Source organism: Pyrus communis, chromosome 14 (genome assembly GCF_963583255.1).
Source record: "Pyrus communis chromosome 14, drPyrComm1.1, whole genome shotgun sequence".
NCBI classification, from domain to species: Eukaryota; Viridiplantae; Streptophyta; class Magnoliopsida; order Rosales; family Rosaceae; genus Pyrus; species Pyrus communis.
Window position 1 is genome coordinate 19008791 of NC_084816.1, and position 141249 is coordinate 19150039.

At 36.6% G+C, this 141249-nt stretch overlaps 15 protein-coding genes, 1 non-coding gene and 1 pseudogene across 21 annotated transcripts; 10 read left to right on the plus strand and 7 right to left on the minus strand.

The window, feature by feature from the left end:
- Positions 1–4036: 4036 nt before the first annotated feature.
- Positions 4037–4995, plus strand: LOC137715000 (L10-interacting MYB domain-containing protein-like; annotated as a pseudogene).
- Positions 4996–5485: 490 nt separating this feature from the next.
- On the plus strand, positions 5486–6461 carry LOC137714517 (uncharacterized). Its single transcript, XM_068453715.1, has 3 exons — positions 5486–5578; positions 5659–5890; positions 5983–6461. Exons 1-3 carry the CDS (start codon positions 5486–5488, stop codon positions 6459–6461), a joined length of 804 nt encoding a protein of 267 aa, XP_068309816.1.
- A 1035-nt stretch (positions 6462–7496) lies between these two features.
- On the plus strand, positions 7497–14232 carry LOC137716617 (gibberellin 2-beta-dioxygenase 8-like). Of its 2 annotated transcripts, none has more exons than XM_068456060.1 (4): positions 7497–7661; positions 9035–9491; positions 12665–12986; positions 13890–14232. In XM_068456060.1, the coding sequence occupies exons 2-4, from the start codon at positions 9052–9054 to the stop codon at positions 14121–14123; spliced, it is 996 nt and encodes a 331-aa protein (XP_068312161.1). In that variant the 5' UTR covers positions 7497–7661; positions 9035–9051; the 3' UTR covers positions 14124–14232. The 2 variants fall into 2 exon arrangements, with proteins under 2 accessions (XP_068312161.1, XP_068312162.1); XM_068456061.1 differs by having other exon boundaries at positions 7497–7649.
- Positions 14233–15683: 1451 nt separating this feature from the next.
- On the plus strand, positions 15684–18230 carry LOC137716322 (uncharacterized). Its single transcript, XM_068455760.1, has 2 exons — positions 15684–15762; positions 17854–18230. The coding sequence occupies exon 2, from the start codon at positions 17898–17900 to the stop codon at positions 18102–18104; it is 207 nt and encodes a 68-aa protein (XP_068311861.1). The 5' UTR covers positions 15684–15762; positions 17854–17897; the 3' UTR covers positions 18105–18230.
- An 807-nt stretch (positions 18231–19037) lies between these two features.
- LOC137714189 (protein NDR1-like) lies at positions 19038–19895 on the plus strand. The gene has a single exon (XM_068453466.1). The coding sequence runs from the start codon at positions 19090–19092 to the stop codon at positions 19732–19734; it is 645 nt and encodes a 214-aa protein (XP_068309567.1). The 5' UTR covers positions 19038–19089; the 3' UTR covers positions 19735–19895.
- A 9430-nt stretch (positions 19896–29325) lies between these two features.
- Positions 29326–30390, plus strand: LOC137716403 (protein NDR1-like). The gene has a single exon (XM_068455851.1). It carries the CDS (start codon positions 29438–29440, stop codon positions 30080–30082), a length of 645 nt encoding a protein of 214 aa, XP_068311952.1. The 5' UTR covers positions 29326–29437; the 3' UTR covers positions 30083–30390.
- A 186-nt stretch (positions 30391–30576) lies between these two features.
- LOC137716402 (ABC transporter B family member 15-like) lies at positions 30577–35629 on the minus strand. Its single transcript, XM_068455850.1, has 9 exons — positions 35453–35629; positions 35295–35349; positions 34947–35134; positions 34373–34830; positions 33753–34293; positions 32369–33547; positions 32308–32323; positions 31596–32253; positions 30577–31498 (listed from the first exon to the last, which is right to left on the minus strand). The coding sequence occupies exons 1-9, from the start codon at positions 35627–35629 to the stop codon at positions 31123–31125; spliced, it is 3648 nt and encodes a 1215-aa protein (XP_068311951.1). The 3' UTR covers positions 30577–31122.
- A 2673-nt stretch (positions 35630–38302) lies between these two features.
- Positions 38303–41082, minus strand: LOC137715108 (polyubiquitin). The gene is made up of 2 exons (XM_068454333.1): positions 40923–41082; positions 38303–39668 (listed from the first exon to the last, which is right to left on the minus strand). Exon 2 carries the CDS (start codon positions 39666–39668, stop codon positions 38523–38525), a length of 1146 nt encoding a protein of 381 aa, XP_068310434.1. The 5' UTR covers positions 40923–41082; the 3' UTR covers positions 38303–38522.
- On the minus strand, positions 40489–40614 carry LOC137716643 (small nucleolar RNA SNORD14). The gene has a single exon (XR_011065708.1). It is a non-coding gene; the product is annotated as a small nucleolar RNA SNORD14 (small nucleolar RNA).
- A 1556-nt stretch (positions 41083–42638) lies between the features above and the next one.
- Positions 42639–43803, plus strand: LOC137716202 (protein CHLORORESPIRATORY REDUCTION 41, chloroplastic). The gene has a single exon (XM_068455616.1). The coding sequence runs from the start codon at positions 42678–42680 to the stop codon at positions 43332–43334; it is 657 nt and encodes a 218-aa protein (XP_068311717.1). The 5' UTR covers positions 42639–42677; the 3' UTR covers positions 43335–43803.
- A 52-nt stretch (positions 43804–43855) lies between these two features.
- LOC137716201 (pentatricopeptide repeat-containing protein At4g04790, mitochondrial-like) lies at positions 43856–52875 on the minus strand. 2 transcript variants are annotated; one of them, XM_068455615.1, is made up of 16 exons: positions 52611–52875; positions 52246–52290; positions 51165–51791; positions 50297–50476; positions 50045–50109; positions 49336–49443; positions 49033–49146; positions 48294–48389; positions 48021–48119; positions 47708–47827; positions 46715–46819; positions 45342–45506; positions 45142–45269; positions 44897–44975; positions 44326–44543; positions 43856–44201 (listed from the first exon to the last, which is right to left on the minus strand). In XM_068455615.1, exons 1-16 carry the CDS (start codon positions 52840–52842, stop codon positions 44048–44050), a joined length of 2535 nt encoding a protein of 844 aa, XP_068311716.1. In that variant the 5' UTR covers positions 52843–52875; the 3' UTR covers positions 43856–44047. The 2 variants fall into 2 exon arrangements, with proteins under 2 accessions (XP_068311716.1, XP_068311715.1); XM_068455614.1 differs by having other exon boundaries at positions 52246–52293.
- Positions 52876–53853: 978 nt separating this feature from the next.
- On the plus strand, positions 53854–58265 carry LOC137714809 (polycomb group protein FIE1-like). Its single transcript, XM_068453943.1, has 13 exons — positions 53854–54111; positions 54665–54730; positions 54875–54997; positions 55222–55302; positions 55383–55475; positions 55638–55713; positions 56123–56202; positions 56306–56377; positions 56807–56866; positions 57279–57375; positions 57544–57607; positions 57706–57765; positions 57906–58265. Exons 1-13 carry the CDS (start codon positions 53932–53934, stop codon positions 57967–57969), a joined length of 1116 nt encoding a protein of 371 aa, XP_068310044.1. The 5' UTR covers positions 53854–53931; the 3' UTR covers positions 57970–58265.
- Positions 58266–58380: 115 nt separating this feature from the next.
- LOC137714806 (uncharacterized) lies at positions 58381–69287 on the minus strand. 2 transcript variants are annotated; one of them, XM_068453941.1, is made up of 20 exons: positions 68865–69287; positions 68705–68793; positions 68311–68417; positions 68173–68227; positions 67414–67502; positions 65694–65760; positions 65543–65605; positions 65237–65407; positions 65005–65098; positions 64821–64900; positions 64628–64703; positions 64362–64405; positions 63893–63960; positions 63357–63442; positions 63075–63232; positions 61647–62979; positions 61209–61495; positions 59696–59902; positions 59464–59620; positions 58381–59172 (listed from the first exon to the last, which is right to left on the minus strand). In XM_068453941.1, exons 1-20 carry the CDS (start codon positions 68974–68976, stop codon positions 58871–58873), a joined length of 3645 nt encoding a protein of 1214 aa, XP_068310042.1. In that variant the 5' UTR covers positions 68977–69287; the 3' UTR covers positions 58381–58870. The 2 variants fall into 2 exon arrangements, with proteins under 2 accessions (XP_068310042.1, XP_068310043.1); XM_068453942.1 differs by lacking the exons at positions 67414–67502; positions 68173–68227; positions 68311–68417; positions 68705–68793; positions 68865–69287 and adding an exon at positions 65874–66041 and having other exon boundaries at positions 58389–59172.
- A 9682-nt stretch (positions 69288–78969) lies between these two features.
- On the plus strand, positions 78970–86678 carry LOC137715324 (autophagy-related protein 18f-like). Of its 3 annotated transcripts, none has more exons than XM_068454607.1 (8): positions 78971–79864; positions 82504–82968; positions 83055–83486; positions 83730–83957; positions 84065–84883; positions 84998–85164; positions 85331–85699; positions 86434–86678. In XM_068454607.1, the coding sequence occupies exons 1-7, from the start codon at positions 79586–79588 to the stop codon at positions 85695–85697; spliced, it is 2757 nt and encodes a 918-aa protein (XP_068310708.1). In that variant the 5' UTR covers positions 78971–79585; the 3' UTR covers positions 85698–85699; positions 86434–86678. The 3 variants fall into 3 exon arrangements, with proteins under 3 accessions (XP_068310711.1, XP_068310708.1, XP_068310709.1); XM_068454608.1 differs by having other exon boundaries at positions 86442–86678; XM_068454610.1 differs by lacking the exon at positions 86434–86678 and having other exon boundaries at positions 78970–79864; positions 85345–85474.
- Positions 86679–118547: 31869 nt separating this feature from the next.
- LOC137714174 (probable galacturonosyltransferase 12) lies at positions 118548–123443 on the plus strand. The gene is made up of 6 exons (XM_068453454.1): positions 118548–118810; positions 121468–121520; positions 121613–121768; positions 121941–122531; positions 122661–122963; positions 123078–123443. Exons 1-6 carry the CDS (start codon positions 118600–118602, stop codon positions 123360–123362), a joined length of 1599 nt encoding a protein of 532 aa, XP_068309555.1. The 5' UTR covers positions 118548–118599; the 3' UTR covers positions 123363–123443.
- Positions 123444–125667: 2224 nt separating this feature from the next.
- On the minus strand, positions 125668–128899 carry LOC137715599 (transcription factor ILR3-like). Its single transcript, XM_068454939.1, has 5 exons — positions 128631–128899; positions 127311–127373; positions 126608–126685; positions 126351–126513; positions 125668–126176 (listed from the first exon to the last, which is right to left on the minus strand). Exons 1-5 carry the CDS (start codon positions 128747–128749, stop codon positions 125910–125912), a joined length of 690 nt encoding a protein of 229 aa, XP_068311040.1. The 5' UTR covers positions 128750–128899; the 3' UTR covers positions 125668–125909.
- A 7599-nt stretch (positions 128900–136498) lies between these two features.
- On the minus strand, positions 136499–140016 carry LOC137715081 (protein SUPPRESSOR OF GENE SILENCING 3-like). The gene is made up of 6 exons (XM_068454303.1): positions 139859–140016; positions 138437–139400; positions 138010–138304; positions 137571–137815; positions 137166–137323; positions 136499–137037 (listed from the first exon to the last, which is right to left on the minus strand). The coding sequence occupies exons 2-6, from the start codon at positions 139370–139372 to the stop codon at positions 136818–136820; spliced, it is 1854 nt and encodes a 617-aa protein (XP_068310404.1). The 5' UTR covers positions 139373–139400; positions 139859–140016; the 3' UTR covers positions 136499–136817.
- Positions 140017–141249: the final 1233 nt, after the last annotated feature.

Genomic DNA, 141249 nt, shown 5'->3' on the forward strand with positions numbered 1-141249 from the left:
TAAACAGTTGAACCAAAGCAAGGAAACACTCTGAAACCCGGGCTCCTGGGCGGCCACATGGTTGGTGCGGCTCGAATAGTTGTAACATATAAGCCATTAGGGAGGCGTTCCATCTTCTCATAAATATGCTTCTGGGCATATTCGTATGAATTGATACAAAGATATTCCAAACAATTCTCTTCAGTGGTTTCTGCATGGTAATTATTCTCTCGAATATCCCTAAATCTCAACAACGTTCTTTCAGGATGGGGTGAGTAAAGGGTTGTTAGGGTAGCGCCATTGGACAACATGATAGGGTAGCGCCATATCCCTCAATTAGGTTGGATGAGCCCAAAGGGTTGTTAGAGGTGAATTTTTAAGTATGACATTAGTAAAATGGTGTGTGTAGTTGCACTATATGGTAGACAACTAACTTTCCCACAAGACATACCTAGAAATAAATTAATTGCCTTGGTCACATGCATAAGGTAAAATTCGAATTCCATTCACTCAATTAATTATTCAAAAAATAATATCCATAAAGTAATTATCCACAAAGTTTAAAATAAAACATCAAACAAATAATCCATATATATAGAAATTGTTCGAAAAATTAAACTATAAAAATTAAAAAGGGGGGAGGGGTGGTTTCAGCCACTAGGTGTTCAACCACTAAGGGAACACCGCCAACATATCTTAATAATGTTATCTCATCTTCTATCTGGGCGAATGCCTCCTGAAAATAAAAAATCTCCATGGTGGTATCTTCGAGGATTATCCACTTGTGCAAAGTTTGTCTCAAACTTCTAGCGATGTGAATGATACTTAGCAATTTCATCAAGTGAAGCTTAGCAAAGGCAGGACCAATGTTCTTTGGAACTACAACTATAACACATCAAGATTAGTTGAATCATGATTTGTTTGAGCTTTGTAATTCGGAATGAAAAGGTTCGCTTTGACCATTCACATCTAGATCATGGATGTTTGCAATCCATATTATGTAAGGAGATATTGCTTTTGCTAATTCAAATTGAACAGTCATATAAAATCGGTCTATTTCTAGTATCATATCCATTAATAATAAGGCCCCTAATTTTTATTTGGTATGTATAATAATTTGAATTTCGTTATTAATTTATAATTTTTTTTTAATTTAATAAAACTTACTCAATCCAATTTTCATTTTAAATTTGGATTTGAAAGTGGATACAAAAGTATGGTTGGTTTTAGAGCTGTATGCACTATATGGACAACAATCAAACGACTGGAATCATTCAATACGACGGTATGAACACGATACCAAGGCAAACCCATGGAAATACTCCTTTATCAATGAAAAATAGACACAATGTAATGTTTTGAATTGTAATCTCTAATAAAAAACATAGCTCGCCCCCTGTCATGATGAATCCTCCGATGTATTGGTGATGAGTATATAATCCAGCTTGAGTAGTAAAGTCTTGTGCTATAAACGCATAAGCAGGTAAAAAGGGGGGAAGATTAGAATTAGAGATTGATAGAAGAACAAGGATATGAGCTCGTGTGAGTAGGAAACAAAAAATATCTATTCTAATTCTATTATCAGCTATGGGTTCGAATATAAGAGAAATTCTCTATCAAAAATATCTTTATTCGCACTTCAAATATGAATATTACTACCAGAGTTTTATGATTTATGAAAAAAAATCAAAGCCCCTTATCAAATTTGAACCGATGACTTACACATTATCATGGCGTTACTCTACCACTAAGTTAAAAGGCCTTGTTTGATCCAATTCCTGATCACTTTGATAGTGATAATGACTTCTTAACCAATTTTTCCATTGATTCATTCCAAAATTGCAAATATTCTTAGGTCTTAATTCGGAATGAAATAGTTCTTGTCTTACAACAAAAAAAATCCTTTATTTCATTTTTAAGAAAAAGGGGTTCCGCATTATATTGAATTACGGATTTCAATTCCTCTAAAAGGTACTTCAAATTGTTAATTCATCGCCAAAGATGGCTTAGAACCAATAGTTTATTATCTAATGGATTGTTTCGTTGAATCCTGATTGGTTTGAGCTTTGTCCTTATTCTTGAAGTTAGAAGCCTTAGGAGTCAGGGAATCGCGCTTCAGGGCCGAATTTATCCCTTTGATGGGCCTCTGCTTTGTCGACCTTGGGCTTGTGGCTAGGGATTCAACCTTTTACCACGGCGATGACCCCTCTTGCGTCCTTTGTATCCTTGAGAAGTGGTAGAATGTGTTTCAGGTACATCGTTCGAGCTAGTAAATCTAGCCTGATAATTCTTCTTCAAAAGCTAATTGTGCTTTTCGGCAAGTAGTAAGAAAGAAAGATTAAATTCAAAAACTTAATGAATTCTATGCCTTATATTGTTATTGCAGGACAATATTGCTGGCATAAAAAGTTGAATACGTCTTCTCTAGGAGATCCTATTTAGTCAAGCCCTCATTACAGAACTTGAGAAGTGGTCGGATTCAACAAACTTCATAATTGTACTCATTTACAAACTTGAAGTCACGCCCCTCTTCCCTCATGCCGCTGCACAACTCTTCATTTTCCTCTTTCTCCGTCTGTCTCAACGCGACACCGCCGTCGCCTTCCAGGTACTAGGTGCTCAATTTGCTTGAATATATTTGCTGTTATTAATTAATTTAATTTTTAGGTTAAGGTTTGGCTGCTCTCTCTAGTTTGCTTGTATTTTTGTAGTTTAATTTTAATTCAGGGTTTGGTTCTAGTGGCTAACATGGATGATGAACCGATTTTTTTGGGGTTTTCTGAAACAGGGTTTATTTGGTGACCAACGAACGAGCTCGATCTCATTGATTAGGTAAACATAAATCTCTCTCTCTCTCTCTCTCTCTCTCCATCTCCCTCTCTCTCTCTCTCTCTCTCTCTCTCTCTTTCTCTCTCTATCTCTTCCATCGTTGAAGCAATTTCAGTTTTGGTGTTTGAATTAATTTTCTAATTTTCAGTTTTCGGGTTTGAATTAATTCTCTAAATTTCAGTTTTGGGGTTTGAATTAAGGTTCTAATTATTATCATGAGATCCATGAAGCAATTTCAGTTCTTAGGGTTTGATTGGCAACGATAATATTGCTCTGTTTGTTATCATGAGATCCATGAACCCAAATCTCCTCCTCTTTTTCTGCCCTTTTTTATTTTTAATTTTTGTTTATGTACTCTGTTTGTTTGTTTCTTAAACACACTACCTGTTTCCTGCAATGTGGCTCTATTTTTTCACATGGTTTATCTTTAAATTTGGGATTTTCTCCTTTTCATTCCTCTGTGTGTGCCAATATGAAATGTTGTTGAGCAATCTTTTGTGTGAGTCTTTCTGAGGAGTGGAGAGTTAAAGCATCCCACCTTTTAGGGTTTAGTTGTGGTTTCTGAAAGTTTGATCCTTTTGAGCACCTCTTCATTCAATTGTTAGTTTAGCTGATTGCATATATATAGTTGCAGGTAGTAGCTGACAATTACTTTTTAAGTTTTGTGGGGGCATGCCTTTGATTTTATAGCAGGCAACGTTAGCAAAGTCATTATTTGTTTCTACTTTTTGTTCATGCCAAGTTGCAAGTGTTGAAATATGTATTTCATTTTGTTTCTTTTTAGCTAGTTTTCCTGAACATGTAGCTGTTAATCACGAGTATTACATGTTTCCTGCAATGTGGGTTTGTTTTTTCACATAGGTTATCCAATGGTAACTGTGACCGTGAACAACAACAATGAATTCACTACATCTATATTCTTTTTCATGCATATGCTAGATGCATTGTATGTTTATTTGGTATATCAAAGGGAATGGCTGAATCAGGATTATCATTGAAAACCCTGGAACCATCGTCGACTTAGATACTTAGACATAACCTCCACAACACACACACACACACACACACACACACACACATATGATTGCAAGTTGCTTCTACTTATGTTAGGTTTACTACCTGTTTTCTGCTTGGTTATATTACAATATTATTTGTTCTTGTTTTAATACATACATACATACATATATATATATATGTATGTATATATACAAATCACTAGTTGGTATCGATGGCAAAGAAGGGGGCATCTTCGTCAAATCCTACAGTTAGATAGAATTCCCACAATATATCTATATTTTGTGATGTATGCATCAAGGAGGTTGAGGTTGGACATCGTCCAGGCACTCACTTTGACAAAGATGGATATGCAAATATTAGAGCTAACTTCAAGGCAGAGACAGGGCATGATTATGAAAGAAAACAACTGAAAAATAAGTGGGATGCACTTAAAAATGAGAGGAATGGAAAGAGCTAGTTGGTAAAGAAACTAGCCTAGGGTGGAATTCGAGCAAGGGTACTGTTGATGCCTCTGAGGAGTGGTGGAATAATAAAATTCAGATTTGTGTATTTATCTTTTAATATGTATTATGATATCATGCAATATGTATTAACCATATTCTTTCTTTACTTGTAGATAAACAAAGACTATGGAAAATTGCGAAAAAGGGCATTAGTCCTGAAATGGAGGAAAAGTTAGATAGGATGTTCTCAAACACAGTTGCTACCGGTGAACATGCCCGTGCACCTTCATCTGGAGTACTACCACCAGAGACAAGAGAGGAATCCATAGGACAAATTAAGTGAGACTATGCAGGATCTAAGGCAAGCTACTAGGAAGGGAAAAAAAAAAACGGCTAACCAAGAGAATTGCAAAAGAAGTAGGTTGATAAGAAAGGGGAAAAAATTGGAGGAGCTGCAAAACTTTGTGGTCAAAATGACCGTCTTGTTGAAGTTTATGAAAGTAGGAGTTTTGCAAACTCATTGATGAAGCCGCTGCATATAGGTTGTAGTATTGCGGAAGTGATATCGTCTGTTACACAATTGCCTGGTTATGAGCCACCTAGCTAGTTATGGTTGTTTACTACATGTTTATTTTGTAGTGCAGAGAAGCGAGAGGTGTTTGCCACTATGAAGGATCCTGAAGTGCATCTAACTTGGTTGAAATATATGTTCAACAATGAACAATAAGGAGCTAAAACTATGAATTAGGCTGTGTGGTTTGTACTTCGCATTAAGATTATGTGTTGAATGTTGCTTGTACTTTGTATTTATTGAATGTTGCTTGTACTTTGTGTTTGTTGAATGTTAGATTATGATTTCTTATTAAACGTTGGGTTATTCTTGAATGTTGGATGATGACTTCTTAGTGATTGTTGGATTATGACTTGTGGAATGTTGAATTATGTATTATGTTACAGGTGTATATTCAATATGAACACCTATGATGATGATGTTAAAGATTTGGAGGATGGTCTAATTATATGCGCTGTAGCGAAAGCTGTTGAAACATATTATTTAAAATATGTCCACAAAACTCCGTGTATGAATTCTTCCCAAACAGGTAATATTTGGTTGATGGAAGTACTACAAGGAAATCATGTGTGATGCTATAAAATGTTTAGGATGAACAAAGATGTCTTTTATAGATTATCCAACTATGTTGGATATCATATGTAAGATGGCAATAGATATTATCAAACCGATGGGTTCAGAGTTTCGTGGCATTCCCCAAGAAATAAGGAAAGATACAAGATACATGCCTTATTTTAAGGTAACGTTTGACTCGTCTCCTAACTTATTTGCAAACTAGAAGTGTAGGTTGACTGTTTTCTTCTATGTTATTATTTTTAGGATTGTATCGGTGCTATAGATGGTGTACATGTTGAGACTTCAATACCACCTCCGGATCAAGTTCCATACATTGGTAGGAAAGGAATACCGACTCAAAATGTTATGGCTGCATGTAATTTTGACATGCAATTCACATTTGCTTGTGCCGGATGGGAATACACTACACATGATACAAGGGTTTTTCTATCCGTGCTACGGAATCCAAATTTTAACTTTTCTAAGCCTCCAAATGGTAATCTTCATAATTGCTTTGTATTATTATAACATTTTACATACTTGCTTTGTATAATTATTACAATACAAAACAAAATTTTTAATTGTCAGGAAAATATTACTTGGTAGATGCGGGGTACCCACAAATGAGAGGTTATTTGGGACCATATAAAGGTGAAAGATATCATCTCCCGGACTTTCATAGGGGTGCCGAACCAATGGGTCATAAAGAGGTATTCAATCACATGCATTCTTCTCTTAGGAGCATCATTGAACGAACTTTTGGAGTATGGAAGAAAAGATGGGCAATTTTAAGGGATATGCCTAATTACCCGTTCAATAAGCAAGTGAAGATTGTCATTGCTACAATGGTTCTTCGTAACTACATACGTAGGTATTCTGAACGTGATCGTCATTTTGATGACCCTAGGGATTTTTGTAAAGAGAGCGATATTAGTGATGATGATGATGATGATAATGATGATGAAGAAGAAGAAGAAGAAGACCAAAATTATGAAGTTGAAGGATCAATTGAGATAGAGACATTAAGAAATAGAATAGTGGCAAGTTTGATGAATGCATCTAATTAGACTACCTTCAAGTACATTAACAATATTGTACTAATGAATCCTAGCTATTCAGTCTAAAATATTTCAATTGAAGTAGTTTGTCATACTAATTAATATTTAAGATAAAGTTTATAAATATTTTTCTTTTAAAAATAAAGTATATTTAGTAATTCACCTTTATTTGTTAAGAAAATTAAATTAATAGCACATCTAGTATTATAGTCTTTTTGGTCATTTCACACAATCACAACTGTTTTACATAAAAGTTTACCAAACACTATCATACTGTTTTTCTTTTTTATTTTTTCCTTCCAAAATCACTTTTACAAAAAAGTTTACCAAACACTCTGTTGCTTTATTTCACAACCGCTTATTCCTCCAGTACAACAAAAGCAACTTTTTTTCAAAGTACAGCAATACTAAACTAGCCCTTAGGATTTTGAAATCCTAGTTCGTGATTTTATTTTCTTGTTTTTTTTATTTTTTATTTTTTTTACTCACACGTCAACATAGCAATGTAGCATTATATATTGTAATTTGCATGATGGAAATATTAATTGTTTATGCATGAATTGCTATATATATATATATATATATATATATTGAACAATGTATGCAATATACAATTATAAAATATAAGCAAAACAAGGGGTTCATGCATCATGATGAATGTTTTCATGCTAACAGCGGCTTATAAAATATGTATTAATTGAAAGGCAAGGATTTTCCCTTCCTTACTACTATAAATAAAGGCACAATCATGTTAACACACACCTTAGAATTCACCAATTCTTCTAAAAGATACTATAGAAACTCATAAGGATTTACATAATCATATTCCTAACTAAATTGGAACTGCAACACTGAAAAATTTGTTTTATACAAAGTAAATAAAAATACTGTAAAATGACTAGATGTTCAAGTCTTGAACTTTTTAACCACGATCATAATATCTCTCTCTACATCTGTATGTGGACATATTCAAACGCGTGTTCTCCCTTTCAGCCATAAATTTCTAATCAACGCACTACTATTACCGATCACTCCACTGCCGAAGCTGTTATAAATTCTATTTCAAACTTCGCGTAGATCACTCTATATTTATCTTCGTACTGTCCTGGATTCCTAGAATTTTCTGTTATATTTAAGTCATTTCGAAGTATTGATTGGCAAGAATGACTTAACTTGGAGCTCTGAGGACGGGTACAGGTAGTCGATCAGGTGCACTTTTTGATCATCATAGTTCATTTAGTTATTGCACCAAGAGTGATCACAATAAGAGAATGATTTCCGCACACATGTTTTCAATTTTTATGCATTTCTGTTTATGTCTCTTGATTCTCATTTGATTTATTCAAGTTAAAGATAAAAAAAATATGAAGATCACAAAACGAAAACTACTTGCTGCGTGTTGTTTAATTTTCTTGAAGTATATTGGAAGTTTTCAAGTTGGAAACAATCTTAATTTCTTGTACACAAATTTGTTTTCTGTTGGCAAAATATTTTGTTCACCAACCCTTACATCTGTTTGACGGTTTCTGCATAAACAAAGAGATCAGTGTAAGTATTTGCGATTTCTAGTCTTAGGGTTTTATCATCCTTCTTCCTAAAATGGTCTGCAAGAGAAATGGAAACGTGATTACCATAATTATGTGTAGTTAGTTGAATCTCATTTTCCACTGACCCCCCAACAATAAAAAAAATTGAAGCTAATAAATTTGTTAGCTTCGCTGGTTAAGCTGGTGGATGGAGTAGCTCAATAGACCCTATACCACTATTTTACACACACACACACGTATAAATTTAGGTATTCTTTCAATGATCAGTGTTGTAAAAACCCACTCAAGTTGGAAACCACTAAATCACTCAATTAAATTGTTGTCGTTTTAGTGTTTTCTCAGGCTACCGTGTTCGTAAATTTGTTGTTGCTATATATATATATATATGTATGTATGTATGTATGTATGTATGTATATCCAATAATGGCAATGTACACATGAGACTGGTGTTTAACAGCTTTTCAGGTATTTGATGAACTAGGTTCAACCAGTATGGGAGTGATACTGAACTAGCCAACAAAAAAAGTACCTTCCTTTTTGTCAAAATATAGCACAGTACTTTATTCTCTAAACAAAACTCTCTTCAAAATCATTTTCATTCTAAAAATCAGCTCATTAAAACTATCAATCATTACTATGTCATTTGATATGAAAATTGGTGCTTAGAGGCATAATTTATCAGACCAAACAATTTTCTAATCTAGCTTGATGATTTTACAAGGAAAATCCTTGAAAGAACTAAATACACTTTAACATTTCAGATCATTAATATATAATTGAGCGACATCGAGAGTTTGAGAGCGATATCGAGAGACAGTGAATCCAAAACAAATGGAAATCTTAGGTACAAGAGTGTATGCTCTTAATCTATAATTGAGTCGTTTGCTTGTGTTTCATATTAAATATTAAATATTAAATTTGTGCATGGCTTAATTTCGAAATGTCTAATTTCGTGGGATGCATTCAGTTAATTACATCCCCCATTTCTTAGGGTTCAAATCTTGCAAATTCTGAGGGTTTGAAAGCTTGTTTCAGATTCGAAGCCAGTCCTAATGGATTTCAAACCTCCCTTCCAACAAACCTGCAAGGCAATACTCTTACAGAATTCCACCCATGAAGCATTATCAAGTCATGATGATGACAAGGTTTCTCCTGTTGAGGAATGTGAACTGCCTCTGATAGATCTTAGCCATCTAAATTTGGGTCATTTTGAGGGAGACAAGTGTATGAATGAGATCGCTCAAGCAGCCAGCCAATGGGGTTTCTTCCAAGTTGTGAATCATGGAGTTTCACAAGAAGTTATAAAGAGTATGCAAAATGAGCAAAAGAGGCTATTTCATAAGCCTTTTGCAGAAAAGGTTGAAAAGAATTTCTTGAATTACCGCTGGGGGAATCCACAAGCTACTTGTTTGAGGCAGTTCTCATGGTCAGAAGCATTTCATATATATCTCACCGAAATTCCAACGATGAATGATCATCACAACAGTCTCAGGTACGTACTTATCACTTTTAAAACATTCTTGTACATTATGAAAAGAAAAACAAACAAAAATATATGATTATATATTTGTTAATTAACAGGCTTATGACTACCCAAATAAAAACACAATATATAGCAGTGGAGATGCTATACTTAAATTTCTGAGAATGAAAATGACATGGATAATGTAAGAACGATACTTTATAAATTGTTTAGGTATAGGATAAGCATACCTTGATAATGATATCTTGCTGAAATTAATTAGACTGTATTTTTAAAATTTGCGACTAATATGCATTTAGATACAAGAAGTTTCATATTGTGATTAACGTGTTGTGACTAAATAGTCACTTTCTTGTGGTGCAATAGTCTGAATGCTAAATCATCATAAACTTTGAAGCTTGGACTGTAAATCTTAATTAAGGTTATTTCGGATGAGGGATTTTTATCAAGTCCCAAGAGATTGTGGCCGAGCTAGTAAGGAATAGATCACAAAATATTAATAGGAGAAGTTAGAATGCACATGAGCGTTGCAAAGGTATATATATAAGAGTGATCTACAAATGATTACTTTAAAAGGAATCATTTACAAATACCTCTTACATACATTTGTAATAATTAATCAAGTACCCTCGTATCTAACATTTTGTAGTACATTTATTTCTCGTTTGCCCTATATCCCTTGAAATAAGAAATCCCTCCCTCAAAAATAGTTTAAATTATTTAATATATATATAATGTACGTATATATATAAATTCTTTATAAAAACAAGTAGACGATGATCATATATGTTTAGATGGGAAGTGATTTTTACTCTTTTTAGCTTCTCACAAGTATTTTTTTATTTATGACCATTAGATTGAGTCTAACAAAATCAACAATCAAGATTAAACAGAACTGTACAAGAGGTTAAAAAGTGTGTCAAACTCACTTCCCTATTAAAATTCATCTGCTTTTGGTAGGTGTATTTATATTCATCTTTACAACGCTAACAAATAACATGGGAAGCTTTGGATTAAACTACAGAGAAATAGGACAGATGATCTTCTTGGTTCTCTTTATTTAATTTTATTTTAACAAATGATATTATCTACACTGAGGAGAAAGGGGATGAAATTAGCCTCACAATGGGCTAGCAGTAATGTGATTCAAATTCGCCTTTGGTGCGAATCGTCTTGGTTTTCTTTATTAACAAGTAACAACCATCCCAATTTTGAATTAAATTTTAGTGTGATAGTATCACCATGTATTATTTATTGATGTATTATAATATGCGTAAATGACATAATTGATGTACCACAAATAGAGTATAAAATCAATAAATTACTAATAAGATTTCATAATATCTACATTTGCAAGACAACTGCCCAGTGACCAAGGAAAGGGAGAAAAATTCATGGACTAATTCCTTCAGCCCTTTTCCTACCCCTACCATAACAAATTCCACTGATGTGTTTTCTATCTTTGTACTGGAGTTCTTGTACTAATACGAAAGTGTTAGTGCTTGTTTTAGTTGTTAGGGGTTACTTTTATGTATTTTTAGGTGAATTATCTTCAGATCAATATATTGATCACTGAAGAACGTACTCGTACGGCAACTCTTATAATTGTGTTCTTATATGAGGACGTATAATAGACAGAGTACCTTTATTTTTAGAATCCATCTATAGTAATATAGATTGGCATTATATGGTAAAGAGCACCTAAGTATGTCGCATGTCGTACTGAAAGTGAAAGACCTATTGTCATTTGACAAGCCAACACTCCGCACTTTTGCAGGCGTCATGCATAATTTGGGGTTTTAGGCTTTGGTGTAGTTTCGATATGGTTAGTTTTATCTTTCTTTGAAAGGGATCCTCTTTGGATCATTTCCATCAAATCCATCAATTCGGACCTTTAAAATTTAATCTAACGGTTAAAAACAGAGGATCATTTAAAAGTTATAATAACTTCAACCGTTGGATCAAATTTTAAGGATCTGGATTGGTGGAAGGGATCTGGAGACAATCCCCTTCCATCTTTTAACTTCTATATATCTCTGATGATTTTTGTTCATTGATCTTTTTTATTCGTCTAATTTGATGACTAAAAATTAAGAGAAGAGTATAAAAGGTAAAAATGAGTGTATGAACAGCACTATAATCACCCTTTCAATAGAGGTAATTCACAAACTTGAATATTCGTGCTCTATGCCCCTTGGAATGTACGTTGTACTGAAGACACATTGCCATAACCGTATAACCTCTCTAGTCTCTAGGGATGTTATACCACTTTTGAGTAAACTAAGATGGATTATTAGTAGCGTTTCTTAATTATATAGTGATCGGATAAAAAATAAATAATGCAAGTAATAGTCATTAATGATATTTTTCTTCATTTATTAGTAGGTTTTGTGTTCTCGTAAATTGCAAGTTTGATACTAATTTATTGTAGTTAATTCATTGTGTTACTCACTCAACCCTTAATGTAATTATATCATTGTATATATAGAAAAGATTATGAAAAGTGACAGTTGTTTTGGTAAGCAAGTCCAAATTCTGGCTACATATTTGTTGGCTTTGCCTAATCCTAATTTAATTGGTTCTAACAATAAGTGAGAAAGTAGTCCAAAAATATTATAAACACATGTTTGTTTTGTTTATTGATATATAGCTTAAAATAAAATTTCCTACATTTTCTTTAGTCGAACAATAGCATCAGTGAGGATCAAACTTACACCAAGATGCACATGCATAATTATTTGTTGTCACTGTATGGTAAAGCGTTATCTGCTAAAAAAAAACTCGTATGTTGCTTAACCATAATTATATCACATAAGCTAACAACACCATGTGAAAATGTTATGCTCCTGCCCCAAGTACTTTGTCACTACAATATGCTTCTAGTCATAGACTAGTAAATTATCTATGGTCTGTTTGATTGTCATTTTAGTTTTCATCTGAAAACTTATTTGATAATTGCTTTCAGTTTAAAAAACAATTGAAAATTTAAAAGAAAAACCAAGCCAAAATTTGTAAACTTACAAAAGTAGCCTTCAAAATGTAGTTTTCTGTTCATTGGAATAAAAACTAAAAACAATAACCAAAAAGTTTTGGTCTTGACCAAAATGGTTATCAAAACGACCTTAGTTTGTTTTTTATTTTCCCAATTTTTGTCCGATGTTTGGTTAATTACCGTCTTACAGATCAACAATTGAAGCATTCGTGAAGTCGGTGTCTGGTTTGGCTAAACGCTTAGCTGAAATTCTGGCACAGCCTTTGGGTGTCAAACCGATTTACTTTGAAGAGAATTGTCCAACAAGAACTAGTTATCTTCGACTGAATAGATATGCTCCATGTCCATTTCCTTCGCAAGTGTTTGGCCTCATCTCGCACACCGATACCGATTTCCTAACTATAGTTCACCAGGACCAAGTTGGAGGTCTGGAAATATTTAAAGATGGAAGATGGTTGGCTGTTAAACCTAATCCTGAAGCTCTTATTGTCAACATTGGGGACTTCTTTGAGGTAAAACTTGTATATTTTTTAATTAATTGTTCAAATTTTACTTTGTATAACTAATGAGGGAAAAGGGTTTCTATTGACCAAAAAAAAAAAAAAAACTAACCAAAAATCCTCAAAAACTTTAGTTTTAATAAAAAAGACAAAATAAAGATGTAAGTGAATAATACCAGGAATGACTTTTCAAGGTAAAAATGTCAACGTTAAAAGTGAACAATATCAGAAGTGTTTCATTAAGATTCCCACAAAACAAAAAAAAAAAAAAAAAAAAAAAAAAAAAAAAAGAAGAAAAGGGATAAGGGTTTCAGTTTTACTATGGTTTTGTAAAGTTGATTTTTTAAGGATATTAAAAACTGTTCAAACGTTGCATTCTGAGATCACATACATACATACATACATACATGTATATATGTTTTGCAGGTTGAGTCTTGCATTCGAGTCCTTACTTTTATTTTAAAAAAAAAAAAAAAAAAAAAAAAAAAAACGAATATATAATTAAGTATAACCGGATTTTAGATATTGGGATTAGGGTTTAACTCAAATTAAGATCTTTTTATGTTAAATAGGAACTTTGATATATATTAAAATTCAACACATCAAGATCTTTCTTTGCGCAAAATAGAATGTTTTTGGGTAGAAATACATGATGAAATATATATTATCTTTTTGTATAATTTCTATGAAATAGTACAATGGAAATTAAGGTTTCACCCTGAATCCAATTAGAAGTTGGGTAAGTGACCCAACTACGCTTAAACCCTTGTAAGGTTTCTTAATTTTCCGATGTGAAACTCAACTTCATGCCTTCATGTATGTACCTACTATTTTATGTTCCAATTCCAGCTTTCAAAATATGTCTCTTGGAAAACATGTACCCTAATATATATTCGTGTGTGTGATATAACGCAGGCCTTGAGCAATGGCGCATACAAGAGCATCAAACACCGAGTGGTTAGCACACAAGAAGTTGAAAGATTATCTGTGGCATATTTCTACTGCCCCTCCTACGATGCTGTGGTCCGAAACTGCGGTAATGAACCATCAACTTATAGGCAGTTCACTTTGAGGGAGTATAAACTCCAAACTCAAATTGATGTTCAGAAAACTGGTGAGAAAGTAGGGCTCTCAAGATTTCTCCTTTGAAAAACGTCTCAAAACTGATGGCAAGTAAACTATATATCTACCTGATATATGTAAAAGAGGACAATAATCGTGACATAAAAATGTATGGTCTGTGAACCACTTTTTCCTTTCTTCTATTCATTAAGTGTTAGCTATCTTCCTATTGAATTTGAAGGATCGTGACCTTCTGGTCCTTCAACAAAATGAAGACTTGCTGCCACTAGATACTGTTAACTTGAATGACTTTTTCTAGAGATAAATTTTCTTTATTATCATTTAAAGATCATCTCTAGAAAAATTCATTCGAGCTCGTTACCATTTGGGAGGTGTGCTGTTGCATCTAGAATTTTGTTGTGGGTCACATGTACTTCCGATTTGGATGGCGGTTTTGTGTCTTTTGAGTTTTGGAGTAGGCTTTGTACCATTTTGGGTTTAATTTTGAGTGGTTTTGTACCAGTTTGGGCTTTTGATGTGGAGATTTGGGAATTTGGATTTTGATCCCATATATCAATTTGAAGTGGCGTGAGTTCACTTAAATTTGTGGATGTTCGGCCTCGTCTCTGCCGGACTTGTCATTTTATTTTCTGCTGAGAGGTTAGCCTGGATCCAGTGCCTTGTCAAAGTATTCCTCTAACACGTGTCACTCAATACTACAATATAATGATATTCCTTTTTGCTTAGAAGTGAGCGGTTTTAGGTTCGAATCTCGTAAATAACGAATTCGATACCAAATTAGACTGCCTATTATGTGGATGCCTCATGTGGATGCCTTGAGTCCATATTTGACATCTTCTTGTGGATGCCCCATGGCCAAAATAGAAATCTTCCGACATCCGTAAAACTAAAGTGCTAAGAAACAAACATTAATGAAAAATGGGAAAATGCGGTGGCCGCTCTAACGTGATCTTTCTAATTTTACACTCTAAAATACATTGGTGACAACGTCGTTTTAGTTTTAACCGTTAAAAAGAAAGAAAAAAAAGTAATGTTAGGTAGGCCAAATTTTAAATCAAATTCATAAACTAAAATGATATGTCACCAATAAGAAATAAACAAGTTAATCAATACTTAAGTAATAATTTAATCATCTACTTCCATGTCATTTAGTTTACAAAATTTAGTCTACAAATTTATTGTCCGTAAACATTACCCAAAAGAAAAAGGTTGTCATGCTGCTTTTGGTTGTGAAAAAGTGAAAACTTTTGTAATCATATAGTACCACCTCATAATTTTTTAAGAACTTTAACGAAAAGCTTTTAGTACTATTCACTTTAACGAAAAATCATAATTTTACACTAAAAAGTTAATTTTGATACTATTTACTTTACCCTTTATTTTAAACTTAAAGTTTTCAAGCCATTTTCATTAATTTTTCTTAGTATTTTTTTTTTTTTATCTTGGTTTTGTTTTTTGATTTTTTTTTTTTTTTTTTTTTTTTTTTTTTTTTTTTTTTTTTTATAGTTTTTGTTGTGGGAATTTTCTTTTTCTTGACAAAGCCTAAAGTTAAGGAACTGAAACGGGCCGAAATGGGAATGGAAGATCAAAAGCCCAAATTCGGAATGGAAATACCATACTGCCCTAAACCGAACGACCTAAAACAAGAAAACAGTAGAAAGACTCTCTGATTACCTCTCTCCATCTCGGTCGATTTTACCTTCAGGTACTCTCTCTCTCTCTCTCTAGTTGTGTTGATTTCAAATTTTGGGTTTGAATCAATATTGAAAATGGTGATCAATATTGTTAGAAATATTTGCCCTGTTTGTTTGAAATTTTGGAACGTTGGCATGGAGGTTCGAATCCTGAATTCCAAAATTTGATTGCTTTTTACCGAAAGTTAATGTAATCAGAGGCAAGTTGAATTCTTGGTGTTGTCATTAACTTTTAGATTATTGGGAATTTATAGAAGTTGGGATTGAAGGGTTCTTCTATCTGTTCAGGTGGGATATATCAAACTGGATAATATAGATTAGAAAACCATACAGGGTTTAAGGTTAAAGTTGTTCCTGCAGATGAAAGGTAGGTGTTCTTTTTCTTGTTATATAAATAAAAAAAATCCATTTACTCTTTTCATAAAAAACCAGAGTCAGGAAAATTGCAAGAAGGTAGTGGCATTTGAAAATTTAGGTGTTCCTTTTCGTTTTGTAAATAAGAATCCCTTTGGGTGTTATTGTTTACACTAAAACGGAGTTGGGAAATCGCAAGAAGGTTGTGGAGTTTGAAAGTTTAGGTGTTCTTGATAGTTTTTTCGTGAACTATTATCCTTGAGCTTGTAGAAACTGAAGAAACGGAGTAGTGGTAGTCATATCTATGCAAAGTTTCAATCTTGATTACCATATATTGTTCTTAAACACTGTAAATGCAATAACGGACTCCGGTAGAGAAAGTCTAGCTGATATTGACAAGTCTATATTTTGTGTGTTTTTAAGTTTTGGTATGAATTTTACCTGCTACCTACTACCACCGCATGAAAACTAATAGTTAAGCTAGATTCCATGCTTCATTATGTGGTCTAAAGCTTCAAATGAACGTTATTATTAGTGGAGGAAGTGACATGACTTTCACTGGGACAACTCCCTGGTGTTTGCTTACTTGCATTCATTTTGTCTCATCAATAGATAAAATAGGAGATTTCCCTCATGCGAGCTTTTGCACCTCTGTCCAAGAGTGACAGATTAACGTTCAATAATCCCAGGGTTTTTTTTTGACACGTCTTTGCTAAAGAGCTCTGTCTTTCTTAATTCAAGTAAGATGCTAACTCGCTCGCCTACTATACCCTACTATACAATAGATTAGTACGGTAGGAGTTGATCGTTACGTTGTCGACCTTTTCTATTCTTTGTTCCTTATAGCAAGCACTAAGTAAGCACGGCAAGAAGGCCATAGAAGCCTTTGGGGCAGTCAAATGGTTGTTCCTCTTTCCCTGCACCTTCTTTTTCCAGTGGTATAGAAAGTTAAACATTTTTTTCGGGAATTCATTTAGTGACCTTGCGGTTGCTTATTACCCTCCATGATCAGAGTCCATGAGCTCGGGGAAGAGAAGTAGGGCCTTCGGTCAACCAAGAGAGGTCCAGCCCTTCCCCAACCAGTTTCCTGAAGCATTGGAAAACTGTGGAAGTCTTGGTTGAAAGTTGTTTAACTTCTTGAGCTAAGGGATACCTTCAAAAGTTTTTTCACTATTCTATCCAGTCTTGTGGGAACTTGTGTATGTAGTGGAAAAAGGTTTTTAGACTATTGAGCATTGTGTTTATAAAATCACTTTTCAAAGATTACTCTCCTGCATCAATCTTATGCTTCATTATAGTTTGTTTTGAATGTAAAACTCAAATTTCAAATACATTGACTCTCTAACATAGGCCAGGAAAGTGTATAACATATCCATTAGTCATTCGAAAATGTATTTTCAGTGTGCTTGATATTGATTTTGCGCCCCCTTAATCTTAATTTATCGTTTTGGATCCCTGATTAGCAATGCGATATAAAGGAAAATTTTTGGCTCCTGTTTGTAATGTTCCCTTACTGTTTGATATTTGATGTACATATATTTTCTCTGCCCTTTAAATTGGTTGGCGGAATCATCTTTCCATACAAAACCAAAAAAGAAGAGAGAGCACTACGCTATGGTGTCTTCTTTAGCCTGAACAACATCTTTCTTTCAGAGAGCAGACAAATGTAGTTTATCCTGAACAACATCTTTCTTTCAGAGAGCAGACAAATGTAGTTTATTCTTTTCTTTTTCTTTTCGGATTTGCAGACTGGAAGCACAAAGCTGAACTTGCTGTAGAGTTTTGCTATTAGATGGCTGGGATGTCAGGATTTAGGAGCCTTGCACCTAAAACAAAGAATGCTATAGTTGCTGGGGGACTGTCAGCTTTTGTTTTCGGAGTATATTTCTACACCATGAGAGCTGTAGGAGGAACCGATGAATTACAAGTGGCTATAAACAAGTTCGAGGAGGAAAAAGGTCAGAAAGAGGCTGAAGCAAGCTTGTCATCAAAGGTTTGATCTTTTAATAGTAACTCAGTTATGCTGATAATGTAGTCAGGGAAAAGGTAACCCTTACTGTGAAAGACACCAGCCCCGTATATAATTATTTGTTTTTCGAATAAATAAATTCAGTATTTTTCAGTATTTAGTGCGTTTTTCAATATTGGTCATTCAAGATTCTATTAGTCGCTACTCGTTTGGATTCTCTTGGTAGAAACTAAAGTCGACGCTTTAAGTCTCCAACCAATTAGACAGTTCATGTGAAATCTTAGAGAAGCTTCACAAAAACTATTCAGCACGCGACTCACACCTTGCCAGTCTTTATAAGAATTTATGACATGCTCTGCCTTCTCTGTCCTCTCTTTCTCTTAGCTCATTGGAAATCTGGAGATTTTTGGTTGTTATTTCATATAAGATCGTCCTAATATGTTATACAAGTTCTAGGAAAGATACTGGCACAAAATGGACAGGTGAGTATCGGGATCGTAGATCAAATGTACAAGTAATAAGCATATATGTCGACGTTTGTTAGGGTCGAATGTGCAATGGTGATTGAACTATGGGTTATCTAGATTAATGTCTGCATTAATCCTAGCTTCGACCGCGATGTAGATCTCACGCCAATTTCGTGGTCTGGTATGGGCGTGACATAATTCTTCGTCCTAATTCCGTTTTTGCTTCTTTTGCTTAGAAAGGAGATTTGAACTTTAGGGTTTCTACAATTAGGAAGAGAAGTAGTTTAGTTAAGACTCCAAGAGCCTTGTTGAAACGCTGTGTATACATATTTGTTTGTGTCTGTAATACTCGGCCCTGCGACGAGTGAGATTGTTACAAGAGCGTATACATTGGAATATAGCAGATTCTACCACACTAGGAGAATATAAATAAAGACCAACTTGCTTTAATAAAGATTAAATAAAGACGGAAGACTTTAACGAAGACTCGTCTCTCTCGCACTCTCCCTCTCATAACTCTCTTCGCATTTCTCTCTCTAACCACAAACATGGCGGATCCATCGGGCGGGTTCTGCGGCCGCTGCTTCAGCTTCATATTCACCCTCGGCCTCACAGCCCTCTCCATGTGGCTCAGCCTCCGCACCTCCAACCCCAAGTGCACCATCCACTCATTTTACCTTCCTGCCCTCAATCGGACCCTAAATGACACCAAAAACACCACCCTCTTCGTCGCCCTCCGGCTCAAAAACACCAACAAGGACAAGGGAGTTTTCTACGACGCCGTCAACCTCACCTTCCGGCTTCAGCCCAACGCCGCCGCCAAGCCCGTAGCAACTTCTGCTGTGCCCCGGTTCTACCAAGGCCACCAGAAGACGGCCACCAAGAACGTGGTCGTGGGCTCCCAAGAGGGGCTCAACTGGACCGAGGTGTCCAGTGGGGTCCACCCCAATGGGAGTGTGAATTTCAGGGTGGATTTGGCCACTGCTGTGAGGTTCAAGATCATTTTTTGGAAGACCAAGAGGCAAAGGCTGAATGTTGGTGCTGACGTGCTGGTCAATGACTCCGGTGGGAAAGTCAACAAGAAGGATATCAAGCTCTCTGCTGCACCAGATCATCACCTGATTGGTTTCTTTTCTGGCCAGGTGGGGGTTTTGTCCAATTTCCTGGTTTTGATTTTGCTAAATTTTTTGTGATTTTTTATTTTTATTTTCTTGATTTGCGTTCAGTGCTATTTTTTAAATTGGGAAGGAAGATATTAGTCCCAGCTTTTTGTACCGAAAATAATTTCTATTCAATTTTTTATGATAGACGGTAGACAATGTAATATTAGTCAATTCACAATCCTGCTCACCTGAAGACCGAGATTTATAACACCGTCATGTTGTTTATTTTTCCAAACGCACTGACCTGGTCAATTGGTCCAACCCAAGTCCACTGCACTAACGAATTTGTTTCTCTTTATATACCATTTATTTTAAAAACCTGGAGTTATGGAGTTGTGTGTGTGTGAGTGGGAAAATAAATGGGTCGGAAATAAATAATAATGAAGCTCAGGAAGAAAAATAAATAATAGAAATGAGATGAACATGCGTTGGCAGATTCTACTTTTATTAGAGATATAATACAAGTGAGAGTGCAAGTAAATGATAAGTGTAACACTACTTTACTTAAAATATGAACATTAGGTTGGTATTTGACCATGAATTTATGTGCTTGTTAGTAGGACCTGGCAAAACTATATACGATGAGTTAATTAAATTATATGATGCAAATATACGCGGAAAATGGTTTTGGGTTAAACCTTACAGAGTCGAGTTCGTAATGAGTTGACACGGTTTCGCACGATAGTGACATATTATATGTTTGGAGATTTGGTTATGTAATGTGTTACACTTGAAGTTTTTGTAGTTTTAGAAGATTTTTATTTTTATTTATACAAAACTTGATATTTTTTTTTTATCAGTTCACTTGACGAGAGAGAGAGAGAGAGAGAGAGAGAGTAAAATAGGTAAAGCATGACATGACACTTTAAATTTTTAAATGAGTTAGGGTTTATCTATTTTGACATTATAAGTTAATGAGTTGGGTTTGAGTTTAAATTTCTCATAACGCGGATACAAATTGCAATGGGATTTCTTATATCAAGCCTATGTGTATAATATTATCTTCATATGCTATGTAAAAGTACAACCTACATTCAAATTCCTTCTCATATTTAATAAAATTTGAGGTAACTATTCAAAGGCAATCAACATATCACAATGCAACTGTTTGGGCCCAAAATGATAGTTTGGGCCGAGCTTAGAGCCGTTCTCAGCCTAGAAACCTTCATTTAGAATTGTCATGGGCAGTCCAGTCAGGGTAGGCCGAGTCCTATTGCGAGGGGGATTGGTTTAGATAAGAGTGAGGTAGTCGAAACCTAGTGCAACAAGGAGTCGTAAGGCTAATCATGCTGAGAATTAGGGGATGAATGTGGTTTGTTAAAAAGCTTGGTTCAGAGTCATATTGGAGTTAGGATTGGCCGAGACCTAATCAGATTAGGTTAATGAGTTCTAATCCGAGTACGATTCTAGCTTGGCCATGAGGGGGTTTGCTACTATAAATAGAGAAGGGCGTGCATCATTCCAAGCCCTTCCAATTCAACACACAAATTGCCCTATGCAAAGTTTCTCAACAACCATTGAGATTTTATCCTCTCATCCTTTCTTCTCGCCAACACATCTTTAGTTTGGATAAACATCACTATAATTTGGATAAATAGCATTAGAGTAGTAGAATCAGCCGATCAATGAGCACCTATAATTTGGATAAACAACACTGCTTCGAGATGGACTGGTTATTTATTCAAGTCTTGGTCGACAAGAATTTTCGAGTCCTTGTTGGTAAAGGTCATTTCATCAGCCTTCTCGGCAAAGTGAGGTTTTACCAGGTTACTACATTCGGCATATTGAAAGCTGAATTTGATATTGAACTTCGCAGAACTAGCAACCTTGTTTTCAGGCTCTAGAACCCAAAGCCCGAGACTTGTTCCTTCCTCGGCAGCAGTTGTAAGATAGTCAACAACGTGCCCAACGCCACATCAACATATTTTACTCCCTGGTCGAACTCGGCCGACGAGTTGGCACGCCCCACACACAACCGAAAGATGTAGTTAGCTTATTAATTACTCGACATGCGCGCCACGTAGGCTTAGTAGTTTTTAGGGTCAACAACAACATGCTCAAATATTTTGTTACCATTTCTTTGGTTCACGTAGGAGGTGAGCTTCCAGTTTGTAGTTTTATTAGATTGTAGTATGCTCCATTACAAACTAACGAAACCAATTCATTTATGTGAACCCTGTTATGCTACCTCCCCCGTTCTGGATCACAACAATGAAGTTGGCCTTCTGTACTGTGGAGGGAGAGAAGTTTCAGGTTGACGCAATCTATGACCCGGTATTTTGGGCATTTTTTCGACCAATTTTTAGGCCAATTCCTGCAGTTTAAGGCGATGCCACCACTTAGGTTGAACTCTCTTCACACCAAGCATAACCCACACAAGTTTTGCCCCGATAAACCACTATAGAAGGCGATACTGAGCCATGAAAATCTCTCGTTTTCGACGCTGGAGATCTCGCCGTTTGTCCACGTGGAAAAATTTGACAAGATCATCAGCAAAAATATGAGATCCACAGTTGGCATACCATTAGTTAACAGTCAAATTGACTGTTTCACTAATGGATATATGAAATTACAACTACAATAAGAGTTTGTGTAAGGGATTGAGGTTGCAATTGCATCAAAACTTGAGGCTACAAAATGTCAAGGCCGATTTGGTATCCTATTAAAAAAATTCATCATTTCTCAAAACATTTCTCATAAACATATCTTGAATTTTTTTTTTTTAAGACTAAAAAACTTGCTTGGTATGAGATTTAAAAATTTTAAATCTTAAAACTTAAGCTAGAGAAATAAATCGAAGAGAGAGAAAGAAGAAAGAGGGTCAGATGAGATAAAGAGGAGGAGAGAGAAAGAGAGAGAGGTAGAAAGAAGGAAGAAGAGACAAAATGAAGAGAGTAGATTAGAGAAGAGAGAAAGAAGAAAAGAAAGATTCAAAATAAGAAGGGAGGAGGGAGAAAATAAACGAGTGAGTTTTAAAAACCCTAAAAACTCATTTTTGATGTTTTTAGAGAATATTTTTTTTTTTAAGTTAAGCTTGAGTTCAGTTTTTTAAAATAGTCATACCAAATAAGTTTTTAAAGTTTAAAACATAGAAAAGTGTTTTTGAGTTAAAAAAGCTGAATTCAAATAGAGTGTCAAACATTTACCCAAGTTATCCAAGATTTAATTATCACTTTATTGAAGTATCATATAAAATATCAAAAATGTAGTTGGATGTTTTTGAGTGATTTAAAAGTAGGATTGAAGGAAGGTTCCAAGCAGTCTGCTAGAAGAAGACTAATCCCTTTAAATAATTAAGCAAAAAACCCTTACACACAACTCCAAGGAAACTGCTAAGCTTTTGCCATCAGCGACTCAAGCATTCAAGTCCATGCGCAAATTGATTGCTAAGAAGGTAGGGCATAATGTGCCTCTTGAAACCGTGTGTATACATATTTGTTTCTCTCAATTAACTCGTTTATGCGACTAAGTGAGACTGATACAAAAATGTATACATCGGAATATCACAAATTCTATCGCACTAGTCCCGTGAAATTGACACAAAAGTGTGTACACTCGGGGAAGCAACAGACAATGTATTGGCGAGTATATACCTGGTTACAAGAATATAAATAAAGACCAAGTGACTTTAATAAAGATTAAATAATACCAAAGACTTTTATAAAGATTAATTAAAGACCAAACAATACTAAAGACCTTAACAGTACCTAAGATTACATAAACACCAAGTGAAGTGACCAAGAGTATTTTTTCCAATCATTTCTCTCTCCCTCTAACCGTCGTTTCATTTCTCTCTCTCTAACCACAAACATGGCGGATCAATCAGCCGAGTGCTGCAGCTGCTGCTTCAGCTTAATATTCACTCTCGGCCTCACAGCCCTCTTCATGTGGCTGAGCGTCGACACCAAAAACTCCACCCTCTTCGTCACTCTCCGGCTCAAAAACACCAACAATGACAAGAGAGTTTTATAGGACGCCGTCAACCACGCCTTCCGGCTGCTGCCCAACACCCCCGCCCGTAGCTAACTTCTGCTGTGCCCCAGTTCTACCAGGGCCACAAAAGGAATATTAATGTAGCTCAAATCTCCAAGTAATTATAATTTATAAGCATATGTGTAGACGTTTAGTTAAGACTGACACATAATGGACAGGTGAGTATATAGGGATTGTAAATCAAATGTCCAAGTAATAAGCATATATGTAGACGTTTGTTAGGTCGAATGCACCAAAGGAATATTTATGTGGTGATTGAACTAGGGATCATCTGGATTAATGTTTGCGTTAATCCTAGCTTCGATCATGAAAGGAAAATACTTCCATATTTTCGTGGTCGGGTAGGGGTATGACATTGTCTATCCTTGTATTCTTCGTCTTATTTCCATATTTTGCTTCTTGTGCTTAGAAAGGAGATTTGAACGTTAGGGTTTCTACAATTAGCCGGTAGTTTAGTTAAGACTCCAAGAGCCTTAATATTGAAACCCTGTGTATACATATTTGTTTCTCTCGTCTTACTCGGCTATGGAACGAGTGAGATTGGTGGAAAACCGTATTCATCGGAATATCACAGATTTCATCACACTACGAGAATATAAATAAAGACCAATTGGCTTTGATAAAGATTAATCTCTACTAATTAATAAAACACTCATTGTCAACCAAAATCTTATGAAATTACCAGTTTAACCCCTCTAATTAAATAAGAACATGAATAAGAAATATGGGGTAGAAATGTAATTTCACACAACCAAATTTTGCTGTATTTTTTCAAAACCACACCTACGTGTAATCCTAACAAATTTTACTGTAGAATTAATCAATGATAGAAAAATTACATATGGTATATTTATGTTTTATGGCTAAACTTTGTATCATATATTTATATTTTTAGTTTGTACCTACTTTTAATTTGCAACCTTTTTTTTTTTTAATTTGTAATATTTTCTTTTTAGTTTTAATTTGTACCCATGTATTAATTTCTTTTTTCGCCCCTATTTTTTTAAATTTCATTGTAGTCATAATTTTTTAATCTTTTATTTGTACCCCTCATTTATTTATAATGTACCCATTCTTCCTTATTAATGTACCACTTTGTTATGTGTGAAATGTACCATTTTTTTTTGGTAAAATGTACCAATTTTTTTAACACTATGGATACATTCTTTTGCCATTTATTATTTCTTATTGTTACATAGTTTTTATCCATTTATTCAATCAAAATGTTTGAATTTTTTTATTGTAACCGTTTCTAATAGTATTATAATAAAAATTTTTAATTTTATAGGATTATAAATCTCATAAAATATCAAACAATTAATGTCAAAACTATAAAAATATAAACATTAATAGTAATATAATGAGGTGTACAAAGTCAAGGGATTTTGATCGAACTTTGAATATCATTAAGGTTTCAGTCAAAGAATGTTAGGAATTAGGAACCGCATCCAAAGTATCCTTTTTTTTATTTTGTTGATTTGCAATCAGTGCTATTTTTTAACGAAGGAAGGAAGAAATTAGTCCCATTATTTTGTTCTTAAAATATTTTTTATTCAATTTTTTGTGATATACTGTAGACAATGTAACTTAGTCAAATCACAATACCGCTCACCTAAGAACCGAGATTTATAACAATGTCACATGTTGTTTTTTTTTTTTTTTTGTTTTGTTTTTTTTTTTTTTTTTGGGCACTGTCACATGTTTATTTGTCTAGACGCTCTGATTTGGCCAATTGGTCTAAACCAAATCTACTGCATTATCGTTTCTCTTTAGGAGGCAGATTGTCTGCTCTCATGTTACTATACCTTTCGCATCCTTTCCTATTTGTGCGATTACGGTTAATCTACGTTAACATTTTATATTCTTATTGTTTTTTGTCTTATTATTTCTATTAAAAAATTAATATAAAATGTTAACGTGACTTAACTATAACCGTATAAATAGAAGAGAATGTAAAGAACACGGTAACAGAAGGGCATACAATCTGCCTCCTTCTCTTTATATACCATTTATTTTAAATCCTGGAGGTAAGGAGTGGTGTGTGTGTGTGTGTTAGTAGGAAAATAAATTAGTTGGAAATAAATAATAATGATGCCCATGAAGAAAAATTAAGCCTTGAGGGTGTTTTTTTTATTTTATTTTTTATTTATTTTATTTTTTTGGAAGTTTGCAAAAGTAGGTAGTCCCACAAAAGAATGTGGTTGGATTTCAATTGGCTACCAATTCTGACGTTTTCGGAATCAGATTTCCATAGAGTCTGAAAGGGGTTAGACATGGAGATTTCCTTAGATTTCTAACCATTTGTACTATTTCTCTAATAGAGATGAAACTTAAATACGTTGACAGGTTCTCTTTTTATTAGAGAGATAACACAAATAACGATACAAAAAAAAAAAAAAAGTGTAAATTACCCTACTTAAAATGGTACTATGAAGATTAGGTTGGTATTAGACCATGAATTTATGTGCTTGTTAGTAGATCTTGGAAAATCATATCCGATACATTAATAATTTAATATGATGCCAACATACTTGGAAAATGGTTTTGGGTTTTACCTTACAGGAGTTGAATTCGTAATGAGTTGACACTGTTTCGCACGATAATGACAATATGATTGTTTGGAGATTTGGTCATGTGGTGTGTTAAACTTGAAAGTTTTTGCAGTCTCAGAAGATTTTTATTTTTATTTATACAAACTTGATATTATTTTGTTATTTTTCATATTTTGTTGATTAGTTGATACTTTGAGAGAGAGAGAGAGAGAGAGAGAGAGAGGAAGCATTTAAGGGAAAGGATCTCCATTTTCCAAAAAAAATAAGGACACCATCTTGACCGTTAGATTTGACTTAAATGAAATCCTATGATTGAGATTCAGTGGTCTGTGATTTAATCTCATCCACATAATTTCTTTAAAGTCAAATCTAATGGTCAAGAGGGTGTCCCCATTTTTTTTGAAAAATGAGGATCTTTTCCTTTAAAGAGCCTGATATAGGAAGCTTTTAAGGGAATGATCCCTATAGAAATGGGTAAACATGACACACCACACTTAAAACTTGCAAATGAGTTTGAGTTCATCTATTTTGAAATGATAAGTTAATGGATCGGATTTGAATTTAGAATAATTTCTCATAACACGAATACAAATTGCAATGGATTTCTTATATCAAGCCTATGTGTATAATATTATCTGATATGTTATGTAAATGTACAACCTACATTCAAATTTCTTCTCATATTTAACAAAAATTGAGGTAACTATTCAAAGTCAATCTACATATCACAATGCAACATGCTTAAATACTTTGTTACCATTTCACTGGTTCACCTTGGAGGTTAGCTTCCAGTTTGTTGTTTTATCAGATTGTAGTACACTTCATTGCACCCTAACGAAATTAATTCGTTATGTGAACCCTGTTCCGCTACCTTCCCGTTCTGGATCACAACAATGGAGTTGGCCTTCTGTATTGTAGAGAGATAGAAGCTTTAGGTAGTCGCGGTCCACGACCCGGTCTTCTGGGCATTTTTTCGACCAAATTTTCGGCTGATTCCGGCAATTTAAGGCGATGCCAACACTTGGGTTCAACTCCTCTCTTCACGCCGAGCATAACCCACCCAAGTTTCGCCCCAATCAACCACTATAGAAGGCAGTACTAAGCCATGAACATCTCTCGTTTACGACGTCCGGTGATCTTGTCGTTTGTCCGCGTGGAAAATTTTGACAAGCACATCAGCAAAAATATGAGATCTGCAGTTGACACACCATCAGTTAACAGTCAAATTAACGGTTTAACTAACGAATGCGTGAAATTACAACTACAATAAAAGTTTGTGTCAGACCAGTGGCAGATGCATTAAGGGGCAAGGGGGTCAGCTGACCCCCACTGAACTTCGGTGAATATCTATGAATACCTTGGGTGCTCCTCCAAACTTCGGTGAATGTCCTTGGATACTTTGGGTGCTGCCCTTTTGAATATTAGAGTTGGCTTTATACATGTCCTCCAACTGTTTGATAAAATGTTTGAAAGAAGAGTGAATGAAATGGTGATCTTAGTGAATAACGAAGCATCATCATTCTTGGACAAACATATTAATGAGATGCAATGATATCAAACATTGTTAGTGTGTTCAAGATAAGTGTGTTTTTTTATTAAGCATTCATATGGAAGCAGTCTTGGAACATGTAGTTACCCTCGCAAATGAGGCATTAACAGGTTTGCAGTATGTATTTCCAAATGACTTGCCTACCAAGACTTGATGAAATGGCAATATGCATGCTATATCTGGTAAAAAAAATTTTGCGCACTACGCGCGCTATTCTTATTGACCCCCTTAACATTATTTCCTGGACCCACCAATGTGTCAGGCATTGAGGTTGTAATTACACCAAAACTTGAGCGTGCAAAATGTAAGGGTCTATTTGGTATCCTATTTAAAAAAAATAAAAAAAAATCATCATTTCTCAAAAACATCTCTTGAATTTTTTTGAAGACTTAAAAACTACTTGGTATGAGATTTAAAAATTTTAAATCTTAAAACTTAAACTGGACAAATAAATCAAAGACAGAGAAAGAAGAAAGAGGATCAGGGGAGATTGAGAGGAGAGAAAAAGAAGGAATGAGAGATAGAATGAAGAGAACGGATTAGAGGCGAGAGAAGCAGAGAGAAAGAAGAAAAGAGAGATAGATTCGGAGTAAAACTGGATGAGAGAAAAGAAATGAGTGAGTTTTAAGTTTAAAAATTCTAAAAACTCATTTTTTGTGTTTTTAAATAATATGCTTTTTTTCTGAAGTTAATCTTGAATTCATTTTTTTAAAATAGTCCTATGATAAATATTGTAATGTATTCATTTTTGTATCAATCCATAGACAAGTAAGATGGAGAGAAACAAATATGTATCACACGGTTTCAAGAGGCACATTATGCCCTAATTTCTGAGCAATCAAGTTGCGCATCGACTTGAATTCTTGAGTCGTTGAAGGTAAAAACTTGGCAATTTCCTTGGAGTTGTATGTAAGGGCATTTTACTTTATTATTAAAAGGAAGTGGTCTTATTCTACCAAATTTCTTGGAACCGTCCTTCAATCCTATTTTTAAATCGCTCAAAACACCCAACAACTTTTTTGATATTTTATATGAATTTTATTGAGTGATAATTTTTTTTTTTTTTTAACAAACGATATTATCTATATTATATGGAAGAAGGTTGGCTTGACTTCACAATAAGTTAGTAATAATGCGATTCAAATTTACCTTTGACGAGAATCGGACCTAAGACCTCTCACTTTCAAATGAAAGGGAATACCGCTAGATCATAGTACTAAGTGACTTATTAAGTGATAATTAAATCTTAGATAACTTAAAGTAAATGTTTGGTACTTGAATCAAGTTTTTTTTTAACTCAAAAACACTTTTTAAATTTTAAACTTTAAAAACTTGATTGATAAGATTTGCATTAGTCTCTTGAGGTTAACACAAAAGCATACACACTCGAGGAAGCAACATACAGCATATTGCCGAGTATATACCCGTTACAAACTTACAAGAATATAAATATGGACCAAGTGACTTTACTAAAGATTAAATGACCAAAGACTTTAATAAAGATTATATAAAGACCACAGACTTAATAAAGATTAAACAAACACCAAGTGAAGTGATCAAGACCCAGAGTATCAATAATATTTTTTCCAATAGTTTCTCTCTCTAAACCCTGTTCACATTTCTCTCTCCAACCACAAACATGGCGGGTCAGTCAGAAGGGTGCTGCAGGTGCTGCTTCAGCTTCATATTCTCGCTCGGCCTCACAGCCCTCTTCATGTGGCTGAGCCTCCGCACCTCCAACCCCAAGTGCACCATCCGCTCATTTTACCTTCCTGCCCTCAACCGGACCCTAAACGACACCAAAAACACCACCCTCTTCGTCACCCTCCGCCTCAAAAACATCAACAACGACAAGGGAGTTTTCTACGACGCCGTCAACCTCACCTTCCGGCTTCAGCCCAACGCCACCGCCAAGCCCGTAGCAACTTCTGCTGTGCCCCGGTTCTACCAAGGCCACCAGAAGAAGGCCACCAAGGACGTGGTCGTGGGCCCCCATCAGTGGCTCAACTGGACCGCGGTGTCCAGTGGGGTCCACCGCAATGGGAGTGTGAGTTTCAGGGTGGATTTGGCCACTGCTGTGAGGTTCAAGATCATGTTTTGGAAGACCAAGAGGCACCGGCTGAATGTTGGGGCTGACGTGCTGGTCAATGACTCCGGTGGGAAAGTCAACAAGAAGGATATCAAGCTCTCTGCCGCACCAGATCATCACCTGATTGGCTTCTTTTCTGGGCAGGTCGGGATTTTGTCCAATTTCTTGGTTTTGATTTTGCTCAATTTTTTGTGATTTTTTTTTTTATTTTGTTGATTTGCATTCAGTGCTATTTTTTGGAAAGCTCCGGATCCTTCCATCAAATTCTCTTAATCAATTAATTCGAATTTTTAAAATTTGATCTAAAAGTTAAAGTTATTATAAATTTTATAAAAACATCTGTTTGTAGTCGTTAAATCAAATTTTAAATATCGAATTAATTAATTAAAAAAATTTGATAGAAGGGATCCGGAAATGATCCATTTTTCTATTTTTTCACTTAGAATGAAGAAATTAGTCCCAACTTTTTGTACCAAAAATATATTCTATTCAATTTTTTGTGATAGACGGTAGACAATGCAATATTAGTCAAATCACAATCCTGCTCTCCTAAGGATCGAGATTTATAACACCGTCATGTTGTTTATTTTTCCAAACGCACTGATTTGACCCAAATCTACCACTGCACTCTTGAGTTTGTTTCTCTTTCTTTCTATGCTATTCATTATAAATCCTCCCTGGAGTTAATGAGTGGTGTGTGGGTGGGTTGGAAAATAAATGGGTTGGAAAAAAATAATAATGATGCCAAGGAAGAAAAGTAAAGCCTTGAAAAATTCTCCGTCTTTTCTTTGATAAGTATGCAAAAATGGGTAAAACATGATAGTGACATGATATTTTTGGAGATTCCGTTATGCTTGAAGTTGTTGTAGTTTTAGAAGACTTTTACTTTTATTTATACAAAACTTGATATTATTTTGTTAATTAGTTGATACTTGATGAGAGAGAAAGGCACGACGCTTTAAATTTGCAAATGAGTTTGAGTTCGTGTATTTGGACACGAAAAATTAATAGGTCATGTTTGAGTTAGAATAACTTCTCATGACACGGATAGAAATGGTAATGGGTTTCTTATATCAAGCCTATGTATAATATAAATTAATCTCCCTCTGCCATGTAAAAGTACAAGCTGCATATAAATTCCTTGTCATATTTAACAAAAATTGAGGTAACTATTCAAAGCCAATCTACACATTACAATGCAACATCCTTAAATACTTCGTCAACATTTCTCTGGTTCACCTAGGAGATGAGCTACCAGCTTGTAGTTTTATTAGATTGTAGTACGCTCCGTTGCGCCCCAACGAAATCAATTCGTTATGCGAGCCTTGTTCCGCTACCTTCCCGTTCTGGATCACGGCAATGGAGTTGGCCTTCTGTATCGTAGATAGCCGGTGAGCAATGACGATACATGTTCTGCTAGCCATCATCTTTTCAAGCGCTTCTTGAACTGCCTTTTCCGACACGCTGTCAAGCGCGCTGGTAGCTTCATCTAGTAGGAGGATTGACGGGTTCTTTAGTATCGCCCGAGCTATTGCAATCCTTTGTTTCTGACCACCTGATAACTGAACTCCTCTTTCTCCACAATATGTATCATAACCATCATCCATTCCACTACAAAATATACGAAAAGTGAGAAATCTTAACATATTATGAAACTGCAAATCGACATAATTTTTTTCGTGTATTATTGTCAAATGTAATCTCTTACCTGATGAATTCATGAGCGTTGGCAAGACTTGCAGCCCTCTTTATCTCAGATTCTTTCGCTTTCTGTTTTCCGTAGGCAATATTTTCGCGGACTGTTCCAGCAAATAGAGTAGGCTCCTGACTGACTAATGCAATGTGTGACCTCAACAGTCTCAAGTTATAGTTCTTGACATCCTGCTCATCTATGCATATTGTTCCCTTCATTGGGTCGTAAAACCTCTCAATGAGTCCGATAATGGTGGATTTTCCAGAACCGCTTCCCCCAACCAGCGCCACTGTCTCGCCTGCATCGATTCTGAGGCTCAATCCCTTAAGGATCATCTGCTCAGGTCTTGTTGGATATGAAAAGAAAACATTTCTGAACTCGACGCGACCCTTGATCCTTCTCTTGATTTCAAGTCCCCATTGGTCATCCGGATCAATCTCACTTTTCCTGTCTAACATTGCGAAAACTGATTGAATGGCACTGTTTCCTTTAGATATATCAGAAGTCATGCTTCCGGCATCTGCAATGATATAAGCGGTGAATAGCAGTATCAAAAATGCCTGGAAGAGTTCCTTTGGAGTTATCTTCCCGTCCACCAGTAGCCTTCCACCGTACCAGTATGCTAAAGCTGTAGCGGCAGTGTTGAAGAATTGGGAGCTAAACAAACCAGCACCTGAAACATAAGACTGTTTAATACTATCCTTCTTTGGACCTTTCAAGGTCGCACCAAACAGCCCCAAGATCTTTTTTTGAGAAGAAAAAGCGGTTATAGTTCTGTGGTTGTTGACAGCTTCGCTCGCCAATTGGCTTCCTTGCTTTTGAGCTTTTCGTGCTTTCTCACCACTGCTCTTCATTAGGATGCTTCTAGCGTAAAAACTCCCTATGACTAGTGGCTGCACTGCTATCATCACAAGGGCTAGCCTCCATGTCAACACAAGTCCTACTGTGTAAGCAAAGCAAGCCCCGAAAACTGCTTGGACCAGCAATGACATCCGGTCCCCAACAAGAGATTTAACCATGTTTGCTTCGGTGGCTAACCTTGCACATATAGCTGCACTTGTGTTCTCATCTTGATCAAACCACCCGATCTCAAAAGTCAGCAGCTTTTCAAGCACCTTCTCTCTTACCCTTGTCGTCAACTTTTCTCCCATGACTGCAAAATTGTAGTGTTGGAGGAGATTGGTGAAGAAGTTGAAAACGCCAATGCCTAAGAAAACGAGGGACAAGACTCTGGATTGTCTCTTAATTTCAGATTTGTCCTGGAGGAAGTAGACTGATATAAGCAATCCTACACAATAGGCATTTATAGGTTGTACTGCCCCGGATCCTATTGCACCCAAGCATCCAAGTAAGGCTTGTCCAGATTCTGGTGCATTCATTTTTAGCAGACGCCATTGGGAAGGAGGAGGATGATTCGGGTGCTTGAAGCCTTCATCGTCACTTTCATCTTCTGGATCATATTGGATAGAGAGAGAGTAGGGTGTTCCCATGGACATAGACATCGGTGTGGGGTTGAAGGTTGGAGAAGGAGTAACTGATCTGAAACTAATGGGGCTTGGCGTAACACTCCTACGGCGAGGCTTTTCATATATTTGAGAACTGAAATCCTCATAATCCTCATTTTTGGCTGCCATATGCTGCATTTGTACCATATTGAAGTATTCGCCTCCTTGTTCCCCTTTCTTTTGCATTAGTTGATTGTGTGAGCCTGATTCTACTACTTTCCCGGCTTGAAGAACAAAAATCAAGTCTGCTGTTCGGATTGTAGAAAGGCGATGGGCAATGATGATTGTTGTCCTCCCTTTTGATGCCTGATCAATTGCCTCCTGCACTACTCTTTCTGATTGCACATCCAGTGCGCTAGTTGCCTCATCAAGAAGCAGAATTTTCGGATCTCTCAGCAGAGCTCTCGCTATGGCAATCCGCTGCTTTTGCCCACCAGACAGTTGGAATCCGAATTGGCCAGCCTGGAAAAATACAAATGATGTTATAAGCAGTAACATGTGACGTGATCAGTTTCTGAGAAGTTCATTTCAGATCAATTACATGCTAAAATTTTAATTTTTTTTTTTTATCACCATAACATTATAGAAATCTAGTTCAATCGTTGAGTTTAATAAGAAAACTAAGCATGGAAATCAGAAGTTGATTTCCGTGTGGAAGATATTATACTTGAGTTTCATATCCATCTGGTAACTTGACGATGAAGTCATGTGCATTTGCAGCTTTGGCCGCAGTTATTACTTCATCCATTGAGGCCCCTTCCTTTCCGAAAAGTATGTTCTCTTTTAAGGAAGTTGCGAACAGAACAGGTTCCTGATTAACTAGACCGATCTGGGATCTCAACCATTTCGCCTGAAGTCTACGAATTTTGTGTCCATCCAACAGAATTTCTCCTTCAATGGGGTCATAAAATCTTTCGAGCAATGCAATGGTGGTTGACTTGCCCGAACCACTGCCCCCAACTAGACCTACACTCTTACCAGCCGGAATCTTAAGACTCAAGCCTTGTAAGACTGGGGTATCAGGTCTCGATGGGTAACTGAAGTAAATGTCTTGGAATTCTATTTCTCCTTTGACATGTGACAAAGCCTTCCCTTTTCTGTCTTCAGTGTCGATACAAGGAACTCGATCAATCATTTCAAGGATTCGAGTTGTAGCTGCTAATGCCTCGGTGATGCCAGTTAAGTTTGGGAGTGCACTTAAAATACTCCTGCAATAACAACCTTAGATTATAAGTTCAAGATCGAAAGTGAACTATTGAAATGAAATGCAGTGGTAAGTTAACTCACAAGCCTCCCATGAGGACATTGAAACCGGCTACAAAAACATGACCACCATCTTCGCCTTTCTGAGTAACCAAATAAGTCCCGACCCAAGCTTGGAAACCCCAACCAACATAGATCATTCCCATGCTTCCCATCAGCACTCCCTTTACCAAACCTACCTTTATTCCAAGTTCAGTAACTTTCTGAAGTGCAGTGCTGAACCTATTCAGCGTTTGGTTCTCTCCAACGTATGAGTACACGGTTCTTACTGAAGAAATTGCTTGTTCAGCAAGTCCCCCAGCAACTCCATAAGCTGCAATTCCCTTCATTACCAGCCCCATCAGGATCTTTCCGAATACAAGTCCCGGAGCTATGAACATGATTGAAAGCGGCATAGCTGCCAACGTCAGCCTCCATGACAGCTTAAAGGCGAATATATGGCAGAAGAAGAAAGTTGACATGTACGTCAGGCAGTCAGGTATCTGCATTAAAGAAAGCAGCAAACATGTACTTGATCGCCAAATTCATGCGCATGTTCTTCAAATCGGTGCGTAAACTCTCAAGAATATGTTGGATTTATAATGAAAATAACTCTTACCTTCTCACACAAGGCAACTTGGACCGCAGTGGCATCGGAGGAGATGATCGAGATAACTTGGAATGTTGTTGAAGAACCAGCAGTCTGGGTGTCAAAGAAGGAAACTTCTTGTCTAAGAACAGATTTCATGTATTCCATTCTCATTTTAGAAGTCTGCCTCTCCGCCGTTCGTGTCCAACATAACCCTTCTGCAGAAGTAGTAATTACCACGAAAGCGATTAGGTTCATGTTCTAATGTTTAATCTTTCATTCTTTCCTTCAAGCAAGAAAACTCAGGGAAAATTATTGGAAAAACTTCAGATAACCCGGAAAGCTAGTAATTACTAATTAACATTCGAATTTACGTACCAACAAATGCTGCTAATCCAACTCCAATTGCAACATAGAATAACCTGAGTGCAAACTGGAAAAAGGAGAATCAAAACTAGCAAGTGCTGCAAATACTCAACGCAGTTAAATGCCTTGTACTGCAAGAAATACTGAGAAAATTTACCATGCTTAATTACCTTGTCTACATCTGCATTTGTGACCTGACCCTTCCCATAAGAATTAATAACCTCACTAAGAACATACATCATGAGAGGGTTCTGCAACCCGTCACCGATGCTGCCTAACGTCCCGAAGAACATCAACAACTTATCGGTGCCATCTGCGTATCGAAACATGCTGTTTTTGTGCCCCATTTTTGCAGGAGGATCTGAAATGTTAGAACTTTCAAGGCTCTAGACTTTATACAACTTCATCACCTATTTAACCACAAATATTAAGAACCAAGATTTATATATTAAAACAAAAACAAGCCGGCAATGTCATCCTGTATGAATGTTTGCTGCTGTAATTCCAATTAGTTCATGATCCAAGGCTTAGTGTTATCTTGGCAACTGTTAAATTTGTCTTCATGCTTTCGTTCTGCATGATAAGAAATATTCCATTTGAGAGTTACTGTACTTAAAATTGGAAAATCTCACTTTTGGTCCCTGTAGTTTTAAATTTGACGAACTTTAGTGCTTACTTAACTTATTTTTGCAACTTTGGCTCCTTAATTTGCTTATTTTTGCAATTTTGGTCCCAATCGGTAAAAACTCTTTTTAAAACTGGGGGAAACTTATAATGGTAGGATGTGCGTGTGTCATGGTTGAACATTTTTGACGTTTGAAGTGCATGACTTTGTGAGAACATAGCCAAAGCGACATTCCAAATTCCCCAAGAACCCTAAAGCTCCAATTTACAGGCTCAAAATTCATTGTTTTCTTGAACTGGTGTTATAAAAACTTGGGAAAACAACCCAAAATGTCGAAAATGCATGAACAACACATGCATATGGAGGAACAACATTTTCCATCTTCAATTTTAATGGGTAAAGCCGTCACAGATCAAAACAGTAAAAGTAAGCGAACTACATGATTAAAATTACTAAAGTCGAAACCACAAGAACGAAAGTAAAACATTCTAAACTAACGAGGAGCAAAAGTGTAATTGGCCAATTCGTATATCTCCGTCACATCGCATCTAATATATTAACAAACTAAGTAACAATAAGGACTGAGTTGGCGATGTTGAGGGTTTTGTAACGTTTTTTGCCTTTTGCATTGTTACAAATTGGCATAAAAGTCACGCATTTCAATTCGGTTGACAACTATATGGTTTGTTTTTTGTTCAATCATTCGATACCAAAGCCTGCAATTTTCAACCAAATTAAGACCGTACATTAAGCCAAGTCCATTCGACTTTACCAAGTAATTGTTATTATTTTTTGTTTTTCTGCATATGTACTCGAGTATTGTCCAGTCCAAAAACATAAATATAAAACATGATGATATTTTTTTTCATTGTTTTCTCTGGGGTAGTTCTCAAGGGCGGGACCGCCGAATGCTGCCTTCAATATCTGTTTTTGGGACACGTGGCCGAAAATGAGTATCTGACCATTCATTTCCCGTCATGCTAGTCTGGAGACAGATTTAGGGTCAATTTGGAATTGCCATGTTTTTTTTAAAAGCTGTTTTTACTGTGGCTTAATTGACATGGTAGTGAGGATGGTGACGATGAGAAGCGGTGGCGAGGACAGTGGTGGTGCTAGTGGCGGTAGTGGTGGTGACAACGACAAAGGTAGTGGTATGGTGTTGGGGCCAATAGTCAAGTCTGGTGGTTGGGGTGTAGAGGTAATAATGGTGGTAGAGGCGGTTGTGGTTGTAGTGGCAATAGAGGTGTATGGTGGTGATGGTGGCAGTGGCAACAATAATGCGGCGGCGATGGTGGCAACATTAGTGGTGGCAATATTGGTGGTAACAATTGTGGTGGTGGTCTTACCAATAATGACGAGGATAATAGCAATTGTGGTGTTAAGTTATGTTTGTATTGGCAGGTGGTGGCAGTAACTTTGTTCTCCAAAGGAAAAAATGAGTTTAGAAGATTAAACACTGTCATTTTAAAAACTAATGAGGGTATTCCAGAAACTGAAAATATTCATTAAAGGCTCAACTCTCATTTTTATTAAAACAGCTTTTAAAAGTAGCATATATGTTACTTTTAAAAGCTGCTGTCAGGAGGCTATTGCTTTTAAAATAAGCATGCTATTTTATTTATACCAAATGTTTTTTTATTGCTTAACTTTAAAGTGAAACCGGTTTTTTGTATTAAAAAAAATAGCAACAGAGCCTTAGATGGACTAAATACACTGTAATGTCTTGATCCAATAATACAGTAAGTATTATGTGAAATTATATTTATATGGTAATGTGTTATTGAACCGATATGTCCACTTAAATTGCTCTCCTTTCAATGGGGTCAGTCTTCCTTCTTAAAACCAACATTGAATTCTCCCCACCCCAATGGATACAATTCGCTAAATAAAATACGTGTCTGTCGATGTGTCCTGGATGGAGGGCAAACCAAAAATGGAGATCATGAAGTCGGATCACAGTTGTTTAAATACTCCCAAACACTAGCTCCATAGATAAATTAAAATAAAAAAAGATACAGAATTATCTGAAAATTCGCAAAATTCTGACTAGCAAACGACGTTTAAAATATCAACGCAATGTCTTTTGTTCAACTCCTATTCTCTTTGAAACGACCTATCATTGGCCTAAATCGGAGACTAGGGATACCTCATACCTACTCCCAAAAACTCAAATTAATTGGTCTTGTTGGACTTGTGCTTGTGGAGATCTTCTCATTCTCTCTCTCTTTCTTCCAATCGGATTTGAGCTAGAATGTTGTCGACATAGTACTACAGCTACCACCATTTAATAATGTCTCATTATCACACTACACCACAATAGCATTCCGTGTCAATGTCAATGATACAAAGACGTGAGAGCTTTGCCCACAAATCGTTTTAACGAAGTGCACAATGGTAAAGACAAGCAGCGAACTACTTGAAAGAATATAACAAAGCATCTTCTGTATGTTGCAACCAGAAACCAAGCATATGCACATAAAAGTACATTTATTCATTAACTAAATAGTTTTAGGGTGACTCATCCATTGGCCAACTTACGAATACGAAAATCCAAAACCGAAAAGGAAACTGTTCAATGTTCAGTGCAGGATGAGATCACAAGCATTATTCAGAAATCAGAAACCACCACGGAGGCGAAGGACAAGGTGAAGGGTAGACTCCTTTTGGATGTTGTAATCCGCAAGGGTCCTCCCGTCCTCCAGCTGCTTACCGGCAAAGATGAGCCTCTGCTGGTCCGGAGGAATGCCCTCCTTGTCCTGGATCTTTGCTTTCACATTATCGATGGTATCAGAACTCTCTACTTCCAACGTTATTGTCTTCCCAGTCAATGTCTTCACAAAGATCTGCATCCCACCACGCAGACGAAGCACCAAGTGCAGAGTGGACTCCTTTTGAATGTTGTAGTCAGCAAGTGTCCTTCCATCCTCGAGCTGCTTGCCTGCAAAGATCAACCTTTGTTGGTCTGGGGGAATGCCCTCCTTGTCCTGGATTTTGGCCTTCACATTATCAATTGTATCAGAACTTTCAACTTCCAGGGTAATGGTTTTCCCAGTCAAGGTCTTCACAAAGATTTGCATACCACCACGCAATCGGAGCACCAAGTGGAGAGTCGATTCCTTTTGAATGTTATAATCAGCAAGCGTGCGACCATCTTCAAGCTGCTTACCAGCGAAGATGAGCCTCTGCTGGTCTGGGGGAATGCCCTCCTTATCCTGGATCTTTGCCTTGACATTATCAATGGTATCCGAGCTTTCAACTTCCAAGGTGATTGTCTTACCGGTAAGGGTCTTGACAAAGATTTGCATACCACCACGAAGACGGAGAACCAAGTGAAGGGTAGACTCCTTCTGGATGTTGTAGTCAGCGAGGGTGCGGCCGTCCTCAAGCTGCTTGCCAGCAAAGATCAGCCTCTGCTGGTCTGGTGGGATACCCTCTTTGTCTTGGATCTTGGCCTTGACATTATCAATCGTGTCAGAGCTCTCAACCTCCAAAGTGATGGTCTTTCCGGTGAGGGTCTTAACAAATATTTGCATGCCACCACGGAGACGAAGCACCAGGTGGAGGGTGGACTCCTTCTGTATGTTGTAGTCGGCAAGGGTGCGGCCATCCTCAAGCTGCTTGCCAGCAAAGATCAGCCTTTGCTGGTCTGGGGGAATGCCCTCCTTGTCTTGGATCTTGGCTTTGACATTATCAATAGTGTCAGAGCTTTCAACCTCAAGGGTGATGGTCTTGCCTGTGAGGGTTTTCACGAAGATCTGCATCTGTTCACACAAAACATCCCTATCGATCATTTTTCATTCTGAAAGCAAAACTGGATATCCAAATATAATTGATGTAATCACATAAATATTAAATCAACAAAAATGATTTCATGCAGATGTTGAAGTTTCTAGATAGTTCCTTTCAAATTTGATTAATACCCAATACACAAGCATAAAAAACTAGAATCACTAAAACAACAGTAAATTGGAGAAGCAAATCGAAAATTCCATATGATAATTTTAAGATCCAAATCAACACAATGCCCATACTAACAGACTCAGAACAAAGTAGCCTTAAATTTAAACAAATCTCAAACATACGAGGAAGAATAAAGCTGCATTAGGCTCTCAAGCCTGGGTACAGGCGAAAGTTCTTAGGCGGCCATTGCACATGTTCTAGAGAAACAAGCCCTAGGTGTTGTCATCATAGATATAACATATGAATCTATGATTAACACAATTCGAATAATAAAAATTCATAGTATTAGTACCTCAAATCAAATCAGCAGAATCAATACCCAGAAAATCCTAGGAAATGCTTTAGGAGTATGATTCTCGAATCACATCAGCATTATCTTCTCAACAAAAATTGTTTCAAAAACGTTGAATATTCTAAAGAGATTATTTCAAATTTGATTATTAGCAACATACTAACAATTTCATCCAACACTAAACAATTGAGCAAAAACAAATAGGAACAAAAGCAATTAAAAAACACAAACAAAAACCAAAAATTCCATCCGATATATTTCTATATCTAAATCAACACAAAACCCCGGTAGTAATAGACCCGCAACGGATTCACTTTAAACTTTAACATAACCTCAGACATCCAAGGAAGGATAAAAGCAGCGCTAGCTCTCAAGCCCGGCGAAAGGCGAAAGCTCTTAGGCGGCCACTGCGAATGTTCTTGAGAAACAAGCCTTAGGTTTCGTCATCATCGATAATATATATGCCAAACACAATTTAATTAAAAAAAAATCACAAATTCACAACAGCATAATCAAAATCAACAAAACCCTAACGAATGTTTGACAAAATTAACCTAATTTCATCCAACAACGATCAGTAATCTGAATCGGCCGCATTAGTCAATAAAAACACACAAAATTAAATAGAAAAAAAATTCTTCAGATATACGGAGTCTAAGCAATTTCAATCAGATCTCGATTAATAGCAACAATAAATTAAATTTTTCATCCGCAAATAAAAAATCACAGAAAAAAAAAAAAAAAGAATCGCAAGAATACGAACCTTGGAGGCAAAGCGAGAGAGAAGTTTGAAGAGGTTGAAGGAATTGGCGTGTCTCTGATTGTTCCACGAATTCTGAACGATGGAGGATTTGCGGGGGAGGCAGCCGTGCTTTTATAGGAGCGACTACCGACTTTATCAGGGAATCCTTTGAGGACCCATCCAATGAATTTCCGCCACTTGTTGGGAAAAAAATCTTGGATGCCAAGTTTAGTATCCCTGTACCTGGCATAAATGAATTGACCAAAAATAATATACCTTTTTCTGAATTTTTTATACATGGATTTTGCATTTGAGAATTTAATTTCTTTTCTTTAATTTAGTCAGATAGCCACCACTTAGTATCACGATCTAATAGTATTCTTCTTCACTTGTAAATAAGATATCTTAGGTTTGATTCTCGTCAATGACGAATTTGAACTACATTATTACTAGCCCATTATAAAGCTAAGTTCATCACCTTCTCTCTAATGTAGCTAATATCGTTTGTTCAAAAAAAAAAAAAATTAGCCAGATAGTTTTTTTTTTTTTTTTTCAAAATATACTTTTTAACAAACGATATAATAATTAGTAAATACATTAAATTTATAAGAGAAAGATTCGTACTTGTGTGCATATGGTGGATCACACTAATAATATCTGTTTTTCTGACTTTTTTTACACAGATTTTGTACTTGAGAATTTAATACTGCAATCTACAATTGTGGAAATAGGCGCATAATTTTGTAATACGCTAATTTGTTTACCGTTGGCAGATAAAATAATTTCTTTCACTTCTTAATATTTTTTTTTTTTCCTTTCAAAAATACACTTTTTAACAAACTATATAATAATTAGTAAATACACTAAATTTATAAGAGAAAGATTCGTACTTGTGTGCATAGGGTGGATCACACTAATAAGATCCATTTTTCTGACTTTTTTTACATGGATTTTGTACTTGAGAATTTAATACTGCAATCTACAATTGTGGAAGAAAATTGTTATCGGCACTTCAAACTTTCTATATTTGGAAAGAAAAATACACTTGTGAAAAGTGTAGAATGAGATTTTTGGAGTGCCAATAACACTTCCCTTGTGGAAATAGGTGCATAATTTTGTAATACGCTAATTTGTTTACCGTTAGCAGATAAAATAATTTCTTTCACTTCTGAATCCCAAACAATTCAATATGGGGTCAATACACAAAAATTAAGATCGTTTCATCAATATGTTACTCTCAAATTCTAAGTCCATAAGGTCACAACAGCTTCATCGATGTTATTTTATTTTATACAAGCAATATTTTTTTACTAAATTAATATAAACTACTGGGAGAGAAATTCAAACTTAGGTACCGAAGGGGAAACATGTAGCTTTAACCAAGTTGGCTAACCTCATATGTGCTTCTTATCTTTGAATTGAAATGATACAAAGAAAGAGCGAGAGATGTACAAAAGGAGACAGATGTGAAGAGCTCATATTTCATTTTCAAAAATTACCAGAGAAATTAAAAAAAAAAAGTGTATATATATATATATATAGAACTGTTCTTAGCATTCTAAAAATCTTATTCTACATTTTTCACTAGTGCATTTTTATTTTTTTTAATTATAGAAAGTTTGAAATATAAAATGAGATTTTTAGAGTGTCAATATATACTGAAGTGACACGTGACTGATTGCCTTACATTGTAACAAGGGACAAACGGCCTTATCCCCTTCCAAGCTCCTAGTTTGGTTTCCTTCCACTTGCCAACTGAAAGCATAAGCATTAGGCATGGCTTCCATCTTCCCACAATTCCTCTCAACTCATAATCCTCCTCACCCACCACTAAACCACCTCCCAACCCAAACCACCGCAGCCCCCTCCCACCTTTCCATCCATAGACCACCCAGGAAACACTTGTCCACCACCACATGCGCCACTCCAAACCCTACTCAACCTGACTTCCCAAGTCCAGACTCCGAAACCACCACCAGCGCCGAGACATTCCCCGTCGAAAAGCGAAGAAAATCCGACATCACCCGAGACAGGAGCAGGTCAGAAACCGGCCTCGCAAAGCCGGAACCCCCCAACTTCGAGATAGGTTGGAAGAGAACCAAAGAGATAAAGCTAGAGAAGCCGATAGGGTACGTCATAGCTGACTTCTTGGAGAAGTTAGAGGACCTGATGGGAAAAGAATATGGCTCCACTGAACTGTTGCTAAAAGTGGGGGAGATCGTGGCTGAGAGAGCGAGAGAGGAAGCGCAAGTGTTGAGAGACGAAGGCAAAGTGGAGGACAGAATGGTGACTGAGCTGTTTAGGGTTTTGAGGTTGATAGAGATGGACATGGTTATGGTAAAAGCTGCTGTCAAAGAAGAGACTTTGAACGAGAGGCTTGAGCAGGCTAAGGCAAGGTGCAGGCAAGCTATACTTGTTGCTTTGTCTTTCTGATTTTTCTTTTTTTTTTTTTTTTGAATATTTCTGGATTGTACATTTGGTAGAAATTGAGCAAATGAATTTTTTTTTCCCCGAATTAGAGATCTGTAACTTGGTATATCGCGAAGAACGGAGAAAAACTTGCAAGGGAATGTTCATGTAACTTTGTAGAACAAACCTGTTGTAACCGGGTGTACATCTCCTTATGTCTCTTTTGTGTGACACATGAGGAGAGATATAGAAAGAAGATGATGCTCCCGGTTGCAACCAAGCTTTTGCCGTCCATAAGCGCCGCTAATGTTGTAGAAACACATACATTATGACGGATAAGATCGTAAGGATTGTAAAACATCTTTAGAGAAAGCAATGCATGAGAACTGGCCTGATGAAACACCCTGATGGCTAAATCTTCAGTTCCACAAGTCCGCAGGGATTTGAACCCCGGTAATGTCGCTTAAAATATGTCCAGCAAACCAAACAATGAAAACGCAAGAGCAGATTCTACAGCCAACATGAACCGCGTAAAGCCAGAAGTCTTAAGGAACCAATGTAAATTGAATAACACTGAACGAATATATACAAGTTACACAAGTGAGAATTATCCCAGTACACGGCTCAATGTGTTTACACACCGCTGATAGCGTCCCCAGTGGAACTTTTTATCCCACCTTGGGCCGTTCTACCAGGGGCAAAAGTGGCTACATATGTCAAGGATGCATTCATCCATCTTATTTCTTCTTTTTCTTTCTACTCTTCGGTTCTGAGTATGCGGTTTTACATGCTTGAATGATATAGCGAACATGAGGATCATCTTTAGGCATTTTAAAACGCAAAGTTCTCGCAGCCTTGAGGTCCCCTCCAGCCAAAAGGGCTTGATACATCCTGCAAGCATTCCGAGATTGAAACCCAGTTGTTACAAAATCATTTCCAATACAAGGAAGCAAGGTGTTTGAGCAAGAGACAAAACAAAAAAAAATTAAAATTCCCAAGCAGCAGGATTATTCACCTTAAAAAGCTTAAAGTGTTGTAAGGCAGGCCAATAGTTTCGTATTCTTTCCAAATTAGTCGGGCATTTTTCAGATCTCTGGCATTACCACAAGCGTGGAGAAGAAAATCAAGACATTTTCGTGAAGGTGTGATGCCAAGCTCATTCTTCATAGCATGAAGCAAGTCCAATCCCAACTGCAAATATGTAGGCTCTAATTCTGCAATTAAGGAAAATACCTACAAATTTGGGATGGAAAGGCACAAAGTACGTATTGTCAGTTTAAACAACATACTGCAAGGATGTCATGTCCCAGACTATCAGAGAACAGACATTTGAATAGATATATTACATTCAGTAAACAAGAAGAAAACGCCAAAAACATCTGCAAAGTTAACTAGAAAAGATAAAGGAACCTAGATAAAAGAAAGAAAGGAAATATGCTATAAGTTCAGAAAGGAAATAGATTCTTAAAGAGTTACACCGATCTGTAAAAGTTTGACTGCCCTAGAGGAAGAGAGATAAATTAACATAATTACAATGAAGCTACCAAAATTAGATTCACACATAAGATGTGAGAATGAGAACAAACCTGATCAAAAATTACATCTAGAGCTAATTCGTCAGTACAGATTTTATCCCTGAACTGCTTGATCAAATTGACGGCAGATCTAAATAAAAGAGATGGAAATAAGCAACTAGCAGTTGTCAACAAATCAATTGAATGAAAACTATTAAAGTTGGAGCATCCAACAAACCAAATTGAATGCGAGGCTAGAATAACTAACGTGGGGTTTTATATTCTCAACATAGCTGTGATATTAAGTATGAACAGACCTTAAATGCTTGTTCCGAACACAATGTAAGATAGTTCTCACGCAACCCTCAAGCCAATAGTCTGGATCATCTAATTCATCAAGTAGAGAGAATAATTTGCTGAATTCTTCATCAGATTGAGAGTGCTCCTAAAAGATAAACAACAAAATGTTAGATGTTTTGACAAGACAAAGAACTCAAGCACTAATTTAGGAACTCACAATAAGACTTATAACAGCTTTCGGCTCTACACTGCATCCAGCTTGCTTCATCTCTTCATATATATTAAATGCATCACACAATTGCCCACGTGATGCGAGGGTGTGGATAAGCACACTTTTAATTTCATTCAAGTTCTTTACTGGAATCCCATTATCCAAGAGTACCTACCATAGAACGTGTATTAATGAGATCACCAGAAACCATTCATATCTCAGCCAAGCAAATACCTTGAAAAGCTGTAATGTGTTAAAAAATTATTTCGACAAAGAAACCTAGAACTTCTGCTATAGACTTGTAGATTCTACTCTGGTATAATGGAACAATATAAACAGTTCATGAGCAGGAGAATGCTAAAAGCTAGAATACCAGGCAAATATTGTGTATGATTGCAATACAATATGGCAGGGAAATAAATGAGGCACTAATAGGAAGCAAATATAAATGAGATTTACAGTATTCATAGGAACCATATGGTTATTCAAATCAATGTTCTAAAAGGCAAGGGCAAAGACAAGTCGTTGCATAAATTGCCTAGCCTAATCGATAGCCTCACAGTACTTAAAATTATTATAACCTTATATACACACACACACACACACACAATATAATACTTTGTAAAACAAATATCCATTGTTATTCTTCATGACCGGTTTTATCCATTGGGCCTTGTAATGTTTTGAAAAAAAAAAAATTTCACAATTATTTTAACATTTAAAAATATAAGAAAAAAAGGACAAAGAAAATCTGATAAGTCTAAGTGGCCAAGAAGGTTATAAAACCTTGCACCAACCTTATGCCTTCTAGTCTGGCTGGGCAGAGGTCTTTTTCTATAACCCCGCCCAAAAAAAGCCATGGCGAGTATCAAAACTACGATTTTAGAACACTGATTAAAATTTAAATATAAAATAAATCAATAAAAAAAAACCCTTCAGTTTCCCCCACTCTTTAAAAGAATTTCCATTTTTTAATGTTGCTGAAAATAATTAAATTCTAGGAGGCAGGCCATTCTGTTTGTTTTAATCAGGCAATAACAAATTATGCCAATAAAAAAATTCAAAACGTTTAGGACTGGCTGCAGACTCCGAATGTTTATGGTTATTTATATTTTCCCAAGAATGGATTTGGTCGCTGCTTTAAATAGTAATTGCATCACTAAATAAGCATTGTGTCGATATGATAGACTATTGATGGTAGACGACAAGCAGACAAATAAAAGAAAACTGATGTAATGAAGTCACATTCAATAATAAACTGTAACATAAGTTCTTCAGTGATATGCACCTATTGCCCCAACATGCACAGATAATCACAGATTGTATAGTCTTCTCTAATCTTGGATCATAAGGTAAGAAATTGCGAAATGAATATGTACCTGTTTGGCGTTTTCAAACTGCCCACAAGCTGCGTATGCATGTATTAGTGCCATGAAAATTTGCTTGGTAAATTGAATTCCAGACTGCTTCATTTCTTCATAATACTATAAGTAGATATTCAGATCAGCAACTTTTAAACTCACTCATAAATTATAAGCAAATTGAATCAGGCGTCGGTTATTTGGCTGGCACTCAAATCAGGAATGGGGAATGCCATTCCATCAAGATGTGATGTTTGGCTCGGTAGTAAAAGAAATAAAACTAGAAAGAAATGACCTTAGTTGACTGGAACCAATTCCCTTAAAGAGGTAGAATAGAACAACGGGGAGGATGGTGTTTTAATTCCTTGGAATGTAATTTAGAGCAGATACCATTTTACCAATCTAGGAGTGTCAATTGAAAAAGAAAAACAATTCAATACTTTTCCCCCTGTTTGTCTGAGATTCAGAAGAGAAATGTGTCCAAGAATGATTTTGATATTCCTGTCGGTCACTCTCAAGTTGGGCCAGCTTTTTTGTCCTCAGAAACCTAAATGCCCAGCCCCAATTAGTTACACCCTCACGAGATCCAAAGGATCCAACACCACGTCAACAACCTCCCCCCGTCAATGGACACTACCTTGTCCCTTGCTACACATTTGAATAATCTACAGGTACAGACTGACATTAAACCTGCACTGGAGCACCATACCACTACTATGGTGTTCCTCAAACTATATTGCAGTGCTGAACTAACAAAACATAAAAAGGAAACGATGGAAAACAAGTTTGAAATCTATGGCTATATGGTTCATGTTCAGATGACAATTTCTTTTTTTTTTTTTTTTTTTTTTTTTTTTTTTTTTTTTTTTGTAGAGTGCAGTTAAGGGATGAATGATAGACAACCGAAAAGATTAGTATAAATTCCATTCTGGGACAATCAGGAGAATGAGAGCAATTCCCATTCCTGTACAAGCTTTCCAGTGAAATGAACGAGTTATCACTCCAGGTTACCTTGTTAATATCCTTCTCAGAGTTACAGTAGGTAATTAGATAGCTGAATGTCTGGGAATCTGGTTTGACATTTGCTGCTTTCATTTGTTGGAGAACCCTCAACCCACCATAAATGTTCTTCTGCAAGGTATTCAGGGAAACAAAGTTTCAACTTTCAGCCACAAATTCATTGAAAACTAAAAATAGAACAAATCGTTACTGAAGCTTAAAAATAAATAATTCATGTTGAATATCATAGTAATTGTTTGAAAAAGCGGGCTTAGTTTTATACAGCTGGAAGAAAGAAAGAAAAGCACATGAAAAAGAATGTTACCTCTCGGAAAAATCCGCCCATTATAGCATTGTACATGTTAGCAGTGGGTGTCAAATTCATTTCCTCCACGTCTCTCAGCATGCTATAAGCACCTTCATACTGCAAAAGTAAAGAGATACAATAACTGAAATTGGGGTCTCGTTGATAATAGTGGTTCAACTTCCATGTTATTGGAATGTAAAAATACAAACATTAGGCAAAAAGCAACAGAAAATGAAAACTTAGACATGCAAGTGTGCACAGTAACACAAAGGGAAACCATATAAAACTTACATCCTTCATTTTCACGTACAAACTTATCATACACCTGAAAGTTTCGCAGTTTGGCTCTAATTTGTACTGGTAAATCAATGAATAGATTTTGTGCACCTGGACATGCGGCAAGCAGACAAATATCAGAAAATCATACAAGTCATCCCTTGAAAATAACTGAATGTGAAACTCAGTAGCATGCACAAAAATGAAAAAGAGATTATTCGACCTGGAAATACAAGAAAACATCGCAAACCACCAAATTATTCATGGTATCAAAAGGGTCAACACTTAGGTCATTATTAATTGGTCAACTTTACAAAGTCATTATCATGGATCATATTTCAATGTAACTACTGTGGTTCCAACTCCTTTTAAATCATACCAATCTCGGTTCAAATTGAGAATTCTGTCTAATTTCTGTGTAATTTGACCCTGTATGCACATTGCATGCAGAGATTAATGGTCCCTTCCAGCCATTTCGATTGGTAAATTTTCTGACCATGTACCCCACCCCAATGACGCAGTGAGACCTGTATTTCTAACCCACATTTTCTGCAACTACATCAATCCTATATATTCTTCTGCTTTTCACTAAGGTTCTTCTAACCATTACAATTTCTAGCATATGTGCACGCCATAATATAGACAGCACCCACGTGCGATTTATAGCAAGTCTCTTCACATTGAAGGGCAAGAAAAATAACAAAGGTCATACAATTCAAGGGTTGAAAAATATGTACAGTATAGTGCATCATACCAAATTAAAATCACAGCTCTCGTCACTAGCACGTAAAATGGGGTGTACTGCCTCAATCGAAAAGGTCAACCCCAGTTCACACATCTCATTAACCAGTTCAAGAGCAACATGCACCTATATAGAAATAAAGGGACAAATAATCAATGTTAAAGCAATCTCTAAGCTGGCAAAAGAAATAGAAAAGATAGCTTTTTGGTGTAAAGTAGAAAGCAAGATATTCATTTTCCAACATATAAGAATATATGGAAGGATCAATAATGAATCTCAATTGCTACATCTCTTAAGCCAGCAGATCAAACATACCTTAAGTGAATCACAACAGTACATGATAAGCTTCTCATATGACGCAGAGGAAGGTGTCACCTCCAATTTCTTGTGCCATTTTTTGAATTCTGAAATGACATCCTCAACCTTCAACAATTGATAATTAGTGTAAACACAACACTCTCAATAGAAATATTGAGTTAAAAAATAAAGTTTTTCTGTAATTAATGGATCATGCAAACTTCAAGTAATAAAAAATGAAATCTGATTCCCTGCCCGATACAAAGAAAAGTCATAAACCAAAACCCAATTTGAGTCCCCCTATTCGGCAAACTCCAAACCCATAACACCACTCATATCATGTCCATCAGCAGCAGATCTAAACCTCCATCCCCTCAGTTTGCTCAAGTATCACCGCTAGATCATTCTCTTGTGGGATTGGTTGTACCCGAGATTTAATATTATGTGTTTTAAGTTACAATTAGAATTCTCATAATAATTTGAATCCCAAAAGGCTTACACCCCAACAAACTTCAAGTAATAAAACATCTAGTGACATCCTTTGACTTTGGAAGTATTGCTACACTACAGCCCAAAAACTAATGCAAATAACAAAGTATTTATGTATTTTTTTATTAAAAACATGTGTACAGCTTTTACATAGAAGCAAACTGCGTGAGAAGCAGAATTGCCTCTTATAATTGTCGACTTGAGAAATTACCAGTAGCATTCATGAGAAGTTCCTCACCGCTAAATTTGGAATGCCAACAACATAACTGTAGATGAAGCTTGTAATCTTCTCTGCAGCAGAGTCTGCAATTTTAGCAAAAAGAAATCAAGTGTACTTAAGGATTTCATTGCATAGATACTGTGGAACCAATGGAACACTCACTCTAATATTTTTTCTCCAAATTATAATAAGTTGCCAACTGTTTTTCCAGCACAAGAGATTTTAAATAGGAATGCAAATACCAGTGGCTTTAAAATATCATGAACATACCACAGGCTTTAAATTCCAGAAGAAACTTCTCTGCGAAGGAATCCAGTAGTTGCCTTCCTAAGCATCTAAAGATACTATCCACAAAAGGCAGAGATGAGATTTTGGTTACGTCCATCCTTTCCAACAGCTGCAAAATCTCCTTTGTCCGGTCACTTTCACAAAGTGCCAAAAGATAATTCTCTGCAACATTAAAACAGTAAGACTTTCATTCATGCCAATCTCAAGAGCAGTGTCATGGTCGCAAAAACGCCATGATGCGCTGAAAATACCAGCATCTGATTTCATAATATCGTCATTGGGATATGCATATCCATGCTGGACATGTTCCATAAGTTAAATTTCTCCATAGAGTTTTATCTAATCCACACTGAATTTGAAACTGTTAGTGGAATATAGAATTTTTACAATCAGTTGGTGTCTAAGTCCAAACTGATGGTGTCATTCACATCAATTAAAGGTTTTTAAGACATTCTTTTGTATTTTATTTTCATTTTCCATTCTCTTTAGTCAGTAAAACACCCATTATTCAAAAACCTGCCAAAGAGTCAGTAGACCAAAATTTACAAAAGAGATCTATTTCCAAGTGCCCAAGCACCATTAGTTCTCAAACACATAAACATCTATACAGTTTCAACAAGGTATTTTGAATATGTTACAAAAAAAGGAGTGACAAGGTGAGATCTCCATTCCACAATTTCTTTTTGGTACAATTATGCGTATTGATTAACAATAAATCATCCTAGCTTGCAAGTGATGTCAAACAGAATTGTAACAAAACATGACCCAGCAATAAATATATTGTTTCAGAAAAACTTAAGATGTCCAGACAATTAGAATAACTAATCATCACTACCAATGTAACGATTACCTTGTAAATTGGACTCCTTTCCTGCATCATCACTTACAATGTAATTAGAGAGCTCTTGAATTTTTTCCTCATCGTCGACACTGATCCATAACAGCATCTCGTAGTATCCTAATCTGCCAACTGAACTAGGGTTTCCAGCTTTGATAACTCCACAGAAATATTGAAATTCCTTTATCATACACATGTCAATTAGATATGCAAGTAATTGGCCATACGTTTCTTCCTCCAGCGGAAAACCCTGTTCCTTCATTGCTTTAAAAATTCGATAAGCCATGTGAAACTGTTCTACTCCAACATCTTCATCTGTACTACTCCTAGCCCTCTCTATGCAAATTTTAATCAATGAATTATATTCTTTCACGCCAGTTTCTCGTCCCAATTTACCAAAAACCTGAAGAGTGGTGTGTGTCCCTAGCTTGTTGGCACACATGTCAACTAAACGACCAAAACGATTAACCTGACCGCTACTGAAAGTCCACTTTTGCTTCCTTTCACGAGTGACTTCTTTGCGACGTAATGATATTGCACCATGAGATACCTCAGGATAAAATGGTAAGAGCAATGTATTTTCCTTAAATGTCTCACCTTCTTCTCCCTGGATATCAAGAGAATTTGCAGAAGTACCGCCTGAAAAAGGAACAGATCACACGGCTATAACAATCCGTCAACAAGAAAACCTTAGGGAAAAAATAAAATAACAATGACACATAGTATATGGCTAAAAACAGTCATGCTATTACAGAATAGAGATTAGTTATTACAAGAAGGTAACAGAGCCTAAAGGGAATCATTAAATGCTAACCAATCAAAAGAATGAATCTGACAAATTTGAATTTCCCTCTTACCATCAAAGTTTAAGTTCACCACGAAATTCTTCTGAAATTTCACTCAGCAGAAAATTTCCCTCTGACTCATTACTTAAACGCAATAAAGCATTGTATCTATATACGTGAATTAAAGTGCCGACTTATGACGGTTTCTCACTGAAGAGAAAAAAAGAACTACACTGCAAAACAATAAACTCACCAACCTAGTGTATAAATGTATTAGGATTTTCACAACAAAATTAACACGCACATACCGTCTAATATCGAAAATATATCCTGAGGCAGTCCGTTCGGCGAATCTTCTGCAGTCAAACACAAAAGCTCAAAACAAAACATCAACCAATACTACATTACTTAAATTCTACTGCATCCAATCTAATTGAATAGTAAGAAAACAAAGGAAAAGTAACCTATTTATTCTTTGCAAAAACAATTAGACAAAGAAAGGAAAACCCTTTATCCATCTGAACCAAATTAACAAAATCATTTATCTTTCTTTTGGGCGAGTTCTTCACTACGCATAAACCAAAACAACACAAAAGACCCGGAATTCCATTTCCCATTTCATCACTTTTTTCCCACATTTTCTAACCAACCAAACAAAGAGGTAATGCCGTACCGGGAGAGGAGGGCGAGTCCAAATTCAAGGCGGCGAGCGCAGAAGGAGCGTTGAGGTCGGAGGGTGGCTTGTTGGAGGCGGTGAAGCGCTGAGAAATGGGGTCAAGGGTGGAGACGAAGTGCTTGAGGGTGGCGTCCTCGGCGGGGGAGGATAGAGGTATGGCGGGGGGTTTGGATTTGATGGCGCCGCGGAAAATAGAGCTTAAGCTCTTGGCGTTGGAGGAGGCTGGCATCTGACTTCTGATTAATTTCCCTCTCTCTCTCACTCCCTCGCTGCATACTGGGTATTTAATTACATAGGTCCTCCCCTGTTTTCTTAAAAATTTAATTAAATTTTGTATAAAAATCAAAAAAATTTCTATTCATTATTATTATCTATGCTAAGCTGAGAATGTGAATTTAGTTTTACAATAATCTAGCAACAATACGATTTAAATTTGTTTTTAACGCAAATCGAATATCAGATCTTTCATCCACAAATGATAAGGAATATCACTATACTATAGTACTAAGCAGTAAATTTATTGTTTTTTCTAATTTTATTACTATTAAGGTAGGAGGCAGAATTTTGATTTCGGGACATTTAGTGGAATCAACATTCTATTTAATGGGATATTAGATTGCGCAGATTCGAAACTATTTAAATAATTTAAGGAAGGCAGGAATTTCAAACTCAAAAACTATGTATGGAAACTCAACGTCTTATATGTTAATATATAAAAAAACTACCATATGGTCACACACAAAGTGTGTGAGAAAATTTTTTATTTTTGTTTTTGAAATAAAAGGAGAGAGGAGAGAGGAAGAGAGTGATAGAGAACGTGGAAGTGAAAAGTTATTTTTTTTTTTTTTTTGTAATTAGAAATAGGTTAGGGTTACACGTAGGAGAGGCTTTATAAAAATAAACAGCAAAAAATATTTATTTTTATTTTTGAAATAGAAGGAGAGAGAGAAAGATAGTGATAGAGAATATGGAAGTATAAAGCTTTTTTTTTGTTTTTTAATTTGATATATGTTAGGATTACATATAGGTGAGGCTTTGAAAAAAAAAACAGTAAAATTTGATTGTGTGAAATTATATTTTTGCCTCATATTTTTTATTCATATTATGTTTTAATTAAAGAATTAAACTGATAATTTTATAAAATTTTGATCGATAACAAGTGTTTTATTAATTAGTAATAAAGATTAGATTTGTCTATTAACTTTTTTGGTAAATAATTAAGCTGAAATTATTGCACCAAGTAGTCTCCCGTCTTGTTGAACAGAAATTTCCGTTGTTTGGGAAGAGGGTAGGTCTGTTGGTATCCTGCGCCGCAGACATGGCGGCGAAGTTCGCTTTAGGGTCGGAACCGGTGGTGGGTTCCCTCGCACCCTCGAAGAAGAAAGAGTACAGAGTCACCAACAGGCTCCAAGAGGGCAAGCGCCCCCTATACGCCATCGTTTTCAACTTCATTGACTCTCGCTACTTCAACGTCTTCGCCACAGTCGGCGGCAATCGGGTTCGTTTCTCTTCCCTTGTAATTCCGGAACTGCTTGTTGGATTTTCGTGCGTTTTCTCGCCAACCAAACATGGGTTCTATACTGTTTTGGCTGAAAATTTGGTAAATTTTTGGGGTTTCTTATGATTTAGTTTACTGGGCTTTGTTACATTGAGTGGATTGCTAGAGATTTAGGGTTTATCGAAGTTTTCAATGTCGGCTTTGCCTATCAATATTTTGATACATGAACTTCTCATGGAATAAAGATATACATTGGAATGGAATGAAATGATCTTTAAGGTTAGTGTTCTGAGAATCCGAGTGAAAACAAAAAAAAAAAAAAAAAAAGAGGCATGACCTTTAACATTTACAACATTGGATTACAATGCAGCTTGAGTAGTGGTGAATTATGGCTGTTCTGACCTGGTAGTGTATAGTTCCTTCGTTTTCAAATAAACAACGTGAATTTGTTCCCCGTGTTCATTTGCGTAAAATATTTATCTGAGAGACAATGCAAGGTTCTCTTTCCGCTATTTGTTGTATTTGTTGTAAGTGTTGTTTTCTTCTTTTTCAGGTTACTGTATACCAATGCCTAGAAGGGGGTGTGATTGCTGTGTTGCAGTCTTACATTGATGAAGATGTAAGTAAAGACAGCCATCATTCTGTAATTGATCAAGATTAGTGTTCTTTTCTCGGTCATTTTATCAAACAGTTTAGCATTCATTTGCTATTGTTTAGAACTTTTTTGCGGATGTTTGATTGTCATGTGCTTGGTATAGATCAGAAGGATGAGTCTTTTTACACTGTGAGTTGGGCATGCAATATTGATGGATCCCCGTTGCTTGTGGCTGGAGGAATTAATGGTATAATGCGTGTCATTGATTGTGGCAGCGAGAAGATAGACAAGGTACTAAATTTAGTACTGGTTGTAAGATCATGTACTTTATAGTGGTGCAGTAGTAATGGCCTGGGTGCTCTTTACTATTCTATAGCATGCAATCAGGATGCAATCATACATCTATTTCCGCTGAAATATTTGAAATATTTCAAAAGTGCTTTGAGTGGCAATGAAAATACAGGATTTTCTTGCTTTACATTCTTTTTGCCCCTAACATACTCATCTATGTGCAGAGTTTTGTTGGCCATGGGGACTCAATAAATGAAATCAGGACTCAGCCATTGAAGTCATCACTTGTGGTGTCAGCAAGCAAAGTGAACACAGTAACCTGCTCCTTTTTTCTTTTTAAGATATTTTTGTTGTTTACATTATTATTAATCTTAGAACTTTCCAGGATGAGTCAGTTCGGCTATGGAATGTTCAGACTGGAATATGTATTTTGATATTCGCAGGAGCAGGGGGTCACCGCAATGAAGTCCTGAGTGTGGTAACATATCTGACGAGGAGTTATATCCTGCCACCTTTCCATGGGATCTTTTAATTATAAATCTTTTGTTTCTTTTTTTTTTTTTTTTTCTTGTTGTTAAGATTTTGATCAAAGAAAATGACTCGAGGGGCTAATTCTATCACCTTGTTCTTATTATTATAGGACTTTCATCCTTCTGACATATATCGCATTGCGAGTTGTGGCATGGACAACACCGTTAAGATTTGGTCAATGAAAGGTAGGACTTCACAGCTTTGCTTCATATGAGAATTTACACATTTTGATATGGTAACCATAGTTGTGTAACCATATGGCATGGATGATGGATCACAATGATCACAAATTTACCCATTCAGAGTATAGTGTGAGTACGTAATACTTATGTTTCTAAAAAAGGAAAAATATATATTATCATAGAAAATAGAAGCAGCCTTCTTTGTTTTACTAGTATTGAAGAAAGTAATGGGTTATTTTAAAATTCTTTTTATTGCAAATTAGCTATGTTTATGCATGATTATGCAACAGTGGGATGTTAAAGTAATTCCACATCTGAGGGTCAGAGTTCTTGATTTAATGTTTGGACAGGCGTCAACTGTGTAAATCAATATTATTTCTAATTTGTTTTCTTATACATTGCTTTGTTGTAGAGTTCTGGACATATGTGGAGAAATCTTTCACATGGACAGATCTTCCGTCAAAATTTCCGACAAAATATGTGCAATTTCCAGTGAGTACCTGTTTTTTTTTTTTTTTTTTTTTTTTTTTTTTCCGTGTGTTTCATAATAGAGTTTTCATTATCCTTTTATCTGAGGTTAACTTGAACCTTTCAGGTATTCATAGCCTCCATTCATACAAACTATGTTGACTGTAATAGGTGGCTTGGTGATTTTCTCCTCTCAAAGGTGAATCAGAATTTCATCCACTATTTTCATTTCTTTTCAGTATAAATCTGATGGTTATTTGGGAACGGAAAATATTTGTAGGATGTAAAATCTTAAGACATAAATCGTATGTTGCCTTTACTAATTGGCAAAATTTTAATCAGCACAATCAGCTGGTTCAAATGAGTTAACGGGGAAGACATATCAGTTCCTGAAAAATTGATTTCTATTTGTTTGGCATCAACTTATTGATAGCTTATTTGATCACCTGAAAGCAAGATAAAGTTTATTAACAATTTAGAATAACTTGCATGGTGTGATAAACTTTATCCAGATATAACAAATAGATTTCAAATATGGGTAGCTTGAATTGCTTTTAGATGCCTGTGGTAGCTTAATTCCATATATTCTCTAATGATTACATTAATATATTATTCTGTGAATTTCCAGAGTGTTGACAATGAAATTGTGCTGTGGGAACCGAAAATGAAGGAACAGTCTCCTGGGGAGGTTAGAAACCTGGCCAATTGGCAACATTTTTATTTTCTGTTTTTTTTTCTTTTAATTAAAGAGATGAAGGGGAGGTGAGGAGAAATGAGTGGAATATATAAAACATATAAAACTAATACTAAAAGCTAAATACAATTCGAAATAGTTTTTTTCTTTTAGTTTTACGCCATAAAGCATTCTAATTATCTTCTCTGCTTCTTTCACCACTATCATCTGGCTACTCAGTTTCCTTCATCTCTTCCTTTTCCCCTTTATTTTTCTAATTAAAAACAAAACAGTTATCAAGCAAACCCTATTTCTTCTTCTTTACTACCTATTCCACGAATCTTTGCTGAGTTTGGTTGATTGTGTAGAATTCCCGTAATTATACTTTCTGGTGGCCTAAATTGTTATTTGGATGCTTTCTGGTTAGGGTACCGTCGACATCCTTCAAAAATACCCAGTTCCGGAGTGTGATATTTGGTTCATCAAGTTTTCCTGTGATTTCCACTACAATGCAGCCGCTATAGGTAACGCAAACTGCATGAGGAATTTTCTTAAACAGTTGTAGTTACAACAGTTGATATAGTTCTTCATTCTTTCAAAAATGAAGGGACCATACCATGTAAACTTTAGATGTTCTGAGTTGCAGAACTATATGTTGACTTCTTCGCTGTCTATTGTTTTCTGTCTAGCAGGGAATAGAGAAGGAAAGATTTTTGTTTGGGAACTACAATCCAGCCCTCCAGTTCTTATTGCAAAGTTCGTTTGGTTTTCTGTTCTTTACCAAAACTACATGCTGAAGAAAGTTGTAACTTTGAAATGCAAACCACTAATGATAACCTTGCGCTGTTTTTCAGGTTGTTACATCCTCAATCAAAATCTCCGATTAGGCAAACTGCTACGTCTTTTGATGGAAGGTGATTCAAGCACAGTTTATCTCTCATTGCTTTGATTACATATCATCTTCTATTTGACATTATTCTTTATATGACCTTGCAATTTCCATATCCCTCGATAATGATGAAGTGTACCCTCTTTTCCTTATTCTATATTGCAGCACCATTCTAAGCTGCTGTGAGGACGGAACTATTTGGCGTTGGGATGCTATGGAGAGTTCTTAAAGCTTATCCAAGTTGGTTTGCTGGCACTAATTTAGAAAAATGCTTATCGCTGATTGATTTGGACCAGCTTTGGTTGATTGTGGTAATGAATTTGGCGGCATTCCTGATAGAGAAACACAAGTGATTTGCAATATGTGATTGAAATTTGGAGTAGAGAAAATCATACTTCGGCGAACCTTTGCTCTAGCGTTGTTACGTAACTCAGGCAGGTCGATAACAAATCTATTTCAAAATTTGCAGAAGAATAGAATTTTGAACCATGTTCTTGCCAAGGTATTTTCTGCCGTGGCGTTGCATAACCCTTTTATGTTATCATATATGTTACATCACAGACCAGTTGTGCATCACTCTCAGTGCTCATTGAGGGCTCCCGTGGTTCGTGCTCTTAAGGAAGAAGTGAAGCCTTGGTTGATTTAAGATAATCTGCAAGCGCTATGGGAAGGAAAAAGTAACATGATATCGCTATTCTCGCCTTTTCAAGAATTTCAGGCCCTCGGCCAACGAGTACCAAATGTCAAACCAAACGTCTACAAGGTGCTTGTAATGTGGCAAACAGTATCGCTTTTATCAACAGAAACATACACTGGAACAACTTCAAATCAAATCCACCACAAATTCATGCTGGATTTGAGTCGTGTTCAAATTGTCACCCCTACTTAGGCGAGTACAATTATCATAGTTTCGCCGATTGACCATTGCCATAGCTACAAGCGATGCAACGCGGTACTGTATATTTTCTTTAAAACTGCTATACTAGACATGAATACACATAATCTCTTATCTCTGGGGCAACTTTTTGCCCCTTATATACAGATAAAGAATGGGTGGGCTATATGATTGGGATCATTTTCGTCCCAAGGTATTACAGGGGAGGGGACAAAAGAATAGCACACAATGACAATTATATGTGAGACCGTAACTGCGTCAATAAACTCTGCATACTCTGAAGTTTCTGATTGAGTTCTTTTACAGTCGCAAGATGCTGTGCAGACGGTTCTGAACTACCTAGGTCGGCAAGAAGAGCAGTGCACTTGGACTGTGAATCTGTAAATGCCTCCTCAAGTGAAGCCACTGTCGATTCCAAGGTTGCGGTTGTACTTGGGGTTTCAATAATCAAATTTGACTGAGAGAGCCCCGTGCTGGAAAAGCTGCCGCCCCTGCTGAGCTTTGCTGGTGAGAGCAACTTGTCGATGCCCTCAGTTCCTGCAAGTCATTTTCATATCCAAACTCACATGGCCCAAAATAATATATTTTAAAACTTATTGGCTATAATCACATACACCAGATTAAACTTGTTGGCAAAAATTTTATTTTTATTTTTTTTAAAAAGGTAACTAATTCCACTAATGAATCGAGTAACGCATGGCAACAGATGTCAACAGATTGAATTTTTTTAGCGTAACAATCTCAGGACTTGGAAGGGAAGAACACCTCAACCCTGATTAGAATTAATGGAGATGTATATGTTGGATGACAATCAGTTTAGTAGCGTACCAAGGTTGCTTAGTTGTTCCATTGCAGCCTCACCAATGGACCCCTCCAGCTTGAGTAACCGCAGAATTCCAGCTGTCATTCGACCCATTGATTCAACTTCCGACTTGCACAGAAAAGTAAGATGTTGCAACTCATCCTTCGTTACAACCGCCTCAATCTATGGAGACAAAAAAGTTAATAATGCAGAATACTTCATGGAAGATAAAATACAGTTGTTGAAAAAACGCATTACCGGTTGCTTAACAGAGAATTTCACATTTTCCACAGCCCATTCCACCATTTTGTGATCAACCGGGTCCTCTGGTATCACCATGCGAACTTCAAGATCTATACCTGCAGATGTCTCAGTAGTTTCCTTGATCCCATTCGCAGGTAAGACAGCAACATTGTTAGACTTCTGAGAATGTGGCTTTAGTATCTGCAAGCCTTCCACACCAACCTGGAACCATATTAAAATGCATGAGATAATATTTCAATATCTGTTTGATTAAAATGCAGGTGCATAAATGATGAAATTGAAATCAATCACAAACACTTGCACATTTTTGCATTCGATAATATTCTAATGAAAGCAAACTATATCTAGAGTGTCGGAATATTGATCTTGAACGCAGCACAGGCGCAACCAACCAAGTTCCACCTAAGAATATACTGAGAATTGTCAGCTCATTAGAACTATAAAAATTAAAATTAAAAAAATTAAAAATAATAAAATAATAAAATAAAAAAGAACAAAACCTATGCATGATCTTTTGCTCATTTTGCCAAAATCTCAAACTGCATGACATTGACTCAGTTCTACTCTAACATAAAGCACTACCAACTGTTAGGTCGCTTAGAATTACATCTCCAAATTGCACCCAACTGTGAGATAGTTCTGAGCGCATGAGCAAGACAACTTCTCACCCTACTATAATGACCCACTTGAGGTAAAGCGCAGAATTATCATTATCATACTTCACTACTACTTAACCAAACAGAAAGCTCAACAAACCAGTTAAGAAAATGGTACATATATTTTTCAGAAATGAAACAGAAATTGATTAGTTCAAAAATCAAGTACAAAGTGCGGGTGAGAAATCTTGTAGGACCACCACCAAATTACGATAACAAAAAGAAGGCCAAACATTCTAGTCTAACAACCCTGCCTCATCACTCTCTCTTCCTAGTGAAGCAATTGTCAGCAGCTGTATCATTCCATGATCCAAGGTAAGTGGTAGCAAACCACATGCTCATTTACTTTCATGTGTGTCACTGTTATGACTACAGAACCAGGTAACATAGTGAACCAATACCATAACAGGGACATAATCTCAGCAATGCATGCAAGTTAAAAAAAAAAAAAGGAAAACTAATGAAAGGGCTTGAAAACTTTGAGTTTTAACAATAAGGACAAAATAAAGGGTAAAGTGAATAGTACCAGGTTTGACTTTTTAATATAAAAATGTGGTTTTTCGTTAAAGTGAACAGTCCCATGGGCTTTTCGTTAAAACTCCCAAAAAAAAATTAAAATACCTAAGATATCGCCCAGGAAGACCATAATTTACTTTTTTTTTCCCCAAGAAAAACCCAAAAAAAAAAATCTCAAAACGCTTCAATGATGCTGGCTTATTCATGTAAGCTGACCCTTTTGGAAAAAAGTCACATTTAATAATCAATATGCATGTATAATTCATCCAAGATGCCTTTCACAGGCAACCTTAAAAAGAGAAAAAGCCACAATGGAAAGAGTGAGAAATCCTTACTGTAACCAATTCCACAGGATATTTTTGGGTCCTGTATGACTTTCCATTACCATTCAGCATATGCTTTGGACCATTTTTTGCTTTTACATGCAGATTATGGAACGTTGTGTGCCAACACCTCTCTTCTCTTTGCACATCCTCATGATTGTCGAACCACCATCTTTCTGCAATCTCCCGTTCACCTTCAAGAGCAAATAACCAATTTTTGAACTCTACGGACACGTCTACATCATCTGGCTTTCCCAAGTGCAAGACCCCACTTTCTTTCCCATCTCCTGGACTTCCATCTGGAAGAAAATGGAATATATATATCCATTTGTGTAACAATGAATAAACTCAGCACTGATAATAAATTGACAAGGGAAAAAAGAACAGGATAAAATGACCTTGTGTGTATGTACCTAAACAGACAAAATTACCAAAATCATGTTCACGTACCCTCTTTCACATCAACAATGAGATGCGACGGTTTGAAAAGTTTTGACAGTGGTCCAGCTTGTAATTTTTCTAACTCCTTAGAGAGCCCCTTTCCTGGACCACCATCAGGGCCAAGTATTCCAAAGCGATGCAGCAGGGATTCAGCATAGTTCATTCCCCCACCTAGGCGTATGCCAGAGATACACGCCGACACATTCAGACTATGACACTCTGCATCTCGTTCATTTAAAGGAATTACGTGTACCATGCTTACGTCCAGAAATGGATTTACAAAAGCTTTTCCATTTGATTGATGTTTTATTTGGTTATGTATCCAAAATACAGGTCTCAGCTGAGGGTACCCATTTCCACTAGTTGAAAGACCATTTTCAACAGAAGTTAAAACTGAACCATTCTCATGTGCCAAGTTTCCCTCAGTGTCTACACAGTCCACCTCAACACTATCCCAATGTATAGTGGATGAAACAGCAACTGCACCACCAAGAGTTCTGTGAGTAACTTTTATAAAGAGATCATCCCCAATAAACTGAACCAGAGGCATTCCTTCAATATTCACAGAAGATGATTCCAGAAATTTAATCTGAAGATTTTTTACTGCCAAGCTTACCGCTGTATCATTGGGAACCTTGTCAATCAGCTTTAAGTCCATAGAATGATCCTTATTCTTTTTTCCAGTATTTTTTCCAACGAGAACAATCTTTTCACTAACTCTGCCAAAGTACGAATAAAGATCCAAAACAAAAAATAACTGTTCAACAGATGTGTTGGAGAGATAGTTTTGACAAGCTACCCCCACCCTGACAATACCACCGGGGGGAGGAACATTTGTTAATGGGCTCCCATCAGCAGTTACCATAGCTACTTCAACACAAGCATCTTTCAGCTCAACACATCTCCACGTGCCTGAATTCCCATCAAGAGAACTCTGAAGGCCAGCGGACTTGGTGCATTTTTCAAGTGACAAACTGATGTGCGATGCTCTAGCACTCCATTTCTTCTGGCTGGCATCAATTGGTTGATCTTCCCAAAGACAAAAACAAGCAGGATCCTTCTCCAGATTCAGTAACCTTAATTTTAGTGATGGTGACTCCGAAAATAACAAGTTCTCGATATGAAGCCTTGCTCCAGAAAAGGTACTCTGGTAGATACTGTCCTTGTTGTTAGCACGGTCACACAATTTATCTATGTCCAAAGGAACAGTCGCATCTAATTCCTTCAGGGTGAAAGTCAACGAATTGACTGAGAAATCTGGTAAAACAGCACCAGGATTGACTACAATTCCATCAGCCAGGAAGGAAGCGATCCTCAAACAGGATCCTTCTTGGAGATCAATCTAGAATTTAAACCAAAAAACAAACGGGAAAAAAAATTGAGAAATGATACTTGAAGGTTCACTAAGAAAAACAAATAAAAGATGTCAACACATACCATTAGGGGTTGACAATTAATTACTGTTTGTGAAGCAAAAGATGGAGGGACTGGGGATGGCTTGATCTGAAGAGAGTGAAGGCACAAAAAAGGGACACCTTTAATTGGCTGCCACTCCTGATCTCCCAAAGGATATATGGGAGGGCAAAAGTTCTTACCTGTCCAAACAATAGTACAAAACTGATAAGAGAATAATTTCAAACTACAGATAACCAACACCCAGCACACGGCCACTGGGTTAAATTTCGTTTTCTAGTGTACATAAATAAATTTATCCCATACCAAAGTCAGGAACATGGAGAGGTTCTTCAGAAACTGCATGCATTGATGGTTGAACCAAAGTGCAGGGAGGTCGTGAAAAGGTATCCCTACATTCCAGCCACCGACATAAATTATAACTTAGCCATAGGACTTAACATATATCAAATTGAAAGGGGAAGCCATTTCTCAAATTTAAACGTTTCCCACATAGAGCTAATTTACAAAATCATACTTTTCCGTTAAACTACATCCATAATTCATCGTGGCTTCAACAAAAGTAGAAATGCAATAGGACTAGTCACAAAATCACTTCAGATACAGTGCAGGTATGAACAAACAATTCCTACAGTTAACATATAATCCTTGTTAATTGTTACTGTTAGAGATATGTGAACTCCTACCTAAAAGATCAGGAAAAGAAATGCACAAAAGCAGAAACAACACCCAAAAGCTATACTTAGTAGAACCTAGTCAAAGCCCAACTGAGCTCCAGGAAAATGATGGGAAAACATACTACCACCAAATCTCTTGCAATATCCTAAATTAACAATATTTACCTTAAAAACAGTCCACCAATCAAAACCCTCGACAAGTTGTTGTCAATTTTTCCATCTGAAAGACTGGCCTGCAAAAGTGGATCCCCATATAAGATCCTGGACTCCTAATTGAGTTAAACAGACATGGAACTTCAAAAACACTACACTGCATGCATAAAACCTACAATTTGTATTCCCAACAATGAAATCAAAGACTCCAAAGTATTAATGTATTTTAGTGCTTAATAAGAGCTTTAAATAAGAATTGCACAGAATTCAAATTCGAAATATTTTTAATTTTGATTGTGGCAAATTTATTAAGTATAATATATTTTCTTACAGGACCCTCCTTGAAGTATAAGCACTCTGTAAACTGAATCTTATTTCAGTAATATGTAAACCCAAGAGTCCAATATGTAAGGGTTCAATCAAAGACTGAGATGATGGTAAGGAAAAGTTTAATCATATATGTAAGAGTCATAGAACATACCCGTGAGAAGAAGAGTGATTGCATCAAAAGTTCAAGCTTGAACTCTGCAAGTAAATCCAACATTTCTGAGAATGCTTCAATGTAAAAAACAAAAATAACAAAAGAAATAATCTGAATAAATGTACCAGGCAACCTCGCAGATACCAACAAATTGGGTTCCCTGGCCCATTTTTCTTTGTCGGTACATTGGGTTGTATAAAATACATGTTTTTTCAATGTACACAAGTATTAAGTCCCTATAACATTTGTAAAGGAAAATCACAAACCAGCATCTTTAATGCAAAGAAATATGTGGTCCACAACAATTGAGACAATAGAACGTCCTGCTGCTTGTGTGGATCGCTGCAAAAAATTCCATGAAAGATGTAGATAGATAGAGATTAGAGACAGAGAATAACAAGAGAATCATAAAATGTTAGCAGATAATGGATTGAGAATGAAGTAAAGCCAACAGCAAACCTGCTGAGTATTTGAATCAACATCTCCTCTATTCAGACATACGTACAATCCTGTCATAAAGCGAAGGAGAGCACGTAGTCCTGCACCACACGATTACATATTAGCACCAAGCTATACGTATACATGGTCTTATTATAATTTTAGAACCACTGAAACAGGTGATCAAATATAATTCACTTGTTACCTGGTTCACTTATAGCAGGACAAATGGCCTCTGTGATATGTAACTGAACCTCAAGTCCAAGTGGACTGTTTAATTCAGTCCTTTGCACTGTGATCTGGTCATAATCTCAAAGTCAAAAAAGATACACTGACACAAAGCCCAGAAAACACTTGAAGCTCTCTAGATTCACACTGATATATGGAGTAAAAACAAATCCATCGGTAATTAACTAAAAAGTTTATATCTACATTACATAAGCTTGTCCTGAAATTCCTTCTATAAAGCGCTCCCCACCAAAGAAAACTCGCTTTGCACCATCATCATCTCTCTGGTTTCTTCCATCTTCAGTACGTGCTATGTTAGCATCCATGAACATATCAGGGTGGGGAAGGAGATCAATAGACAAAGATTCCCACTCAAGTTTCTGGTAAGAAAGAATATATCATCATCATCATCATCATCATTTAATACTAATTCAAAACTGAGAAGTCTAACACTGCTGGACACAGAACAATATGGAACACAATAGTGATCTGATGCACAAAGATTAGTACATTACTTTGAACAAATATATGAACTTTTTGTCACTGGAGAATTCCCGTGATTCCTTAAGACTGACAACCTGTAACGGGACATTAGTTCAAATAAGCTGGTGAAATTACGGAACTGGTCAAGAAATGAATGTATGAGCAGAGCAACCAACACATTACCTGCCAATTTTCATTGGTAGTATACAGAAAAAGGTTCCGTATAGTTATAGAGGCCAGAGGTGATGCCCTGTGGTACAAATAAAAAAATTAAAAAAATGAGAGAAGAATGAGAATATGCACTAACCTATACAACTGCATATTTCAAAGGCTTATTTTTTGCAAAGCCCCGTGTAACTCGACCTCAATCCCAAAATTTCCCCCCTGGAACTAAACTATCACCACTTTGAACTCTGGAACTCAATATTCGCTCCACTTTGGAGCGATTCCATTTCTTCCGTGAAATGGTTGCCAAATGTGCTGATGTGGAAGATATTTTGCTTATGTCACGTACAATTGGAAGAAGAGAGAAGGGTATTTTGGTCAAATCATCAAGTCTCCTCCCTTCTTTCTCAAAAGAACCTGCAAACTGGAGCGCCAAATCCATCAGTCAAAAACTGAAAACTTCACACATCACTTCCAAAATTCGTAGAGCAGCCCCAAATCCCAATATTTGCTATTTGCCAATTTGAATTCTTGCATCTTGGTTGTAATGGGTAGGGTCCTTCATGCCCAACTAAAAGTTAAAAGTGAAAGCAAGCGAACTCTGTAACTGGAAGTTTCAACTCAAAACCAAAAAAAGAACCTAAATTTTAAATTAAAAGATAGAGAGAGAGAGAGAGAGAGATGAAGAAAGTCGCAGAGCAAGTGATGCGTTCTTCACAGTGGCGCTTTGCTCCACTAAACCTACCCCAAAACACCTGCAACCCCGTGCCTATTGCCGGCTCCTCCTTAAGCTGACATTTCCAACAACAATGACTATGTTTTGACTTCGACAGTCCTACTCATTGTCATGTTACCTTAGAAAATGACTTTTAAGTGCCACCTATGCTTTAATTACTAAATTACCCTTCCATCAGCGCATTTAACTTAATTTTAACAGAATAAACGGAAACTGACCAAAGTGAAGCAGATATAGAGTTCCAAGGTGCAAAGTGGTGATATTTTAGTTTCAGGTGGGAAAGTGGGATTGAAGTCGAGTTATAAGGGGCTTTACAAAAAATAAGCCTATTTAAATGTCAAAGAAATCCTAGAGCCTGTCCCTATAGTGTTTTTGCCAAAAAACCTGAACTTGTGAGTCCTGCAGTTTTTTAACTAAAGATCCTAAACTATCATCCTGAATACTTAAGATATTGCCAGCCAAAACCTCCAGCAAGCAAAACCTTCGGCTTCCTGCTACTTTTGGCCATCAACATCTACTACCTTTCTGTTATTTTCCTGAAGCATACTTCCTCCTCTCACAGACCCAGAACTTAAACATTTAAATCTTCACAAACCACGAATACCATATGTGATCACACAGGCTAATTCCTACTATGTCCACCTATATCAACTGGCCTATATAATAAGTTATCACAGATACACATGCCATTTTAAGAGGTAAAAGATCTACTTGTTGATTTGCGTAAACTCAATTCCTTTTTTGGAGCCAAAAGTTCTTGATCATAAACCAAATTCCCCCAAAAGGGATCCATAAATAAGAACGTCGTGACTGCACATGGTAAATATGATATCACATATTGAAGAATTTCCACCTGATATATCTATATTAACTTCAATCTAAGGTTAAAAATCTACAAAAGTTATCAAGTGTTCTTAAAAGGCCAGCTCGTTGAGGATAAGAGCATTTCTGGCCATATTCGTTTCTGAATATATAACTAGAGAGCTGGGACTGAGAAATTACCAACTAGCGCCTTCTTGGCTTCGACCACCCCCACGAGTCTCAAGTAGAAGATTAACTGTGAGAATCTCCAAAGTCATTCCATCTGCAATCTGATCATTTTAAAAAAGATCAATAACGTAACTTCCAGAATAACTGTTCAAATCTCTATGCATGCTCAAAAAACCCAAAGAAGACACTCATCAGTAAGGAAGCTTGCAAGAAAACTTTACAGGCCTGGATTTTCAATTGATTTGAGCTACTAATGATACCATTGAAAAGGTCAGTATGAGTTGACCTTTTTTTTAGAAGAAACAAAACTTATCGAACAATTAAAATTGTGCAACAATACAAAAGCAGAGGACCAGAAATTCCACTTCACAGAACAAAACAAGAATAGAAAATAGACGAAATGTAGGAATGAAAAGTGAATTACAAAAAGCATGAGAGCAAGGGAGTAATTGAATGAATGAAAGGTCAGGACCTAACAAAACTCATATAATCTCAGTTGCCATACTTCGGTGATAATTAGCCAGATACACTAAAAAAGACTGGAGCTTTATTTGACAAATTTCATCTTGTTAACAAGCTATAATTGCCATTCAGCAACAAACATGAAATGCGTCAAGAATTCAATGCCATTTGGCAACAATCTCTCCCTTTACAAGTGATAGCTAATTATTTTTATTCTTCCTGAGTTTTGAAGTTTCATCAGTCTTAAAGAATGACAAGATTATTTACTTTCTGCATAGAGAACACATAACTGCACTGACTGAACCTCACCTTATCAGCAAATCCATAACCACTACCCATTGCCGAGCTAGAGGATGATGGGGAACTGCACACAAGAATTTGTTTACTCAGTAAAACCATGACTACACTATAAAACTTGTTTCAATCTTGAAATGTATAATCAAGCACCTCCTTGGACTCCTCTCATCCAAATCTGACTTCTCCTCCAAAACCAAATCAAGCCTATCAATTTGCACGACAATCGGCTCTATTTGCACATTACTGACAGATGGGAGCTATCAAACCACACAAAGAAGGGTCATTGACTTAACTCATATCCGAAAATGAATTGAGAAATAATGCATATAAAGGAAACCATCTGGAATATACATCTACCCTAAGCTCTCACCAAAGCATCACATCTTGCACAACGATATACTCAACTAAATTCGAGAGTTTTGTAACAATTAAGAGAGTATACACAAAAAGCCAACACATTTTAACTTCTCGGCCAGACACCATATCAATCGAAACCAATTGAATTATACCAAACACACGACAATCAGAATTAACAGTCACCAACCACTATCTCCAACTTTCCAACTTTGGCCGTGGCTACATTCAGTGCCGGCGGCAATCCCATGCTCGAATGCAAAGCATCGCCATTGATATCTGCCAAATTCAAAAACAAATCAATGAAACCCTACTACAACGAATTGAGCAAACAAATCCTTGAAATTTACCTAAATTAGAAAGCTGGACCGTCCGTCCCTGCAACTTGAACTGGTCTCTGGAGAAAGATTTCAACCAATATTTGAGAGTGTACTCCAGCGCCCGAGCCAATATCGACTCCATACCTTGCAGAACTTCTACAACGCCCTCGAGAATTCAAACAAATCGTCAATGGAAGCTTTCCGCCGCGGATCTGCGCCGATGCGAAATGTGGAAAACCGTAATCGGGTTCGGATCGGGGGCTCTGGCTGGCGGGTGGAGCATGCATTTGGAGTTCCAAAACCGAGAGGCAACTTGTTTCCCTTTCCGCTTTGCTTTTTTTCGATGTTGCAGGTGGGAATCTCAAAAGAGTAAGAATGGAAAGAGCCGGGGATGGGGTGGCACGTGAGGGAGGGAGGGGACCGTACGAATGGCACGTGAGGGAGGGGGGTTTCTTGGGGTGTCAGAAATTCAGTGTCGGGTTACAAATATGCTATGACGACGACGACGACGGTCAGTATAACAGTTTGATTATATTCGGATTTTAAGTTTAAATCTGGTAAATAGTAAATTCGATATTAAATTAGATTGTTCATTATATAATTTAATTAAACTTTTCATTTTTTTAGTGTAAAAATATTATTGTATAAAATATATATATATGCTATGATGATATGATCCTTTTCATTTTGCAATGATTGCGATAGATTTCGTCATTTTACATTTTTGGATACTATTTTGAACATCATCTTTTCAAAAATAAAGTTGTTTGAATTCATTTAATCATCTTTACAAAATTAAAGTTGTTCGAATTTGTTTAATCATTTGATGATTAGTGAATTGTGGAAATTGTTGATAATACAACGTATATAATTAATCTAACAAAACCAATTAATTTGTTTATTGAATTACAAGTAGAAAGGAAACACGGGTATCGTATGAAAACGTCAAATAACATTGAAGATTTACGCTTACCACATATTTGTACATCATTTGTATCATCTCTCTAATAAAAGTAATATCCAACAACATATGTGGATTACATCTCTATTAAAAAGTGTTCAAATACGTTGTAGAGTATAAATTTTTGTATAAATAAATCAACTATATCTATCACTAAAAAGCCAAAATGTTGACATTAATAATCAAACAATTCAACAACTTATAATTTTTTTAAAACAGTTTTGGTAGATCCGACCCTGAAGAATGATCTAGAATTGTTGCTAATGACTCCGTACGATGTTTGGGTGGGTTTATTAGATGTCTTGGATTGTTTACGCTAAAGATAGTTAACCAAAATGAATTGTAGTTTGATAGGATTTCTTTTTAATTGTTGTCCACCCATTAAGAGAGTTGACCAAAGAGATCAAATTCTTATTTCTATGGCAAGAAAAGCTCATCACAATTAATATAAATAAAGCTACAAGGTTAGGGATAAAGACACATTCTCATACACATGAGTAATTTTCTATTTTTATTGTCCCCTCTCTCACGCTTTTAAAATTAGTTTCACAACACGTTATCAGCACGAAGTGTCTCTACGAGAAAGATAGGATCCCGAAGGAAACCAAACCACCCAGTATGAAACTGAAGTGCGGAGGATTCTAGATTGTCACAGTGTTGTCTAAAGCATGCCAAAGGCTTTCACTGATCACGATCACATATATCAATTGCAAACGCATATGCAGGGATACACGTGCCTAACAAATGTCAAGTTAACGTGGAGCAAGGACGTGTATGTTGGTTATTTAGTTTGAGAAGAGATTATCTCTGAATCTCTTCCACCAAAGTCGTCAGATCAAGTAATTCATGCCTTTCAAATTTAATCAAACGACCCACCTGTTTTGACCTCTTAAAAGCTGTAATAATTTTTGGCCGTTGGATGAAAATTGAAAGACTCGGATCACTTGATCCGGTGGCATCCGGTGACATTGGTGGAAGAGATCCAGAGAGGATATGTTCTCATTTAGTTTATTTTATTAAAGATTCAAAGCTATATTCATTATTTTAAAGAGTCATGTCTAATGGGGATAATCATGTCTTTTACAAAAGGGTAATGTTATAGAGGCTAAATTTTTAAACTAAATTTTGTGAACCAAATGATGTGGTTGTTGATGGTCGGATTATTACTTAAGTGTTGATTAACGTGTTTATTTCCTATTAGTGAGATGTGATTTAGTTTGCAAATTTGGTTTAAAAATTTGGTCTACCTAGAAGGCTAGAATCACCCTTTACAAAAGGGTGTAGAGAGTTTTATAAATAGGAAACTCCTCAAACATAAAATAGATGTTCAATTATTTTCTCTCTCTCCCTACTATAGTACTCATCTATATTCCCTATTATTTTCCTACTCATCTTTATCATTAATGAGCAATTCATCACTAATTGGCACATCGTCTACTATAATCGTGCGTATGGATAAGACACTCTGTGAGATTCAAAGGTTGTATCTTGAAGTTGTAGACAGCCATTATAATCTATATGTAGGGAGACGTCTACATCTTTAGGACAGTGACAACACATCTCTCTTAATACCACAAGTCATATTATTTCTTACTTTTTCCTATTTACTGCTGTGTTTATTAATATGTGTATTTGCTGCTTATGAGTTTGTCTAATTGAATGTTTTTACATGTGTATGATGACTATAATAATTTAGTTAAAATGGAAGGGTGGGAGATCCGTTGGGTAACCAGATACACGGGCAGTTAGCCAACCACATGCTCGGTCATGTTGGGCAGTAGGTACATCGGTGGTTAGCCATTCACATGCCCCACCTTGAAGCGTGGGAGACCCATTGGTTCGAAGGATTGTATCCCCAAAAGAGGAAACAAATAGCACATACTAGTCAAACTAGTTTGGATCCTATCATTGTCTTTGATCCATCGCATGAGATTATTCTAGAGTATGGTAGAGTCTTGGAAGAAAAACAGTCTTCTCCTAAGAATTGAGAGATTTCGTCCACTATATTAGCTTGGATGTGGTTTGGAACCATAATGAGGTTATCGTCGATGATGCATTTGCATTTACACATTGCAGTGGATATTAAAATTCTGATTAGCGATGAGGTCGAATTCATTTCATTAACGAATGTCATGTAGAACTGATTAGCCAAAATGGAAGGAAGCAATTCAAGTTGAATTTGATTCCTTAGCAAAGGGTAAAGTGTTTTGACTTGTAGTTCCAACTCCATTTAGTGTGAAGCTTGTTGGCTACAAGTGGGTGTATGTAAGGAAATGTAATGAGAAAAATGAAATAGTGCGTTACAAAGCACACCTTGTAGCATAAGGCTTCTCTCAACACCCTGAAATTGACTGTGAGAAGACTTATTCCCCCAAAATGGACGTCACAATTCTGCTACCTTGTCAATCTGATAGTTTTCAAAAGACTAAATAGTAGCTCATGGACATGGTCACAACTTATCTATATGAGGACCTAGATACAAATATTTATATGAAAGTTCGTAAAGGACTTGTATTGACTGGATCAAATAGTTCCCGACCACAAACACTGTCTATTAGATTGAGACATTCGTGTTACGTATTGAAGCAATGTGAGTTTCATTTAATATAGTGGTGATACATATAACGATTTAGTATCTCTAGTATTACCCATCATAATGAAAATGTGAGTTTTCGTATACAATTGTAGCATACGTTATGATTTAAGAGTTTAAGACGTGTCAAAGAAGAAGTATGAAAGGAATGCTTCTATATTAAATGTAGAATAAATATAGCTAGAATTAAGATTTTGTATATATTCAGCGACAAATCTACTTAGGGAGAGCGGGTGGTACGGGACACTTTAGAGGTTGAGAACAAAGCTTGTAAATGTCCTCCATCTCTAGGGACTCTTCAAATGTCTCATTCGGTCCATATGGAACCTTTTTATGTCCATTAAATGTTCTATGAAAAAGTTATTCAGCATATCTTCATAGCACTTCGCAGGATGACAGACACACTGAATGCTTGACAAAATACCCAACTAAAATCTTTATAAAAAAAATAACGCATTATTTTTGTTGAAAAATAAATATTTGATTTTACACTAGGATCCCCCGAAATTAAAATTCTAAACCACGCACTATTTTTTATTGAACCCACCACGATATGTGAAATTGAATATATGCCTTGTTTGCGCAGCCGATAGAGAGGCAGAGAGCCCAAATTCTCTCGGTTGCCAAGAATAAGTTGGTTCTTTGCTTACTACGTTGCTTCGCAAGCTACTTTACGTAACTCGATGATGGATAGTCTCCGCAATTTTGCTTGACAACAATGCCAAGTGAACTGGTATTTGCTGGGCTAATTACTAATTTGCCCCCAAATTCTTTCGGTCACACATATTATATTTGTGTTTAGTTTGATACCTAGTCAGTAACTGATTCATTGACATTGTACGCTCTAACCTAGTTGCTAGTCCTTCCCGTTAGATGTAAAATATCATTGTATACAAAATAAATAAGGGACAAGGCCAGGCCAATTTTTAAAGCAAATTGTATATAACTCTCTATGTACATATACATGTTAATTTTCCAAGGTAAAACAGTTCAAACAATTTCATTAGTAATCATCTTATCATTATTATTTTTGACGAGGGAGAAGAACTTATATAAACCGAGTTCACCATTACATTTCGTCTCTTGTCCAATAATTCATAGTCATGTGCACGTTTCTTTCACATGAATATATTATTGAATCAAGACATCATGTGACGGTGAAATCATTCTATATCAGTTGCTCTCTTGATGAGGACCAGACGACTTTGTTTAGATTAGCATTTGAGATAGACAAGTGCTTGGTAAAGATTCCCAAATCTGTAATCCAATGCTTGCTCAAGATTTATATCTTACATATGTGAATATATGTTGCCAATTAATCTCTTTCCTGTGTCCCACTCGCCACTCAACAAGCTGTCCTTAAATCTCATGAAGCCTTTTCTAATTATGCTTTCGGCTTTGTTCTTCTTTTCTCCCCTAATGACGTCCAACTAAATGACCATGATTATTACCTTTGATATAGATGGGTCGGGCTCCCCAAGTTTGGTCGTGAAGTGACAGAGCCGGTCCTATTCATCAAAGATTTCAGGTTAAAGCCCGAGTGTGGAGAATTCAATCTTCATGTTCGAGAGATCAGAAACTTAAAGCAGGAGTCGATGCTCCGAGCTGATAAATCTACTTGATTATAGCCATAGACATGGTGAAATTCTCTATAACCTTTCAAACTTGAAGATGGTAAATTATTGTAATTTGCTATTAGTTATGTTCCTTAAAAAATAAAAAAATAAAAAAAAAATGTTTTTGGATTGAATTTTGACCAACTCTGCGGCCTTGGGACCCGAGGTTTACCGGAGCTGAGTCCCCGACGCCATGTTTTGAATGACAAACCTAATCCTCATGTACAATCATTGACCAGTGTGTAACTTGACGAAAATCGCACCCTTTCGTATTAAATATATTAAATATATCGTTTATAAAAATAAAAAACTCAGGTACTCATTGATAATTAATTTTGATGCCAATCAAACGTCACAGTTACCATGTTTTATAAATTTTTTCACACTCTGTGACAAAATCCTTATCTGGAAGTTAACCGAAATGAATACAGCATCAGCAAAACTGCCTTGCTGTGTGTGTTGATATGCTAAATTTAGTTTACTCCCCTCCGCTCTTTATTGCAGATGACGTCATCATCTTGTCTTCGAGTCACTAGTCTCCTCCACAACCACATGCAGGTTTTATTACGGCATGATGGCCTTTTCCAGACGTGAGGATCATGCACATGTTATACGGCAGTACCTAACAAAAAGGTAAATTACACTTTCACGTATCAGATTTGGGGTCTATTTCAATTCCTTACAATATTTTCAAAACATTTCACTTTCATACCTTAAGTACTATTTTATTTCAAAATAATACATCCGTTACATTTTTCATCCATTGATTTGTTAAATGATGACGTGGCTGTCACGTGTATGCTACATGGCTGCCAAATGTCTGCTACGTGGCAAATAAAATAATTTTTTAATTTTTTTAAAAAAACCTGAATTTTCTCAAAAAAAAAAAAAAATTGAAAAAAAAGAGAGTAAATTATACTTTCATACCTCAGGTTTGGGGTCTATTTCAATTCCTTACAACATCTTTAAAACATTTCACTTTCATACCTTAAGTACTATTTTATTTCAAAATAATACATCCGTTACATTTTGCCATCCATTGATCTGTTAAATGCTGATGTGGCTGCCACATATATGTCATGTGGCTGCCAAATGTCTGTCATGTGGCAAATAAAATATTTTTTTTTAATTTTTTTTAAAAACCTGAATTTTCTCAAAAAAAAGAGAAAAAAATTGAATGTATTATCTGTCATTTTACAGTTTAATGTTAGTTTTGTGTCAATATTATAGAATATTGTGCTAAAAATATGAGGTGACAGAGAGTCTATCGAGAGTACTTTTAAGAGGGCATTCTTTGCATTTCTTGAAAATATAGAGAAATGTTAAAATGGTTCTCAAAAGTGGGACTCCATGTCACCTCATTTTTTGGTACAATGTTTTAGAGAAATGTTAAGCAGACTCACTTAAAAGTGAGGCTCTCCATGAATTTTCTGTCACATCATGTTTTTGACACAATATTTTATAATGTTGACACGATAATTGACGTTAACATATGAGATGATAAGAACTCCATGAAATGTCTCATTTGAGAGTCTCCTTAGAATTTATCTTTTATAATATTGTCACGATAATTAATAAAAAAAATCTCTTTAACATTTCTCTATATTTTCCCCTCCACTTATATATGGTCATGATTAATATGATTACATGGAACCTTGTGGAAACCAAGTTAAGCTTCTCTTGATATTGCAACTTGCAAGTTAGAAAAATGCAGTCAAATACTTACAGCTTGTTGGCTTTGCAACTTGCAGAGTTTGATTAGCAGGCAAAAGTTCATTGAATGTGTAACTTGTGCATGCATGTTGGCCAAAGATAAAAATTTATCTGACCAAACGGTTGGTAGCAGAAATGATTTTCATACACTTTTATTTATTTTTGTTTTTTAAATTATCTTTGCTTTAGCATTTTTTTGTAAAAAAGAAAAAAATAACTTACAACGAGGACCGTCTATGACGAATCATCCTAATTGGGTATATGTCACATGAACTTTATGCAAAATGTTATATAACAAAAATGAGTATGTAGATAGCACCACCCTATAAGTACGGGGGGCGGATCTATGATACCACTTGTTTGCACAATTTTTTACACAAGTTTTTGTAATGTATTTAAGAATTCAAACCGTCGCCACTCAGTATTATGGCCTGATGATATTTCTCTTCGCATATAAAGTGAGATGTAACATCCCATATTGCCCAGGGGAGTGATCCTTAAATGTATATTCCCATCTTTACCTAACACGAGGTCTTTTGGGAGCTCACTAGCTTCGGGTTCCGTAGGAACTTCGAAGTTAAGCGAGATGGGGCTAGAGCAATCCCATGATGGGTGACCCACTGGGAAGTTGCTCGTGAGTTCCCAAAAACAAAACCGTGAGGGAATGGTAAGCTCAAAACGGACAATATCGTGCTACGGTGGTGGAGCGGGCCCGGGAAGTGATCCCACCCGGGCGGGGATGTGACAGAGAGGTCTTAGGTTTGAATCTCGTGGATGACGAATTTGATACCAAATTAAGTTGCCAATTGTGTGGCTTAGCCGAACTCTCCTCCCCTAGTATAAAAATATCGATGTACTAAAAAAAGAATTTGAACCGTTTATCTTCTAGAGAATTATTCATAGACCATCATTACAAAAAAAAATTAGACAAATAAAAAATCATTAAGACATTCATTTATAGTGAAGAAAATGGACGAATACGGTTCTACCAGTAAACCCTAAACTCTTAGATATGATTTCAGATTTGAGTGATTTTTTATAGACACGATATTTGAGAAAAAACCTAAAAAATAAACAGTTCAAATTGTTGAAATACACAACAAAACGATCTTTACAAAACATGTGTAAAAATTTGTGTAAAAAAGTAGTAACACATATCGGTCCCATATGCATATATATTATATAGGGAGCATTTGAAGGGTTATTTTATGCTTGAGGTCCAAGAAAAGGAAACTTGGAAACCAAGCAGCAGGAAGACAACATCGGATTCCCCTCCTAAATGTCATGCTTAACCCACTTTACCACTCCACTTATCAATGTCTCCTCCGTCGGATCACGTCAACAACTTTCACCTATTTTTTCTTGGACGGTTTTCTATTTATTTTTATTTTTAATAAAATATTCGTTATGTATATTTTCTGAACAAACAATATTATTTATACAAATGAGAAACCAGTATGTATTTTAATATCTGTAATAATTGGTATGTCTTTTTATATATGTTTACAAAATTAATAAGAATTTTAATGATTTGCTTATAATGAAAGTAAAATACCACCACAACTTATTTTATGTGGAAGACACGATCACAATATTTACTATCACATCGAATAAAAAAATCTAGTTTGATATTTAAATGTGTAATGCTATGCCTAAAGCTTAAGGGATCTAACCGATTAGAAGGCTTGTTGTTCGCATACTTATTCTTTTTTTTCATTCTCATATTCTAAATTCCTCTTATTTATAATAAATAAGCATTACAAAATATTATTGGTGAGATTTTGAATCTTTTCTGTTTGTTGAACTTATATTTTCATAGGACTTGTTTGGAAGTATTGTTAAAATAACTGAAAACGCTTTTGATCATAATAGTTTTGGGTTCCAAAAGAACTTTTTAGTGTTTTTTTGGAAAAAAGTCACAAGTATTTAGTTTTAAGCATATGAACATCATGTGTCATCACAATCCCACAAATAAATCATTAAAATGAAAAGAAATACTACAAAAAATGAAAAACAAAAAGTAGCAGTCTCATTCTATTAGATCTTATGATCCAAGAAAAATGTGGCTATCTATCATTCGATCTTAATTCAACAGTAGGTGATCATTTAACTTTGGTAATTGTTACCTTTTTATTCATCGTTGAGTTAATGTTAGGGTTAGAAGGGTGAAAACCGTTTGACCAAAGTAATAGACAAGAGGGAGGAAGGCTAAGAGCCCTTCCACTCCTCTCAAATCCCCTTGGGATAGTAGATTAAGACCTGGTTTGGTACTGAGGTGATTCTGAAAAAAGCTGGTATCAAAAAAATCTGGGAGCTGTTTTTGTGTTTGGTAAATATTCAGCTTCAATTTTTTTTCACAATTTTGGGTGAAAAAAGCCAAAAACAAGAAGCTGCAAAACCTAGCTTTGAAAAATTGGCTTTTTTTCACATCTGTTTTACATAAAAGTTTACCAAACACTATAATACTGTTTTTTTTTTCAAAAGCACTTTTACAAAAAAGTTTACCAAACACTCTGCTACTTTAGTTCACAGCCGCTTATTCTCACAGCACAGCAGAATCAGTTTTTTTTCAAAGTACAACAATACCAAACCAGCCCTAAATGCCCTCCCCCACCAAAACTCCTCCAACCCATTGGGCTCTTGTGGGAGCGTAGTTGCTCACCTAGGCTAAAATCGATTAGCCTAGCCCTAGGCCATGTGACACAAGGTGGCGTCAGCTACAATTAAAAACTTAATGAAAAATACAAAAAATTATAGAATTTAATTAAAAATAATTTTTTTTCTTCTATAAATACCTAATCATGTTCTTTCACCTTCATTACATTTCAATATTTGCAAATACTTTCAACCAATTTTTTATTATCATATGAAATTAAAAATAAAATGATCTTTTATTATTTTATAAACAAATTTATTAATATTATAATACGAATTGTTTAAGCTATTTAATTTAGGTGGAAATACGTTTAGACAATTACTGTTTACTTACTGTTCACTTGGGATTGATTTGCTTATTGTCCGGGTTTTTTTTAGGAGTGGAAGTGCTCTAATAAAGTGTAGAGGAGGTTGAAGAAGTTGTTCTTGGTTCAACTACGTGTAATAAATTACCCAAAACCGAAGCAAAAACCCAATTTTGAAAATGCCTTGAAAGATGGTTCATAGCATATAGATAGAGTCGTACACGAATAGTCTTTTATTTTTTTATTTTTAAGTTTTAATTTTATTCCAAAAAAATGTAAAACAAAACAAAAAAAAAAACACCAAAAAAAAAAAACATTGCCATTATCCGATCTCTTTCTCTCTCTACACCTTTCTCTCTCCTCAGATCTCCCCCGGTTTTCTGGCGATTTCTCGGCGGTTTTCCCTTCAAAAACCATAAAAATCCGTCCTTCAATCCTCTGTAAAAATTATTTCCATTCAATTCCTACCCATTCTTTTTTTTGTTTTTCAAAATTCAAAAAAATCCCATTATTCTTTAATCTCTAAATTTTTTTTATTTTTTTCGTTGTAGGAGTATAAAGAACCCCTCATTCTTCAGCAAAATTATACATTTGTTCACTGGTTTTTTTTCGAATTTCAGCTTCTGGGCATTAAAGATAAAGTCCCTTTGGGGTTCTTTGTTTGTATTTGGAAGCAGTAAGAGTTTCTTTGTTTTTTTATTGAGGAGAAGACGTGGAATCAGAGGCGAAGGCCCTGTGTTTCCTATTTATTTCGATTTGGGGGTTTTTAAATTTGGGTTTTTGTGAAAATTCGGATGCTTTTTGGTGTAAGAAGGAGGTGGAGACACTTGGGACCTAAAGCTTGTGAATTTGGGGCTGTTTCTTATTTGGGTCTTGCCTTATAATCAAAGGGAAACAGCTCTGGGGTTATGATTAAGGCAGTTTTCGAAGAATCATCGGTTTTCGTGATTTGGGTATTGACTAGTTTGATCTCTCTGGTTCTGGGGATGAGGAATGATGGCGGTCAGAAGCAGCAGCAGGGTGGTGTGCCTCGCCCAGCTCGGTCCAACAGCTTCATTCCCAACTCTTTTCGGGCCATTTCGAGCTACTTGAGGATCGTTTCGTCCGGTGCTTCCACCGTTGCGAGGTCCGCGGCTTCGGTGGCTTCCTCGATTGTAGATAGGGATGATGATACCAACCATGATCAGGTATGAGTTACAGAATATTGGTTTCTTTATTTGAAATTTTAGCACTTTGTTGGAAAATTAGTTTTGAAGTGTAGAATTCAGTTCATTTGTTGTGTAGCTGTACAAGTATCTGTTGTGTAGATGTTGCTACCTTTAGTGGATAGATTGATTAAACTTACTGTTATGAAAATTTTGGAATAAAGTATGGATTCTGGATTCAGTGTAAATCGTTTACTTCTATGAATACAAGCTTTGAAATGCAGATTGAATGTAGACTAATATGTGCAGTATTTAAGTTTCCAAAATTGTTAGCCGTGAATACGTAGTTTGAATATGTTGCATCTGAAACTTTGAACCTGAAAGAGAATGCAAAAGCTGTCTGTAGATGATGAAAATTGTTTATGGAAGTAGTGGTTATTTACCTAACTAATCAAAGTTGATGAAAATTGTTTAAGAAGGCTTGATGTAGAAGCTGATTAAATTAGGACGGTATTAGTGTTTATACTAGTTGTGGAAAGGAGAAGTTGCGATTCGTTGGAAGAGTGATTGTAGTGGTCGAGGTTGTTATGCACGCATTGTAAGATTTGATTCTAGTTGGTGCAATATTTTTTGAAGGATTTTGTCGGTTTCATGTTCGGATACTAGATAATCTTGTGGATTATATGTATATTTATCACAAGATTTGATTCTTGTTGACGCAATTTTTTTAAAAGAATTTTGTCGTTTTGGTGTCGGGATACTGGCAGTTCGGGGTCATAGGTAGTTCAGAACTTCAGATGGGGTGTTCGCAACAGGCTAAAGTGATTTGTCGCTTGTTTAATGTCGGATAGCATAGGTGTTTTGATTGGTCAGTTGCGTAATTGAGGCTCTACACGTGTTATCTTTTGAATCAATATTTTGATATACATAAGCCTCATGGCCGGTGTGGTGCGTAGCGTACCTTTTGTCGGATTTGTACTATATATTCCACGTGTTTGATTTTAAATGACATTAGTTTTCTATTTTTTTAAGCTCTTTTCATTGCAATTAAAACTTTTAATTTGGAAATATTTGGTTTTCTATTTAGCTTTGATTGCATGACTTCTATTAAATCATGTTTTCCATCCTGGTTGTGACAAATGTGTGTGAATCAGGTCAGACATAAAGGAAACTTTTTTGAGTAAGTCTGTTACAAGTGCACACCCTGATTTCCAGATTCAATTGAAAACATTTGGTTAAGCGCTTATTTGTTTATTCATTGGTAGATTGGTAGCATTGGGAGGTTTCCGTATCATGCATGACTTGATGCTACCGGAACTATACATTCCGGTTAACAACTTTAGCCCGACCTTAATATTACTATATAAAGGAGTTGCTCAGGCATGGTTAGAAGCTGACTTTGATGACATGTTTTCTGTTGGCATATACAGAATACAGTCATAACTAATCTGTTCAATTGGACTATGGGTTTTTGCGACTTAAATGGTGTGACATTATAATTGTCAGGTCGTTTTTAAAAGATATTGTGCAACTAGCACTGACGTTTAGTGATTGGTGTAGTTGAACTTGTGATAGTATATAGATAATTTAATTTTATTGTAAACTAGATTTCATAATTTAATTGACGTAGTGACTAATTATTTCAGTAGAAATGGAATGCATCCCGAACTGATCATTCCTTTAACAGTAACATTGATCTGAAAATTTCATTTTAAGACAGTGATAATTGCAGCCAAACAGAGCCTCTATTTATCTTGTTCAAGTAAACGATTTGTTTTTCAAAAATCAAGCCTTTCTGATGAGGACACATTTTATGATTTTTTTTGGAAACATTATGATGAAGATGGCATACATTTTTCTTACAAGGAGTAATAATGATTCACTGATGGAAGAGTTTTTGGACATTATAGTTATATCTACTGAATCGAGTCTAGAAAACATAATACTAACAGGATTTTACTCATTATTTTTGTGCAATGCTACTCCGGGAACAAGAAAGCAGTTGCATAATGAAAATATTTGATGCAAATTGCAGTGCCTTTTTGCTGGTTCGACACCGAAATAAATACTTATTTCACTTCAAACATGCCGGTGCACTAGAACTTTGAAGGAGCAATTGAGCTGCAATTGTTAAGAAGTTTCATGATTCTATAATATATTTAATAAATTAGAAAGTTTAAGGTTTGTTTAAAATATACGAACAAAACATGAGTACCTAAATGGAAGTCTGTAATTGATTGGAAATTTTAGGGTTTTGTTTAGATGTTAGAACTGGTAAAATGGTATTTTTTGATAATGCTTACCATTCAGCAGGGATATTCTGATACATATTTTTCATTCTTGAATTTGATGTTAGTCCATCAAGGTCTCTCTCTCTCAACCTTTCTTCCGCCAATGGTTATTTTAAAGGAAAATTGTGTAAAGCCTAAGAGTGGGTGTTAATTATGCACATTCAGGTTGATGACTCTTTATCTCGTTGTTTTCTGTAAATTTCCTCCTTTTGTTTTAAACTTGGTTTTCTTACCTTTTTCCTGTAGCTGCTTGTTTCATTGAACATTATGCTATTACTTTCTTCTTATGTTGATGTACAAATGATTTTAAGTTTTTCTCTTCTCTTCTGGATTTTTAAAAGTAGTAGAGACTTGGATTTGACTTTTCATTTTTCTTTTGAATAAATAAAGGTTAACTGGGCTGGCTTTGACAATTTAGAAGGTGAGGGGAATCTCACTCGTCAAGTTCTCCTTCTGGGTTACCGTTCTGGATTCCAGGTTTGGGATGTTGAAGAAGCAGATAATGTCCGCGACCTGGTTTCCAGGTATGATGGTGCTGTCTCATACATGCAAATGCTACCTAAACCTATAGCTTCAAAGAGATCAGAAGACAATTTTGAAGAAAGCCGTCCATTGCTGGTAGTTTGTGCCGATGGATCCATTTCTGTTGGTAATACCATACAGGATGGTACTGCCACTCCTCGCAATGGTATTACTGGAAACAGGCATGACACAATGAACAGCAGTTTTGTGCCTACTGTTGTTCGGTTTTATTCTCTGAAATCTCAATCTTATGTTCATGTTCTAAAGTTCAGATCAGTTGTTTATTCTTTAAAATGCAGTTCTCGAGTTGTTGCTATTTCTCTAGCAGCTCAGGTATATACCTGTTTATGTAAAGTTTCTCCATTATTTATTATCTTCTGCTTAACCAGTGTTTGAGTATCTAGTCTTGCGTATTGCAGATACACTGTTTTGATGCCATGACATTTGAGAGAGAATATACCATTCTTACCAACCCGATAGTTATGGGATTTCCTGGTTCTGGAGGTATTGGTTGTGGACCTCTTGCATTAGGCAATAGATGGCTGGCTTATAGTGGAAGTCCTGTTGCTGTATCTAATTCTGGGCGTGTCAGTCCACAGCATCTGGAACCTTCTGCAAGTCTTTCTGGTTTTCCTTCAAATGGAAGCCTGGTTGCTCACTATGCAAAAGAGTCAAGCAAGCAACTAGCTGCTGGGATTGTAACCCTGGGAGACATGGGTTATAAGAAGCTGTCCCAGTACTGCTCTGAGCTTATACCTGATAGTAATACTTCTCTTCAATCACCCAATCCTGTGTGGAAAGTCAATGGTACTGTCAATGGCCAGTCCACAGATACTGATAATGTTGGAATGGTATGGTACATATTGTTGACCTCAATTCTGCTTTCACCTGTAGTTGTAGTTTTCACTTTCTCTTTTAGAATATCATATAATGAGTGAATTACCTTTCTAGCTTTGCATGAGTAAATGCATGTACATGCTTTATTTATTGTGTTTTTTACCAAATAAGTTTGTTCTAAGGGTAAGTGATACTGTTCTGATCGTTTCATGCGTTATTTGGGTCACCTGTGCTTATCATGTACTTTGGTTTGTCAGGTCATTGTCAGAGATATTGTCAATAAGGCTGTTATTGCGCAGTTCAGGGCGCACACGAGTCCTATTTCTGCGTTAGGCTTTGATCCTAGTGGCACCCTTTTAGTGACTGCATCAACTCAGGGGCATAACGTCAATGTTTTTAAGATAATGCCTGGGAGCTCTCCTTCAACTGATGGTGGTGCATCGTATGTACATCTTTACAGGCTGCAACGTGGATTAACAAATGCAGTAAAAGCTATTCTCTTGGTTTGGGATTCCTTGTTGGGTACAACATTTGTTGCAACAATCACATGTTTTATATTAATTTCCTCCTTTTTCGTTTTTCTTTTTTCCAGATTATACAGGACATCAGTTTTAGTGATGACAGCAACTGGATCATGGTTAGTTCCTCTAGGGGGACAAGCCATCTGTTTGCAATAAATCCTTGGGGAGGATCAGTAAATCTCCCAACTGCCGATGCTGGTTTTACTACCAAAAGTACAGGATTGGGGGTTACAACTAGATCGTCAGTTCGTTGGCCAGGTTTGCAAACGCCTAATCAGCAAAGCCTTTGCTCAGCTGGTCCCCCGGTTACCCTCTCTGTTGTTAGTAGAATAAGAAATGGAAATAATAGTTGGAGAGGCACTGTAACTGGTGCTGCAGCCGCTGCAACAGGCAAGATGAGTTCCCTTTCTGGGGCAGTTGCTTCTTCATTCCACAATTGCAAAGGCAATGCTTATTATGTGGATCGCAACTCTTCAAAGGCTAAGTACCACCTCTTGGTTTTTTCCCCTTCTGGTTCCATGATACAATATGCATTGAGAATATCAAATGGTCTAGATTTGACAGCTGTGGCTGGATTGAACACTGCTTATGAGTCAGGCCAGGAGGGTGATACAAGATTAGTAGTTGAAGCTATCCGGAAGTGGAATGTATGTCAAAAGCAAAACCGAAGGGAACGTGATGATACTTCTGACATATATGGTGAGAATGTAAATTTCGACAACAATAAGATATTTCCCGAAGGGAAGAAGAAGGGAAACACCATTTACCCTGAAGCTTGCATTACTTTCCCAAAAGCAAAGATCAGTTCTGAGGAAAAACATCAGTTGTATATTTCAGAAGCCGAACTGCAGATGCATGAAGCACGGAGTCCAGTGTGGGCAAAACCTAAGGTATTTCCTTTGAGTATTGGAGAAATCCAAAACTGCAGTTATGCATGTTTTTCATACAAATTATGTGTTTGTGATGTTTAACATGCTCTTTGCTTTTGTAAAATGGTTTGCCAGCTATACTTTCAGTCAATGATCATGGAAGGTGTCAAAATGGATGATGAAACCGCCTCAGGAGGGGAAATTGAGATCGAGAGGATTCCTACTTGCATGATTGAAGCAAGATCAAAGGACTTGGTACCAGTTTTTGAATATCTTCAAGCTCCCATATTTCAACAAACAAGGTGAGCTGAGCTTGTAAGCCTTTATGAATTCACTTATTTACCAGTTCATGGTCATGTAACCATTGCTTATATTCACATGCTCTCTGCATATCTTTATGTATGTTTACCCATGACAGCATGGAGTGCTTGTGTTCTTGTATATCAATTACCATCTTCTCTTATGTAGGGTTGCTTCTGTAGATAGCAATTTTAGCAGGCAACTTTCGCGTCAGAGGTCTGGTATATCTGAAAATGGTGGGCGTTCATGCAGAAACAGTTCAAGCTCTCTTGACACCATGACTGAAAGTGGTGCTGGAGTGGCAGAAATTACTAATGGGATTGAAGTAACTGGACGGGGTGGTTCTCAGATGCCCACCGAAAGCATGGGCTTTGTAAATAACAATAACAGCCCAAAGACAGAGACTCAGCTTGAGACTGTAAATAATAGAGAGAGCAGCTTAAAATCGGAGGCCCAACTTAAATCTGTAAATAATGACATAGACGGCCTGGGAGTGGGGAATCTGTTTGGAATTGAAGGCGATGAGTTTGATTAGAGGTATGTTCCTCTTACTGTTGTAGATTTCTCTGTTAAATATTTTTAGTAAGTTTACTGAAGTTCAGGATTATGATTTATCTTGGGGATCTTCTGGAATTGTCTTAATTGGAATGAAGTGAGAATGATTATATAGTTCAAAATGAAACATCGTAGTTTGAGGTTGACGACCTGGTACAAACATGATACTCTCTAGGCATGACATTCATCCTCTCCCACTTGGTATTCAGTTTGTTTTTTTTTCTTGAATTTTAAATCTCCTTAAAAAATGCTTTACATATATTCTCAATGCCTGTCGCAAATTCTCCTACCAACAACAACAACAACAACAAAGCGTTATCCCACTAAGTGGGGCTGGCTGTATGAATCCTAGAATGCCAATGCGCTTGGTTTTGCGCCAAGCCTTCCATTAGCTCTAAGTACTCCATGTCTTTTCTTAAAGTTATCCATCATTATATGTCATATCCATGAACTCTTGGTACCAACTTGGTACATAAAGTGAGCTGTTCACTTGCCTACTTTCTAAAATTAATTGTTTGAGACAAGCAGATTATATGCTGAGTAGTTTTCTTAATTCTAGGGTGGTGCCTTCCAGTAATGCATCTGCCCAAATAATGATTTCCAAATCTTTCCCTTGCTCTTTCTAGTGTTGTCAAAATTTGGACCATGTTATTCCATCAGTACGCTTTCTCTGTGCGGTTTTCTAATTCCCTCTTTTTTTTCATTTTTGTGTTTAGTTGTGCAGATATTCTTTACTTCTACTGGGATATTAACACTGTTTATACAAGGGGGGTGGCCTGTAGAGAAGCATGAGCAATAGGGGCTTTTTACCGATGTGGAATTGTGGATACTATGTTGGGTTTCATCTTATGTTGACGTTGTAAATAAGTGACCGTATATATATATTTCCAATAATCCGGCATAATATGTAAATAACAGCATTATGTTGCTACGTTCATTTCAATCTCCTTTTTTTCTGCTAGGTTTTACACATTCCTACTGCTATTATTCTTGCGTGTTTTACTTGTGGTTTGCAGGGTCCAACTTGGTAATTTAGGTGCTCCTGGGATGCGGACGCATCGGTCTAGCCAGCTAGGGCTTGTTAGGTTGTCAAAGAGACCAGGACCAACTCCGAATCCTCTAGGGTTTGCAAAGTTGTCTGAGTCCTTGATAGGACGTCAGTAACTTAAAAGTAAAAGCTTTGAAGTAGGCTTAGGAAGTGAACAACCTTTGTTAGCTTCCAAGATTTCTTTTAGAAAATCGTTGTGGCGTCGAGTGCCCGACGCAGCGCCTTAACAAGAGAAATTGTAATAACGCGTTATTCTGCCATACTCTTGGTTGTTAGGTTGCGGTTGTTGTGTTGCTGTTGACGTTTTGGATTAGGAACTGTGTTTTAGAAAACGAAATAAAACCAACTTGTGTTGATATGAACATGTGATCGAGGTAGTATTATTTTCGAGTGCTACGGGCAATCTACGGACTGCACTGCAAAGGTTACCTCCCTAGGCCAGTCGTCGGTGCGTCCGGAGGTTTTGTGGCATGCCTCCCTTGACTCTCAAGCAAAACAACCCTCTTCCCTACTAGCCCCGGCCAAGCAACAAGAATTCAGTCGATCATACTATCGTTGTAACCAATTGGTCAATCACGGGATCCTTACCTTTCAACGAAACAAGCGCTCTCGAGTCCTCTTCTGCAGCGGTATATAATCTCGGTCCTTGACTCCTTCCGTTACCTTGATACCTGCCGCTCGGTTTGTTTTGTTTTCCGGCGATGGAAAGAATCCACGAAATACTTCCAATGTTGTCCATTCTGCCTTTGAGAAACAGCTCAAGAAAAAAGGAAAACAAAAGGCTATCTAGAAACGACACTACATCTACATGTACGCATTGTTCTTCGTGTTTACTTATCGGATTAGTACAAAGTAACATGTTTGTGTAAATCTGCTTAGCTGCGAATTTAGAAAGTTGATGCTTCTTATTAAGCAATAAATTTTGTTTCACACAATACAACCTAAAACTCTTAGGAGGTGCCAACGAACAAGACTATAAAATAATAAAAATATTATTAAACAAACAAGAAGCCGAAACGGCTAAAAAATCTCAAGATGTTACATTGTGACTAACTTGTTATTCATGCTAACCTATAAACTATATTCATAGAGAACAAAACTTAGAAACCGTAATTCGGATGAGTTAGGCCCACCTTCTAAACAATCAAATAACCATAAAATACTAATATTTTTTGACACATTCTTCACTTTTTCTGCCCATCTTTAGCTTCTGGGGAACTCGTAGCTTTAATCCGCAGGATTTCGATCTCCCTGAGAACTTCTTCTTCTTGTTGTTCATCACAATCACTCCTGCTGTTTGCAACAAACTCACTTTGTGCTCAAGCTCTTCCACTTCTCTAAACCACTCTTCTACTTGTGCTGGTGCTTTTCCATCTTTCTCAGCTGCTGATACGACCAACCGCTGCCGGAAATCATTCCGAAGATCCCCAAGATGTTTCATCTCCTTGTCTAACTCGTTGAGGTTGTTTCGGAATTTTGCAGAGTCTTTGGCGGCATGACATAGACAGCAGCATAAATGCCGGACGGTTTCTCCCACTAAACTACCCAAAATTTCAACCACAATTTCCATGGCAGAAGCTTAATAAGGTTCAGTAGGCAAACACATGAGAAAACTGATGCTTTGGATTCAAGAAATCTCAGCGAAATTTATATACGTACAAAGACGTATCCAAAGTCGCCATCTTCATCTAAACTTACTAGAATGAAGAAAGAAACATACCGCTCTATTCAACTTGACTTGCGGTTTTCTATTGGAGAAGGATTCGCATATGAACTCGAATCTCTATGGAGTATGAGTCATCGTGGAACGCTCTTTTTTCGACTTGACAAGAAATGAACGAATCAGGTATGACTATTTAAGCTTTTAGATGATGAAATTTTTTCGACTCGAATCTCGATGATGAAATTTTTTACCTTTCTATGTAGTATGTGATAAGTTTTTAAACCTAGTTTAACATGCTGTATTAGACATCAGATATGACTATTTAATATGAATAAGATGTTTGGTGCCACTACGTATTAAATAGCCATCGGTTAATTTATCAGGGCCCGCCCATTTTATACGGCTCACGCCGTGTAACTTCTCCGCTCAAAACCTCTGTATCATTTAAGTCGGGTTCTCAAAAATGCTAAAACAGAATTTCATCGTTCTTTCCCTTTCTTTCGTGATCTGCTTGTTCGGCCATCTTCTTCTGAAAGTATTCCTTCTTCTTCAAATTCTCTCTTTGTTGATTGATTTCACAAATTCTTATCACTGCCTTTTGGGTTTTCTTCATCGCCATCATCGAGAACTTGGTCTTTTTAACTGCAGACTCCTTCAAAGCTCTGATTTTTGGATAAAAAGCTTGCTTCTTCATGGGTATTTGAGCTTTCTGCCTTTATGGGTTCTAATTAAAGTGAATCTTCATCTAATTTGATATGGGTTTTATTTGGTTTTGCCATTTTTGGAGCTTTTAATCTGGTTCTTGGAAGAGTAGTATGAGAATTTGAGAGGTGGAGTTTTGTTGGCTTGAAAGGTTCATCATGCCGGATCAAAGATGCTTATCTGATATGCCTATCCCAAAATTTGGTCGGTGTATGATTAATTCGTTTTTTTTTTTTGATAAAATACAAAAAACTACCTCGATTATTGGTGTCACGACAGTTTCATACCTTATCTTTTAAAATTGACAATGTCATACCTCATCTTTTAAAATTAACAATGTCATACCGCATCTTACGAATTTGTGATAATGTCATAATTCCATCAATTTTTCTGTTAGTTTTTCTGTTAAGCGCTGACGTGGCAAGAGATGAAAATCACTTTCTATTAAAAAATTATTAAAAACTTAAAAAAATTTAATATTTTTTAAATATTAAAATAATAAATAAAAGTAAAAAAAAAAAAAAAAAAAAAAAAAACACCTCAGCCGTCCCTTCCCTTCCCCCTCTCTCTCTCTCTCTCCCCATCTTCATCTGCTTAATCTTTAACCCAGAAAAAAAAAAAAAAAAAAAAAAAAACCCAAAAGAAGGAAGAAGAAGAAGAAGGAGAAGGAGGAAGAAAATTGAAAAATTGGTGCGGTTTCCATTTTTTTTTTTCCTCCTTCTTCTTCGGTTCTTCCTCCTTCTCCTGGGGGATTGGGGGGGGGGGGGGGGGGCGCGGGTGGGGTTGGGTTTTCAATTTTTTTTTTCCTCCTCTTCTTCTTCGGTTCTTCCTCCTTCTCCTTGGGGGGGGGGGGGGGTTGGGTTTTCAATTTTTTTGTTTTTGTTTTTGTTAAAGATTAAGCAGATGAAGATGGGGGAGGGGGGGGGGCGTGGGGTTGGGTTTTCAATTTTTTTTTTGTTTACTTTTATTTATTATTTTAATATTTAAAAATATTAAAAATTCTTTTTAGTTTTTAATAATTTTTTAATAGAAAGTGGTCCCCATCTCTTGCCACGTCAGCACTTAACAGAAAAACTAACAGAAAATTTGACGTAGGTATGACATTGTCATAAATTCGTAAGATGCAGTATGACATTGTCAATTTTAAAAGATGAGGTATGAAACTGTCGTAACCCCAATAGTTGAGGTAGTTTTTTGTACTTTACCCTTTTTTTTCCCTTCAATTTTTCTTTAGTTTTTCATTTCTTCCATTTAACATAGGTTGTTATGTGAAAAGTTACTAAAATTATTTTGGTTTGAAGCAATTTTTCTCCCTTCTTTTTCATTGATCATCAAAGTTTCAAAAATAATAATAGTTTGAAGTGTTCCTATTCTGTACAATGGCAGTATAAATAATAAGATTTTTAGTCTGATTTTCATTAAACGCCTGACTAATTTAGTTAGTATTATCTGGTGACTATTTATCTTATCCGATTGAAATAGTTAGTACAGTCCGAGTTGCCAAACGAGGTCTTAGGCTTCTTTGTATCATACTTGACTAATACTGAAATTATTAAGCACCAGTAACTTTATACCTTCAAAGATCCACTGAAATGTTCATGCTAAGGCACCCTTGCCGAAACATAAGAGTTTCTCTCCAACCAAGAAGTCAATCACAGCACGACACGTGTCAACGTCAGAGTAAAACTCCTAGAGTCCCACATCAATCGCGAGTGAAAGTCAGAGACTCTCATCAAGTATAAAAGAAGATCATTCTCCGATAATTAATCCCTAATGTCATTATTGTACTTAAACTCATCATCAGAACCCATTAATGATGATTATACTTGAACCTATGCATTGTGTAAACTCTTCACTATTAATGAGAACTCCTCTACCCCGTGGATGTAGCCAAACTTAGGGTGAACCACGTATATCTTGTGTTTGCTTCCTATCTCTACATTATTCTCACCAGGTGACCGACAATTTATGTTGTTCCAAAACCTTGCTGATTTGTGCATCAATAAGGCTCGTTATAATCGAGTGTTAGCAGCATCGATATTATCCTAACTTAACTATTAGTTATTAGGTGTTGAATTTTATCACTAAAGGCTTCGGTCACCTTCAATAAGGAACTTTGACCTAGATAAGTATACGAGTCATCATGGATCTTTCTTAGTTGATTTTGACAAAAAAAGGACCTTGAAGTTGAAGTTTCTTATTTTTGGCATCCCAGCAAAGAAAAATCTAAAAGAAGTTCATGATGCTGTTGTCGCATAACCAAAACATTCTCTCGTTATGTAACTGTTATGTAACGAGAAAGATACTAAAGCTCTCAACAGTGAGTGAGTATGATAGCTATATATAGAAATCAAGCAACTTGAGTTTAATACCTAAAACAATACTGTAATATTAGTATGAATTCAACGTATTGGTATGACACTCAAAAATTTAATATAATAATAAGTTATATTCACTTTCAAAAATTTAATTTTCTTTTTAGTATTTAATTTTCTTTATTAGGCAACCTGGTTTTAGTTTTATTTTTATTTTTTGTGTTTAAGATAAAAGGAAAATAGATAAGAGATATGAGTGGTATTAAAAGTAGAGGAAGCATGGTCAAAGATATGTAGACAATATGACTAAGAAAAGAGATACCAAAAGAAAACTAAAAACCAAAAAATGTTGTAGCTAATATTATAAAGAGTGGTTGTGTAAATCTAGAAGTTGTTATAAATAGGTCAAAGTTAGAGGAATAACCATTTTAATGGTAGGTGCAATGTAGATGTAAAATGCCACACTAAAACTATAGCACAAGCAGATAACAAATAAAAAGTAAAGAAATAGATGATGTTACTGATATTTTTCTCTCGTTCTCTTCTTCTTATATTTTCTGTTACATGAAAACATGCGGAGTGCTCTATTTATAATAATAAGTTATATAGTTCAAAATGAAACATCGTAGTTTGAGGTTAACGACCTGGTACAAACATGATACTCTAGGCATGACATTCATCCTCTCCCACTTGGTATTCAGTTTGTTTTTTTTTCTTGAATTTTAAATCTCCTTAAAAAATGCTTTACATATATTCTCAATGCCTGTCGCAAATTCTCCTACCAACAACAACAACAACAACAAAGCGTTATCCTACTAAGTGGGGCTGGCTGTATGAATCCTAGAATGCCAATGCGCTTGGTTTTGCGCCAAGCCTTCCATTAGCTCTAAGTACTCCATGTCTTTTCTTAAAGTTATCCATCATTATATGTCATATCCATGAATTCTTGGTACCAACTTGGTACATAAAGTGAGCTGTTCACTTGCCTACTTTCTAAAATTAATTGTTTGAGACAAGCAGATTATATGCTGAGTAGTTTTCTTAATTCTAGGGTGGTGCCTTCCAGTAATGCATCTGCCCAAATAATGATTTCCAAATCTTTCCCTTGCTCTTTCTAGTGTTGTCAAAATTTGGACCATGTTATTCCATCAGTACGAATTTAAGATCCCCAAGATGTTTCATCTCCTTGTCTAACTCGTTGAGGTTGTTTCGGAATTTTGCAGAGTCTTTGGCGGCATGACATAGACAGCAGCATAAATGCCGGACGGTTTCTCCCACTAAACTACCCAAAATTTCAACCACAATTTCCATGGCAGAAGCTTAATAAGGTTCAGTAGGCAAACACATGAGAAAACTGATGCTTTGGATTCAAGAAATCTCAGCGAAATTTATATACGTACAAAGACGTATCCAAAGTCGCCATCTTCATCTAAACTTACTAGAATGAAGAAAGAAACATACCGCTCTATTCAACTGGACTTGCGGTTTTCTATTGGAGAAGGATTCGCATATGAACTCGAATCTCTATGGAGTATGAGTCATCGTGGAACGCTCTTTTTTCGACTTGACAAGAAATGAACGAATCAGGTATGACTATTTAAGCTTTTAGATGATGAAATTTTTTCGACTCGAATCTCGATGATGAAAATTTTTTCCTTTCTATGTAGTATGTGATAAGTTTTTAAACCTCATTTAACATGCTGTATTAGACATTAGATATGACTATTTAATATGAATAAGATGTTTGGTGCCACTACGTATTAAATAGCCATCGGTTAATTTATCAGGGCCCGCCTATTTTATACGGCTCACGCCGTATAACTTCTCCGCTCAAAACCTCTGTATCATTTAAGTTGGGTTCTCAAAAATGCTAAAACAGAATTTCATCGTTCTTTCCCTTTCTTTCGTGATCTGCTTGTGCGGCCATCTTCTTCTGAAAGTATTCCTTCTTCAAATTCTCTCTTTGTCGATTGATTTCACAAATTCTTATCACTGCCTTTTGGGTTTTCTTCATCGCCATCATCGAGAACTTGGTCTTTTTAACTGCAGACTCCTTCAAAGCTCTGATTTTTGGATAAAAAGCTTGCTTCTTCATGGGTATTTGAGCTTTCTGCGTTTATGGGTTCTAATTAAAGTGAATCTTCATCTAATTTGATATGGGTTTTATTTGGTTTTGCCATTTTTGGAGCTTTTAATCTGGTTCTTGGAAGAGTAGTATGAGAATTTGAGAGGTGGAGTTTTGTTGGCTTGAAAGGTTCATCATGCCGGATCAAAGATGCTTATCTGATATGCCTATCCCAAAATTTGGTCGGTGTATGATTAATTTGTTTTTTTTAGATAATGTACAAAAAATTACTTCAACTATTGGTGTCACGACAGTTTCATACCTTATCTTTTAAAATTGACAATGTCATACCTCATCTTTTAAAATTAACAATGTCATACCGCATCTTACGAATTTGTGACAACGTCATACTTCCGTCAATTTTTCTGTTAATTTTTCTGTTAAGACTCTGTTAATTTTTCTGTTAAGCGCTGACGTGACAAGACATAGAGATCATTTTTTATTAAAAAATTATTAAAAACCAAAAAAAATTTAATATTTTTTAAATATTAAAATAATAAATAAAAGTTAAAAAAAAAAAAAAAAAACCCAAAGGAAGAAGAAGAAGAAGAAGGAGAAGAAGGAAGAAAATTGAAATTGGTGCGGTTTCCATTTTTTTTTTTCCTCCTTCTTCTTCTTCGGTTCTTCCTCCTTCTCCTGGGGGAGGGGAGGGGGGCGGGTGGGGTTGGGTTTTCAAATTTTTTTCTTCTTCCTCCTCCTCTTCTTCTTCTTCTTCTTCGGTTCTTCCTCCTTCTCCTTGGGGGGGGGGGGTTGGGTTTTCAAATTTTTTTTTTGTTTTTGTTAAAGATTAAGCAGATGAAGATGGGGAGGGGGGCGGTAGGGCTGGGTTCGGTTCTAATCGGTTCGGTTCAATTTTATTTCGGTTTTTTTCGGTTCGGTTTTTTTCGGTTCAGTTTCGGTTTTTTTTTTTCTTTTTTTTCTTTTTTTTCTCCCTCCAAAATTATTTTAAAAAAAAATGGAAATATGAAAGTTCACATTCAAAGTAACATATGAAAGTGATCTTAATAATGAAACTCGTGTCAAATACGAATCATACATTTCCCTCAACATACGTTTTGATAAAACAGACAAAACTAACACTTTGTTCTATATATGCTAAAAAATGTAGCCTTTTTTTTTTCGAAAGCCACATTGACAGTTATATACACAACTTCTGTAATTGAACCATCTTTTGGGGAAAGAAAAATACAGATCAAAAATAAAATTTGTAAGAACCTACCGAATAGTATCACCACAAAATTTGCAAAGCTTGAAATGATAGTCGTATCTCTACAAAGAAACAAAGAGTACCTGTAAAGAAACCCAATTAGATACAGGAAAGAATGAAGCTCTGAAAATTTGATTACCAAAAAAACCCCAATTAGATATTGAAACCGAGAGTAATCTCACTAACTCTAATTGTAGATAGTAAACTAAAATTATGCAATACAACAAACTGAAGCCAAGCCAAACAAAATTAAAGTACATAGAGTGGCAGAGTGCTATGGGAGTGGCTAATTTAGAACTAAAGAAAACCTGTAAGGTGAAAAGCCTGTCTTCAAACTGCACTTCTTTGGTCAAAAAATCAGCTCCGATTGTCGCCTTGTACTGATTGCTAAACTTCTTGTTTACATATCTATACGAATCGTGTTAAAGGCAAACCCAAAATCCACTAAAGCAAAATTACTTCAACTAAACAACAGAAGCATCTTGCACAAAATTAGATAACCAAATACTCAAATTCAACATCCAAGCTGCCAAAGGATACTGATTCATCAAAGAAGTCTTCCCCACCCTGCAAATCACAAATCAAACAAACCCTTTTACTTTACCACAAAAACAAAAGGTAATTTTTATCCTAACAAGAATTCACAATTCAATTTCACTACACACCATCCAATTTCCCAGTTTAGAAAAAAAAAAAAATTACTCAATTCCTAAATTGTACTAAGAGACCAAAATTAGGGTTTGAGATCACAGTGCATAAAGTAAGATCCAGAAAGATCCGCCCAATTTCAACACATAAAACCCTAAAACGCACAAATAATTCAAGCAAAAAGAGAGGGAGACGGAGGGACCAGAGAGTGATTGAAGTTGAAGTCTTGAAGACCGAGAGAGAGAGAGAGACGAGGCTAACCTTTTGCTGTCGACTGTCGAGACTTGAAAACGGCAAGAAAAATCTGAAGGCGAGATGAGAGAGAGAGACTGACGACGCGAGTCGCCTGAGAGACAGAGCGAGAGAGAGACGAGGCTCAGGGCCTCAGGCTGCGCGAGACTGCGAACGAACTCTGAACTGAAGAAGAAGAACTGAAGGCAGGGAAGGGAGGGAACGAGAGTCTAGAGAGAAGAGGCCAGGCGGAATGAAAAATAAGGAGGAGGAGGGTTAGGGTTACAGTTAAGGGTTTTGTTAAAAAGATTAAAAAATTAAAAATAATCTCACAAATCCTGGAGGCATGATGGTTCGAACCCATGCCTCCAGCTTGTAAAGTTTCACTGAAACCAACTTGGCAACAGGTTCTATTTTGTTATGATTGTATGACTAAACTATTTATAAATATTCAAAAAAATTATATATATATATATCGGTTCGGTTCGGTTCGGTTCGTTTCCGAGCCTCAAAAACCGAAACCGAACTGGTTAGATTCGGTTCGGTTCGGTTTGACAATTTCGGTTCGGTTTTTTTGCGGTTCGGTTTTTTTCGGCCTCGGTCCGGTTCGGTTGTCGGTTTTTTTCGGTTTTCGGTTTTTTGAACCCACCCCTAGGGGGCGGTGGGGTTGGGTTTTCATTTTTTTTATTTTTTTTTTACTTTTATTTATTATTTTAATATTTAAAAATATTAAAAATTCTTTTTAGTTTTTAATAATTTTTTAATAGAAAGTGGTCCCCATCTCTTGCCACGTCAGCACTTAATAGAAAAACTAACAGAAAATTTGACGGAGGTATGACATTGTCATAAATTCGTAAGATGCGGTATGACATTGTCAATTTTAAAAGATGAGGTATGAAACTGTCGTAACCCCAATAGTTGAGGTAGTTTTTTGTACTTTACCCTTTTTTTTCCCTTCAGTTTTTCTTTAGTTTTTCATTTCTTCCATTTAACATAGATTGTTATGTGAAAAGTTACTAAAATTATTTTGGTTTGAAGCAATTTTTCTCCTTTCTTTTTCATTGATCATCAAAGTTTCAAAAATAATAATAGTTTGAAGTGTTCCTATTCTGTACAATGGCAATATAAATAATAAGATTTTTAGTCCGATTTTCATTAAACGCCTGACTAATTTAGTTAGTACTATCTGGTGACTATTTATCTTATCCGACTGAAATAGTTAGTACAGTCCGAGCTGCCAAACGAGGTCTTAGGCTTCTTTGTACCATACTTGACTAATACTGAAATTATTAAGCACCAGTAACTTTATACCTTCAAAGATCCACTGAAATGTTCATGCTAAGGCACCCTTGCCGAAGCATAAGAGTTTCTCTCCAACCAAGAAGTCAATCACAGCACGACACGTGTCAACGTCAGAATAAAACTCCTAAAGTCCCACATCAATCGCGGGTGAAAGTCAGAGACTCTCATCAAGTATAAAAGAAGACCATTTTCCGACAATTAATCCCTAATGTCATTATTGTACTTAAACTCATCATCAGAACCCATTAATGATGATTATACTTGAACCTATGCATTGTGTAAACTCTTCACTATTAATGAGAACTCCTCTACCTCGTGGATGTAGCCAAACTTAGGGTGAACCACGTATATCTTGTGTTTGCTTCCTATCTCTATATTATTCTCACCAGGTGACCGGCAGTTTATGTTGTTCCAAAACCTTGCTGATTTGTGCATCAATAAGGCTCGTTATAATCGAGTGTTAGCAGCATCGATATTATCCTAACTTAACTATTAGTTATTAGGTGTTGAATTTTATCACTAAAGGCTTCGGTCACCTTCAATAAGGAACTTTGACCTAGATAAGTATACGAGTCATCATGGACCTTTCTTAGTTGATTTTGACAAAAAAAGGACCTTGAAGTTGAAGTTTCTTATTTTTGGCATCCCAGCAAAGAAAAATCTAAAAGAAGTTCATGATGCTGTTGCCGCATAACCAAAACATTCTCTCGTTATGTCACGAGAAAGATACTAAAGCTCTCAACAGTGAGTGAGTATGATAGCTATATATAGAAATCAAGCAACTTGAGTTTAATACCTAAAACAATATTGTAATATTAGTATGAATTCAATGTATTGGTATGACACTCAAAAATTTAATATAATAATAAGTTATATTCACTTTCAAAAATTTAATTTTCTTTTTAGTATTTAATTTTCTTTATTAGGCAACCTGGTTAGTTTTTATTTTATTTTTTGTGTTTAAGATAAAAGGAAAATAGATAAGAGATATGAGTGGTATTAAAAGTAGAGGAAGCATGGTCAAAGATATGTAGACAATATGACTAAGAAAAGAGATACCAAAAGAATACTAAAAACCAAAAAATGTTGTAGCTAATATTATAAAGAGTGGTTGCGTAAATCTAGAAGTAGAATTCTAATAATATGTGGGTATCAAATCCCTTTATAACTTGTATTACTTGTAGGGCAAGCAAATTCCATGTAATTAGCTAAACCAATAACCTTCAAAGTCCTTAAGGGGTTGTTTGTTTACGGAATATGCGTAACTTGGAATAATTCTGGAGATTGGTTTGAATAGGCTTGCCTTTCCCTTATTTAAGGATCACGCTTTAAATCCTACTAGTGAAGGTGTTATACTAATTAATCTAGTTCTTAATTAACTTTATGTTCATTCTAGTCCGGTCAATCAAACACTACCTAAAATTACTTAATTTATCTGCTTGAGATAAGAACAAGGCTACAAATTTTGAATTGTTAAAGCTGTAGTACAATCAAAAGAACTATTTGATAGAATGCGTGGATTATGCCAGTTGGTAGAGTAATGAGTCTGTCCTTTTCTTGCAGACAAATTCAAATTCTCGATTCTCATTTACTAGAGTAATTAATTCAAAATGTTGTCTTGTCAACAAAACAAAAATGAAACATAATTTAGGAATTGAATCATCTCCTGAGCAAATGGTGGGTAAATGGTGGCAAATGGTGGGGATCCTCATAATCACATAACACAGACTGTTGGATTTTGATCTAACGATTACAATTATTATAATTTTATAAGGACCCTTATATTTATAACTGTTGGATCAAAATCTAACGGTCTGTGCTGTGTGGTCACGAGGATCCCCACCATTCAAGGATCCAATTCCCATAATTTATCCTCTGAAAAGCGCGCACACACTTTATTTATTATCTATGCATTACATTACAAGCAGCTAACAGACAACTGCTAAAAACAAGGAGATGAAACCCATGAAGCGTTTCTGGAACTTATTCTTGGACTTGCTCACCACCTTTGTATGTATCCTCACATCTACATGCCTACAAACAAGCAATAAATTTCCGATGAAGCGAAGAATCCGACAGAAAATACATTTACTATATAGCAATTTGTGCACACGAATATCATTGCTATTAAAAAAATGGCATGGGTTGTTGGATTCGTAGATGAAAACTACGTAAACTCAAAATGAAAAAAAACTACAAGAGATGATGATGCTATGAGATAACCATCTCTACCTATTTAATCCTCCATCGGCTGCAGCCCGGTGTCTGCGCACGCTTGGAATCGTTGCTGAAGACTGATTTTATCTGCACGATCTTTCCATTTAAGAGTTCTCCACCAGTTTAAATCTCCTCTAATCTCTTTAAAGTCACTGCATGACGGGCTGCGAAGGGAAGCTTCACCAACCTGGGGCAGTTGCTCACCACTATCCTCTCTAGAGCTGACAGTTCTGCTTCCCTTGAACAGATAGTCCTTAAGTTTTCCATATCCCTGACTTCTATGGTTTTCACCTTTGGAAGCATTTCAGGGAAAGTTTTCGTGATAACCTGCTTCATCCTCCTGCAGTCACTCACCTTGATTTCTTCGAGGTTTGGAACCAGTCGAAGTATAGCAAAAGATATGAGATTCTTTAGAAGTCGACATCCCACCACCTGGATGGTCTTTAAATTTTTAAGGCATCCTCTGGGGACTATTGTGTCCAACAAGGTTGCTAAGTTATCCAGGTGACTCAGAGTTAAGTGCTCCAAATTTGGCAATGTGCTCCGAAGAGTTGTTTCGCTGACTAACAATGTAGTTATGCAGTCGCAATTTGATATGGTGAGCGACTTCAAGTTTGGCAGGCCACACAAACTCTTGTTAGTAATTATATCAGATAAACTACTTATACCTCCGCATGTGAACAGGTCCAGGGCACTTGCTGTGCTCAATAGCCCCTCGAGGTCTCGATGCGAGAGGTCAACCCCTCGAAGGATGATTCTTCTCTCATCATGCTGAGTCGGTAGACAGACTGAATAGCAGCTGCTTGGACCAATAAGAGAAGGCGCCGGGATATGCTCAACCACTATATCAGTTGGCTTCCTATATTCCATAGGTATTGGAAGACTGCATAACTCCTCGGTAACTTTTTTCACCTCATGACGCTTCTTTGCTGCAGTTTTGCTAAGTTGGTACTTGCGCCGCATATTAGAGTCAAGCATACAACCCGGGCCAAAGGGAGAATCAATGGGATCTGCCTCCAAAAGTAGCCGGCCTTCATGTTCAATCCCCTCCACCTCACGTTCGATCTTCTCAACCCTTTCAAGCCACTCTATAACTTGGCAAGGGGGGTGCTTCCCTTCTAATCTTGATACATCGATCTCTTCTGTTATATCATACTTTCTGCGAGAGAGCTTCTGCAGCTCCTCCTTCAAAGTTTGGATGTTTTTCTGGAAAATTTTCGGGGTGGAAAACAATGACCACACTGAGTTGCCTACACACCTACTAACTTCAACGATGGAAGCACCCAAGGTTTCCATGGTTTCACAATACTAGTACCTTTTTTTTATGTTTGGGGTTTGAGGGGGAGGGAGTGGATACCCTATTGGAGTTATGGGAGCTCAGATAGTTGGTTTGAGATTACAAATTAATCGTTGTTAAGCATATAGTTTTATAGGCAGTGTTAAGTTGGCCATAATATTCAGAGTCTCAGAAACCTAGAATAAGCAACATAATGAGGAGCGAAAATCATCGAGGGACCAATAGGAAGCAAGGGAAAGAGAAGGAAACAAGAACAAGAAAAACTTGTTTTTAGTGACATCTGATACAAGGTTCTAAATGAGGAAAATGTGATTAAATGTTCTACTTGGCTTCATTAACTTTAAGTCCTTAGTTATTTACATCACAATGTGAAGCAGGTCTTCGTTTTACTCGGCCTTCCCGGCTCCCTGATATTCAAACAAGAACAATGCCAAGTATGTAATGACAGTCCATACTATGTCCGGAGTGGGAGATGTGATATGATATTCCGAGATTATGACAGAACCATCGGCAGTGCATTTAAATAAAAAATTAAGTAACTATACACCAAAATTTTCCAAGTTCCTTGGAAATGACACTGCCATCGTATTTCTGGATGTTAAAACTATAGAAGCTACAAAGCACAAAGACACACTAGTCTAAGGAAATACATCTGCACCAAGGAGCTACCAAAAAAATAAAGACATATATACATCTTTTTCTTGGACAGATGTCCAGTGTCCACACACACACACACCAACCCCCCTCCCCCTGTGCTCGACAACAAGAGCAACTTAAATATCATATATAGCGCAATGTGTGAATAGATTAATTGTTATTAGATCAGTTTAAATTTCAAAACTCGTGTAGCAAATAGATTAAATAATACTCATCTAACGGCTATTAACATGATGGTGAGCAAAAATGCACTATAGAACAATTGATCCAGATTAAGTTTCGTCTTCGAAATGGAGTTTTTAAGTGTTTTTAGTCCACACTTTATCAGCAAAACTAATTCAACCACTTAGTTGAAACCTGAATTGTTTTCAAAGAAGTTACCCGCCCATTTTTTTTTTTTCACCTACTATTGTGAGAAATTTTTTATTATAACTGGAACACAGGTGGTACATTACGTTTTTTTTAAGTTTTTTTTAAGGACAGCTAAAAACATATTTCGTTTTGCAGGAGCCAGCGGGCAGCGGCTAGCTACAGTTTCTTTCTTTCAACTTGTTCGAGTGAAATGGAAACAAACTCTATTACAAAGGTTCCATTTGAAGTTTGACTATTCATGCAATCTGTTTTATCATTTTTGGACAGAGGGCTTTACAATACGCCACTAGTTCATGCATACATGAGAATTTTTTTGTCTTGGATCTCAAGTTCAATTATTGGAGAAGGATTCACATGTGAACTGGAATCTCTATGAGTATGACCGACCGTGGACCATTCTTTTTTTCGATTTAATAAGAAATGCACTTGAAGTTGAAATTTCTTACCTTTTTGTGTAATATGTGATAAACTTTGTTGGCGCAATATAGTTTACCATTAGCATCATCGATATTGTTTTAACTTAACTATTAATTATTAGGTATTGAATTTTATAACCAAAAACCTCAGTGACCTTCAATAAGCAACTTTGACCAGAAACTAGATTAGTATATGAGTCACCATGGACCTTTCTTTTCTGATTTTGACAAAACATGGACGTTGAAGTTGAAATTTCTTATCTTTAGCATGAAAGAAGTTCATGATGCTGCTGTCGCATAACCAAAACATCCTTTTTATCAGTATCTCTCGTTATGCGATGTGTTATGTAATAAGAAAGATACTAAGGGCTTCAACAATAGTTTGAGTGAGTGTGATAGCTACATATAGAAATCAAGCAACCTGAATTTGATATCTATAACACTACTGCTATATTAGTGTGAGTTCAATATATTAGTATGACATTTATGAGTTTAATATATTAAGTCATATTCACTTTAAGATTAGTTTTCTTTCTAGTTTTTAATTTTCTTTATTAGGCAACCTAAATTTTAGTTTTCTTTTTCTCTTTTTTTTTGGTTTGTATTTAAGAAAAAGGGAAATAGAGAGGAGATGCGGGCGGTATAAAAAGTGGAGGAAGAATGGTCAAAGATACGTAAACCATATATATAAGAGAAGAGATAAAAAAAGAAGTCTAAAACCAAAAAACTGTTGTAGTTGATATTATTTAAGAGTGTGATTGTGTAAATCTACAAGTAGAATATCTATAAGATCAAGGATCAAATCCCTAACTTGTATCTTGTCGGGCAAGTAAAGCCCATGCGATTAGTATAAATAAATGTTGGCCACAAAAAACGCAAGCAATTACAAACCAGATAAGCTCCATTTTTCTCTCTTTTGCCATTCCCCTCCTACCCTCACTTTCTAAATTTTCTGTCAACAAAAACTATTTTAATTTTTTACTTGGTAAAAGTTATCCTTATTTCTTCTTTGTTTCTTACCTCCTTTTCTTTCATCACCCTTCTCCATTCTCATTTTCCTTATATACTCATATCTTAATCACAAAAAAGGAAAATAAAAAAACTAGTTATCAAACGTACCATTTGTCTTTCAGACCAACTAATTAGCTAGCTAAACCAACTTGACACACCCCGACCCGTAATGTTCACTTGGACTTCGAATCGAGCTGTGCTAGCTACCACTTGGAAGGTGATGAAGCCATAAGGTGTAGTGTAGTGGAACATGTAAATAAATTTAAACCTAAAAGTGCCTAATTTTAAGAGTGCGTTGGTGAGTGAGAATGAACCCATTTCACACGTGATGTTAGAGCATAAGTAAAGTACAGTAAAGTAGGATGAGAATTATACCATTGAAGGTATTCTCCAATACCAAGATTTGCCAAGAATCCTCGTCGATACAAAATCTCAGCTACTAAAACCTGGAGGGGCAAAAAATAAGGGTGAGTGGGCTTGAAAATAAAGCTTTGTAAAAACCTTTTTGAAAACAAATAACCCTTCACCGTAAAATAAGTATAGTTTTCAAAATATACATACTACGTATAGTATAAAAATACTTACCATAGCCAGCTGTATTTCAAGAATGCCATACGCCATAACTTTCGTAAATAAATACCTGACGTCCATAATCACATATTCTCGCATAAATAAATATATCATATCGAGTGCTCATTGACATATGTTGACACACAAGTTCATGTAGAGATATTCTGACATAAACGGGACTGAGTGTAACAATGATATACTCTCTAGTACTACAGTCATGTGAAGACTGGCGCTATGCACAACACATATGAGTCCTAATTGCCTATTGCAATCTAGGACATGACTGGCACCTACAATGGATCCAAGGTGAGCGTACGGTGCGATGTGCACATACACGTGAAAGACTGGCCTTGGCCCAGACGATTACTAACACAAGTGCAGTAATGATGAGCAGATAACACAAATATAACCATGCCACAATGATTCGATAATTCTAGTTGACGCAACATTATTCTTGAACATAAATATAATTAAGGCATCCCCTTATAGTAAGCTTACCTGAGCATCTCGTAAGATTAATTTATACTTTCTCAACCATGAGGCAATTCTTACGAGCGTTAATTTAATTATGGCAATCACATAGATAATTCATTACTAGATGTATATATGGAAACTAAATGAATATATGTATATATCAAAGAAAAGACCCACTCACATATCATGTTATCGAGTCAAACCCGCCTCATAGCATCGAGAGTTCTTGTGATGTGTTTCACTTAGAAATGAAACCATTTATGTAAATACGTAACGTACTAACTTATAAACGCGTTTTCGTTCAAAGTACGACTAATAAAGTAATTATTTTAAAATAGTCGAATTTCGGAAAACGGATTGCGGATTCGGATTCGGCACGTCGAGAAACCTAAGGAGGGACCTCAGTTTCCTCCACACATTGCCGCACGTGCCGCCACAAGGTGGCTGCACAGGCAGCCATGAGCTGACCACCCCACATGTCTACGCGCACCCACGCACCTGCAAGTACGTACGTACTCGCCTTCCTCGCGAGTTCTTGCAATTTTGCAAGTTTTTGGTCCAACTTCCAGAGCTCCAAACAAGCTCATTTCTCAACCAAAATCTGTGCTTCAATAACCTAAATAAAGTTAGGAATGCAGGGAATAGATCTATACTGGATCGGGGCCAAGACACAGTCAGAGTTGGCCAGAAAAATCCTCTGAAAGTGCCTAATGGCCATAGTTCAAGCTTCCAAAATTTCTGGAAAAATTTCCCCCGAGATGTTTTTCTGCATCAACTCTACCAAATTTCATTGTGAAGGTTAAAGACCTTATCAAAAGTCCCAAAAACAATAAGATTTAAGGTTGAGGGCTCCCGAGACTTACCCTTGGTCAGAAAACCGAAACTCGCTGGAGTTAGCTTCGTAGATGGTGATGCACTCTCTCCATGCTAGCCGAGGTAAAGAGAGATGAGAGAGAGAGATGATGAAAGAAGGGGAAAGTGTCATGACTGTCGGCGATGGTGTTTCTGTGATAAGGGGTCTTGCCGGAGTGGGCAAGTGGTCGCGTTTTGATGGTCTTTGCAAAATAGAGAAATGAGAGAGAAGGGAGGAGAGAGCTGAGAGGGTTAGAGGGAAATGGGATGTCATGGCAGCACAAGAAAGGTGAGTGAAGAAATGGAGCTCCGGGAATATATGGAGGAAAGGGACACATGGCAGCAAGAGAGTGGTCCAAAAGTTTGAAAAATAAAAAGAGAGTGTTAGGAAGAGAAAAGGGACATGGGACAGGCGGGAGTGGGGTGTGGGCCCATGTGGCTCACAAAACAACCCACAAAATATATCTAAACATAAAATTACCAATTTGCCTTCGATATTCGATATTTTGTAAAATTTTAACCGTAGCTCCAATTTCGATTCCGTCTGTGGCTACACATTTGTATCGTTGAGTACTTCGAGAATACAGTAAAATAGAAGCTCGTACACGTCACAAAATGATGGTCAACAAAGGTCAACAATCTCACCTCTAGTGGCATTTTCCTAAATTCACTCTTTTGAAATTTATAAAATCATAAAATTAGGGATGTGTCGTCACACAACTTCTTCTAGTATCTTATTGATAATAACCTTCAAAGTCTTTAAGGGGTTGTTTGTTGCACGAAATATGCTTAGCTTCGAATAATTATGGAGACTAGTTTGAATAGGCTTGTCTTTTCCCTTATCTAAGTATCACGCTTTAAATGGCTTAAAATAAGCCCTACTAGTAAAGGTGTGATGCTAATTAATCTGGTTTTTAATTAAATTCATGTTCGGTCTAGTTTGTTCAATCGAACACCACCTAAAATTTCTTAATTTATCTGTCCGAGACAAGAACAAGGCTACAAATTAAGTTTGAATTGTCAAAACTATAGTACAATCAAAAGAACTAGTTGATATCATATGTGAGTTTGGTCAATTGATAAAATAATGTCTGCCCATTTTGCAGCCAAGTTCAAAGTCCGATTTTCATATATTTGAGTAACTAAAAGTGTTGTCCTTTGAACAAAACAAAAATGTAACATATCATCTCAAAAAGTACAACTATGGACAAGGACAACTCCACTAGAACAAAGTTGTTGGTGTCTTAAAAAGCAAAATGCACCAACAAACAATGGTGTTATTATCTACATACAAGGAGATGAAACCCATGAACTGTTTCTGGAACTTATTCTTGGACTTGCTCACCACCTTTGTATGTATCTCACATCTTCGTGCCTACAAATAAGCAAATTTCCAAATTACGTTAAGAATCCGACAGAAAATACATTTACCATATAGCAATTTGTGCACATGAATACCCTGGGGCAGTTGCTCACCACTATCCTCTCTAGAGCTGACAGTCCTGATTCCCTTGAACAGATAGTCCTTAAGCTTTCCATATCCCTGACTTCAATGGTTTTCAACTTTGGAAGTGTTTCAAAGAAATCTTTCGTGATAACCTGCAGCTTCATCATCCTGTAGTCACTCACCTTGATTTCTTCGAGGTTTGGAACCAGTCGAAGTATAGCAAAAGATATGAGGTTCTTTAGAAGTCGACATCCCACCACCTTGATGGTCTTTAAATTTTCAAGGCATCCTCTGGGGACTTTCGTGCCCAACAATGTTGCTAAGTTATCCAGGTGACTCAGAGTTAAGTGCTCCAAATTTGGCAATGCGCTCCGAAGAGTTGTTTCGCCGACTAACAATGTAGTTATGCAGTCACAATTTGATATGGTGAGCGACTTCAAGTTTAGCAGGCCATGTTAAGGAATCTCCTACATCAAAGGAGATCAGTTCGTCAACAACACAATCTGCTCCATCAACTGCACAATTGGCTCCTTCGTATGAAAGTCAACTATGATATATGCTATGCTGTCTTTCCTATTCTATTTGATCAGAATTGATTCAGTCATTCAAGTATGATTGTATTTACCATATTTGGATTGTATTCAAAGTGTATATAATCACAGACTTGTACCTATAAACAATTCAATGAAATATATCAATTCTATATGGTATCACGAGCCCAAAAACTCCAACGAGCAATTTTTTGTTGATCCCTCTCTTTCCTGTTTTCATCCATGGCCACTGACGCCGCTACAACCAACCCTCTACCAGACCTCAACTCCACTACTCCCACCTTGATCACCATAAACGCTACATCCCAATTACCTGTGAAACTCACACCCACCAATTACCCATCCTGGCGTGCTCAGTTCACCGCCCTTCTTTACGGCTACGACCTCATGGGTTATGTGGATGGTTCTCATCTCTGCCCATCAACCACTCAAACCGTGCTTCGCACCTTTTGGATTCGGCAAGATCAACTTCTCCTTCATGCGATTCTTGCTTCCGTCTCCCCGCAGGTCATCTCCCTTATTGCCTCTGCCAAGACATCCAAGGAGGCTTGGGACAAGCTTCTTCATCTCTTTGCTAGCAAAGCCCGTGCCCGCGTTCTTGGTCTCAAAGAACGCCTTACTCTCCTGCGTCGTGAGAACAAGCCTGTCTCTGAGTATCTACAAGAAGTCCGCGTTATTGCAGATGAGCTTGCCATCATTGATGTCCCCCTCTCTGATGATGATCTCCTCCTCTACATTCTTAATGGTGTTGGCTCGAACTTCAAGGAAATTGCTGCGGTAGTTCGTTCCCGCGACACCTCAATCTCTTTTGAAAACCTGCATGACAAACTGGTTGAACATGAAGCTGCTCTCAAGCGTGATGATACCATTGTTGTACCCCCAGTGATCATTGCCAATGTCACTCAGACATCTCGCTTCCACACCTCAAATCGTGGCTATCGCTCTCACAACTCCAACTCCAACCGTGGGTCCTTTCTCTCTCGCAATCCTTCTCGCGGTTCCTTTGAGCACCCCCACACATCTTTCATTGCCACCAATTCTCGTAGTTCCTACAAGCCCATCCAACAATCTTTCACCGACAATGGTCGCCGCTCTACCAACATGAACAACACAGGTTATCGTGGTTTCTGTCAATGGTGTGGCACTCAAGGTCATAGTGCCAAACGCTGCCCTCAACTTCAATCTGGACCTTCCAGTCCGCTCGTGGCCAATCCTACCACCCATGGCCGGTCCACCTCTTCTCCAACATGGTTGCTTGATTCTGGTGCCTCTCACCATGTTACCTCCAATGTCAACACTCTCTCTGGTGCAGCTATATATGATGGTCCTGATGAAATAATTATTGGTAATGGTTCAGGTTTGGGTATCACACATGTCGGTTCAACCACTTTACCCTCCTCCTCCTCCCAATATTTCAGCTTATCAAACGTTCTATGTGTTCCCTCTATGAAAAAAGACATTATTTCTATTTCTAAATTTAATAAACAAAATAATACCTCTATTGAACTTTTTCCTGATTTCTTTCATGTCAAGGATCTGAGCACGGGGGCGGTTCTTCTTCGAGGCCCGAATAAGGATGATGTGTACGAGTGGTCTCCTAAATCTTTTTATCAACCACAAGCTATGGGGGGTGTGGTGGTCTCTCCCAACCTCTGGCATCGTCGTCTTGGTCATCCCAGCCATCAAACTTTCCAACAAGTCTTTCGTATGTCTTCCATTAATGTGTCTTCCAAGTTGTTCAAGTCTGTTTGTCATTCATGTCTATGTAATAAAAGCCATCGTCTCCCGTTTGGTACTTCGTCTCTCACTAGTCATGGTGCATTAGACCTCCTTTATAGTGATGTTTAGGGCCCTGCTCCATACTCTTCTATTGATGGTTTTTCTTACTATGTTATCTTTGTTGATCATTTTACAAAATATATATGGCTCTACCCTCTCAAAAAGAAATCTGATGTGTTTTCCACTTTTGTCACCTTCAAAGCACTTGTTGAAAATTACTTCAAAAGAAAAATCACTAGATTATACACTGATGGTGGGGGCGAATTTATCAAACTCCAACATTTTCTGTCATCCAATGGCATCACCCATCTTCTTACACCACCTCACACTCCTTAACACAATGGAGTTGCCGAACGACGACATCGTCATATTGTTGAAACTGGTCTCACACTTCTTCATCAAGCTTCTTTACCTCTCACCTATTGGTCTTATGCCTTTAAAACAGCTACCTATCTTATCAACCGTATGCCCACTCCGATTCTTAATAATCTCTCCCCATTCACTCAACTCTTTGATGAACAACCCAACTACTCCCGTCTTCGTACATTTGGGTGCTTGTGTTTTCCTTGGTTACGTCCTTACAATTCCAATAAATTACTCCCTCGTTCCCGCCCATGTCTCTTCCTTGGTTACTCATCTAATCAAAGTGCTTTTCAGTGTCTTGATCTTTCCTCCAACAAACTTTTTATCTCTCGGCATGTTCAATTCGATGAGTCCACTTTTCCTCTTGCTAACCTCCCTTCCTCCACTCCCCATGTCACGGTTGATAACTCTCACACTTGGGTCTCTTCTCTTTCTCCAGTTACTCATATTCCTGTCCACTTACCCACCAGGCCTGTTGAGTCGGTTGTTTCTTCTTCGCTGCCACCACACGTCACATCATCATCATCATTATAATCTGCCCCTGTCTCAGAACCGTCACCATCCGCTGCCCCGGTTCTTATTGCTGCTGCTATCCCTCCTCTCTTACCGTCACCCAATCACCACGCATTGGTCCCTACCTCTACCGCACCTATATTCACCCCACCACATTCTCCAGCCCAAACTGATCAAGTCCAGCCACCTCCTCCCAACAACCCCGTTCGTACATACACTAGAAACCCTCATAGGATTGTTGTCACCTTTCCATCCTCTAACCCACCCTCCCCCAACCCCCCCGTACCTCCTGTGCTCTCCGATCATTCCATGATCACCCGTGCCAAAGCCGGTATCCACAAACCCAATCCTCGGTATGCTATGACTGCTACTAAACATCCCATTTTCTCCTCAGTTGAACCGACATGTGTTTCCCAAGCTGTCAAGGATCCCCTTTGGCGACAAGCAATGTCCAATGAGTTCAATGCGTTAATTCGCAATGGTACATGGGAGCTCGTTCCTTCCCTTCCCTCTCAAAATCTTATTGGTTGTAAGTGGGTGTTTCGTATCAAACGGCATCCTGATGGCACTATTGACAGGTACAAGGCACGCTTAGTTGCCAAGGGTTTTCACCAACGTCCTGGTGTTGATTTTTCAGACACTTTCAGTTCGGTGATCAAACCTACTACTATACGCATTGTTTTGCATCTTGCCGTGACTCATGGGTGGCCAATTCGTCAGTTGGACGTTAACAATGCTTTCCTTCATGGCACACTCCGTGAAAATGTCTATATGGTCCAACCACCTGGTTTTGTTGACTCTAATCATCCATCTCATGTGTGTAAATTGAGGAAAGCCCTATATGGCCTCAAACAGGCTCCCCGGGCATGGTACAAGGAATTACACTCATTTCTGCTCTCCCATGGCTTTGTCAATGCCATCTCTGATGCCTCACTCTTTCTCTTGAAAAATGGGACTGCTGTAATTTATTTTTTGGTTTATGTTGATGATCTTCTTATTACAGGAAACGATTCCTCACTTGTAGCAAAGTTCATTCACCTGTTGGCCACTCGGTTCTCCGTCAAGGACCTGGGCTCCTTACATTACTTTCTTGGTGTTGAAGTCATTCCCACAGCCACTGGCCTCTTCCTCTCTCAGCACAAGTACATTCATGATCTTCTTGTCAATGCCAAGATGGATGGTGCAAAGGCTGTCAGTACGCCTCTCTCCACCACTCACTCACTTAGGCCTGGCAATTTCTGACACGACCCGATAACCCGACACGACACGACACGAAATTAACAGGTGTTTGGGTCGACACGATAACGAATCGGGTCTTATCGGGTAACCCGATAAGCACCTGTTAAGATAACGGGTTGGGTCGGGTATACACGTGGGTAAACACGATACACGATAAGCAGAATATTATTTTTATAATTTTATAACCCTAAAAAAATACTGTAATAATTATATACATTAATTTTACAATTTTATACCCCTAAAAATTATAATAAATATATATATATATATATATATATTAAATTAACTATAAAATTTATAATAATTATAATAATTATATATACTATAATAATTATACCCCCAAAATATTAAGTCTATCTATACTAATTATATATATATATATATATATATATATATTAAATTTTATAAAAACTATAATGCATATTAATTAATAATTTAATATGCATGATCATGCATTTGCCAACTTGCCGCCCTTTTTGAAAAAAAAATGGAGGGAAAATGAAAATGTTAAGAAAAGTTGAAAGTAAAACAAAAAAGTGAGGGAATTAGGGAAAGATGTTGGAGGGAAAAGTGAAAATGATAAGAAAAAGTTGAAAAGGAAACAAAAAAGAGAGGGAAAAATGAAAATTAATAGAAGTGGTGAGAAATTTTTTTTTTTTTTTTAAGTTATTAACTTTTTATCACACACATGACTGTCATTATATCTCACTATTTTTATAATGAACACGTGACACGTGATGTATGTACTATTCCATGTACCAGTCAATTATAATTTATACGTACAAAATAAATAGATTTAAATCTACTTAATAAATATATATATACACACACACACACGGAACTTGATTGATGGCATACGAATTCTCCAAAACTAATTTCAACGATCCAAACCGTCAAAATTGTTTGTATATGCTTGGAGATCACATCAGCAAAAAATCACAAAAAAAAAACATTCAGAGGTTAAGTAACGGGACAAAGTTTTTCAACGGTTATAAACGAAAAATCACGATTTAACGGTTATTTTAACTCCGATTTTGATGATTTTTTATAACTACACTCCTTGACCCTATATGAATACAATGAATGAATTCGATCTTCAATTTAAAATATTTACACAAGTGGATACCACAAAATCTTATGTTATACTTAATAAAAGTATAAATAAACTCTAAGTGTTAGTCAATCTATCGTTTTACGAATTCTCCAAAACTAATTTCAAAGATCCAAACCGTCAAAATTGTTTGTATATGCTTGGAGATCACATCAGCAAAAAATCACAAAAAAAAAAACATTCAAAGATCAAGTAACGGGACAAAGCTTTTCAACGGTTATAAACGAAAAATCAAGATTTAACGGTTATTTTAACTCCGATTTTGATGATTTTTTATAACTACACTCCTTAACCCTATGTGAATACAATGAATGAATTCGATCTTCAATTTAAAATATTTACACAAGTGGATACCACAAAATCTTATGTTATACTTAATAAAAGTATAAATAAACTCTAAGTGTTAGTCAATCTATCGTTTTACGAATTCTCCAAAACTAATTTCAAAGATCCAAACCGTCAAAATTGTTTGTATATGCTTGGAGATCACATCAGCAAAAAATCACAAAAAAAAAACATTCAAAGATCAAGTAACGGGACAAAGCTTTTCAACGGTTATAAACGAAAAATCAAGATTTAACGGTTATTTTAACTCCGATTTTGATGATTTTTTATAACTACACTCCTTGACCCTATGTGAATACAATGAATGAATTCGATCTTCAATTTAAAATATTTACACAAGTGGATACCACAAAATCTTATGTTATACTTAATAAAAGTATAAATAAACTCTAAGTGTTAGTCAATCTATCGTTTTACGAATTCTCCAAAACTAATTTCAACGATCCAAACCGTCAAAATTGTTTGTATATGCTTGGAGATCACATCAGCAAAAAATCACAAAAAAAAAAAACATTCAAAGATCAAGTAACGGGACAAAGCTTTTCAACGGTTATAAACGAAAAATCAAGATTTAACGGTTATTTTAACTCCGATTTTGATGATTTTTTATAACTACACTCCTTGACCCTATGTGAATACAATGAATGAATTCGATCTTCAATTTAAAATATTTACACAAGTGGATACCACAAAATCTTATGTTATACTTAATAAAAGTATAAATAAACTCTAAGTGTTAGTCAATCTATCGTTTTACGAATTCTTCAAAACTAATTTCAACGATCCAAACCGTCAAAATTGTTTGTATATGCTTGGAGATCACATCAGCAAAAAATCACAAAAAAAAAACATTCAAAGATCAAGTAACGGGACAAAGCTTTTCAACGGTTATAAACGAAAAATCAAGATTTAACGGTTATTTTAACTCCGATTTTGATGATTTTTTATAATTACACTCCTTGACCCTATGTGAATACAATGAATGAATTCGATCTTCAATTTAAAATATTTACACAAGTGGATACCACAAAATCTTATGTTATACTTAATAAAAGTATAAATAAACTCTAAGTGTTAGTCAATCTATCGTTTTACGAATTCTCCAAAACTAATTTCAACGATCCAAACCGTCAAAATTGTTTGTATATGCTTGGAGATCACATCAGCAAAAAATCACAAAAAAAAAACATTCAAAGATCAAGTAACGGGACAAAGCTTTTAAACGGTTATAAACGAAAAATCACGATTTAACGGTTATTTTAACTCCAATTTTGATGATTTTTTATAACTACACTCCTTGACCCTATATGAATACAATGAATGAATTCGATCTTCAATTTAAAATATTTACACAAGTGGATACCACAAAATCTTATGTTATACTTAATAAAAGTATAAATAAACTCTAAGTGTTAGTCAATCTATCGTTTTACGAATTCTCCAAAACTAATTTCAACGATCCAAACCGTCAAAATTGTTTGTATATGCTTGGAGATCACATCAGCAAAAAATCACAAAAAAAAAACATTCAAAGATCAAGTAACGGGACAAAGCTTTTCAACGGTTATAAACGAAAAATCACGATTTAACGGTTATTTTAACTCCGATTTTGATGATTTTTTATAACTACACTCCTTGATCCTATATGAATACAATGAATGAATTCGATCTTCAATTTAAAATATTTACACAAGTGGATACCACAAAATCTTATGTTATACTTAATAAAAGTATAAATAAACTCTAAGTGTTAGTCAATCTATCGTTTTACGAATTCTCCAAAACTAATTTCAACGATCCAAACCGTCAAAATTGTTTGTATATGCTTGGAGATCACATCAGCAAAAAATCACAAAAAAAAAACATTCAAAGATCAAGTAACGGGACAAAGCTTTTCAACGGTTATAAACGAAAAATCAAGATTTAACGGTTATTTTAACTCCGATTTTGATGATTTTTTATAACTACACTCCTTGACCCTATGTGAATACAATGAATGAATTCGATCTTCAATTTAAAATATTTACACAAGTGGATACCACAAAATCTTATGTTATACTTAATAAAAGTATAAATAAACTCTAAGTGTTAGTCAATCTATCGTTTTACGAATTCTCCAAAACTAATTTCAACGATCCAAACCGTCAAAATTGTTTGTATATGCTTGGAGATCACATCAGCAAAAAATCACAAAAAAAAAACATTCAAAGATCAAGTAACGGGACAAAGCTTTTCAACGGTTATAAACGAAAAATCAAGATTTAACGGTTATTTTAACTCCGATTTTGATGATTTTTTATAACTACACTCCTTGACCCTATGTGAATACAATGAATGAATTCGATCTTCAATTTAAAATATTTACACTAGTGGAATTTCATGATGTTCGATGTAAATTGAAGATTTTGTAAATGGAGGTGTAAACTTTTAAGAAAGACTTACAATCTTAAAAACAAAAACTCTTTATCCTTGCACATTTAATATTTGTAATAGATTAGTAGTGTATGTATTATTTTTTTTATTAGGCTTTCATTTTCGAGTGTAGATATAGTACTTGAACGAGAAATGTTTTAATGTTTTCAAGTAATATTTATGTCGCAATGTGTGGTATGTGCAAATTGTAAAAAAATATATTTTTTTCTTAACGGGTCATAACGGGTCATAACGGGTCGGGTCACTTTACCCGTTGGGTAAAGTGACACGACCTGTTAAGGACCCGTTAAGATAACGGGTGTGACACGACACGACCCGTTAAGATAACAGGTGTTACACGAAAACGACACGAACACGACAGACACGACCCGTTTGCCAGGTCTACACTCACTCATGCTCCATGATGGCTCCTCCCCAACGGATGCCACTCCCTACCGTCGTCTTGTTGGTGGTCTTCAATACCTCAGCCTTACACGCCCTGACATCTCCTTCACAGTCAATAAGCTCTCTCAATTCATGCATTCTCCTTCCGAGACTCACTGGCAGGCACTCAAACGTCTTCTTCGCTACTTGAAGGGTACCATTTCCTTTGGCCTTCATCTCTGTCGTCGCCCCTCTCATCGTCTCTATGCCTTTTTCGATGCTGATTGGGCTGGTGATCGTGATGATCGCAAATCTACGACTGGCTATGTTGTCTATCTCGGTGGAAATCTCATCTCTTGGAGCTCCCGAAAGCAACGGTCTGTCTCTCGCTCCTCCACCGAAGCCGAATATCGAGCCATTGCTGCCACCACTGCTGAACTCATATGGATTCAGTCCTTACTGCGTGAACTTGGCATTTCTCTCCCCACAACACCAGTTGTTTCTTGTGATAACATTGGAGCCATGTTCTATTGTGCTAATCCTGTCCTAAATTCCAGTATGAAACATATCGATATTGATTTTCAGTTTGTACGAGATCGTGTCACTCGTGGTCTTCTTCAAGTCTCTCATGTCTCCACTACTGATCAACTTGCAGACGCTCTCACCAAATCCTTGCCACGTCCACGTTTTCATCTCCTTCGTTCCAAGATCGGTGTCTCCAATGGTGCCACCGTCTTGCGGGGGCGTGTTAAGGAATCTCCTACATCAAAGGAGATCAGTTCGTCAACAACACAATCTGCTCCATCAACTGCACAATTGGCTCCTTCGTATGAAAGTCAACTATGATATATGCTATGCTGTCTTTCCTATTCTATTTGATCAGAATTGATTCAGTCATTCAAGTATGACTGTATTTACCATATTAGGATTGTATTCAAAGTGTATATAATCACAGACCTGTACCTATAAACAATTCAATGAAATATATCAATTCTATAGGCCACACAAACTCTCGTTAGTAATTATATCAGATAAACTACTTATACCTCCGCATGTGAACAGGTCCAGGGAACTTTCTGTGCACAATAGCCCCTCGAGGCCTCGTTGCAAGAGGCTAACTCCTCGAAGGATGACTCTTTTCTCATCATGCTGAGTCGGTAGATAGATTGAATCGCAGCTGCTTGGACCAATCCGTATGGTGTACTCCTTCAACTTCTCAGCAAATCGAGATTGAACCTTTTTCACATCCAGGTCATTTGACACGGGGACCGAAATGACCATATCAAATAACTCTGCCAGAAGTGTCAAGCTGATCATTCAACGTTTTCACCAGCGTAGTCTTCCTAGAACCCCCTCCATAAACAGCAATCCTTGTAATCTCTTTAACAGCCAAAAGTTCCATAAGATGTTTTAGGATCTCTGGTGCTTTCTAACCAACAAGAGAAGGCGCCGAAATATGCTCAACCACTATATCACTCGGCTTCCTATCTTCTATAGTTATTGGAAGATTGCATGACTCCTCGGTAACTTTTTTCATCTCATCACGCTTCTTTGCTGCAGTTTTGCTAAGTTGGTTCTTGCGCCGCATGTAACGAATTTAGAGTTCGAAACACGGTTACTTTTCCTAAAGATTCTACATTATATTGAATGTATTTGAAATAATTTGATGTACTACACTTTAAATGCATTTGAAATACCCATTATGTAAGGAATCATTTCAAACCAATTTGAAAATTTTATTTGAACTCATATAACATTATTCTACATCAATTTAAATTTTAAATATAAATTGTCTTTTTTACCTTACTGCATTATTATTATTATCAAGTATAAGATGAAAGTAACAATAAAACAAAAATCTATTATAAACCCACACTCAGTAATCAAACTCTTACCATTACACAATTTTTCTCCTGTATTCTATTTTTGGCTAAAAACTTAAGGTGTTGTCATAAAATGAACTGGGAAGACTTCATATAAAACAAAAAGTTTTGTACCACATAGATGATCTCATGCAATCTTACTTGCATTCGCCCTCAGTCTCTTTTCGGTTCGCATAGATGACCTGCACCACTTTTCCTGTCTATTTTAAAGCACTTGTGAAGCATAGTCTTCAACTTGGTTTTGTTGTAATGTCTGTAAACTATTGTATCATGATGTTGCCATTTTCTTGACTTCAAAGCCTGTCTTTGAATGTAAGATTTCCCAGATCAAAGTAAAGGCAAGAGATGTGATGAATGTTATTGATAGCTTGAGGCCATCGTAATTTCAGCCACTGACATATTACTCCTTCAACACAAAAATATTTGTTTCATTATCCAGCGCAACACTGTAGAGGGTGATGAAGACTCCATTAAAGCAAGTGTTTTGGTGTTAGCAATGTCCTTCAGGCATCATTCTGTAAACTCAAACGATAAATTAATCCTCTCCAATTCTTACTAATTTCTATTTCTATTTCTATTTCTATTAAATAATAAAGAATTAAAAGGAAAGACGAGGGACGTGTTGAAAGGAGAGAACGTATGCTTTGATTTTGAGTTTTTATTTTTTAAATGTATGTAAAGATAAATTTACATCTTAAATTGAATTTGCGAGGATAGTGAAGACAAACATTTTAACAAATTTAGTATGTTAACTGGATTTGAAACCATACCATCCTTAACTTCTAGTGAAGGACCAAATATATAGAGTTGCTCAACCCATGGATATCCCTACTTGGGTTTATTGGTTGTTTTGGGCCTTCTACCCTATATAACAAATATAACAAAAAAAGCAGGAAAAACAAAAGAAAATAAGCATAAATACATGGCAACAAGTAGATTTTCCCCCAAAAATTCATGGGTAGTGTCCATGGATAGGAAGGATATCATAACAACATACAACAAATACCAACCCAAAAATGTGCATAAATACCATCTATAAATTGAACTCGATATGTCGGGTGCAATGTAAATACTTTTAACCAAAACTGCTCTAGTTGAAAGTCAAAGTTCAAACAATGACAATTTGCTTGAAAAAAAATATTAGAATCAAATGTTCCTGCAATTTTACTCCAACTACCAAAAGCCCATAGAAAGAGAGAGAGAGGCAGAGTCATTTTCCATGTAGAAGCCCTGTTCTGTCAAACACACTCTCTCTCTTAGTCGAAGCTCTTTGAAACAAGAACCTCATGTGGAGGCAAAGCCAAGCAAACACCAAACCAAACATTTAGTGCATTATTATATTCTAATTTTTTATTTTTATGAATTTTAATTTTGTTTTTTCTCTCATCTCCCTCGTCAACTTCCCTCCTTCAAAACCAAGCCAAACTCCCCAAACCAGAAAAGCAAACACCACCAGTCCCATGTCTCTATCTCTTTAACAACTCCCCTCCTCATCTCTCTCCACATCGTAATAATATTATTAATACCCTAATATATCTCCTCCTATAGCCCAAAAACTAAGCAAGGTTAGGTGACAGATAGCTACCTTAACACCATCAAAACCCTTCCTTTTACACAACATTGCTTCTTGCAATTCTACTCTGTCCTGGTTTGCCTGATCAGACTGGAATTTGCCGTTTCCCACCCGAAAATAACATTTTGGGTGTGTATGTGTTAGTTTTGTTGGTGTCCTGAACAAAACAATAAAAATGCAGCTTCACATATCTCCCAGCCTGAGGCATGTGACGGTGTTTCCGGGAAAAGGAGTGAGGGAATTCATCAAGGTGAAAGTTGGATTAAGGCGGCTTTCGTACCGGATGCTCTTCTACTCCATTCTGTTCTTCACTTTTCTTCTCAGGTTCGCGTTTGTGATGACTGCTGTGGACACCATTGATGGGGAAAGCAAGTGCTCCTCACTAGGTACGTGCATGTACTTTCAAACCCAATATTATTCTAGCAACTCTCTATAGATTAATCTAAACAAGTACGGACAGATTCTTGTTTAAATATGTACCTTTATCTTGAAAATTTAACAACGTAACATGTTCAAGTTATTTGTAATCTTGTAGATACGAAAAGTAGTTCCTATACAAACGGAAAGGAACAAGAATTGCCAGTGTTAAGATACACACGTGAGAGACTTATCATAGATTGTTCAATATTATCTAGGTTTTCATATAAAAGCATGTCGTTTCTGTCTTGAAAATATCAATTGCAGGCAAATAATATTACAATAGTGATCAACCAATGGCTTGATTAATTTATTAATTCTTTGCCAACAAGCAATGATCTGCTAGAAAAAGTTGTTCAGATAACAAAGATTCTAGTCACTGTTAAGGTTCTAAAAGACATTAGGTGCTAATCGGACGGCGAGTTAGAGCCTAGCGCTTAGGCGGACTAAGCGGATTTAAGTAAATCTATTATATTCCGTGTAAATAAGTCTCTTACAATTTATTGAAAAAAATAAAATGCAAAATGAAAGTTATCTATTTTTTGTCTAGGTGAGTCACAACCTAGGCAGGTGCTTAAGGGGGTCTGGATGGGCTAGATGGGTGCCTAGGTGGTCTAGGCAGGCAACTCAGCAGGTCTAGGTACCCCTTCTTAATTTTCAAATGCCTAGACATTAATCGAGGCGGTGGCCAGCCTCCTAACGCCTAGGCAGCGCTAGGCGGGAATTTTTAGAACAATGGTCACTGCAAGAACAAGAGGAACTTATAACATTCAACTTTTTAGTTTTCTTTCAGAAAATTGGAAAATTGGTTCTTGAAGAACTAATCTATGAGTTTTGGTTCTTGAAGAACTAATCTTTGAGTATTGGTTCTTAAATTTACCACAACGATGATCAATGATCATTTTAAGTAACTCAATTATAGTTTTCTTTTAAAATAAAAGACTTGAAGAATTAAATAAAGGACAAAAATTCTAACGAATGACTCATTTTGACATACTTTTAAAATGACTTAAAAGAACTTTTGGTAAAACTGATTTTTGGTTCAAAAAGCACTTTTGGAAAATGCACTAGACAAGAAGCACTTAAAGTGCTTTTTTAAGAATCCGCTTGGATTTTTACTAAGGATTGGTTTCAAAAATATTTTCACCAAAAACGCTTTCAGTCATTTTAAAAACACTTATAAACGAATATGAAGTTATTCAAAATAATTACTACTTTAGTACTTACAAATTTTATTTTAGAAACCACTGTTCTAAAAATCCCTGCCTAGCGCCGCCTAGGTGCTAGGCGGTTGGCCACCGTCCGGATTAATGCCTAGGCGTTTAAAAATTAAGAATGGGGCCCTGAGGCGCCTTCTTAGGCACCCACCTAGCCCATCCAGACCCGTCTAGGCACCCGCCTAGGTTACAACTCACTTAGACAGAAAATATATAACTTTCATTTTGCATTTTATTTTCTTCAATAAATTGTAAGAGACTTGTTGAATACTTAAATGAATACATATTATATGCATGTTCCCCATTATTTTGTTATGTTCCAATACTTCCTAATATATATGTCATTCTATTTTGTAGTTTATAATGAAATTATATATATCTTAAGTATAAACATACACTTATTTACACGAAATATAATAGATTTACTTAAATCCGCCTAGGCGCTAGGCCCTAGCTCACCAACCCCACTAGCGTTTAGCGTCTTTTAGAATCTTGTTAGAAACCAAAGCTTTGATTGAGCTTTAGTTTAAAAACAATACTCAAATTTCATTTTTCTTTGCCACTTAGTACTAAGGTCTAGTAATATTCCTCTTCAAACGTAAGTGAGAGGTCTTAGGTTTGATTCTCGCAAATTTGAACCACATCATTACTAGTCTATTGTAAGGCTATGGCCACCCCTTCCTGTAGATATTATCATTGTCAAAAAAAAAAAAAAAAAAAATTTGGAACAAAAGATATTATCTACTAGGGGTTGGAATTAGCATCATAATGAGCTAGCAATAATGTGATTCAAATTTTATTTTAGTGAGAATCAAATATAAGACCTCTCACTTATAAATGAAAATAAATACTACTAGACCGTAGTACTAAGTGACGTGAATATGAATGTGAATGTGATATCCAATCTATTGAATTATATAATTAAATATGCTTCAATCTATTTAAAATCTATGGAATGATATAATTAAATATGCTTAATTATTTAAAATGTGTTTTGTCATATGTCAAGCGATATCCAATCTATTTAAAATCTACTGAATGATATAATTAAATATGCTTAATTATTTAAAATGTGTTTTGTCATGTGTCAAGGCTCAAAGCTCGTTTCAGGATATGATAAATGTGCTGCTTGTATCTGTTGTCTCTGCAACATCATAATTTATCCCACCATAATTTCTTTTTTTTAAACCATAAATTCTGAGCCATCAGATGAATAGCATAGGACAGTAACCTGCACTCATTTTTATTAACTAGTTATAACTTGAGCGCTCAGTACAAAAACATCATTTAATTTTGAACTGTTAAATATTGCTAGATAAAAAACTAGACGGTAAACTTGGTACAAATAAATATAATTAGACACATTACTTTCAGTTATTTGTAACACCTAATTTTTGTTTCAATGGTAGGTTGCTTGGGGAAAAGATTAGGGCCAAAAATATTGGGAAGAAGAGAATCAAGGGTAATTTCTTAATCCCTACTTCTGGTTGATGAGATATTATTTAATTACCTGATTTTATTTTTGTCTATAACAATGTAATTGATTTCTGAAAGGTCCCAGAAGTAATATACCAAATATTAGAAGAACCCATCGGCAAGCATGAATTACAAGGAAGATCTGATATTCCTCAGTCCTTAGACGAGTTTATGGTTGAAATAAAGGATGGAAAATTAGACGCAAGGACTTTCGCTGTCAAGCTCAGAGAAATGGTACTTTTGTTCTCAATGTTTTAGTTTTTTGAAAAGTAATTAATAAGACATTTCTCTAATCGGCAATGAAATTCCGATAATGCTAGGGTCGCCAAATTTTGGCTCCAAATTATGTCTCATGTATTTGGTGCAAGCGTATTTTGAGTTATAAGACATGGTGCATGTTTTTCAGGTCACACTTCTTGAGCAAAGAACCCGAAATGCCAAAATCCAAGAGTACTTATACCGGCATGTAGCGTCAAGCAGCATACCTAAACAGCTTCACTGCCTAGCCTTGAGGTTAGCCAACGAGCACGCCTCCAACGCGGCTGCTCGCCTCCAGCTCCCTTCTGCTGAACTTGTCCCTGCCCTCGTTGACAACTCCTACTACCACTTTGTCCTCGCCTCAGACAATGTGCTTGCCGCCTCTGTTGTTGCCACATCCCTTGTTCGCAACTCATTGCACCCTCACAAAGTTGTCCTCCACATTATCACAGACAGGAAGACATATTATCCAATGCAAGCGTGGTTTTCTCTGCATTCGTTATCACCTGCCATAATCGAGGTCAAGGCGCTGCACCATTTCGATTGGTTTACAAAGGGGAAGGTGCCGGTATTGGAAGCAATGGAGAAAGACCAAAGGGTGAGGTCGCAGTTTAGAGGCGGGTCCTCGGCCATTGTGGCAAATAATACCGAGAAGCCTAATGTTATTGCAGCAAAGTTGCAGGCACTTAGTCCCAAGTACAACTCTCTGATGAACCACATCAGAATACATCTACCAGAGGTAGCATGCTTAACAATGGTTTAATAGCGTCTAGAACATTTTATAGTGCTTCCATAAGCCTATTTTAACTAGACAAATTGGTGCATTTTCTCTCCAATTCGTGCTAATCTACACTAAATCTCAATGCAGCTGTTTCCTAGTCTTAATAAGATAGTGTTCTTGGACGACGACATAGTCGTTCAAACTGATCTTTCACCGCTATGGGATATCGAAATGAATGGAAAGGTCAATGGAGCAGTTGAGACATGCAAGGGAGAAGATAACTTTGTGATGTCGAAGCGGTTTAAGAGTTATCTGAACTTCTCTCATCCCTTGATATCTAAGAATTTCAACCCCAAGACATGTGCCTGGGCTTATGGCATGAACATCTTCGACCTAGATGCTTGGAGAAAAACCAACATAAGCCTCACGTACCACCATTGGCTTGAACAGGTGAAAGAAGTTTTAACTTTGTAACTTTCAAAATTGCCCAAGAAGAATTTAGCGAGAAAATGCGATACTGTCTACTAAAAATCATCCTATCTTATGATCCTTATCTTTATGCAGAACTTGAAATCAGACCTGAGCCTTTGGCAGCTAGGAACGTTGCCCCCCGGCCTAATAGCATTCCACGGGCATGTCCATGTTATCGATCCATTCTGGCACATGTTGGGACTGGGATATCAGGAAAACACAAGTTCTGCCGATGTTAAGAGTGCCGGTGTCATCCATTTCAACGGGAGAGCAAAGCCCTGGCTAGATATTGCATTTCCAAAACTTCGGCCATTTTGGGCAAAATATGTCAATTTCTCAGATAAATTCATCAAGGGCTGTCGTATCATGGCAACCTAAGTTGGATTTTCAGAGGAATATATCGAAAATGTTGATGATAAGAGTGTATTGTATATGAGGCAAAGGAAAATGAGAGAGACTTCTTCCCCAATTCACGGCGTTCAATACTTAATGCAAGATGAAAAAACAGCAGGGGCCTCTGATACGCGGAACTCGCTTCCCTCAGTGCACATTCCTTCACCTATCACTCTGTATTCTTCTTTCCTTTTTCCCCTTACACGGTGATTAGAACTTCCGATCATACAGTTTTGTTTAACAACTATATGTTAGAAGTAGTACATGCAATAAAATACAAGACCACATACTTCATAAGATTCAAATACATGAGATAAAGAAGGGAAGTTTGTTTCTTTGGACAACAATTAGAAAGAGCACTGAAAGGGTCAGAAATACGTTTAACTACGAATTGCTTGCCTACGCTTAATGGAAAGCAAGGTGCATTCCCGATGCCACGTTAACAAGGTGGCTGGGAGGACAGCATCAGGATTCGGTTTTTCCTACCGACTGTTAAATTTATAGAAATCATAACTAGTCTGGCCATTAATGAGTCTCGAGACCCTTGAGTGAGGATGGCAGAAAGCGAAACTGCGTAATAAGAGTCTCTCTCCCTTGTACATTCTCGAAAAGCAATCATTTTACGAGGACATTTGCCTCTATAGCTTACAATGAAGACAGAGAACATATACAGCAAGATTGAATGAAGAATCCATAAACATAAATCCAAATTCTTTCCCTTGTAATCAACAAAATACACAACCGCGAGCTCAGGACATGTAAAAGTCACACAATTCAACAAACACCTCGTACACATTCAAAACTTATCAATCAGAGAGTATACAAACAGTCCTTGAAGAAAACTTACTTGTTTCCAGTCACATTCGACACCAAATCCCTGAAAAACTTCACTGATTTCGTCACAGGCGAATTAATGGCCACCAACTTATACAAAACGTTCTCAACTTCACCGATCGAGGGCCGCGATTTAAACGTCGAAACACCTTCAATTCCCCTCCTTCTGCTCAAAAGCCCCTTCACCTCCAAACCCACGAACGAAAAAATACCTCAAACGAATTCACAAACCCGCCGAGCTCGCCCAACTCCGCCTCCTCCTCGAACGCCCACTTGGGGTTGAAGATCACCACCAGCCACGGAACAACAAATCAGTGACCGTTTTTGTAACCGCCAGTTGGGTTCCCTCTGGCGCCAAAAACACCGCCACGTCAGCAGAATTCAAATTTCCGGTATTATCGTCGGCGATGGAGGAAATGTCCAAATGCTCAACCGGGCTCGAAGGGCAAGCCCCAAAGGCTTTCAATGCGGCTTCTGCGAAGGCGGCGTTTGACCATACGATCAAGACGTTGACTTTGGAGGATATTCGTTTTATGGGTAGGTCTTGGAAGAGCTGGAGGGCGAGGTGGGAGAGGGATTCCCGGGAGTCGTCGGCGAGGGGGATTTCGAGTCGGAATCGGGGTTGTTTGGGCTTCTTGAGCTTGGTGGTGAGGCGAAGATTGTTGAGGAGCTTGGAGAGGGTGGTGGAGAGGCAGGTTTTGGCTTTTTTGATGGCAGCTTCTTTGGAGGTTGGAGGGGTGGGGGAGGAGGACAAGGAGGAGCAGAGTGCGGATAGAGTGGTAATTTTGGGTTTGGGGGGAGGGTTGAAGGGATGGAGATGCAAGTGTTTTGGTGGTGTTTGGGAAATGGGAATGGGAATTGATTTTTTTGGGGGGGGGGGGGGGTTGGGGTGGGGTGGGGTGGGGTTGTTTGGAGTTTTGATGGTTTTTGTGTGGATTTTGAGAAGGTTGAAAGCCATTTGAGCGTTTTAACAGAGTAGGGGAAGAAAGCCGAAAATAGGTAGTTTGCCAGTAGCACTTCGTGATAAGGTTACAAAAGCACTTCCCCTTTTTGGTACTTTTTTAACTTCGGTTTTTTGCAAGCGTTTGTTGGTTACAATTTTAAGTTAATCACGCATCGCTATATAAGAATGTTAAAATACGTAGTAGTGTATAATAGACTTGTGATACCGCCACCATTGCATCACTGGTGAAAGTTGCTCTTCATTTGGGGACGAGCAATCTACCACTTATCTACGAGCTCTCCTACCGGCCATACGACTACAGAAATTGGGATGGAGCCATCTGGAGAGAAGGCAACCTTCAAGAGCTACTTACATAAAATAAAGGCGTTCACTGCCACGCAGTGTCCAGAATTCTGTATTATTGGGCCGCACATTGTGGTGAAGACGTTCCATATAGGTCCGAATCGATAACGTGCATAAGATGATTCACATCTAGAGCATCCTAAAAATTGGTAACGAGAAGTTGCGAGATTAACTTAATAGTTCATACGATTTACATGTAAATACCAGCATACTAATTCATAAAAGTAGCCAGGTTTGCAAATGCAGTTGCAAATACAGTCAATTCACCCACCAAATTCAGTTAATACATAGTTAAACAAAAATACATGAACAATGACACGATAATGATACATTTGTTTGGGACAAAATGTTATCCCAAATCACCACCCCAATCATTTTAGATTAAGCCGGACTTAAGCAACCGGTGGGCGGAGTACATGATCCTGCGAAGTATCCACAGCGGCAGGTGGCATGAATTGCCACATGGCAACCCCGGGGTAACCAATGAAAGGCACCAACTTGTTGCCGTGAGCTTGGCCTTGAGCCGCAAATGCAGCAGGAATTCCAGGAGGGGGAGGCAAAAAGCCAGGCTGCGCATTCATGGATTTCAGTTGCTGTTCCAACTTCTCTTTCTCTGATTTCAGCCTCTGCTTCTCATCACGAAGTTCATTCTTCTCTGTCTGCACAAGGGAAAACATGTCTTGCACGTTGTCACATCTGCAGTTTTTTTATCTAAGTCCGTATGTCCTATCAACTTCTACCAGGTAGAATAAAGAGTACAAACCATCTAGAATTTAAGGGTTCTTACACGTGATCCATCCTCAAATTTTCTATCAAAAGAAACAAAGGCTTACCTTCAATTCCTTGATCTTCTCCTGGAGGCCTGAATTCGTGTCCTTCAACTTCTGGGCTTCACCACGTAATTGATTCACCATTCGTACAGCATCAACCAGAATGGCAGCCTTGTCCGTCTTGGGGGGCCTTCCAGGCTCCAAAATGGAGCCCAATTCCACAAACCTATTATTGGTACATGTCAAGTGATAAGACAAGCCTGCCACAAACAAGAGGAAAAGAAGGGGACTAATAAACGAAAGAGAACAATAGAATGTACTTGTCATTTAGCCTTTCCCTTCGCAACTTCTCCCTACATGCCTTCGAGCTTGTTCCACTGCATGATTCAGATCTGACCCTGCAACGAGAAAAAAGCAACAGACAGAGGAAGACAGCTGGAATAAGATGAATTAAAACAAACTTCCTAGCTTTTGATGAACTCACTTGTACTACTAACATGTAACTTCTAGGTGGTGATTTTCAGAACAATTATTGATAATTTGTGAGATATGACATGAGGTGTTTTAAAACCATATTGAAAGAAAACAAGAAATTAAATCATCCAGGATTGAAAAACCACAGATAGATGGTGACAGTAAGCATGCAAGTTAGTGATAGAACAGATCATTATAAACTTTAGTTTAGTATCCTCAACTAAGGCTGCTGTAGCACAAATTCATGATCTCTTGCACAGCAGCACATGCATTAAAGAAAAAGGAAAACTAATGAAAAGGGCTTGAAAACTTTGAGTTTTAACGATAAGGACAAAATAAAGGGTAAAGTGAATAGTACCAGGATTGACTTTTTAGTGAAAATGTGGTTTTTCATTAAAGTGAACAGTACCGAGAGCTTTTCGTTAAAGTTCCCTAAAGAAAATAGTCAACTATGACAAGGTATAAAGTACATAAAAGAGAATGAGAATACGCTTTTTGAAGTGGTTACACATGGTGATCTCTTTGATGAGAAAATTCAAAGTTTTGTACCTCTTTTTTGAGCCAGATTCCTTAAGTGCCTCAGCATCCCCCAATGAGCCATCAAGTTCAACACTAGTGAATGCCACAGAATAAAGAAAATAAATGAGCAACCATACCACATGACCCAATCTGAAAATGAATAAACAACACAAACCCTTGCATACAACAAAGTAAACAATACACAATAGAAAGAAAGATCATGATACAAACATCCAATACATTTCTGAACTCTGTCGCCTCCAACCAACCAAAAATATATAAAATTATGACCAAAGCTTTCTGACCTCATACACACAATAGATGCTCACATAATGAATCCACAATATAAACCAAGCCCATGAAGCCTTTTGTAAACAGTCGTTCAAAAAATGGTCCAGCAGTCCATGCAAAGGCCATTGCTTAAATATAACTGTAAAACCTTTATATGGAAATGCATGAATATACGCATATATGTGTACCACTTTTCATCAGGAACCCTCATTGCAAGAACAGACTGTCACCCCGTTAAAGTATAAATCCCACCACCAAAGTCATCTTTTTCTCTCAGTAGAAAATAACCTCAGACCCTCACAACTCCAACCAACACTAGTACTCAGCAAATCTCATACACTAATGTTACAATTCATAGAAAAAGGTTTTGAGTGATCAAAACAAACTGACATGTTATCGCTCTCACAGTGGCTTCCACGAAAACTTCCAAGTTAGTGGACAAATTCTGTTCGTCCCACAAATGTATTACACTCAAATCCTATAGCACAAGCAATTGGTCTGTTTAAACCATGGATTCCCTAAATTGTTGGAAAAGTCGCTTCTTTGTTCTTAAAAAGCTACGTTTTATTTTTTATTCAGCCAAACACCCTAAAAATGTGATTGTATCAGTTAAATTCAATATTTTTTCCCCCACCCGCAAAAGAACACAGTACAATTCGTGATTGTATCAGTTAAATTCGATATTTTTTCCCCCACCCGCAAAAGAACACAGTACAATTCAAGCCATTCAATCAGTTACCAGCTTGAATCCAAGCCTCTCTCATCACACATTTCCCAGTCCTAAACAGTCCCAATTAACCAAACACCCACAATCACAACCAACGCCCCAAACAACAGATTGGGAATAAGACAAAAGGATCTTAAAATCAGCAAATTCCAACCATTCAGTCCCAAATTACGAACCAAATACCACCCAATTTCGCAGTGGTTATCCAGAAACCCCAAAATCAAAGCAGAAACGAAAACTCAAAAAACCCTAATTTGTCCCAGTCGGATTAATTGCCCAAAAGCAAAAATTAGTTAATCATTAGTACAAAATTGCAGAAGAAATGGATGTACCTGACGCTAGCCGAACCGGCGATGGGCTGAACGGGCCAAGTGAAGTTGCCATCCAGGACAGGGGTATCGTCGATGAGCCCGTAATCGAAGAGCCAGTTGGTGTTTTCCGGGGAGACCATGTTTGGACACTGCCGGAAAAAATTGGGAAGCGGTTTTCCGGTTGGGGACTAGTCAATCCTCGGAACCAAACAGGGGGGTCAATTCGCCGTCTTGGGGGGTTGGTGGAGGAGGCGGGTTCGTATGGAAAGAGGGGAAGAATCTGTGTGCTGATGCTCACGTGGGGATTTGATGGCACAGCACAGGTGGTGCGTGGTGTTTGCTGGGTGTGTGTTTCGTCGTTGATCCAACTCTACACATCTCACCCACACGCTTTTTGCTGGGTTGCTGGGTATGGACCTAGGTAAAAAGTCATGGGCTTGGGCTCTATTTCATCACGTTTTTATTTATTTTGTATAAAGTAAAGCCAAGTTTGAAACGCTAGCTAGGGCAGCAAAGTCACATATACAAAGATCAGTGATTTGCTATAGAAGATCGTCGCAAAAAAATTCAAATTCTTCCTCGTAGTTTAGTTGAATTTATTGTAAAATATCGTCAGTATAAAAAAAAAATATATTATGTAGATGAAATATGGTCTGATCTTCTAGTTGATATATTAAACAAAGTAGTTGAACGAGTATTTATTAAATATAGCCAAATATTAGTCCCTGATTTCAAAAATGTCAGTTTTTATTAAACCTTTCAAATGTATCCAAACTATCACTTAAATAGACACAAATACCCTTAAGCTTTTAAACTAATAAATTAAAAAATCAAAACCCTATTAGATTAAGAATTCTCACGACAAAACCTAAAAAATGGTGGAGACCTGGTGAAGGCATTGACGATTGGTGAAGACTTGTGCACCCCCAAAACAAAGGTGAGTATAGATGGTTAATTTCTTGCATTTTTCCTTGTCTACGTTTTCTCTTTGTTTTTGTAGTTCTTTCCTTAGTATTTAATTTTCCCTTGCAACCTGAAGAAAAAAAGAACATAAGCTTTTATGACGATTGTAACACGGTTTACACTCCATTATATATTTATTTTGAGATTAACATTTGAATAGTCATGAAGTTTGTAAACTTCGTGGTTTGCAATACTCGCCTCGATAGATTTATCGAGTTTTCTTGCAAGGGCCAATAACAAGGTTGTTTTCCCGTAGCCATGGGGACCAAGAAATTCATGTACTGCATTTAGAAAATTTAGGGTTTACTTTATGATATAATTTTTATTTATTTATTTATTTATTTATTTTTCTTTCTTTTAGTCTGCAATTGTCAATTAGTTGTACCAATAATTTGGCCAATTTAAAATTAATTTTTTCAATATGTATGTCACTTTCTTCTTTGCTTATTGTTTAGGAAAATGTCTAGTAATGTGCAATCTAATGAACCCAGTTCTAATCGATCAAATGTTCACAAGGGTAAAAATCTTGTACATGAATCAGACATAGCGGACCTGTGCAATTCAGATAGAGAGATAGTTATAGGTCAATTGTACAAGACTAAGGAGGATTTAATATAAAAAAAAATTAAAAATAAAAAAAATAAAAAAATAAAAAGTTGGGTATTGATACTATGAAGAACAATTATGAATTCAAAGTGAAGAGATCAAGCAAAGAAAGGTTTGAAGTTGGTTGTGTCGGCGATACAGTCAAGTGGAAACTATGTGCTTCTAAATTACGATAATCATCTTATTTCAAGGTCAAGAAATATGTTACTATGCACTCATGCTCATTAGACGTTATCAATCGCCATCATCGACAAGCAAGTAGTCCTCTTATTGGCCAATGCATAAAGTCTAAGTACGAGGGTGTATCACGAGTACATAGACCACGTGACATCATAGAAGATATGTGGAAGGACATGGGTGTGAGTATAAGCTATGTGAAGGCTTGGAGAGCTAAGGAACATACAATGGAGTTGGTTAAGGGATCACCAGAGGAATCTTACGCGTTACTTCCATCTTATTTTGCTGTATTAAAAGCCAAAAATCCAGGTATACGATAACACATATTGAAACGGATGAGAATAATTATGTTTTGTACTGTTTCATGTCACTTGGACCTTGCATAAGAGGTTTTCGAAGTGCTATTAGGCCGGTAATAGCAGTCGACGGGACGTTTTTAAAGGGTAAATATCTTGGCACTCTATTTGTTGCCACATGCATGGACGGCAATAAACAAATATACCCTCTAGCATTCGGAGTTGGAGATTCAGAGAACGACGCATCATGGAATTGGTTTTTGACAAAATTACGGGGAGCAATTGGGGAAATTGATGACTTGGTGTTCGTTTCTGACAGACGTGAAAGCATTCGGAAGGCTCTCTTGACTGTTTTTCCCAATGCCCATCGTGATGCATGCATATTTCATATAAGTCAAAACATTAGGCACAATTTTAAGCATGAGAGAGCACACAAACTGTATTTTACAACTGCTAAGGCATACAGAGTTCCTGAATTTCATCGTCTCATGACAGAAATATATAAAGTCGACTCTGAGGTGGGTGACTAAATTTGGTTGGATATGAAAAGTGAACTCGTGCGTATTTTGATGGAAAGCGGTACAACATCATGACAACAAATATTGATGAATGCCTTAATGCAATCACTAGAGATGCTCAAAAGCTACCTATCACACGATTTCTTGAGTATTTGAGAATGAATATTCTCCAAAAGTGGTTTTATAAGCGTCGAACCGAGGCAGCCAAAATGAATACACATTTGATAGATTGGGCAGACAAGTTGGTGCGAGAAAATAACAAGCAAGGATTATCATTCCAGGTATTTTACTTCATTCACTTAACTAGAATTTATTTTAATTTGTCTATTTAATTTTGGCACATTTTGATTTGTTCTCAAGTTTTTGAACTATTTTAATGATTCTCATATCAAATAATATGTAACTTTATCCATCAGCACCATGTTTAGTAAAGAATAAATATATGTATGTTTGCAATGAAAGAAAGTAAAGCTAAAACTTGGGTTTGACAAAAAAAAGTTAAAACCTATATCTAATGTAACTTCAACGTAATTTTGTTTTAGTTTTATGCAAATTGCTTTTTGTAGTTTTTATACGGATTTTTTGTTGTTGTTTAGTTCTTCTTTTGTTTGAGTAATATGTGTGTGTGTGTGTGTGTGTGTGTGTGAATATGTAGGTATCGCCCATCGTAGCTTACTCATTTCATATATATATGGATTTCATATTGAAGTTGTGAATTTAGAGGAAAAGAGTTGCACATGCCGGCAATTTGATCTTGACCAACTACCTTGCTCACATGCTTGTGCTGCATGTAGACACAGACAAATTTCATGTTATCCTACGTGTTCTCATTATTATACTACAAACTCCTTAGTCATTGCATATGCAGAAGCTATATGGCCAGTTCGTGATCAGACCGATGGGATAGTAACTGATGATGTGCGTGAAAGAATTGTCCTACCATCAATTACACGAAGAAGATATGGTAGGCGCAAAGAAAAGAGGATCCCATCACGTGGAGAAGAAAAATCAACTTAAAAGTGTTCAAAATGTGGTTCAAATGGCCATTATAAGCAAACTTGTAGAAATCCCGTTCAACTTCATCCTACTTTGTAGAACCCTTTTAAATTTACAGTTTAATGAATACAATTTTCTTTCTATCATTTTATTATTTATATTGGTTGTACAATCCTTTAAATTTGAGACAAGTAAAAGTTAATTTATTTTTGTTTGTTCACTTTGGTATATTGCTTTCTTCATCTATTCCTGATTATCTTTACCACTGCTTGATGTATTGTTCCATCTTCCTTGTCAACTACTAGATTTTCAAAGAGAAACTTATTTGGTTACTATTAGCCGAAAGATTAACTTAAGAGAAAACACCATTTTTAGGTTTTGCCATGAGAACTCATTCATCTAATAGGGTTTTTGATTTTTTTTTTTTAATGCAATGATATATTTTATTTTTAATTTATTAGGTTTAAAATTTAAGGGTATTTGTATCTATTTAAATAATATTTTGGATATATTTGAAAGTTTTTATAAAAATTGACATTTTTGAAATTAGTAACAAATATTTGGTTATATTTGATAAATACTCGTAATATCTCTCATATCTTGATCCTTGTCACTTTTCTGCGGTGTGCAAGAGTTGGCGGGTTGTTCTACAATGGGTTCAACTGAGTGCAAACTTGCCATCATCACCATGCCTAAATAGTGTGCCCTCTTGGTGCCAGAAGAGCGATGGTAAAACCGTGAAGGCGTTCGAGCTCTTTGATCTGTCATCCAAACGAACATATCATCATATTGGAAGCACGCATCTGATAGAAGAAGGGAGAGGACTCATTGCCAATGCTCGACTTCATGCTTCAAAATATGGTTGGTTACTGTTCTCAACTGTAGAAAATTTATCCGGTGGCGTGAGGACAGCATTCTTTTTCTTCAATCCCTTCTGCAATCAGATTCTGGAAATGCCTCCATTAGATTTGAACACGGGTGAAAAGGTAGGGTTTGCAATCTTTACGACCACTCCAACTTCTCCTGATTGTTCCATCCTTGTCCTAGGCGAAAACATAACATCTTATCCTTGCAGTAAAGGATATAGCTTTATATTCACATATAATTCGACAGAGAAACAATGGAGATGTGCACGTAGTAATTATGATTTTAATCTAGCTGAAGCCAGTGACATCGCATATGTGGATGGAATTTTGTATGTCTATGGCGTGGGGAATACTTCTTCTTCATTCGCCTTGGATGCCTTCGATATTTCACTCCAAGCCTGGAAACAATGAACAAACTACTACATGCATGCCAAGAGAATCTTTTCTCTATGAACCAGTGGAACGTTATTTGGTTGAGTCTGATGGGGAGCTCTTATTGGCGGTTTATTGTGTCGACGATGATCATATCTGATTACATTTTGGTATGTTTACCGACTTGATTCTTCTCTAAATTCTTGGAGTAGAGTTGAAAGTTTGGGACGTCTAGTGGTGTTTATATTCTGCTCGAGTAAACTGTTCAAAACATCGAAAGCAATTGCGAGTCCAGCACTGGCGGAAATTCCACCAAGTCTTAGCGTATAAAACTTGGTTGTTTAATCCTAAAAACCATTGAAATGCCACATTTTTTGGTGTGAACATTAGCGAATGGATTGAGATTCAATCCATGAAGAGACAAACAATGGAGAATAGTCCGGCGTGATATATAGATGTACATTTTATTTTATTTTCTTATTGTTAACCTAACGTGGATATGTGCATACGCAAGATAATGCAATCCAGTCGCTGCCGGGGACATTTATGCACATTGCAGCTGCATCTGGAGTAGCCATTTCCAATGATAGTATCCAAGGATCTCAATGCCTCCATATTGGTAGCTGGACAAATGACAATTGAGATGTAATTAGTACAATTTCTCAAGAATCAACACAATGAGTTGATACTTGCAATAGGACGTGGGGCGATCGATATCAACAGTTTTCTTGTTTGGGAAAAATATGAACTTGGACTTCGTATTAGTCTTTCACTTCAAATCGATCAACATAGAAGCCAATATTAAAACTGAGTTAGTTCGTACTATACATAGACTAATTAACTGTATGGACACTTGCAATATATAGGACATTTGAAGATTACCTTAACCAAGAAGAACAAAGATGATTAAGGAGCGACAGTTGATTTGGCCATCTTAACCTTTAAGGGTGCGTTTGTTGCACCGGACTATCTCGGACTGAACTAGCTTCAGGGACCAAGTTGGACTGGCTTAACATCGACTAAGCAGTATAAGAATAATGAAATGTTTGGTGCAGTGCCGGACTAGCAAGCGGACTAAAATATTTTTGGAATTTGATATTTTTTATACCAACCTTTTCTCTCTCTCACCATTTATCACACATTCTCTCTGTAGAATGTCAAGCACATAACCAAAAAGTCCAACTCAAACCCAGAATCAAATAAAACACTGAACGTGAAACAACCATAGTAGTGAGCTTGTCTCTCTAGTAAAATCCAATTCTAAATATTCAAAATCAAAACATCTCTCTAATAAAACCAATTCTAAATATTCAAAACCAAAACACAAAAATCAAAATCCTAAAAATTATCTTTCCATATTCGAGTTCCATCACCCTGCACTTCTCTCTCTCTTTGAAATTTGCAGATTAAAAAGCCAAAGATATAAACCATTTCAAGTGAATCGAGTAGGACGATGCGATGTGCCGTTGCAATGGAGGTTGAGGTGGTGAATCAGGCAGAACGAAGAGAAGTTCTTAGCTGATCGAATCCCGTGGTTTTTGGGGGGACTCGTGAAGACCGGTTAGCGACGTCTCTAGCAAAAGCGAGTTCTAGTTAATCTAATTAACACTCGTCCCGCAAGGGAACAAACATTGGATTAGACTAATATTTAATCTAGTCTAGTCCAATGAAAGCTAAGACCGGGAAACAAACGCCCCCTAAAATTATTATTTTAGAATAGAAGAAAGACTTACAAATAGTGCTCTATACTTTTGACATTGTCGTTCATGTAGTGTTGTATTTATAGAGTTGAAAGTGGGTAGGTTTAGAGTACAAGTACGGTGGTTAAGTACAAACAGAAATTAGTATCTGAACAAATCCTCTCAAATTAGTGTTTGGGTTATTAACGTCGCATAGGCTACACGGAAATGTTAAACCACCATAACCCCCACCAAATGCATTTCAACTTTAAAAAGGAAACGCTACAAAAACACTGGCCCAAATTTGGACACAAATACAGACTTTGTACATTCTGTCCTAATTTTCTTCTCTTCCGAGCTCTTCTTGTCGAATTCACGGACCGCACCGGCACTGACTTAGCAGTTTTGAGGTTGTCTCGGGGGTAGACCGTAGTTAGGGTCTGCAGTGGCCTCCCCCTACCCCTTTGTTTTGGATCTGGTCCTCTTTGCTTTGAGCATCTCCGAAAGAGACGTCAACTATAATATGTCAAAATTTTATTTGATGGTTGATGTGACAAATTGAATATAAATGCTAAATCTTCTTCTTTTTTAATGAATATGTCAAATATTTATTTAATTGAACTTAGAGTTACATTAACTATTAAAAAATAATCAAAACTAATTTTAGTTTTCATTCTATCAGTTGTTAATGGGAATCATGCATTGAAAAATTAAATTAAATATATTCTACTCGTTTGTTTGCTGTAAAAAAAAAAAAAAAAAAAAAAAAAAAAAAAAAAAGAAGCTAGAAAGCAAGATATTAAACGACTCAACTGCCACATCATATATAACATATCTATTAGAGAACACCTAAATATCTTATAATCATATTTAGCATATTTGACATCTCCTCTAAAAATGAACTTACACTGCTATGATATGGCACTAGCCGAACGGCAACACTGCCCTTGGCTAGCCTGCATTCCTTGCACTAATTCATCCACATTAATTCACCAAAAACTAAGCTACTCATTTCCGTATTTTATATTCAATTTATCCTCTAGAAAATTTGTAATTCTTCTTAATTCCTACTCAGAAATTATTTGTGCACACGCTTTTTCAGCTTCCACTCAACCGTTTTACGACAATATGAAATACTGAATTGATACTAAGATGCTTTTATAAAAAATGAGTATAAAAAAAAAACTAAGCTTAAAAAGATGTTTAGTAAACATTTAAAAACAGTTTATTTTCACAGTTTTAGGTGAAAAAAAAGCTAAAATCGTGAAGCTGCAAAAATGAGTTTATTCTCACAGCACAGCAACAGAAGTAGTTTTCTTTTAAAAAACAGCAATACCAAACCAGCCCGAAGGATGTGACGTTCAGATTTCATAAAAAAGGCATATAAATATCAAACTCATTCCACGTACTTACGAATGAAGAGGAATGTCACTAGTAGCTAATATTAGCAGTTGAAAACAGCATTTAAACCAAACTGAAATGCAAAATAGATTCTGCACAGCACGAGTAACACAACGCAACTGATGCCAAAACTTGACATCTCTAAAATACCACACGCTCAAAACGTTTGCTTCTTTGCCTTTTCCTTCTAGGCATAATTCTTGGAATCTATGATTAACCAGACCACGAAAGAGATTAAAATACCCTAAACTTTCAGTGACTTATAGCTCATGTGCCACTCTCTCTCTCTCTCTTTCCTCCAACCAAATGCACTACTAACATCTAACCTTCAAAGTCATTTAGCAACTTCTTCCGGGAGGTGTGGGGAATACTTCTCCATGAGATGGGTTAATTTGGCATCAAAATCCTTCTCCAGTTCTACCTCTTCCTCCCAATGCCTCCGCTTCATTGCAGCTTTATTGTCTACATGAGCTTTCATCAGCATGTCCCGCTCTGCCACAAATTCTTCCATCTCTTTTTCTTGAGACTTGATGAAGTTTTCAATTTCCTCCGACCTATGGCCATGAGTATGGAAGAAATATAAATCAAACAAACCAAGAAGCACCACATGGTTAAAAGTATTGAACCCACTACTGGGGCCCTAACTTTCTCTAGTCCACGCGTATTCTTTGACACAAATTACCTGTATTTTTGTTCCTCTTCGGTTGAAGGGTTGAGATATGAGTGCTTCACCTTGTCACGTTCCTCCTGCTGCAGCCTCTCAAAATTTTCTTCCTTTGCATCCCTTGATTCATGAATTATCTTGATCTGGTCTTTGAAAAATTGTTCTTGCAGATACATCTTTTCACACCAAAAAGACAAACAAACAAACCAATAAACGAAACAAAACAAAAGAGCAAGTAAATCTGCCAAAAAAAACAAACAACAAATACATACGAAATATTTGGAAGCCACAAGGAAAAACAATTGGTGGTAAACCACGCAATATGGTGAAAAATACCAACTGTAGACAAGCCAAACCCTGATGCAAGTGTAAACTAGTTTCTACTCTAATATTGGGGCATAATTATCTGACAGCGAAACTTACCTCTTCCTTGTTCTCTTGGTGCTGCAACTTGGTCCTCTGTCTTACGATACGATTTTCCTCCGTCGTCTTCCTGAGCTTTTCACTCACTATACCAAGAGATTCCTCAAGGGCTTTTGCATGTCTCTGTTCCTTAGCAACCTTGTTCTTAAACCACATAAGCTGTTGGTTGTCCTCACTCATTTGCCTGATTTGGTTCACAACCATCTCCTGGTATGATCTCATCTCAAATTTCAGCTTAGATTTACCTAATTAGTAATGGGAGCATGTCAGACATCCATATACAACATTTCCAGGGATCTTGATTGCAGAATAAAATTCAATGGATCAAAGTTAGCATGTGAACTTCAGAGATTTTAAGTGAAAACTCATTATTTTATGCCCAAAATGACCATCCAAAACCAAAACACACAGAGGGCAAGGGGAAGAGAGAGGAACACACCTTGAGAATGCTGGTTAAAACTGTCCATGTCTTCTTTCATTGCCATGTACCCATAGAGCTGTCGCTTCCCACCAGGATGAAATAAGACACGACGACGGTCCCATGCATCTCTATCAGTTCCTTGCTCTGTAAAATGCTTGTGAAGACGCTCAGCCTCCAAATAACCCCTTGCAGAGGCCTCAAAGATCAAAACGCTCATCCCACGGTGTCCTTGAGGACCATATGAGTGTCGAGCTCTCACAGCAGCATAAGAGCTGAAGTAGTCAAGAAGCTCCTGATTTCCCATGCCAATCCACTGAAATTCAAAGCAACAGAAAATGAGGGACTGGAAATGATAACAAGGCAAGGAACCTTGGCTTTATAAACAATCATGAAAATGTAAACCGACCAATACTTGAGATACGAATTTGAAAAACATAATTAATACCTTGTCATCTTCATCCTGCTCAAGTTTAGTGTTTAAGATGACAACCATAGGAGGCCAGACAATTTCATGATCTTTTTCCTCATCTTTCAAACCTTTCCATTTACCAAACGCTTCACCAGCAGGTACAACTGTAGTTCCCTTCCTCCTCAACTCCTCATCCAAAAGCTCTGCAAGCTCTCTATGGAGCATTACCCTTTTTGATCCTTTTGTTTTGGCATGTGTCATCAGGGGCTGCAGGCCTCGGTACCAATCAATGGAACCAGGACCTCCTTGACATGCCGGACAGTGCCACTGCCTAGCAGGATCATTAATCTCATCAGCGGTTAAACTATCCAAAATCTCAAAGAATTTCTTGAACCATCTGCTATTCTTTCGAGTTTCATGGCTCTTTTCACTTGAATCCGAGTCAAACTCATCACTGAACAGCTCATCGTCGGTATCACCCGCAGCATCAGAGTTGTCATCATCATCATTGGCAGCATCAGCAGCAGCCGCATCACTGTCCTTGTCATCTTTTCCGTGGAAATCTTCTGAACCCCTGGGTTGAGTGAAACCAGCTCTGGATTGCCAGTTCCATCCATGGTCCAGTGGAGGGGGAATCGCATTTCCTCTTCCCGCTGGTTTTCTCGTATTAGAAGTTTGTGAAGGCCAGAAGTTTCCGTCACCCCTTCCTGATCCACCATTGTTCCGCATTGGCTTCTGAGCATCGACCGGTGTCCAAGCTTTAGAATTAGAATTTTGAGCACCCCATTGTCTTGCAGCACTGCTTCCAGCTCTGTTCTTTGACTTCCTGGCAATCACCTCCCACTCTCCGTCACCCTTGGCCGAACCCAAGCTCACGTCTGCAACACCATGACTCAACTCTTCGATCTTGGGGCTACTTCCTCCCGAGACATCTTTTCCTTTGAAATTTCCACCACTTCTTCTCGCACTCATCGTACCAAACAATCCCTTTTCTGCAACACTGTTTTAAGCCAAAAAAATGCCATGAAAATATGGAAAATATTCACAGAATAATGTACATGCGTGTAATCTCCTCACAGCTACGTTTCCGATTTATTTATTTTTTTATAATAATTTTGACATGATTTTAACAAAATATAAGGAAACCCATGTCCAGTTGTCCCTTGAATTTTTTTTTACCTTTCTTCATTTTCCCATCAACCAAACAGAGCACAAAAAACAAGATTTTTAGGTCAAACGCTCAACACATAATAATAAAAGCAAAAACCCTAAAACATTTGAGTAAGCTTCCACTCCATTCACAGAAATGTGGCAGATCTAACGCTCTGGACACAGAAAATCAAAACACAAGTTCAACTCCGATCCACATTGCTACGCCCAAAAGTTGAATATTGACAACAAAAACCCTCAAAACCCCTCTTATAAGTAGACGGTAGAGAGAGAAAAGTGAGCGATTACCTGATGAGCAACGCCGATCGTAGTCGGAAAAGGAGTAATGTGCCTCGGAGGGAGAGATTCCCGATGGGTGGTGTGAATCACGCGCTCTCCAAGTGTAAGCGAGGTCGAGGAAGTGAGAGTGAGAGTTAGTCGTAGCAGAAGAAATGGCGTGGAAGGGAAGTCTTAAGACGAGGCCTCTTTTACTGTGAGTCCGGATTCCAAATCATTATTAAATCTCGTTTGTTTTACATCTTTTCTTTTTCCTCTAATGGCGTGGAAGGGAAGTCTTAATCATTAAGAAGACAATGTTTTTTTTACGTGTTAAGTTGAGTCGAAACGTTATAAACATAACGAAATCAATAATTTAATATGATAACTTATTAGATCGTTATACAAGATTACAAGTGAATAACCCGTTTTAACCTGATAAGATAAAATTAAGTTTGATAATTTTAAACTACTAAAAACATTTCTACAATGTATTTAATCTCACATAAAATTTCAGAGCACATTAAGAAAACCTTACTATAAGTGAGAGTAAAAAATTTCAAAGCAAATTAAAAATAGTAAAGCAATTTAAAAATACCAAAGCACATTAAAATTTTCGTAATATTTAATTTTACAATTGTAAAAAATGTATTAAAAAAAAAAAAAAAAAAAAAAAAAAAAGCAAAAGCTCGTGAACACATTATCTACACTATGACGATAGATACATCCTCGTTTATATTTTTAAACCCTATAAACCCTCGTGAATAGGGCTTTTAGGAGAAGTTCAAAATAAACAAAAATTCGTAATAATTAATGTAAATGTGTGAAAAGAATATACAAAATGCTCGTAATTGTATTCTCTGCGCTTAGACAATGGTTACATTGTTATTTAGATTTTTAAAACCCTCCAAATCATCATGAATAGTGTTTATCATTTGAGTGCAAAATTAATAAAAATATCATAATATTTAACATAAAAAATGTGGAAAATCAGAAAATGTAAAAAATATATATTCAATTACTCGTAACGACAAGCCTTATAACTATTGTGAAGATGTCAACTCCGAAATTCTTTACCATAATCCATAAACCCACTATTTATATTTAATCATCGATTGTTGTTTACGCTCTATTCTTCTCACCGAATCTCGTTTTTCAATTTTTTTTTAAGCATGATCTTTTAATGGATGCAGAAACATGAACGGTTCGATATTCATGGTAGCAGAAGAAATGGCGTGGAAGGGAAATCTTAGGACAAGGCCTCTTTTATTGTGATGTTGGGTCTGGATTCCAAATCATTATTAAATCTCGTTTGTTTTATATATTTTCTTTTTCTTCTAATGGCGTGGAAAGGAAGTCTTAACCATTAGAAAGACAATGTCTCTTTTACGTGTTAAGTTGACTCGAAACGTCATAAAAATAAC

Excerpts from the sequence above, each read along its gene's own strand:
- LOC137716201 (XM_068455614.1), bottom strand. The coding sequence starts at position 52,842 with ATGCCAGCCTCCTCCAACGCCAAGAGCTTAAGCTCTATTTTCCGCGGC. Across the intron at positions 48,120-48,293 it reads TGTACGTGAAAATGAAGGAT|TATGAAGGTGCTTATAGCAT; the intron begins GTAAGTTTTATA and ends TTACTTTTGCAG. Across the intron at positions 47,828-48,020 it reads TGGGCGGATTTTTCCGAGAG|AAGAACATTTATGGTGGGTT; the intron begins GTAACATTCTTT and ends AATACCTTGCAG.
- LOC137716617 (XM_068456060.1), top strand. The coding sequence starts at position 9,052 with ATGGATTTCAAACCTCCCTTCCAACAAACCTGCAAGGCAATACTCTTA. Across the intron at positions 9,492-12,664 it reads GATCATCACAACAGTCTCAG|ATCAACAATTGAAGCATTCG; the intron begins GTACGTACTTAT and ends ACCGTCTTACAG. Across the intron at positions 12,987-13,889 it reads ACATTGGGGACTTCTTTGAG|GCCTTGAGCAATGGCGCATA; the intron begins GTAAAACTTGTA and ends GATATAACGCAG.
- LOC137716202 (XM_068455616.1), top strand. The coding sequence starts at position 42,678 with ATGGCTTCCATCTTCCCACAATTCCTCTCAACTCATAATCCTCCTCAC.
- LOC137715599 (XM_068454939.1), bottom strand. The coding sequence starts at position 128,749 with ATGGTCTCCCCGGAAAACACCAACTGGCTCTTCGATTACGGGCTCATC. Across the intron at positions 127,374-128,630 it reads GCCGGTTCGGCTAGCGTCAG|TGTTGAACTTGATGGCTCAT; the intron begins GTACATCCATTT and ends GGCATTCACTAG. Across the intron at positions 126,686-127,310 it reads GAATCTGGCTCAAAAAAGAG|GGTCAGATCTGAATCATGCA; the intron begins GTACAAAACTTT and ends TTCTCGTTGCAG.
- LOC137714174 (XM_068453454.1), top strand. The coding sequence starts at position 118,600 with ATGCAGCTTCACATATCTCCCAGCCTGAGGCATGTGACGGTGTTTCCG. Across the intron at positions 118,811-121,467 it reads AAGCAAGTGCTCCTCACTAG|GTTGCTTGGGGAAAAGATTA; the intron begins GTACGTGCATGT and ends TTTCAATGGTAG. Across the intron at positions 122,964-123,077 it reads ACCACCATTGGCTTGAACAG|AACTTGAAATCAGACCTGAG; the intron begins GTGAAAGAAGTT and ends ATCTTTATGCAG.
- LOC137714189 (XM_068453466.1), top strand. The coding sequence starts at position 19,090 with ATGGCGGATCCATCGGGCGGGTTCTGCGGCCGCTGCTTCAGCTTCATA.
- LOC137714809 (XM_068453943.1), top strand. The coding sequence starts at position 53,932 with ATGGCGGCGAAGTTCGCTTTAGGGTCGGAACCGGTGGTGGGTTCCCTC. Across the intron at positions 54,731-54,874 it reads AGTCTTACATTGATGAAGAT|AAGGATGAGTCTTTTTACAC; the intron begins GTAAGTAAAGAC and ends GGTATAGATCAG. Across the intron at positions 56,867-57,278 it reads AGGAACAGTCTCCTGGGGAG|GGTACCGTCGACATCCTTCA; the intron begins GTTAGAAACCTG and ends CTTTCTGGTTAG.
- LOC137714806 (XM_068453941.1), bottom strand. The coding sequence starts at position 68,976 with ATGGAGTCGATATTGGCTCGGGCGCTGGAGTACACTCTCAAATATTGG. Across the intron at positions 68,794-68,864 it reads GGTCCAGCTTTCTAATTTAG|ATATCAATGGCGATGCTTTG; the intron begins GTAAATTTCAAG and ends TGAATTTGGCAG. Across the intron at positions 65,761-67,413 it reads AGCCAAGAAGGCGCTAGTTG|GGCATCACCTCTGGCCTCTA; the intron begins GTAATTTCTCAG and ends TTTGTACCACAG.
- LOC137716403 (XM_068455851.1), top strand. The coding sequence starts at position 29,438 with ATGGCGGGTCAGTCAGAAGGGTGCTGCAGGTGCTGCTTCAGCTTCATA.
- LOC137715081 (XM_068454303.1), bottom strand. The coding sequence starts at position 139,372 with ATGAGTGCGAGAAGAAGTGGTGGAAATTTCAAAGGAAAAGATGTCTCG. Across the intron at positions 137,816-138,009 it reads TTTTAACCAGCATTCTCAAG|GTAAATCTAAGCTGAAATTT; the intron begins GTGTGTTCCTCT and ends ATTACTAATTAG. Across the intron at positions 137,038-137,165 it reads GAAGAGGAACAAAAATACAG|GTCGGAGGAAATTGAAAACT; the intron begins GTAATTTGTGTC and ends TCATGGCCATAG.
- LOC137716402 (XM_068455850.1), bottom strand. The coding sequence starts at position 35,629 with ATGGGGCACAAAAACAGCATGTTTCGATACGCAGATGGCACCGATAAG. Across the intron at positions 35,350-35,452 it reads CAAATGCAGATGTAGACAAG|TTTGCACTCAGGTTATTCTA; the intron begins GTAATTAAGCAT and ends TCCTTTTTCCAG. Across the intron at positions 33,548-33,752 it reads CAGATGGATATGAAACTCAA|GCTGGCCAATTCGGATTCCA; the intron begins GTATAATATCTT and ends GTATTTTTCCAG.
- LOC137715324 (XM_068454607.1), top strand. The coding sequence starts at position 79,586 with ATGATTAAGGCAGTTTTCGAAGAATCATCGGTTTTCGTGATTTGGGTA. Across the intron at positions 79,865-82,503 it reads ATGATACCAACCATGATCAG|GTTAACTGGGCTGGCTTTGA; the intron begins GTATGAGTTACA and ends GAATAAATAAAG. Across the intron at positions 83,958-84,064 it reads AACGTGGATTAACAAATGCA|ATTATACAGGACATCAGTTT; the intron begins GTAAAAGCTATT and ends TCTTTTTTCCAG.
- LOC137716322 (XM_068455760.1), top strand. The coding sequence starts at position 17,898 with ATGGCTGGGATGTCAGGATTTAGGAGCCTTGCACCTAAAACAAAGAAT.
- LOC137714517 (XM_068453715.1), top strand. The coding sequence starts at position 5,486 with ATGGCAATAGATATTATCAAACCGATGGGTTCAGAGTTTCGTGGCATT. Across the intron at positions 5,579-5,658 it reads GATACATGCCTTATTTTAAG|GATTGTATCGGTGCTATAGA; the intron begins GTAACGTTTGAC and ends TATTATTTTTAG. Across the intron at positions 5,891-5,982 it reads CTTTTCTAAGCCTCCAAATG|GAAAATATTACTTGGTAGAT; the intron begins GTAATCTTCATA and ends TTTAATTGTCAG.
- LOC137715108 (XM_068454333.1), bottom strand. The coding sequence starts at position 39,668 with ATGCAGATCTTCGTGAAAACCCTCACAGGCAAGACCATCACCCTTGAG.